At 40.1% G+C, this 144,179-nt stretch overlaps 1 protein-coding gene across 1 annotated transcript; it reads left to right on the forward strand.

The window, feature by feature from the left end:
* The first annotated feature begins 26,020 nt into the window (after positions 1–26,020).
* On the forward strand, positions 26,021–100,620 carry LOC117403294 (potassium channel subfamily K member 2-like). Its single transcript, XM_034005341.3, has 7 exons — positions 26,021–26,271; positions 30,411–30,721; positions 41,652–41,769; positions 73,078–73,238; positions 88,709–88,895; positions 90,092–90,231; positions 97,487–100,620. Coding segments are annotated over exons 1-7 (1,239 nt in total). The 5' UTR covers positions 26,021–26,270; the 3' UTR covers positions 97,808–100,620.
* The last annotated feature ends 43,559 nt before the right edge of the window (positions 100,621–144,179 follow it).

The raw sequence follows: 144,179 nt of genomic DNA on the forward strand, positions 1-144,179 counted from the left end.
ATATATATATATATATATATATATATATATATATACACATATAGATACAGTACTGTGCAAAAGTTTTAGGCAGGTGTGAAAAAATGCTGTAAAGTAAGAATGCTTTCAAAAATAGACATGTTAATAGTTTATATTTATCAATTAACAAAATGCAAAGTGAGTGAACAGAAGAAAAATCTACATCAAATCAATATTTGGTGTGACCACCCTTTGCCTTCAAAACAGCATCAATTCTTCTAGGTACACTTGCACACAGTTTTTGAAGGAACTCGGCAGGTAGGTTGGCCCAAACATCGTGGAGAACTAACCACAGGTCTTCTGTGGATTTAGGCAGCCTCAGTTGCTTCTCTCTCTTCATGTAATCCCAGACAGACTCGATGATGTTTAGATCAGGGCTCTGTGGGGGCCATACCATCACTTCCAGGACTCCTTGTTCTTCTTTACGCTGAAGATACAGTGCCTTGCGAAAGTATTCGGCCCCCTTGAACTTTGCGACCTTTTGCCACATTTCAGGCTTCAAACATAAAGATATGAAACTGTAATTTTTTGTGAAGAATCAACAACAAGTGGGACACAATCATGAAGTGGAACGAAATTTATTGGATATTTCAAACTTTTTTAACAAATAAAAAACTGAAAAATTGGGCGTGCAAAATTATTCAGCCCCTTTTCTTTCAGTGCAACAAACTCTCTCCAGAAGTTCAGTGAGGATCTCTGAATGATCCAATGTTGACCTAAATGACTAATGATGATAAATAGAATCCACCTGTGTGTAATCAAGTCTCCGTATAAATGCACCTGCACTGTGATAGTCTCAGAGGTCCGTTTAAAGCGCAGAGAGCATCATGAAGAACAAGGAACACACCAGGCAGGTCCGAGATACTGTTGTGGAGAAGTTTAAAGCCGGATTTGGATACAAAAAGATTTCCCAAGCTTTAAACATCCCAAGGAGCACTGTGCAAGCGATAATATTGAAATGGAAGGAGTATCAGACCACTGCAAATCTACCAAGACCTGGCCGTCCCTCTAAACTTTCAGCTCATACAAGGAGAAGACTGATCAGAGATGCAGCCAAGAGGCCCATGATCACTCTGGATGAACTGCAGAGATCTACAGCTGAGGTGGGAGACTCTGTCCATAGGACAACAATCAGTCGTATACTGCACAAATCTGGCCTTTATGGAAGAGTGGCAAGAAGAAAGCCATTTCTTAAAGATATCCATAAAAAGTGTTGTTTATAGTTTGCCACAAGCCACCTGGGAGACACACCAAACATGTGGAAGAAGGTGCTCTGGTCAGATGAAACCAAAATCGAACTTTTTGGCAACAATGCAAAACGTTATGTTTGGCGTAAAAGCAACACAGCTCATCACCCTGAACACACCATCCCCACTGTCAAACATGGTGGTGGCAGCATCATGGTTTGGGCCTGCTTTTCTTCAGCAGGGACAGGGAAGATGGATAAAATTGATGGGAAGATGGATGGAGCCAAATACAGGACCATTCTGGAAGAAAACCTGATGGAGTCTGCAAAAGACCTGAGACTGGGACGGAGATTTGTCTTCCAACAAGACAATGATCCAAAACATAAAGCAAAATATACAATGGAATGGTTCACAAATAAACATATCCAGGTGTTAGAATGGCCAAGTCAAAGTCCAGACCTGAATCCAATCGAGAATCTGTGGAAAGAACTGAAAACTGCTGTTCACAAATGCTCTCCATCCAACCTCACTGAGCTCGAGCTGTTTTGCAAGGAGGAATGGGCAAAAATTTCAGTCTCTCGATGTGCAAAACTGATAGAGACATACCCCAAGCGACTTACAGCTGTAATCGCAGCAAAAGGTGGCGCTACAAAGTATTAACTTAAGGGGGCTGAATAATTTTGCACGCCCAATTTTTCAGTTTTTTATTTGTTAAAAAAGTTTGAAATATCCAATAAATTTCGTTCCACTTCATGATTGTGTCCCACTTGTTGTTGATTCTTCACAAAAAATTACAGTTTCATATCTTTATGTTTGAAGCCTGAAATGTGGCAAAAGGTCGCAAAGTTCAAGGGGGCCGAATACTTTCACAAGGCACTGTAGTTCTTGATGACTTTTGCTGTATGTTTGGGGTCGTTGTCATGCTGCAGAATAAATTTGGGGCCAATCAGATGCCTCCCTGATGGTATTGCATGATGGATAAGTATCTGCCTGTACTTCTCAGCATTGAGGAGACCATTAATTCTGACCAAATCCCCAACTCCATTTGCAGAAATGCAGCCCCAAACTTGCAAGGAACCTCCACCAAGCTTCACTGTTGCCTGCAGACACTCATTCGTGTACCGCTCTCCAGCCCTTCGGCGAACAAACTGCCTTCTGCTGCAGCCAAATATTTCAAATTTTGACTCATCAGTCCAGAGCACCTGCTGCCATTTTTCTGCACCCCAGTTCCTGTGTTTTCGTGCATAGTTGAGTCGCTTGGCCTTGTTTCCACGTCGGAGGTATGGCTTTTTGGCTGCAAGTCTTCCATGAAGGCCACTTCTGACCAGACTTCTCCGGACAGTAGATGGGTGTACCAGGGTCCCACTGTTTTCTGCCAATTCTGAGCTGATGGCACTGCTGGACATCTTCCGATTGCGAAGGGAAGTAAGCATGATGTGTTTTTCATCTGCTGCAGTAAGTTTCCTTTGCCAACCACTGCGTCTACGGTCCTCAACGTTTCCCGTTTCTTTGTGCTTCTTCAAAAGAGCTTGGACAGCACATCTGGAAACCCCTGTCTGCCTTGAAATTTCTGCCTGGGAGAGACCTTGCTGATGCAGTATAACTACCTTGTGTCTTGTTGCTGTGCTCAGTCTTGCCATGGTGTATGACTTTTGACAGTAAACTGTCTTCAGCAACCTCACCTTGTTAGCTGAGTTTGGCTGTTCCTCACCCAGTTTTATTCCTCCTACACAGCTGTTTCTGTTTCAGTTAATGATTGTGTTTCAACCTACATATTGAATTGATGATCATTAGCACCTGTTTGGTATAATTGTTTAATCATACACCTGACTATATCCCTCAAAATCCCTGACTTTGTGCAAGTGTACCTAGAAGAATTGATGCTGTTTTGAAGGCAAAGGGTGGTCACACCAAATATGGATTTGATGTAGATTTTTCTTCTGTTCACTCACTTTGCATTTTGTTAATTGATAAATATAAACTATTAACATGTCTATTTTTGAAAGCATTCTTACTTTACAGCATTTTTTCACACCTGCCTAAAACTTTTGCACAGTACTGTATATATATATATATACATATATATATATATATATATATATATATATATATATATATATATATATATATATATATTCCTTAATTTCTATTCTTTTATAACAATGTCCATAAAAAACAGTTAGAAAAAAAATGGCTGACAAACATTTCTGCCAAGCATTAAATTATAGATGGTCTCGAACAAAACTGAGCAGATACTTTTGAAGACATTATGATGGTTCAATTTATCAGTCTGTAAAAAATCTAAATGATTAATCAAAATGTAATTTGTCTTTATCTTGGAATATTGATGGTGTTCCAGTTCCAAAGTCCTCCTTTTTTCAAATTTGGCCTCTTCAAGTTATAATTAATGAGCTTCCTCATAATTTATGAAAGGAAAATATACTGCTAGGTGGACTGTGGTTTGGATCTACTAGATCAGAGATTAATACTTTCCTGCAGTCATTTGAGGAAGAATGCACATTTCTAGAAAGGCAAGGCTTGACTTGTGAGTGAAAAGGACAAAAGACAGTGTTCCATGTCTACAATTTAATGTGTGTTTGTGATGCAGTCGCTCGTTGTTTGGTGTAAAATGTGAAGCAGTTCAATGGTGAATATGGTTGTAATTGGTGTTGTCATGAAGGGGCAGTGGTCCAAACAGGAAATGGTTATGCAAGAATGTATCCACTCAACCTTCCAGAACCAGAATTCCGAACACAAAATAAACACTGTGAGCATGCAGCATCTGTCATAAAATCTAATAATGCTGCACTGTTTGGTGTAAAAGGTCCATCACCACTAATGCTTTTATTATTTTTTGACATGATTCCTGGATTTGCATTTGATTACATGCACTGCATTCTTTTAGGTATCTGTTGTCAAATGTTTACTTTGTGGTTTGACAGCAAGTTCCATTGTGAAGCCTGGTATATAGGCAGCAAAACAGATATTGTTAATAACTGGATTCTTGCTATAAAACCCTCTACTAACGTTACAAGGGCACCACGTTCAATTACTTTAAGAAAGTACTGGAAAGCCTCTGAATACAGACATTTTTTATGTTTGTTCTATGCTCTTCCTTGCTTGAACGGAATTTTGCCAAAACTGTATTTACAACATCTATCTACTTCTGAAGGACTCAGTCTCCCCAAAAGACATCGATTTGGCTGAATTGTTTTTAAAAAAATGTGTAATTTCTTTTGAAATTATATATAGCAAATGTCATGTCAGCTACAATGTACATATTTTACTATATGCATGCAATTCGGTAAGGAATTGGGGCCCATTGTGGTGTCAAAGCTATTTTCCTTATGAGGGCAATCTCTTAAAACTGTTTTATGGAACACCAGTGTGCCAGAATAAATTGTTAATATGCTTTGCTTATACCAACATGCCCCAATGCTTATGACACTTGCTTATGTGAAGGGGTTAGAGGGCTAAAGCAAAAGTTTTGTTGAACAAATGCTAAGACACACTTACAAAAATGTGTGTCCTAAATGATAATGTTGTGCTCCTTGGTTAACCTCAGACTAGAACACACCATGAGAAGCTCACTCAGAGAATCTGGATTACATGCAGTACATAATTGTAAACTCCATAACAGGGCAATGATTAATATAAATTGCATTCACACAAAAACATGTAAAACATTGTTTAAAAGGATTAACTGTGTTGTGGTAGTGACAGGTGGATCAATTGGGATTATTAGGTCTTTGTTGATGTTGCACATGATTCTATGATAGCTTTTGCATTTATTAATCCTGTTGTCACAAGTAACAGCAACATTGTGACAGATAAACAAGCAGGGGCTACTGCTATTGGAATTATAAGAGAAGTGAACATTTCTAATGACAATCAGTTGATCAAGTGATGAGACATCTTGACAGCATGTGTTTATTTAAGCAACATCCCTGGTGTTGACAATTTTTATTGTCAACCAAATAAGTGGGAAGTGGACTAAAGAGACGGATAATTGGTAAAGACATATCTTAAAGTCTCCAACATCCGGAGGCTTTTCAATACTACTCCTTCCTCACCTACCTCCTCACCCATTCCTCCTTCCTCTCTCCCCTTGCTTCCCCGTTAACTTCTCCTTCACCCTTCTGACTCCGACTCTGAACTCTGCTCCTGGATCACAAGCCTATGACCTGGATGCTTCCCTTCAGACTTCAAGAAGGCCCATGCCACCCCTATCTCCAAGAAGCATTCTCTTGACCCTACCTCCCCCCAGAACTATTGCCTCTTTACTCCCTTTCCTCTCAAACTCTTGAGTGAGCGGTTCACAACCAGCTCTCCATCTTCATCACTGAGCCACTGCTCGACCCTCTCCTCCACCAAAAACCTTGGTGTCACCCTCGATCGTCCCCTCTCCTACTCTCAGCACCGTAGTTCAGATAGCCTGTAATATAAATAGATTCACAGAAAAGTAAAACTGAGTAAACTCTTTCTCCCTTATATGAGAAGTGGGTAAATGCCACTGGTATTTTATTGTACCTTACCACAAGTGGCAAAAAGGCCAAAGAATGTAATAATATATATATATATATATATATATATATATATATATATATATATATATATATATATATATATATATATAGTCTCTATACAGCTCAAAGAGTTTAGCTGTTTTTACCATATTGCAGCGGCAAAACTAAATCACTTAGAATTACCATCTGTACCAGTATCAAAAGTCTGAAACTTTCTTACCTCAAATGTGAAAAAAAACGTACATACCTCTTATACACAATGAGATATAAGTCGTCAAACTAAGGTAAAATTGTTATTCTCCTCCTTCCTCTTCCGTCTACTTTTTACGGGTGTGTAGCGACTATTCAAACAGAAAAGCTAAATAACTGGACATCAACCAATCATGTGATTCCACATGTTGGTCAACGTCAAAACATACCAGGGCGTGCAAGCAGTTTGATATCCACACCATTTATATTAAACAAGTTATTTATGTTTTAAGACAGCACATATCACAGGAAAATAATAATAATAATAAAAAAGAATACCGTGGTTTGAACTTGCAACATGACGTTCTTGAAAAAGCACACAACCTTAGCCCGCAGCGCCACTGCGTAGTTGCTGAAATGTGTTCATTTTTTAAGCTTAAATCCAAACCTAACCAGCTTCGATTTCCTGTCTGAAAATTTTTAGTTTCCTGTTTGTTAGGGTAGATACCATAGAATGGAATTGCACACAAGAGTGGCATGTAGCTTCCTTGTCTAAATCTCTGATCTCTGATAAATTGAACTTCCTCGTTTAATTAAAAATAAATAAAGGAATTATTTTGAAATAAGTATTTTTAAATAAATAAATGTAGAAATGAATACATGTTTATATTATAATTGTATAAATAAATTAATAAATAGCAAGCTAGAAAACAACGTCACATTAATTGATTTGGCTGATGCGTTTATCCACAGCAATTGACATTTATATACCTATATAAAAAGTACAAGTTTCATGTAAAAAAAATAAAATAAATAATAATAAAAAAAATGCAAGTTGCCTAAAATTAATAGCGCATCAAAGAAAGTCACCAAGGTTGAAACATTTAATGGTAGCTACTGAGTCAACATTTACATTGTAACGTATAAAACAATCTTTTAAAATGTAACAAACAAGGGTCATTTAAATGTGTTGGCTGAAAAAAGTAACAAGCAGACAAACATGATTAAAACTAAAGAAGTTTGACAAATTCGGCAACATTGTCGAGTTTTGTAAACACTTAAAACTTGTATACATTAATTAAACGGACTGTGTTGTATAGCGTTATGCTTACTTTGAAAAACAAAATATTAAAAACAGAATTTAATGCAAGTGACAAAACCGTTTTTCTTTACACACACTATATGACGCGCACGCAAGCATGGTCACACACGCGCGTGCGCGCGGACACAGACAGACAGACAGACAGACACATGCGCGCGGACGCACGCACAGACAAATTATCTGGCCCGTGAGCAGAAAAGTAGTTATTTGTTAAAGGCCAGCATGGGCAGCAGTGTGGAGTAGTGGTTAGGGGCTCTGGGCTCTGGGCTCTGGACTCTGGACTCTTAACGGGAGGGTCGGAGGGTCGTGGGTTCAATCCCAGGTGGGGGACACTGCTGCTGTACTAAAATAAATAAATAAATAATAATAATAATAATCGTGTATTTTGTTGCAGTTTCAACACGTGTGGTTTGTCTTTGTTGTGTAAAAACCCGACCATATGCGGAAACTGCACGTGCTGCATCCAGAGCGTTTGGTGGAATTGACAAATAACAGCGTGCAATTTCTACCATGTTTCGGAATCTGAATGGTAGGCAGTCAAATACGTGAAATCGTGAATTTTCCGTGGCCTTACACAACGAGACACAAGTGATCCGTCGCTTGCAGCATCTGTGGAGTAGCGGTTAGAGCACTTTGTTCTTGACTGGGTTCAATCACGTGGGGGACACATTGCTGCTTTATCTAGATTGGTCCAGTAAAAAACCCGACTGTATAAATGGGTAATTGTGTGTCACAATTGTAAGTTGGCCTGGATAAGTGTGTCTGCTAAAATAATAATAATAATATGCGTGTTTGGTTGGTACTTGGATGGGAGATTGCCTGGCAATACCAGATACTTCAAACTTTTCTTTGAAGTTTTACTTGTATTATTAACAAATAGTAGATTAAACAGCAAAAATGAGCTGATTTACTTTTAATTTATTGAAATGGACCGCAAAGGGTATTAATCGCTATTGAAATAATTGCATAAGAGAAGTTATAAATATATTTATTTCACTCCTCCACCTGCTGTTTTATTTGCATTTGGATCATTCCAGACACCACCTGATAAGTGAGCGCAACAAACTCAGCAATGCATTGAACATTAATACATTTTAAAAACAAAACATCAAAGTCACAGCATGCATTATATTCGGGCCAGGACATTTCAATTTGATGAGAATAAGCAGAGTGTGACATTAACAGAAGTGAAATTAAATTTGACTGTATTATGGCTACGTCTGTCTTCTTTTCATACATTTACACTGTAAAACATGAGGCTGAAGTTGGCTTATTCGCCAGCTTCTTATTCGCAAGCTTTTAAGTGCATAAATGTATTTGTCTACGCTGAATAAGTAGCCTTGCATTTTAATGGGTTAAATCACGTTGGGTCGCTGATTGCTCTGCCGGTTCCTGACAAGGGGCAACCCTCTGCAAGCCCCACTTGTTACCCTGGCCCAACGTGGTTTACTGGGGAAGAACAGTGGGTAAATATGCCACATATGCCAATTGCTCAGCTTCTGATTCGCTATTTATGTATCTACGTTGAATAAGTAGCTTTGCATTTAATGGGTTAAATCATGTTGGATTGCTGATTTCTCTGCAGGTACCCAGCGAGGGGCACCCCCTCTGCAAGCTACACCTGTATTTAGCCCGGCCCAACGTGGTTTACTGGGGCAGAACAGCGGGTACACTTGCTGCATATGCCAATCGCTCAGCTTCTTATTCGCTTTATGTATCTATGTTGAATAGGTAGCCTTGCATTTAATGGGTTAAATCACGTTAGGGCGCTGATTTCTCTGCAGGTACCTGGCGAGAGGCAACCCTCCTGCAACTTATATGTAGCCGGACCCAACGTGGTTTACTGGGGAAGAACAGCAGGTAAATATGCCTTTGATGAGTCAAAGGGGTCTCGGTCTGTAATTCAGCCTCCCGACAGTAGAAGGGAGCAAACCAACTCGGAACTTCCCTTACCAAGGTCTCGTGACCATGGCGAAAGTCATCTTTATGAGGGGCGTCACTTTGGTGAAGGGTGGAAGTGCGAATATGTAAATTCTGGCCACTGGAGTCAAGTGAGTTGTAAGGACACTTGTCAGCTTGGGATTCGTGTTCCACTGACTACAGGGGCAGGGCTTTGAATACTAAAGGAAACGTGCTACTGTGTTTGGGGTTGGTCCTAGAAAAGATAGGCGGGAGAGACGAAGGTGTTTTGGCTTGTTTTGGTTGCATTTTTGTTTACACGGGGGTGGAAACTTTACTAATATTTTCTTTTCTGTTTTATCCCCTTTTTTATGTCCGGGGACACCGTGAAGAAGACTAAGGACGTTTCCACTTCCCTTCTTTTGACCATTACTCCAGCACCTCCTCCCTCACACCATTCTTTCTTTTTTTTGTTTTGTTTACTTGTGTCGTGTAGCGAATAATAGTAATAAAACTTTTTATTTTGTTACACGCAAATTACTGTCTGGACATTCCATTCTTACTCACACGCCTCACAATGCCACATATGCCAATTGCTCAGCTTCTTATTCGCTCTTTCTGTATCTATGTTGAATAAGTAGCCTTGCATTTAACAGGTTAAATCACGTTTGGCCGCTGATTTCTCTGCCGGTCCCTGACAAGGGGCAACCCCTCTGCAAGCCCCACTTGTATTTAGCCCGGCCCAACTTGGTTTACTGGGGAAGAAAGAACTTGGTTTACTGCAAAGAATCGGCAGCCCAACTTGATTTAACCCGTTAAATGCAAGGCTACTTATTCAAAGTAGATACATAAAGAGCGAATAAGAAGCTGAGCGATTGGCATATGTACCATGTTTGCCTGCTGTTCTGCCCCAGGAAACCACGTTGGGCCGGGCTAAATACAGGCGTAGTTTGCAGTGGGGGTGCCCCTCGCCGGGTATCTGCAGAGAAATCAGTGGCCCAAAGTGATTTAACCAGTTAAATTCAAGGCTACTTCTTCAACGTAGACAAATACATTTATGCACTAAAAGCCAGCAGATAAGAAGCTGAGTGAATGAGAAGCTGGCGAATAAGAAGCCAACTTCAGCCACGTCTCTAAAACCACAGACGTGTGAAACGTTTGTATGTAAATGGAATGTGTGTATAGTAAAAAAAAGTGCTCTATTCCTAAACAGCAGTGTTTATACCTCATTATACCTGGACTCTTGACCGGAGGGTTGTGGGTTCAATCCCGGGTGAGGGACACTGCTGTTGTACCCTTGAGCAAGGTATTTTACCTAGATTCAGTATAAACAACTGGATAAATTGGTAATTGTATGTAAACATAATGTGATATAATTGTGACAATTGTAAGTTGTCCTGGATAAGAGTGTCTGCTAAAAAATAAATAATAATTTAAATGCTGAACTATTTGCATTTGACTGGGTATTTGTATATTCTGAAATATAATAATTTGCATTTGAATTTCAAATCATGGGAAAGCTTAAAAAATATTTCAATTTTAAACACTTTTCAATAATAACACCGTGTAACAATTATTATTATTTTTTTTTGGTTCCTGGGTAGTAAGTGTTATTTCCTAATTGCTTATGCCTCAAAAGTATAGAAATTATATAACTATAACAACAACTATAACTATAACTATTATTCCCCACAAACTTTGCTTTTGTGACCAGGACAGTGATATTTTGAAATTTACCTATTTTCCAGAACATTCCAGATAGATTCAGTGCTGAGTAAACTTGGAGTAACTTCTAGAACTTTCCAGTAATATAAATAGTAGTATAAATACAGGGGCCTTAAGCCCACCAGTTCAGTTTAGTTTAGTTCCAGCTGCCTAAGTGGATACATATCTGCATTTTTCTGAGATGGCATCAAGGTCATAGGAGACTTCAAAATGGTGGCATTCCTGATGGGTCTCCAAGGCGGTTTTACCAAGTTTCCCTGCTATCTTTGCCTGTGGGACAGCAAGGACACCAAGGCACACTACCACAGGCGGGACTGGCCACAGCGGACCGAGTTCTCTGTGGGGAGGAACAATGTCAAGTGGGAGCCACTGGTGGACCCCCAGAAGGTGCTGATGCCACCACTGCACATCAAATTGGGCCTTATGAAACAATTTGTCAGAGCTCTAGGTAAGGAGTCGGCAGCCTTCAAGTACCTTCAAGACTTCTTCCCTAAGCTGTCTGAGGCAAAGGTCAAAGCCGGTGTCTTCGTCGGACCACAGATAAAGAAGATCTTGGAGTGCAATGAATTCCCCAAGAAGCTCACTAGTAAGAAGAAAGTGGCTTGGAACAGCTTTGTCGCAGTGGTTCGGGGCTTCCTGGGCAATCAGAAGGCCGAAAACTATGTGGAGCTGGTTGAGACTTGTGAAGAACTACGGCACAATGGGCTGTAGGATGTCCCTCAAAGTCCATATCCTTGATGCTCATCTTGATAAATTCAAGGAGAACATGGGAGCGTACTCGGAGGAGCAAGGCGAGCGCTTCCACCAGGATATACTGGACTTTGAACGCCGCTACCAAGGACATTATAACGAGAACATGATGGGAGACTACATTTGGGGGCTGATTTGTGAAAGTGATTTACAGTATAATCGTAAATCTCGAAAAACTACTCACTTCCAAATCTTTTGTAGTCATTTTTGTATTACTTTAGTATAAATACATGTTAATTTGGATTCATATGTTGTTTTTCTGACTTTATGTGAACGAAAAGAAACAAATTCGCCCATTTTCTCATTGGAAATAGGTAAATTTCAAAATATCACTGTCCTGGTCACAAAAGCAAAGTTTGTGGGGAATAATAGCCATTTTCTATACTTTTGAGGTATAAGCAATTAGGAAATAACACTTACTACCCAGGAACAAAAATTGTGTTACATAGTGTAATGCTCATAATAAAGTAGAGAGACTTCTCAGTATTGCTGGTAAAGTTGATCAATCTGAAAGATGCAAACTAAAGGACACTTTTGAAAACTTCATGTTTATTAAACATAACAAACAAATCAAGTAAAAATAATAATTGTGCAATGCACACATATATAAATATATACATATATCTCATCATTTATGTTAGTTTTTCACAAACCTGGTCCTGCGGGCCCACTGTGTCTGCTGTTTGTGTTCCAGCTGAGTTCTCAATTATTAAATTGATCCCCCAATTGAACTAACAATTAGTGACTTAATGTAACGTTAGACATAACTTGAAATATCCAACTCTTTTGGCTGCTTTCACAAACCCTGATCGGCACTAATCTTGGACTACTTTACCTGAGTTAACATTAGGTGGTCCTAGATTAGTGTTAATTGAGGCCTGTGCAGCCAGCCATTTCTACAAATAATTCAAATGCTCTGATTAGACATTTAAATTCAGGCTTCAATTCATAATTTAAAGCTCAGTTGGAACACAAATCACTTTCCACAGTTACTTCCTTAAGCGGTATCCACCTTATCAACTTTGACCCCACCTGCATCTATGCATGTCAAACTGCAGTTGAAGAGTACCATCGGCTCACAGGGATTTATTGTCCGAAGTTGAAAAGCTTGAAGGAGACTAACACGCACAAGGGACACAAGGTAAAAGATCATGCGCACTTCATTCACCGAGCCATTATTAATGTTCAGGAACAGCAAAAGCCTCAGTCTTCTAAGAGAACATTGCACTTACACATCCATTCAGAGGCTTGAGCAACCCCAATTTCATCTCATGCTATGCAAATGCAACATTGCAGTGCCTTCTTCACTTGCAACCTCTGAAGGATTCATTATATATTTATCCTCTACATGTACCTGCTGGTACACATTCCATGTGTTTGGAAGAACTCATTTATAGAAATGACAAATGGACAATGATTCCTGGTAGCAAATGTAGGCAATGCAAAATTTCTCCAATCATGAAACATGAACTTATTCAATCAGCACGGAGACTGATTGCAGTTCAACTTATGCTCTGGGAAACCAAACCAGACGGGACCGTTACAAAATGACACAATGCTAAGTTTACTGCTGTGCAGAAGAGCACAATTTCTGTGGACAACAGGAATTACCAATTAGATTCCATTATCATACACCAAGGACAGGATGTTACTTCAGGACACTATGTGTCTGTTCTTGCTGTGGGTGCTACTGGAAAATGGTGCATGCAAATGATGCACTTATTGAAGTCAAACCATGGTCAAGAAATGCAAACAAAATGTATATGGCCTTTTATGAAGAGATCTAATGCTTTACAAATGCCTTAGCCTAAGTTCATAAGACCACTATATCAAGGAGAATAATGTTTTTTTCCAGCATTAAAATGTGTTAGTATACTACCCTTTAGCACAGACATGCATATGTACCTTTTGAACCATTTATAACAGTGTAGTTTTGTACCTACATAAATATCAATATATCAATACCTACTAGAATAGACATGGTGAATCTTGCTTCTAACTTGGCGCCTTTTTTTGATTGCTTCGCTCCACTTGAAATGCTCTTTGTATGACTTGAAGTGAGTGAGACACACACTCACACACTGAGACACACTCACACACGAGACACACTCACACACTGAGGCACACACACACACACGGAGGCACACACACACATTGAGATACACACACTGAGACACACACACACAATGACACATACATTGAGAAACACACACACACTGAGACACACATACACTGAGACACAAACACTCTGAGACACACACACACACTGATACACACACACCGAGACACATACACTAAGAGACACACACACTACAACACACACACACACACAGTCTCAGTGTGTGTGAGTGTGTCTTAGTGTGTTAGTGTATCTCAGTCACTTCAATTCATACAAAGAGCATTTCAAGTGGTTTGAACTAGCAACATGACGTTCTTGACGAGCACGACCTTAGCCTGCTGCGCCACTGTGCATTTCAAGTGGAGCGATAAAGTGGAGCGAAGCGATCAAAAAAAGGCACCAAGTTAGAAGCAAGAATTGTGTGAATCTTGGGCCCCAGCACCTTTCCAATTGTCCCTATTTGCTTGATGCTTGACAAGATTGGCCTAATTGCTTCTCCTAACTTGGGCTTTTGTGTTTGATATCACCCCTTTAAACGGCTGATGCGTTTTTCTAACTTGTTTTTTTTACATTGACAATGTTTTTGTTATAGATGGATATATATATATATATATATATATATATATATATATATATATATATATATACAATGAACAATATGTTCTCTTGTTGTTGTGGTAGCCTAACTGGCAGTATGAAAGATGACACAATAGACAGATGTACGAATTGAAAATCAGACAGTTATTATTTCTATTTTAATTGTGCACACAGAATAAATACTTTTTCATAAAAAGAAACCAAACCAAAAGAAAACCTGCCCACTTGGGCCCTGACTACATTTTTTCAGGGCCCTATGCTCGGCCTTGCATGAGCAACTCAGCAAGTAAAAACACTTAAATTAAACACAATGACTGCTGGAGTCCACGGCAGGTAAGTAGCACATGCGCAGTTTTATAATCTACAGTTAGGTTTACATGTAATTGTACTTTGTTCCTTTTCAGGTATGCAGGTAAGTATCTCCAGGTATTTTGTTTCTTCACACTAGAAAAACTAGCGCCCCTCTGTCCAACACAAGAACCACAGGTAAGGTTTGGTTTGAGTAACATTTCACAGTGCTTAGTTTGTTGAATATAACCCTTGTGTCCTTTTCAGGCTCTTTGGGGACCTGGAATAATATGGTACAACAGTCCGTGCACATTTCAAACTCCTTGTATTTATAACACCACGACTTCAAATAGAGAATTTAAACAGCCTGTGTTGTGTGTTGACTAACTTCTTTGAACTGTTCCCTTTTTAAAACACAGACTTCAAAGTAGGGAAACTTCAGTTTGTCCTTCTTTGTTAAAATCACAATACTATATGGCCTATTTATGGTTAATACAGTCCATACAAGGTGCACATATGCGTTTCTTTAATAGGAACATAAGAATATAAGAAAGATTACAAACAAGACGAGGCCATTCGGCCCATCTTGCTCGTTTGGTTGTTGGTAGCGTATTGATCCCAGAATTTCCTCAAGCAGCTTCTTGAAGGATCCCAGGGTATCAGCTTCAACAACATTACTGGGGAGTTGGTTCCAGACCCTCACAATTCTCTATGTAAAAAAGTGCCTCCTATTTTCTGTTCTGAATGCCCCTTTATCTAATCTCTATTTATGACCCTTGGTCCTTGTTTCATTTTTCAGGTCAAAAAAGTCCCCTGGGTCGACATTGTTAATACCTTTTAGAATTCTGACAGCTTGAATCAGATCTTTGTTCAAGACTGAATAGATTCAATTATTTTAGCCTGTCTGCATATGCCTTTTAAACCAGGAATAATTCTGGTTGCTCTTCTTTGCACTCTTTCTAGAGCAGCAATATCCTTTTGTAGCGAGGTTACCAGAAATTGACACAATATTCTAGATGAGGTCTTACTAATGCATTATAAAGTTTTAACATTGATTTAAATTAAACACTTTTCACTATATATCCGAGCATTTTGTTGGCCTTTTGTATATATTCCCCACATTATCTAGACGAAGACTTTTTCATAGATTCCTTCTTCAATTTCAGTATCTCCCATATGATATTTATAATGGACATTTTTATTGCCTGCGTACACTACCTTACACTGTTTTATATTAAATGTAATTTACCATGTGTCTGCCCAGTTCTGAATGCTGTCTAGATCATTTTGAATGACTTTTGCTGCTGCAACGGTGTTTGCCACTCCTCATATTTTTGTGTCATCTGCAAATTTAACAAGTTTGCTTACTATTTCAGAATCTAAGTCATTAATGTAGATCAGGAAGAGCAGAGGACCTAATACTGATCCCTGTGGTACAACACTGGTTACCTTGCTCCATTTTGAGGTTTCTCCTCTAATCAGTACTTTCTGTTTTCTACATGTTAACCACTCCCTAATCCATGTGCATGCATTTCCTTGAATCCCTACTGCGTTCAGTTTGAGAATTAATCTTTTATGTGGGCCTTTGTCAAAAGCTTTATGGAACTCTAAATACACCATGTCATATGCTTTGCAATTATCCATTGTCGATGTTGCATCCTCAAAAAAATCAAGCAGGTTAGTTAGACACAATCTCCCTTTCCTAAAACCATGCTGACTGTCTCCCAGGATACTGTTACCATATAGATAATTTTCCATTGTGGATCTTATTATAGTTTCCATAAGTTTACATATAATAGAAGTCAGGCTTATTGGTCTGTACTTACCTGGTTCGGTTTTGTCTCCCTTTTTGTGGATCAGTATTATGTCTGTAATTCTGTCGGTACAACCCATCTCAAGAGACTGTTGCATGATCTTGGTTAGCGGTTTGTAAATAACTTCTTTAATTTCTTTGAGTACTATTGGGAGGATCTCATCTGGCCTCGGGGATTTGTTTATTTTAAGAGCTCCTAGTCCATTTAACACTTCTGCCTCTGTTATGTTAAATTTATTTAAAACTGGATAGGAACAGGTCGACATGTGGGGCATGTTGTCCATATCCTCCTTTGTAAAAACTTGTGAAAAGTAATCATTTAATATATTTGCTATTTTTTTCTCTTCATTTATAATGTTGCTATTTGTATCTCTTAGACATTTTACTTCCTCCTTGAACGTTCTTTTGCTGTTATAATATTGGAAAAACTTTTTGGAATTGGTTTTATTCTCCTTGGCAATGTTCATTTCTATCTCTCTCTGGGCCTTTCTAACTTCCTTTTTGACTTGTGCTTGCAGTTTCATGTACTCTTTCTGTGTACTTTGTTGTTGGTCCCCTTTAAACGCTCTGTAAAATGCCTTTTTTCTCTGAATTTTTTTTTTAATTGATCTATTAAACCATTTTGGCCATTTTGTTTTAGATTTTGACGCGTCTACTTTTGGGATGTATTTGTTTTGTGCATCTAGTAAAATTTTTGCACATTTTTCACATTGTATTTGGTCAGATTTTTTTGTGGGTTGTAGTAGTATATAGAGGGAGTCTGAGAGAAAAAAAATGACACCAAAGTTTGGTGCTTCTTTCATTTGTTTGGTGTGCAAGGTAATCAAACATGCAATCTTCAGGTGTGAAAAAGTTATTGCCCCCCCTAGGTAACTCAGCCCAATTAAAGGGATAATTAGGGTCAGCTGTTTGAGTACTTTGGTTAACAACCAGGCCTGATTTGGGCCAGCCCTGCCCAATATAAATCTGACTAACTTTGGCCCTTACCATCAGAGTGAAGTTGTCAGCACACAGGTTCTAGAGGCACATCATGCCACGAACAAAAGAAATTCCTGAAGACCTCCGGAAAAAACTTGTTGATGCCTATCGGTCTGGAAAGGGTTACAAAGCCATTTCTAAGGCTCTGGGGCTCCTCTGAACCACAGTCAGAGCCATATTGTGCAAATGGAGAAAGTTTGGGACAGTAGTGAATCTTCCCAGGATTAGCCGTCCTGCCAAAATCTCTCCAAGAGCAAGGCGTAAAATCGTCCAGGAAGTCACAAAGAACCCTAGAACAACATCCAGGGATCTACAGGCCTCTCTCGCCTCGGCTAAGGTCAGTGTTCATGACTCCACCATCAGAAAGACACTGGGCAAAAATGGGATTCATGGCAGAGTAGCAAGGTGGAAACCATTGTTCACTAAGAAAAACATGAATGCTCGACTCAAGTTTGCCAAAAAGCACCTGGATGATCCTCAAGAATTCTGGAACAATGTTCTATGGACAGATGAGTCAAAAGTGGAACTTCTTGGCCGAAATGGGCCCCATTATGTCTGGTGAAAACCAAACACTGCATTCCACAGTAAGAACCTCATACCAACGGTCAAGCATGGTGGTGGTAGTGTCATGGTTTGGGGATGCTTTGCTGCATCAGGACCTGGATGCCTTGCCATCATTGAAGCAACCATGAATTCTGATCTGTATCAGAGAATTCTACAGGAGAATGTCAGGCCATCCGTCCGTGAGCTGAAGCTGAGGCGCATCTGGGTCATGCAGCAAGACAATGATCCGAAACACACAAGCAAGTCTACATCAGAATGGTTGAAGAACAAGAAATTTAAAGTTTTGGAATGGTGTAGTCAAAGTCCAGACCTAAACCCCATTGAGATGTTGTGGCAGGACCTGAAACGAGCAGTTCATGCTCGAAAACCCACAAATGTCACTGAGTTGAAGCAGTTCTGAATGGAGGAGTTGGCCAAAATTCCTCCACGGCGTTGTGAGAGACTAATCAATAACTACAGGAAGCGTTTGGTTGCAGTTATTGCTGCTAAAGGTAGCGTAACCAATTATTGAGTCTAAGGGGGGGCGATATACTTTTTCACACGGGGGGCATTGGGTGTTGCATAACTTTCTTTAATAGATAAATGAAATATGTATCAATTTTTTGTGTTATTTGTTCACTCATGGTCCCTTTTATCTAATATTAGGTTTTGGTTGAAGATCTGATAACATTCAGTGTCAAAAATATGCAAAAATGCAGAAAATCAGACAGGGGGTAAATACTTTTTCACGGCACTGTATATCACGGCCCTCGATATATAGCGGATTTATATTGGACTCCGACACCCGCGATATATCGAGTGGGTGGTGTATATATATATATAGAGTGGGTGGTGTATATTCTTTGCAAAAAACGTCATTAATGCATCAATTAGGGTACGACAAAACTAGGGGAATGCGATGCTAGGGTTTTTAACCCTAACTCTGCATTCCCTCACACCCCCTTACAAGCAGTGAAAGGTGCAAGGCAACACAAGCAACCAGACAGCCATCATCAGTTAAGACGAACAACATACAACTCTCTGCAGATAACACAAGAGACATCCATCATCATGGTCCACAACATATACAGCCCAACTGGACGGTGAGGCCATCCCTCCCATTAAACTGTATTCTGTTGCTCAGCCAGTATTATATTGAAAAACTCTTGGTTAATTCATGTTGTTGGTGCTGCCCTCTCAAATTGACAAGACACAGCACATTCCATGTCTCATTCCATGTCTCTTGTGTTATCTGCAGAGAGTTGTATGTTGTTCATCTTAACTGATGATGACTGTCTGTAGTTGCTTGTGTTGCCTTGCCCATTCCGCTGCTTGTAAGGGGGTGGGAGGGAATGCAGTTAGGGTTAAAAACTAATAACATTGCATTTCCCTATGTTTTAATATGATATATATATGATGTTTAATATTTAATATAAAGGGTTTTTTTGCAAAGAATTTCCTTCCTTTCTGAAAATATATTTATAACTAGAAAGCCTGTATATTGTATTATACAGCAGAAAAAGTAAAAGTGGCTATATCTGTAAACTTGATTGAACACGTAACATGTGTATATATGTTAAACTGACACAGGTTTTTAACAATCTTTTTTAGCCCCACCCCCCACCCAGTGCCGACACAAGGATTTACTGGGCCTTGGTGCAAGACTGTGAAGTAGAAACCCTGCCAAAGAAAAAAAAAGCACAGCGCTGCTGCAGCACAACCTGAAGAAAATCTTTTGAAAATAAATACATCAGCAGCAAAATCTGAATCCTTCAAAAACCTATTATTTTTCAACAAAACATATTCTAGCGTTATTTTAAGATGACTGTGAACAAGATAGTAATCAATCAACAGTATATCCAAACATTTTAATAAATCAGTCTCATTAATAACTTGATTGTTAAAATTGAAACATATTAATAGCTTCAAATTAGTCACAAAACATATTAATCATAGGCATCAACTGGATTTTTTAATTAATGTTAACAAGTACAAAAGTTAGTACAAAAACGTTGTAACGTGTAACCATGTGGCAAAGTGGTTTGCAGTGCACAGGTGTAGAGGTGATGCAATGCTCAAACAATGACAAACAACAAAGTTCATGGTCCAAATAATCCTTTATTTTGTAATCCAGTCCAAGGCACATTGATCCCTTTACACAGTGCCCTTTACACAGGCAACCATAAATAATAGTAAATGGCAATGCACAACAATGTGTATTGCACAGTTAAAACCATGGGGTTCAGTCCCGAAATAATAATAACAGTATAAACACACACAGAACACAAACACGATCACAAGTCCACAGTGAGTGCTATATATGCAAGTGGTGCAAGTGGTCTTTAGCAACAGCTTGTGTTAGCCGTCTAACAATGACAAACGAGTACAATTAGAATGACAAATAAACAAACACAAAACACTCACCGTTATTTTACAGTCCTTCAGCGGTTCTTTCGTAACCATAACAAAGGAACAGTTCGCTTTGCCACATCCCCTTTTGTACCTTCAGCCACGCCCCTTGGTTAGCGAGTGCAATCGCTTTTCTTCCAATCCGTGATTGCCACATCGCCGCCCGTCTGGGGCGATGACGGTGTACTGTGGCTCCGCCCCCTTTCTAGATGGCCGACTTCCACCTTTCCCTGGAATGAATTGCCAAACATCCAGTCCGAGGCACATTGATCCCTTTACACAGTGCCCTCACAGGTCGGGAGGGAGATTTATAACCAAGATTCATTCTTTCTCTGTCACAAACCACTAAACACTTAGGCCATAAGCGTATACCAGAGTTGTAATGACTCTAGAGTACCGGTACCTAGAAAAGAACAAAAATGACTTATTTTGTGAAATGCATTATTATGCTAAACTCTTAGCCTTTCAAGATACATTTCGTTCTGTAATATTAAGCAAATTAGATTGAGTTTATTGATTTTAAACTGGAGGATATATGTGCAAGTATGCAATGGTTTTAAAACTCTGATTTAGCCTCAGTTGCATTACTTGGACTGTTTTCCTTTGTAGCTTCTATGTTTGTCAAATATCAGATTAAATGCCACCATTTCCTTTCATACGGTTATATAAAAAATATCTGGGAATTTCACTGTTGAGAAAAGGTAAAAAACACTTGGAAATAAATGGTTAAATTAATTATTTTGTTTTGTGGTATACATTACTGTACATCCAACCCAACTGAGCATAGGTAAAAGGGCCTTTGTACGATCAGTATCAAAACCTGCTTATAAATAGGCCAAGGAATCACGAATTCACTGAAATAGTGAACATCAGTGGGGCAAGTATGACCACATTATTGTGCATCTCAATTTTGTATTTTTACAAAATTATTTTTACTTGTAGATTGCTCATCTCCTGTAAAATGAATCTGATTAAATCAAACTATCTCAAACTGTTAGAACTAATGACTCGAATTGACTCGAGCCAGTTATCACTTGACTCGAGCTTGGCATGTCAAAGACTCTACTCGAGTCTTACCCCCCAGTGACTCGACTTGACTTGAGTCCCATTTTTTCTGACTTGATTACATGCCTGGTGTATACTGACCCTATAATGAAACATTCACTATTCAGGATTCAGCAAATAATAGGGTACAGCATAAAAGAGGGATGTAAAGGGGATCAGAATAATATTTTTAAATCAGGAACTGTTTATTATAAGTAATCTTAGGATGTACTATGTTAACCATATCAGCATAGACAAAATAAATCAGTATATGATCGCAAAACATTGTATCAAACACTTCAACCCCAAAAGGTTAGCAAAATACAGCCATTCACCATGGAACATGTTGCACAGTTTAGAAAAAACAATACATAAATATATACATGCACCCACCTTTGCATGTAGATATATATATATATATATATATATATATATATATATATATATATATATATATATATATATATATACAGATGCACGACGTCAATCAAAACAAATCCAAAAAATTGTTCGATATAATTTGTATTATCGATATAACTTCCCATTCGTTTGAAGCTGCAATCCGCTGTTTTAAAAGTGCTTTTGGTCCGTAATTATTCAAAACAGCAAACGGTCCAAAGTAGCAACAGAAAACAGAACTGTCACAACGTTTGAAAAACAACAAAGAAAAAAACATGTTAGTGTTAGTGTTAGTTTTGCTGTACACAGAAGCACCATCTAAAGACAGACTGATATTTTGAATGATTACCAAAATAGAATACGGCTGACAAAAGATAGACGTGCAGGTTAACACAGACTAACAATATGTTGGCTCATGATGAATACCAGTTCGGCTACTTTAAAAAGACAGCCGCAGGAAATATTTAGGAGTCATGGGTTGGTACTTTTTGGGCTACTTTCAAGAGGTTTCGCATTTTTTTGGTCTAGTTTATATATAAAAAAGAATAACTTTATTAAAAATGAATAACCTAATCACAAAAGTATTTAATTGAACAAATTATCCATGTCCACAACTTTTGCAGCCTACCCGCTGCAGTGCACACAAACTATATAAAACTGTTTCCCAATAAAATAACATATTGCACATGACCACAACCACCACTGCGCATGACAATGCAAGTGGACTCAGGAGTGAGAGACGGACGATTGTGTTAATTGACGAAGTTAAGAAGTTAAAAATGTTTTTTTTTTTAATGTTTACGTGTTATATTTCAATATATGGGGCTACAATTAACTGTAAACTTTTTGTGTTTATTTTAAAAAAGGCAAGTTGTTGGTCTACTTTTTGCAGTTTGTTATGGTGCATTTAATTGGTAGTGATGTTTAATTGATTTAATTGATGTTGATCATCTAATTAGATTGGTGGTATAACTTTAAAAGATTGAACTGTTTTCTTTGCATTATTGTTTGGGAAACAGTAGCAGCAAGTGCTTCAGTAAAGGAATCACGCTGTAATACGGTTGCTGGTATAAATGTTGATTGTGCCTTCAGAGTTTCCGTCCAGATTTTTTTTATAATGACGTGTGGATGAGCTGTGCTGGGGCTTGTCATTTTAATCAAATCTATACTAGATACATTTTCTTCTGAAAGCTTTTGATTTTTTTTTTATGCATAGGCCTACATGTTAATAATAATAATAAGCTTGGTTTCAGTAAAAAAAAAAAAAAAAACCCCAAAGGGCTAGTTTTGAAGTGACTTTGGGCTATAAACACAGTAGAAATCTGGTAACCCTGGTAACTACCGAAAGTTCTAACTAAAGCCACAATGGCAAGCTGCCTCATTACCTGTCTGCTTACCTTTTTGAACTAGTCTGCAACAGACAAAGGGAAAGAGAACACCGCCCCCCCCCAACTACGGATAGCAGAAGGTGTAAAAATACAATGCGTATGAGAATGCCGGCTTGCCCCCACCTGGGCAGGTAGCCGCTCATGCTACCAGAGGGTTGTCTACATTTTGGGCCCTCTTCAGAGAGGCATCGCCGGCCGATATTTGTACTGTGGCTAGCTTGGCTACGCCGCATACTTTCTCCAGGTTCTACCGCCTTAATGTGGTAGATCCTCCCCTGCCTTCATTAGGCACGAGGGTCCTCGAGGTTGAACACTCGCACCGATAACAGTTAGATTATGCGGTTCTGATGCGTCCCTTGTCTGCTGCCATTCCTTCTCCCTCGCGACTGCTCTGGTATACTTTTCCAAAAGTAATATTGGTGGTCATTTTCGAATTGAAAGGGAACGTTAGGTTACTTACCGTAACCCTGGTTCCCTGAAAGAGAAGATGACCACCAACCAGCGAGGTCACATCAGTCGCCCTCACGGGTTCGATGCAAAAGAGGAAATGGTCTCTGCGGGTTGACTGTTTAATCCCTCGGTAGGCGGGACCAAGGACGTCGCCCCACGGAGGGGCCTATCGGCAGCTCTGACATAAAATGCTGATCTGTGGCAGGCATATCCCAAAAGTAATGTTGGTGGTTGTCTTCTCTTTTCGGAAACCAGGGTTACTGTAAGTAACCTAACGTTTTGTTGTGTTCCTCTGGCAAACACTTGATCAAGAAGATACATTTCAGACTGAACAAGGTTTCAGATTGACAAATACATTTATTAAACACTTAACAGCTGTCAAGTAACATTAGACCAATGATTTGTACGGCAGGCGCATACATAACATTTTCTATTCATAAAGCATCTCTAGGATGGGTTACTGAATGGCTCGCCTGGTAATGGCACAGCTGCCTTGTGTGCAGGATGAGTCATACTGTCGGAGGTACTCTGGTTCCGCTCACCATGCTGCAGCGGAAACTACTATCCTCCAGGGGCCAGTAGCAGAGCTCCTGGGTGTAAAGTAGCAATTAGCTTAGTCGTGGGATCAGAGTACATTTCTAGGCAGTTAGAAATACAATTTTTTAAAAAAATTTTTATTAATCTTTAAATAATATACAAACTAAGATCCATGGTTCCATTTTATTTAAATAGTCATGTATTGTTTAGCTATCTTTAATTCGTGGGCTCAATCTCTGGAGCACACAGGTGCCAAACATTGAAATCCCACAGAGTGAAAGCAAGTGCAATGTGACATTTTTTTGTTGTATGAAATTTCAGCAATTGATTTGCATTAAAGGTAAACGTCACAGACCTGCAATTCAATTTCTAGTGAAAATCTCAAGGTTTTCAAGTGAAAGCAGTGAGGAATCTATTTTGTTTTAACACAACTTGCAGAAGCAAATACAACCGGTATTCTTTAAATGTATGCTTACTTCATATTTGCAAGACAAATAGAATGACAAGTCACTTGAAGATGTGCTTTGAAATAGTTATTTCCTGTTAGAGCTGTTGTATGTTATTGGTTTTAATTAGCCAGAAAAAGAAACACTACAATTAATGCTTACTACCAGGTAGGTAGCCTACTATATGTATGAAAACAATTCTACAAGGTTAAAAATAAAGAACTAAGTGACCACACAGATGTTTTCTTTGAATGCTTGTCATTTTTGTTAATGGCAAATAAAATGCATTATTATCTTCAACTGGAATATTAAACTTTTGCAGACCATATCCTTGCTAGCAGTACTAGGTATTGCTGCTGAACATCCTGAAAATGTTTAAAAGTACAGTGATTATTATATTCTACCACTGTTGAGGGAAAGACTGCTAATGAGTGATGTAACAGAGGAGTAACAATGGCTACAATCGAAACTGGTGTATGCACAAGTGTGACATATAGATAGATGGTAGCTTCCATATACCCCTAGAATATGATACACTCAAAAAAGGTTTCATCACAATTGGACATGTAGTTAAATATATTTTAAAAAATGACACCCTCGATATAGTGTACTCCCAACATCATGACACTGAATAGCTTGTATTAACATGTAAATATGGCATAGGGATAGGCAGTCAAAAAGACAGACAGACTGCCTTTTTACCCCCCAACATATTATGATACTATCAATATATTGTACTAAAAAAGTGTTTTAAGTTTCATTACATTTGGAAACATAAAATCTAAATTTGACATAAGAAGGGGGGTTGAGACACAGCTGTCTATATTCTCCAAGATTATCAGGCTGAATAAGGGTGCTAAATAGGGTTCTTAACAAGTTTCATCAATAGGACAAGCAAGATAAAAAATACAGTGTGAAATGGTTTATGGGTCAAGAAACATGTCAAAGAGTTGTATTGTTTATTTAAATATCAGTATACATGTAACATAATATAACATAATGGCCAATACCTACAACATCACTAAAACTGTATATCAAACAGTTTATAACCATTACAAAAAATCCTAACGAGTGCATTTTTATTTGACAACACAGCATCTTAAAAATAATGTGGTACCAAAAGGCTTGTGCATTGCAGTCTGAGTGTATTGCATCCAAAACGTTCCTTAAAGACTTTGTGACTACTACTGAAAGGTGGTTCTGTCCAGTGTTTCTTGAAAGCAGTCTATTTGTGCAACGGAGCTTCTTTACACAAACACAAACGTTCATTTAGAAACCACAATGTAGATACCACTAAACGTTGTTTTACTTTAGATAGCACTAAACGTTGTTTTACTTGTCTACTCCATTGAATCTTTTTATTTTTAAATTTCATAATTCCTAAAATAAAATGGAACATTTGGAACAAATGCATTTGCTAGCGAATGGTCATAATAAGGAATTCCACTTTTAAAAACAAATAATGTGCTATTGAAATAACTGTATTTAACTGCAAATGTCCCTTACTCTGAATAGTAGAAAATGCACGTGCACCCATTTACCCCGCAACCACATTAACCTACCAGCGCGTCGGTGGTTGCCTAGTATTTATTGTGACTGCGAAGAATTTTTCTGGAAGCAATTTCCCCCTTCATATTATCTGTTTTTTTTTCTTTTCTTTGCTCAACAGCGGACGCGTGTTCTATGAGAAATATTTCAATGGGCGGCTGAAACTGTGAAAAGAAGACAGATGTAGTTCGGCGCTGGAAGAGGTGAAGCACATCCCCCAGCATGTGGAAACGTCTCACTGAATATGTGTATGTAAAGAAAATCTGAGGAAATTGCTGCTGATGAACGACAAGACGAGGCGTTTGGTACAGAATAAGTAAGTCGTATTTTTTGTCAATTGGAAGGTTTTTTTTATATATATATTATTTACATTTTTTTTTTGTATGTTGCATTGTATGCAAAAGCTGCCGTTTGGCGCATCAACATTGAGCATGCTAAGGAACATGCTGCACAAAGTGGTAGTACAACACCATTTAGCTGGAAGCGATTGTAACTACAAAACATTTGAAGAGAGTACTCAGCTCAGGTAATTTGTTGATGTCGTCTAATCTGCATTATTTCAAGAGTAGTTGGATTGCAGTTGTTTTGTTGGTTGCTCGTTTTGTGACTCGTGCAAAACAGAATAAAGTTGTCAATATTAAATGCATGGTTGTGCGATGTTTGAGAGACGTGCTTGATCAGCTAAAACATTTATTCATCAGCCATTATAACTGCTAAAATACGTGCTTTTATAATCTGGTCTTGGTCATTTGATTATTTTGTGAATTTCTAGAAAGCAATATTTTTTAAAAAATGCACTTTTCGGTTTGTGTTACAAGCTGTTGGTTTTGACAAGATACCGTAGATCATTTAAATCGTCTGTTGCCTGTGTCTGCACTTAACAGTAGTCCCCGGTCATCTTTAAAATGAATATGATAATCAATTCTGGTTTTCTACAAGTCTGCTTACAGGATCATTCTAGTGCTGCTATCTCTTTTTTAAAATATATATTTTGAAGAATTTTAGAGTAAACATTTGCCTCCAACACATTCCATTATTAAAAATGTTATTTACCCCAAAGAAAGCTATTTTTTCCAGTGATTATAGGTACATAGCTGTGAACAATGAAATAATACCCCGTTATTTCCTATCTGATCCTTGAGTATACAACACCTATCGATGTATATTAGTGCATAAGGGTACTGCGGTGTACAGAAACAATAGTAGCAAATTGCTGTTGATGTTTTTTTGGGCTTGTCTGTCTGAGTGTTGAGACTTTGGTAGGCTTTATTGCCGTATGTTGCATATAATAATGAAATAACTGCAACTGTAAACTCTGCGTTATGTATTGTATAAGCAGTTTTTTTTTAACATAATAGTTTATGTGGCTGATTATGGTGATTTTGTTGGATATAGAGACATTTTAGTCTTGATCTGGGGCATAGATATTGCTTTGGGCATTTGCTTTGATTGGAATATAATAAAGTCTAGCCTGATTCTACTAGACTCTGGATATATTAATATATTCATATATTAATCATACCATAAGGCATTTTATATGTTATTGCAATCTACATGTAGAAATGGACAGATTTTAAATCTATGCAATATTTACAATATGCATTGACTGCTTAAGATATGCACGTGTGTGGTACAATGATTGGTAATGTACTTCTATAGGGGATATTCTTAATTAGAATGTGATCACCTTCCAGTAATTGGGAATCTTTATAGCTAGTAATATTTATAATTCCGCTATTTAAATCAGTATTTTGCAGTTATAATACACAATATAATACACAGAATTAAGATGCCACTGCATTAACAGCATTTTCATTTACACCATCTTTATATTTCTGCTACATGTTAGACTGTTATGAATGATTGGTTTATTTATGTGGTTATTGTTAATTCAACATCAGTAGCCTATATATTAAAACGTTATTTTGTATCCTATATGCCAACATATTTTTAAATGTTTGGTTGCAAAATACTTACTGTACATGTAACATTAAAAGGAAGAGATTTTCTGTGGAAGAATATATGTATGTACATTTAGTTTGTATTTATGTGCATATAGACATGCGCTCTGTGCTTTTATTCAACATTTGAAAGCAGGGTAGCAAGCCTAAATGTAGAATATTGATGAAACCTTACAAAAGTGAAGTCAATGTAATAGATTCATTAACAATGGACCGTTTGTACTATTATTCATGTTGCTGTACAGCTATGGCCAAAACTTTAGCATCACCTACAATGTTAGGATTGAGACATTTTTTTTTTTTGAAACTATGAGTACATAATTTAGATCTTTTATTTAACATCATGTAATCAAAGAAACTACAAAATGATATCGCAAAAGTCAACTGAAAGCCATAATACTAGTACAGTATATTTTATGTTCGATTTCAAAATGTCTCATTTGTCAATTCGTGTCAGTTTTTCATGAAGTATATGGAAAACTACAAAGTGGTATGTAATTGAATATGTTAACATAGCATTATTAATAAGAACATAATAAAGTTTACAAACGAGAGGAGGCCATTCAGCCCATCTTGCTCGTTTGGATGTTAGTAGCTTATTGATCCCAGAATCTCATCAAGCAGCTTCTTGAAGGATCCCAAGGTGTCAGCTTCAACAACATTACAGGGGAGTTGGTTCCAGACCCTCACAATTCTCTGTGTAAAAAAGTGGCTCCTATTTTCTGTTCTGAATGCCCCTTTATCTAATCTCCATTTGGGACCCCTGGTCCTTGTTTCTTTTTTCAGGTCGAAAAAGTCCCCTGGGTCGACATTGTCAATACCTTTTAGAATTTTGAATGCTTGAATCAGATCACAGCGTAGTCTTCTTTGCTCAAGACTGAATAGATTCAGTTCTTTTAGCCTGTCTGCATATGACATGCCTTTTAAACCCGGAATAATTCTGATTGCTCTTCTTTGCACTCTTTCTAGAGCAGCAATATCCTTTTTGTAGTGAGGTGACCAGAACTGAACTGAACACAATAGTATAGATGAGGTCTTACTAATGCATTGTAAAGTTTAACATTACTTCCCTTGATTTAAATTCAACACTTTTTACTATATATCCGAGCATCTTGTTGGCCTTTTTTTTATAGCTTCCCCACATTGTCTAGATGAAGACATTTCTGAGTCAACATAACCTCCTAGGTCTTTTTCATAGATTCCTTCTTCAGTTTCAGTATCTCCCGTATGATATTTATAATGCACATTTTTATTGCCTGCATGCAGTGCCTTACACTTTTCTCTATTAAATTTCATTTGCCATGTGTCTGCCCAGTTCTGAATGCTGTCTAGCTCATTTTGAATGACCTTTGCTGCTGCAAGTGTGTTTGCCACTCCTCCTATTTTTGTGTCTGCAAATTTAACAAGTGTGCTTACTATACCAGAATCTAAGTCATTTTCATTCGACTCTATGAAGCAAAATTAGTTAATTCTATATGGTGATGCAAAACTTTTTGGCCTCAAAAAGCATAATAGGGCCCTGTGAAAATCGCGATTTCACGGGCTGCGTGGAAATCGTGAAATTAGCCTAATACTGCGATGTTTACAGTATTCTTATGAATTAAAAATAATTTCAGAATTATTTGTATTTCATACAAAAAAAATAATTAACAAAACTGTACAGCTCTGACATGTGGCTGCGTGTAATATTCACTATGCACACAGTGCTGTGCAGTGATTATGTCATGTAACTATATGCAATCTAAGCGGGAAATTAAAATACTACACACTATAAACAAGAAAATGTCTCTAAAAAGGCTAAAAATGTGTTTGCAGCAGGTCATGTACAGCAATCCAGCAGGAGTTTACACAGCAATGGAGGCAAGCTCTTCTATATATCCTGCAACATTACTGTAGATCACTAAGGAAACTTGTCTGTTGACAGCAAGTATTCACCAAAAGAGAAAGATGGAAATCCAGAGCAGTACTGCAACTGCTTTACTTGCAAAGAAACAAAAAAGGTGACTTCCATATTCCAAAAGTCCACTTATTAAATATTGACCTGACTGAGGCGTTTGTTTGTGCAACTATCCCTTTTGAAAAATTGGACGACCAAAAATCTTCAGACTTGCCGAGTATCACAAGCAGGAGATTATGGAATTGGTAAAACAGTCTGGTTGCTTGTCAGTGGCACAAGATCAGTATGGGTTACACATTGTATTTGTTTTGCAATACCTAATTGTAAAACACTGTTTCACAAGCTGTTGTAAAGTGCTTGAGTAACTTTTATGTTAATTTTGATGTCAGTGCATGTACCTGTATATTTGCTGTTTAAAAAAATAATAATAATCTGTACACATAATTGATAACATATTTCCATGCACATTCCGTGAAATACGATACTTTACCCGTGACACTGCTGTGAATTTTAAAGAAAATGTCCGCAATTTTCACAGGGCCTTAAGCATAAGCATAAGTTTATCATACTAAAACTTATTTTCTGTCTTTTTCCCAGTGGCAGCACCTGATCTCCTGGATCCAAAATCAGCAACACATAACTCCAAACCTCGCCTGTCCTTTTCAATCAAACCCATAGTTTTAAATTCATATGATGACAGTGACTCAATCATAACAGTAATGAAGTGGAAAAAAGTCTCTGCCATCTTTCTTTTGGTTGTACTGTATTTGATCATTGGTGCTACAGTGTTCAAAGCCCTGGAGCAGCCTCATGAGAGCTCGCAGAAGCTTGCGATTCTGGATGGGAAGCTGGAGTTCCTATCTAGCCACTCTTGCGTGAACTCCACCGAGCTGGAGGAACTCGTTCAGGTAATGAGCATGTCATCATTTTGTAGATGAAGAATTGTCGCTCCCTTTAGCTAGAAATTCAGGCATTCTTTCATTAATCTTATTGTTGCCAGAATAGGCAGGAGTTATTGATTAATTTAATGCATATTAGCAGCAGGCACCAGACTGGTACAATGTGTAAGAATTAGTCAAGGTGTACTGCCTCATACAGGTTTTACATTAAATACATACAGGAGAATTACAGATAAATAGTGCTTCTACTTTACTGTATATATCTTGAAAGGTATAGATAAATAACATTACAATGGGACTGTTCTGAGAGTATTACCTTAACAGTGGCTTCCTATAAAATGATATGATTTAGTAAAAAACATGCAACAATCCTGTCTTGCTTGATGAGCTACAACATATTTGATCCTTTCATTCATAAGATATTCAGTTAAAACAAACAAACTGTTTTACTACAACAGCTTGAGGATGTAATACCTATCCCACATCAAACATGGGGTTTCCATGCGTGTTTTTTTTTAGCTCGAGACATTTACTCGAGAAAAATGTCTTGTGTAAAATGCTTTTTTGGGTTTCCAGTCGCTCGGTTTATTTTACTTGAGTAAACCACGTGTTTCACCGACGTCATGCAAATGAATGGGAAAGGTGGAGGTTGATATGTAAATTAGCTATGCGTAAAGTACTCATGCTGTTTTTGAAGATTACTAGTGAAATTTTGTGAAAATGTGGTTTCCATGCGCAGAGAACTGGTACACGAGTGAATCTTAAGGTGCTGTAATAAAGCAAAATACCTCGTGCCTGGTTGGTTAATAATGTGTTTTACTGCTCTTGCCCAAATTGTTTTTCAGATGTCATTAGTGGGGTGTCTTGTCGTTAGTAGTGAATACTGTTTCAACTAATTTAACTTATGACTCCATAAGTTATAGTTGTAGGCGTCGACATTATATATATATATATTTCCCTTTAATTCATGCAATACAGCATATAGGGAATCAGGTGATGCGGCATATACTACCCTGACTTAGAAACCCTACCCGTCCGGACGGCTGACAGATGCTGAGGAAGCATTCAACACCACGCTTGGGCAAATACGGGTAGTGGGCACTTGAAAGGGAGGTGGCGGATACTGATGAAACGGACTAAAGTGCAGCATTAGTTTGTTCCCAAAATTGCCACTGCCTGCTGTATCCTGCACAAACACTTGAGGTGTTCAGGAATCAGTGACTGCCTGTGAGACAGACGGTGAAGGTTACCAGTGTTGCCAAGTCTCACGACTCTCAAAAAACAAGCCCAATCCCGCTTATTATAAGCGGATTTGGCAACTGTGAAGGTTACCTCAGCTGCCAGTTTCAGCTGAACAGCAGCGATCTGAGGAGTCTCGTGCTGTCAGAGATTCTCTCCTTTCTTTTAAGTTGTGTTGGATTTACTGCTGTGTTAAATATTAATGATGCAAACAAATAAAACAGTCAAATGCGTTCATTTGCAATTTTATTTGGTCAGTTCTGAGAGGGCATCAGCAGCTTGTTGGATATTGTTGTGCTGTTTTGGGTGATCGAGCTGGCTCATGACATCCAGTTCACCAAATATATTTATTAACGTGGAGGGCAGACACGCGTTGTCTTTGGACATAGCTGGGATCAAAAAGGACAGAAATGAATTCAGTTAGACATTAAAGCAGCTCACTTGCTCTTCGTGTTTAACTTTAGCATAGTTTTTACAGCAAGGGTATTCTCAAACAGCTGCTTTAATACTATAACAAGAGTTCATGGTAAGTGGTTTTATACAGAACTGTAAACCCACAAGAGATACACAACATCAGGGAAGTGGGGGTGCTGGGGGTGCAGCCGCACCGCCACATGCTGAGCGAGGAGTGCAGTGGCTGTGCTTGCTGCACCGACAATTTTTCTCGTTAACGTTAGTTTATGAATGAGCATTTTGCACTGCCTGCAAGAAAGTCATGAATATCAGAGGACTCTGTACTTGTATAATGAAAATTGAGTGTTTGTGTCCTTCATGTAAAAGACGGAGCCGTACTAAAAAAAAAAAAAAGCTTCCCTTTATGTCCGCGCAGGGACACCATACACTCCAGGTGGAAACAACGACAACGAGACAGCCAGGATTCAGAAGTAAAAGGTTAAGATGGAAGGCACACGAGCCCAGCGGCCTGCGCTCTTAGAAAAAGAGAACAGGCAGGAGTGCTGTGTGGAAATATTTCGTTTATGAAGTGAATGAGCAGGGCAAAGCAAAAGATCCATCCAAGCCCACATCCAAGCGGTGCTTTAAGACGGTACAAACTAAAGGAGGCAACACCTCAAATTTAGCGAAGCATTTGGCGGACAGGCACTCTGACCTCTTCAAATAATTCAGACAGGTTAGCGACAGCGTAGATTATTGAATGAATGCATCACATATATACGTTAAAAATACATGTCCTCAAAGAAAATGATGAGGAAATGTGAAATTAAGAAAGCAAGCTACTAATGTGTACGGTATTGTTCTGTACGTTGGAGTGAATGATAGTATTTATTGTTCTTTTTTTCTAAAAAGCATATTTTATTTTCATCCATTTGTTTTTTGTTTATTATTATTAGTATTTATTTCTTAGCAGACACCCTTATCCAGAGTGACTTACAAGTGTTACAAGATATCATTATTTCTACATACAATTACCCGTTTATACAGTTGGGTTTTTACTGGATCAATCTAGGTAAAGTACCTTGCTCAAGGGTACAGCAGCAGTGTCCCCCACCTGGGATTGACCACTACTTCACACTGCTGCCCTATGTTTCTTTACTAAATTTAGTGGGTATCAAATCAAACAGTGGATTTTTTTTAATTTTCTGAATACCCAGTTTGTGCTGATGTATTCCACATATCGTACTCACCTGAAACCCCTGTAGTCACAGTTATAAGCACAAATATAATAACAGTAAAAACTTTTTAAAGAACTTTTCTCCGTCAGTAATGTACAGAGCACTCACCTGAATCACTTAATAAAAATCTCAAATTCATCCACTTTGTAGTTTTACTTCATCCTCTTTATTTCACTACCAAAAACAAGCAGAACTATTAAAGGGCCAGTCAATTATAGTCCTACACACAAAAAAAATCCTTAAGTGATAATATGCAAATTACATTTACTGCACCTGCACCGTTTGACCTTGTGACAACCCTAATCACTGATAGTATCAGCCCCAAGCACTGTCATGCGAGAGACAGTGTTTACTTTACAAATGTGTCCTGACCTAGCAGCTGGTTTCACCATGATAACTGTGCTTAACAATGTTGAATGGCAAAACATTCAAAAAAATTTCTGTAACTTCTAGAACCACATTTAACAGTCGAGAATAAAGGATATGTAACTGTTAACATGTCAATATATTTCTCAATAAAACAAACCATAGGGGCTCCCGAGTGGCGCATCCAGTAAAAGCACTCGCTAGAGTGCAGGATGTGCTCTATAGCCTGGACGTCGCCGGTTCGAGTCCAGGCTATTCCACAGCCGACCGTGGACGGGAGCTCCCAGGGGGCGGCGCTCAATTGGCCGAGCGTCGTCCGGGGGGAGGGAGGGTTAGGTCGGCCAGGGTGGCCTCGGCTCACCGCGCACCAGCGACCCCTGTAGTCTGGCCGGGCGCCTGCGGGCTTGCCTGTAAGCTGCCCAGAGCTGCGTTGTCCTCCGACGCTGTAGCTCTGAGGCGGCTGCACGGTGAGTGTGCAGAGTGTAAAGAAGCAGACAGCTGACGGCACACACTTCGGAGGACAGCGTGTGTTCATCTTCGCCCCTCCTGAGTCAGCGCAGGGGTGGTAGCGGTGAGCTGAGCCTAAAAATAATTGGGCATTTCAGATTGGGGAGAAAATAATAAAAAACTAATTGGCAATGACTAAATTTAAAAAAATAAATAATAATAATAAAAAAAACATAACTTTCCTACGTTTCTTTATAGTAGTAAGGACCAATCTACGTTCCGTATGCCACTTATTTTAATGTAATTAAAACAAAGAAAACTAACTTTGTATTTTTAGTGCCACTGTCTTCTCTGTCATGATCTTTTTTTATTATTATTATTCACTGTGTCCTTTTGTAACTGTTACTGAAGATAAACACGCTCTTAACATTTACATGTGAAATACGGGTTTCCATGCGAAACTGGGTGTGGATTTTCCCATGTGTTTTGTCATTTACACAAGTAAATGAGATTTACCCTTTACCCTATCCCTCTCTTTGGACGTTTTTTTTCGGCCACAAACCTGATTTACATGAGTGCACACGCATCAACATTTCACATGTAAATTGACCCTCATCGAAACCCCATGAGAGAGTTGGTACGTGATTGTGTCACTTTTTGTATTTATATACTACCAACCATTTTTTACAGGGATATGTATTTCCATGACTTCTGAAAAACAGCTTAAATTATTGATCCCTGTTTGCAGTGATCACTTTGATAATGTAAGACTGGATAAATTGCTTTGTCAGAGAATCAAGGCAATCAGCTGCATGTATTAGTGCCGAGACTTAAAAAAACATGTACTTTTGAACAAGTGACTGTGGTGCAGTAAGCTGCAATTACAGTTTCTCTATAGAAGAAAGATACATTTAAATTTTCTATGAAAAAGGGTTACAAAAAGAAACATTTGAATGTTGTCGAGTAGTTTTTTTTATTTTGCTTTAACAGAAGTTATTGAAACGTGTTCCCTCACGTTTTTACGTAGCTGAACAATTAAAAACAAAGATACGGTGGAAAAACGTGAAAAAAAAACATTTGAGTTTTCAGGAAATCGAGGACACTATGGTCTGTCTGGTACAGATTTATAGTAGATACTGTATATTGTATACATTCAGTGACATGTTAAACCAAAGTCCTGCTTCTCCCTGTAAGATAAAAGATCCCATGGGATCTTTTGTAAAAAGAGTTTATCGCTAACCCAAATGCCCTGACTAAATTTCTCTTCCACATTAAAAAAAATAAAACATACTGTAAATTCTGGGACAAAAAATGAAAGATGTTTTGTTGTGCACTGGACCGATGTTTTCCTGGCTGCCTGTCAAGTTGTTTAGTGACTGTGAAGTGCTTGGTACATTATGATACTTGTCTATAAAATGTCCATTAATTTGATTTTAATTTCTTTAGGCATTAAATGCAAATTACACTCAAGTATCTGTTTTAGTTATTCCACATGAAATTCTTTATAAGAAAATATTATAGTAATCAAGCCTAAACTAAAATTTATCAATCTAATTATATTATCATCACAAGCATTGCTATGGGCAATATATAGGTACTGTGAAATCCCATTGGAGAAACCAAACCAAAGCAACGTCTTATTGATCCCAGAATCTCCTCAAGCAGCTTCTTGAAGGATCCCAGGGTTTCAGCTTCAACAACATTACTGAGGAGTTGGTTCCAGACCCTCACAATTCTCTGTGTAAAAAAGTGCCTCCTATTTTCTGTTCTGAATGCCCCTTTATCTAATCTAATCTCCATTTGTGACCCCTGGTCCTTGTTTCTTTTTTCAGGTTGAAAAAGTCCCCAGGGTCAATATTGTCAATACCTTTTAGAATTTTGAATGGTTGAATCAGATCACCGCGTAGTGTTCTTTGTTCAAGACTGAATAGATTCAATTCTTTTAGCCTGTCTGCATACGACATGCATTTTAAACCCAGGATAATTCTGGTCGCTCTTCTTTACACTCTAGGGATGGGTCTGTATACCGGTTTAGGTACATTACAGTATTAATACCGTTCCTTTTATTCTACACCGCAATTATCGTAATTCCTTTATACAACGGTTAACGCATTTTTTCAACTGCAAACACGCTTCTTCTAAATCAAGCGATGGTACTTGCAGCCTTAGCAAAGTGTCTGATGAAGATCTTTTTGTGAGCTGATACAGTATTTTGATAATGGTTTTGAAGGAAACTGTCAACGACACAGAATACACGTTTCAATGGCTGTGTTCTGTTACCCAGAGCTTGCTGCGCCGGCTGCTCTTGCCTGCTGTCTTTCTGACGTCACACGCAGCTTTTAGAGAAACGCCTTCTCCAAACCTTGCAGCGCAGCACACATTTTCAACGTGCTATATTTTGTCTGGATTATCAACAGTCAGTTTAATGTAATTGATTAACATTAACTTTATTGTAAAATTGTACATCATTTATCACAGATTTAATACATTATGTTGTTTAAATAATTTATTTATTTATTTAATATAGCGTTGACAAGGCTGTTCACGGCTTCATTGTATAATGATAAAATGTTGTTCACCTCCGCTAACAAGGTGGCAGCAGTAGTTTTAGTGGTTATTTGCATTACGATGAACAGGGCACTCATGATCTCTGCATCGTCCCTTTGGTTTACAGCCACAGCCAGCCACCCGCAGTAACATTTCAAAGCTGCGCTGGGCTATGCAGAATCTGCACAGATTTCTGTGGGTGTTGAGTGACATCTACAGCGCACCTCCATGATTCTGTGCAGCACTATGCAGAATTGTGGATATCTGCGCTATAAGAACACGACCATTGTCTCAATTAAAATGAGCACAGACCTGCGACTGCAGCAGGATAGCCTACTTATTATCAACATAGTTTTGTTTAAACAAGTTATAACAGTATTCCAATGTTCTTAGGTAAGTGAAGAAATATTTTTTTACAAACTCCACGTGTGTAATAATCATCGAAGCCTACTTGTGCAATGTCGTGACGTGTAGCTATAAATCCAATAACACGTTTTAGTATTAAAATACATTCTTTTTTGCTATACATATTTTATTTATCCAGTTGAAACAATAAACAACTAATCTCTGCTATTAAATAATAACCTGTGGTACATGTTTGTGTTTTAAGCAATAAGACTGATCCAATTCTATTTACCATCAGCTAAACAAAGTATTTATTTAATTTAATTGTATATGTTAAAATATACAATTAAATAAGGCATTGAGCCACGCTTGAATCGGGCGCATGTGGAGTAACCCCAGCTGGATGGCTGATGAAGCTGTGGCCATCAGACCCAATAGTTTCTGACACAACACCAATTGTACTGTGGATCCCTGTTAAAACAGAGTTAGACAGTTGTGAATGGCGGCCACTCTGTCGTCTGATAGGTAGGCTTGCATTGTAAGGGAATCCAGCCGGAGACCCAAGTAAACCGTACTTTACACCGGTATTAATTGGCTTTTGGCCTCGTTGAGGGTGAGACCCAGTCTTGGCAGATACTCTGTCACGATCACCATATGGGCCACTGCTTCTTCCTGCGACATGGAACATATCAACCAGTTGTCCAGGTAGTTCACCCTGATTCCTTGCAGCTACGAGGGGGCTAGGATGGCATCCTTGCACTTTGAGAACATGCAGGGGGCTAAGGAGAGGCCGAATGGCAGCACTGAAAACTCGAAACCGCTTCCCTGAAAGGCGAAGCAGAGATATTTCTTGTGCGCAGGATGAATAGGGACGTGAAAATATGCGTCCTTTAAGTCCACAGTGGTAAACCAGTCACCCGGCCGGATGGACTGGAGGATGTGGCGATGTGTGACCATCTGGAACCTCCTCTCCCTGTAGAACCCGTTGAAGTGTACCTTGAGTAGAACCCCTCCTCTTGAGAGGTGGGTTCTATGAGGCAGATGGCTTGTTTGAGAAGTAATGTTTTTACTTCTTGCCTGAGGGCCAAGACCTGGAGAGGGTCGCTCACAGATGTAACCGTGATCCCTTGAAAGGGAGGAGGGCCAGCGTGTAACTGGTGTGTACGGTGGTGAGCACCCAAGAGTCTGAGGTGCAGTTGCGCCAGTATTGCAGATGGTGTTGTGACAAGGGGTGGGTCTGAGGCCGCAAGCCTTCAGGGCCCCTGCAAGAGCTGCAGAGGTTGGGGTGGAGCCTGTCTTGGAGGCTTCCTAGGGCGGTTATGTTGGAACTGCCTCCCAGAGCGCTGTTGCACTGGGGCCCCATGTCCGGCGTTCCCCTGTCCTTGTGGGCGGCCCTGGATATTAGCTGCCGCGGAAGCCTGAAGGCGATGCCTCAGGTCGCCACGTGGTGCAGTGGGGATCGGAACCTTGTGGGTTACCGTCTGTGGCACGGGCCGACACCATCGTCTCATCCTCTCCCGTACCAGAGTACTGGAAGGGAGCATCGCAGCCACCTGTTGAGACGCCTCCCGCTCTCGGTGGGAGCATTGCAGTATCTCCTCCACTGCTGGCCCGAACGTATGGCCAGGGGTGATAGACGTGTCCAATAAGGCCGACTTGTCCTCATCCGGGACCCTGGCCTGTGACAGCCAAAGCTGTCTGCGCGCCACTACCAGGTCTCCCAGGCTTCTGCCCAGGGCTTGCCCTTGGAAGCCTGAAATTTGCAGCAGCGTACCCGAGACTAAGCGCAGCTCTGAAGCTACTGGTTCAGGGAGGGGCGCCGATCGCAAGATGCCATCCAGGTAGGCTGTCATGAGACCTGCCGTGTTGGCTAGGCGCGTTACTTGCGCTTCTGCTGCGTACACTTTTTTAAAGTGGGCCACTGTTATATTGCATTGGCCGTCAGGGCATGCAGGGTCCTTAGACAAACCTCCTACAGGAGGGGCTCGCACCAGGGCCACGATGGTGGAATCCACCAGTGTGAATTGCGCTAGGCCCAGCGCCCTGGCACCTTCCAAGGAGACCAGCGCGACTGTGTGTTTGGAGACACTCGGCGCTGAGGCCGGTCGGTGCCAGAAAGACTACCTCCTCCAGAAAATCAGGGAACCTCCTCTCCAGGGAACCTGATGGAAGTTGGAGGCTTGCTCCATAAGCACCCGAACTGAGCTCGAGGGAAGGGTAACACCTGTCTCTGAGGCAACCTCAGAGCTGGGGCCTGTCTCCTGGTTTATCTCCTGGACCTCTGTCTCCTGCTGTGCAAAGGAGTCCCCATCCCAGGAAGCCGCAATCGAAATCACATCCTGTTCCTCCTTGCTCATCGTCTTGCTCTGAGACGTCCAGGGCGACAGCCAGTGAGGTTCTGGAGGCTGAGCTGGAGCAGGGGTAAGAGCCTGCTGCCTGACCAGGTACTCCAGAACATGAGCCATCTGGCTGTTCAGTTCTGAGATGTCCTTAGCCTGCTTGGAATGTCTTGCCCGCGTGCTGCATTGCCAGTCACCTGACACAAAGAAGGGTGGAACTTTGACATCTCGACGTGATGGCACCGATGCAGGAGCGTCTAAGCACTGAGGGTGCCAAAGCACTGAGTCACCGAGGGCACCGATGTATCAAGGGTGCGCCAAGTACCGAGGGTGCCTAAGCACTGAGGCACCAAGGCTCTGAGGCACAGAGACACTGAGGCCTTCAGACAGTATACAGAGAAAAGAAAGGAATAGATTTTTTTTTTTAATTAAGACCCAACGCACCAAGGAAGCACACGTTGTTTTTTTTTGTTTTGTTTTGTTTTTTTATAGCTGCAAGGCAGTGAAAAAACAGACAGACACACACTCACACACAGCAGAATCTGAAGTAGGGTTTTTTTTTTTAAGGCCGCGCACACCGGCCCAGCGGTTTCGACTCAACAGTGGGTGCGGCAGAGCCAGGTACCGGGGGAGGAATATGTCTCTCTTATTTCTTTTTTAGCTGCAAAAAGCAGAGGGAAAAAAACACAGGCAGCAGATGGTGTAGGGTTAGAAAAAGCAGACTATAGTTGCCAAGTGATGTAGGCTGTTGAAAGAAAGATTTTTTTTTTTTAATGGAGCACAGTTGTGCAGCGTTTCATGCTCAGTCCGCAGAAGCCGAGTTTCCAATTCCGGGGAAGTGGCAAGCCGACTTCCACCAATAAATTGCAGGGGAACTAACAGAAAACTTGAAGTGAGAGCTCTTTTACAAAGACTCAATCACGCAACTGGAGAGATTAGTTTATACTTACCATACCTACCTAATTGTGAGAAGCAAAAGAGAACGTGGTCTCCACGGAGTGACTACTTATTCCCTCGGTAAGCGGGACCGAGGACTATCGGCCGCTATCGGCCTATCGGCAGCTCTGACATAAAATGCTCAGTAAATACATGACCTGTGGCAGGCACATCCCAAAAGTATTGTTGTTGGTCGTCTTCGAATTGAAAGGGTCCCGCCCACCCTAAGCAATGTCTGACAGGAGCAGCTGTGATAGATCTACACCTGTGTTGAGCACCTATTCTGTCATTATGGCTAGTGCAAAGAAAGGCTCTATATTATGGCTGAAATTTATGGCGGAAACAGTCAGATTTGTGTGCAGAAACTGGATATCACAACCTTAAAACTGATTTATTTAACGCATTATTTTAACTTCCAAATGTTCTAAATTTGTCAAATGGTTGTGTCCCTTTTTATACAAAATGTTTTAAAGTCATCGAATATTCATTATATGTGTTGCCATTTCTAAAAATAGATCACTTTTCCCCATATACATTGAAGTAAAGGCATTTTTTTGACATTACATACCTTATAAAGTACCTTTTTGGTCTGAATGTGGTATGTTATGTCAGAGTTTGACTTATTTATATATGTAGTATCTAAATAAGTAAATAACATCTAAAGAAAACTAAAAGAAAATGATCATTCAGTAAGTAATGTCTGAAATTACAGAGATACTGGGGATACTTTGGACAATCTATCTTGTGATACATATGTCTATTGCTGGCAACTAAAACTGAAACGTAGCTTCTGAACTGAGGCCAAAGCACGTTATTTGAGTAATTGCAATAAGAACCACTGAGGATAAACTGAAAACAGCATACAAATGTATGGGGGCAGGGACCAAAAATATGAATATGCAATTTAAATCTACTTGAATAAAAAATAATTTGTTCCAAAAATATAAATCTGCATGCGTATGTTTTTTTAAGTATACATTTTTTTTGTTTGTTTGTTTTTTTTGGTGAAGTCCAATAGCAACATAATGAGGAAGCACTGTGGTTTCTAAATTACTTGATTTATAGTCCATATGTTTTTTTTTCCAACAGCAAGTGGTGGCAGCATTAAGAGCTGGTGTTAACCCCTCTGGAAATTACTCCAATCAGACCAGCATATGGGACCTTAGTAGTTCCTTCTTCTTTGCTGGCACCGTCATAACCACCATAGGTAGGACTTGATATTCTTCTTATACTGTACAGTAAGCTTGAGTATTTTCAGCATATTGACTCACCTTTATCATTTAATCTTAATTTATTTTGTATTTAAAGTTGCATCTTAATTGTAGTCAAACTGAAATGTAATATTTTTTTTTTTATCATTAATAAGGTGACCAGATTTTTAAGTCCTTAAACTGGGACAGTATGGAAATATTGTGAATAACTTTGAATTTCAAAGCTTCGGGGAAGCTCTAGGGTTTTTATTTTTACTTTGGCAATGTTTGATCTTATATCATATTGAAAGTGAATGCAGAGACTCATGGTGATATTCAGAGTGGCATCTTTTACTTTCAAAAACTTTTTTTGTGAGTAAATAATCTTATTGTCTTTGTAATTTAATTTCTTCACAACAAGTATAGTTATTACATTACACAGTAGCAAGTCAATGATATTACATTCCAAGATTCTATTTTATTGCTTATTACTGCTGCAAATCTAGTCCCTTTTCTGCCTAAGAAACTGCATCTTCTCTCTTTGATTTCCACTTTCCACTTGCTCTATCTCTATCTCTATGCTATCCTCCAGTGTCCAATCTACAAACCAGGCCCTTCCTGTCTGGAAACATTACATAGCTCAATATTTCTGTTTATTAAATGGTTACTTCATAGAATGTATTTTTTTTCTTCAAAATATTTAATTTCTTACCATTTGATATGACATGGTATTTATTCTGCATATTTTTTTTTCTATTGCAGTTTCTGCTTGGATCATTAGTGTGCCGTGATTAATAGATACTAGGAAATAATTTTCAGCCTCTTTCTATTATTAAACTATTACTGTTAAAGTTGATGAAATGTGTTCAATATCCTATCTTTTGACTGTGCAATAAATGAAGCCCACTAATCAGCTTTTCTGAGTTTCTGAGTACATGCTGTAAAACTGCCATCACTTAAAAAGGGAAAGGAAATGTCCTGCGTATTCCATTTTTCAGTACCAATCAATGATCAGGAGAAGGCATCTTTTAACAATCTAAATTAGGTAACTACGCATTTTATGAAGGCTAATTTCTTTGCTGATCTTTTTTTAAGTCAACAGTACAGGCTGAGACTCAAGAGAGTCAAGGTGTAATAAGATTAAATCTTATATATTCATTTCCTGATCAAATGAAATGCTGTCACTTCTTTACTTACGAAAGGAATACTATTTATTCTTCCTTAATATAAACGTAAGCATTAGCCTATGTAAAATGCGCAGAGAAGTTTTCAGATTGTCAGGAGACAACTTTCTCAATATCATTGATTAGTACTGAAAAACGTATCATTGATTTGGTACTGAAAAACTGCATAGACAAGGCAGGAAATGTCATCATACAATTAAAGTTTTTAACAGGTTCCTTTCTGTTTTAAAAGGGACAGTTAGAAATAAAACTACTTGGAGAAACTTAAAAGGATCGACTCCACCCCAGCCCCCCAGTAATTCGAACCCTGACATTTGCCTCTTTTGCTAAAGGAAAAACATGTTTTTATCATTGTGTTGTTTTTCTTCTATTAAACTAATAGATGTGATAAAGTAAAATACTTATAAAAATACCTTATATAGCTATCACACGTATGCAACAGGTTGCATTAATCTTAAATATGAGTACTCCATTGTCTGTATTTTTTTTCTTAAACTTTGCAGGATAAAATATACTTCTATAATACATTTATTACAGAAATAAAAATAAGGGTCACCAAATTAAAAAGAGATGTATCCTGCCTCTAAGGGAGCTTATTTAGATATTTTTTAAAGAAGAAAGGTAAAATAAAACAAGGACATGATTCTTTTTTTGTAATTGTTTTAAACTACAGTATTTGTTATCATGTACAGCAGTGGTTCTCAAACTTTTTTGTTCGCAGACTCCCTGAATTTTTTTTTTTTATCTTGGCGGACCACACCATGACAGTATAGTTGACTGAAAAATAAGCACATAAAAAAATCACTTTAATACTAAGGATTACCTTTCTCTGTTTCAGTAAGATGGGTGGGCCTGTTATTTTAAAATTTTTAAAGAATGGTTCTAGTTTACTTTTTATTAACATCAATTTACCGAGGGGAAAAAAAACAGACTGTTTTATTTTTAAATGGATAAATACAGCAGAAATTGATTTATGTGAATTAATAATTGGTGCCGTTACAGTAAATTCATGACGTTTCAGCACAGTCCGAGATATGAATGTTCAGCTATAATCTCAGTTTATAAAATGGAATGTTTGGATGCTACACGCTGATTGGCTGTTGAGAATTTTTTAATGTGCAAAATAGTACAATGCACGGCAGAATTAATTTTTGCCGAAACATAGTTCAATTAATAAAGTATCAATACACAACATATAAAACTCACAATAAATGTACATATTGTTTTTAAAAATGAGTGACGTTCCTTTCATCACATTTGATCTTTTTGGAGGCATGACAGTGTACAAGTGCGTAGAATTACAAGAAGCAAAACAAAAGCAAGAGACACAAAGATTCAACAAGTCAACAATTTAATGAAATTGAAGAAAACAAAAATGCTTGGGCAGCTGGTGTTATTATTGATTTGATGAAACCATAAAGGAATAGTAAATCGACTTATAAACAGTTTGTCTTGAAAATCTAAACAGTCTGCTATGATAATTATATGCTTCAGTGCGTAATTCGGCTGGTCAAGAGTACTCAGTTTTGTTATGTTAGCCCCTGTGCTAGTCTCAGTCGCTCCGTAAACAGTTCTGACATAAACCATAATGATAGCCTGTTAGTGACCAAGCATTTCTAAATGCCAATCATGTATTTGTGTATTAGCTTTTCCAGGTCAGTGGTAGTAATGCGTGGATAGTGAATTTTGTCTTTGCCTCAGTTTCTGTATTTTTTCATTATCAACAAAAATACATGATTGCAGACCTGCTAACCTCTACTCATTTTGCGTATCCACTACGCATTTTGAGTTGGTAATACGCAGGTACGCTTTTATCAGAGATGATACGCAATAATACGTAATCCATATTTCGTTCATCGTCTATATTGCCTGTAGTTAGAGAAAGTGTTGCATCTAACGTCAGGGCTAGCTTTAGGACAAGGCAAGCAAGATAGATTAACCAATCAGGTTTTTAGTTTAGTTACGTGTTATTATTTATTATTTATTACGGTCGGCTCACCACTACCACCCCTGCGCTGACTCGGGAGGGCGCTGTCCTCCGAAGCGTGTGCCGTCAAGCCGACTGCTTTTTTTCACACTGCAGACTCACCATGCAGCCACCCAAGAGCTACAACATCGGAGGACAACGCAGCTCTCGGGCAGCTACAGGCAAGCCCGCAGGCGCCCGGCCAGACTACAGGGGTCGCTAGTGCGCGGTGAGCCGAGGACACCCTGACCGACCTAACCCTCCCTCCCCCCGGGCGACGCTCGGCCAATTGTGCGCAGCCCCTTGGGAGCTCCCGTCCTCGATCGGCAAAGGAATAGCCTGGATTCGAACTCGCGACTTGCAGGCTATAGAGCGCATCCTGCACTCACGTGGAGCGCCCTTACAGGATAAACGGCTAGTTTTTGATTTTATATTGAAGTTCAGTAAGATCATTAATGTAGCATTATGGATTTTATTAACAGTAAAATATTTTTTTTTATGTAAGGACTGGGAATCACCGACCCGCATAAGTGTAATCCTGTTTAACTGTATAGCTAAATATTTATGAAAAAAACGGCCATACAAGTAAGCGTGTTAAAGTGTGACTTAATACTGCTACAACCAATAATAATAACGTAATATCAGAACTACCAATATATGCTTACTGATATTAACTTTTTATGAAGCGCTCACTACAAACGAATGGGTCCAGTCTTTTTCGTTTATTTTATTCTCTTTTAATCGCTGAAATCCATTTTACCCTCCTGTCTGGATCAGCAGGAATCCTGTAGAAGGAAACTTATATTTCTGTCCAGAACAAAAGAATCGGGCATTACTGTAATGTTACCGTGCTAGGCATTTTGGTCATCTTCCACAGTAATGTTCAGCTTGGTGACCAATAACAAAACCCAACACAGAGCCAGCCTGAGCACAGACATGCTAAGTTCACTGGTAACGCACAAAGTCATGATGTCAGCGAAGCAGCAAGTGTGTCACACACAAACCTTTAGTGACACCTTGCTCAGGAAAGCCAAGTCAGCCACCTATGAAGCTAAACATTCAAGATCAGTTTGACCTGTTGGATTCCTTTCTGTTCCAAACAACTCACTTTGTGGATAGCTATTACATTTGGTGCTGACTCAGTGACTATTTACAAGTTTTTTTTTCCTTTCTTGAAAGTGCTTTGTTTCTCTGTTTTAGAAGCTTATACATTTCAATTTGTTATATTTTGACAGTAAATAAAATAAAATACAAACATACTACAAAAATGGCTATTTTCTGTACTTGAAAAAAATTTCAGTTGGTATAAATTAAAAATGTTTCATCAATAGTAAGGTAAACAAAATTAAATTTAAACTGAAACAATCATAGCTAATCTCTTTTTTTTTTTACTGAAAAATTCATACTCAAAACTCACCAGAGTGTAGCATTTAGCTGTTTTATACCCTAAAGCAATTCTGGGGGGAAGCCCCCTGGACCCCCCGAGATGGAATCTATAAACTATGTTGCTGAGTCCTTTCTGTAATTATGTAACCTTTCCAAGGACCACCTGAAAGGAGCCGGCCGACCACCAGTGGTCCACAGACCACAGATTGAGAACTACTGATATACAGCACTCTCTGCTATCAATGTAAATAATTAGATAAATAAAAGAAATTAAATGGGCACCTGGAGACCTGAAACTATTGTATTTCATTATGCTAAAAACAACATAAAATGTATACTTAAAGAAATAAAAAATGTTGTGAAACTTTTAAAATATTTTTGCAATATGAATTTCACAAATGTAAAAATCACTAGTTCATAAATGATTTTGTATTATTCACCAAGATATGTTTCTTAGGGTACCTGTGGTGAACTGAACGTGAATATATACTTATTTCAATAGAAAATTTGTTTCCCAACTTTTGTCATATTTTACAGCCCCTAGTTGTTGTGATGGGCTTTTCACGGTGTTATGATAGCGTTGATTTCTGCAATTGTCGCCTGCGTGAAGCAGTCGTTTGCACGCAGATATACAAATATCATGGATGAAGAGAATAATTCCAACACAATACAATGGTACCTGTATGAGCCGTTATTGTAAGACTACAGTAGTCTAACCTCTTCAGGTAGCGATGATGATTCAGACGAGGATAGCCGCCAGTTCATTTTAGCAATAGTCAGTGGATAAACCCACATGCAATTCTCTGATTGGTTGCAAATATGAACGTTGACTGTTCAGTAATTCTCCAGATTTTCTCCACTTTTTAATGTTACTGGTCGTTCAACCTTCCCTTTAGCCACATCAAGTGTCATTGTACTGTAATAAGTTAGATATGGTAGTAACACAGCAAGCCTGCATGAAAATACAATATTCTGTTACTGGTGCGACAATGCTCGGGGGGGAAAAAAAAACAGGACAAAATGAGCATCCCAAGAAAAGTTCTGGGTGTTCCAAAACTGGGTGCCCCGTTCAAAACTGGACATTTGGTCGCCTTAATCATTAATATCCGATACAGCAGACATTACTTTGGTAATTGACAACAACAACAGCTAACTATACCAAGCTAAAGATACTGCAAGATGAGCAGACAACAACATTAGCTTTAGCAGATGACAACCGTAGCAAAGATAATTGCAAACATTGAGTTTCTGCTTTGTAAAAAAATATGTAAGTGCTTCTCAACACTACAGTATGTGTTCAGAATTCATATACTGATTGTACCTACAGTCAACATATTAAACTTGTACACAAAAGCTGTGCCAGCAAAGCCCGACCATCATAGCTGCGGCAGTTGTCCTCGTACTTTTATATATATTATATATATATATATATATATTGTGACCATAGACGTGGGCTGGTCACGAATGGTAAATATGTGGGTCCTAGCATATTATGGTATACAGGACCGGGGCACTGGAAAGTGCCGGATTGAGCAGGGAAAGACTACATCTCCCAAGAGACAATGCGGGAGTTGTAGTTAATAGGGCCTACAAAAATGGCAGCCACCAAAGAAACTACAAGGACCAGGGGTACAAGGGTTTAATTGAAATGTAAACCAGCACAGCTGCAGGTGTTTAAGATGTGTTAGTTTTGTAAGTGGCTGGACTGGTTTACAATAAAAGGAAATTATCTCCTTTGTTCAGGGTCGAGCTGGGGAGGCTTATGGTGGTTGCGGTTAGACTTTGTGGAGAAAGGAGAAATTAAGGAAAAGACAAAAAGAAATACGGTGCAACAAGTTTAAAACTGGTAAGTAGCTTAGCTACCCAGTGGATAAGATAGATAAAGGGGGGGGGGGAAGTCAGATCTCCAAACTGAGATAGATATTGTTTAGTTTTGTTTTGTTTGGTATAAATAAATATACAGGCACCGTACTGTTTTATTTAATTTCTGTGGTCCTGTGATTCTGTCTTACACCAAAGAAGACAGTGAAGACGGTCCTGCAAGTGACAGACTTACCCCGGTGTGTCACAATATATATATATATATATATATATATATAGTAACACGATTCGCACTCACTCGGGTTCGTTGCCCCTTTAAGAATCTGACCCAGCACACAGAAATTGGATTTTCAGCGCTGACGCGCAATTTTTTTAATAACACACAATAAAACAAAATACAAAATAAACACCTAGCTCTGTACGAGCACTAACTAACACACGGGAACACCCTTCCTAACACGGGACAGCTAAGCTGTTTTCCCGACTTTTCAAAAAAACCTCAAACTTAAACACACTGGTTTGACACCGCACTTACTTTTTCTCTGGCTACTCGGAGACAGAGCACCTCTTCTGCCTCCTTCTACTCAGCAGCCACGAACAGACTGCTTGCTCTCCTTTTAAACTCCCGCACCTGGACCTAATTTTTAATAACGTCCAGGTGCGGATGATAATTAACAATAAAACAATTAAACTAAACAATAAGCAAATTAAATGAAACAATAAAGCAATCAATACGGTGCATTCTCACATGTTTTTTTTTCTTTGCAGGGAGGTTTTAACCCCCTCCCTGCCGTCTCTCACAACCCGCTATATTACAATATATATACAGTGCCTTGCAAAAGTATTCAGACCCCTGACCAATTCTCTCATATTACTGAATTACAAATGGTACATTTCGTTCTGTTTGATATTTTATTTTAAAACACTGAAACTCAAAATCAATTATTGTAAGGTGACATTGGTTTTATGTTGGGAAATATTTTTAAGAAAAATAAATAACTGAAATATCTTGCTTGCATAAGTATTCAACCCCTGTGCTGTGGAAGCTCCCAGTTTACACCGATGCAAGAAATTGCCCTAACGAGGACACAATTACCTTACCATTGGCCTCCACCTGTGAACCATTAAAGTTGCTGTCACATTTTCTGGATAAAAACCCCACTGTTGAAGGATCATTGGTCAGGCTGTGAATCTGAAGGAAAATGAAGACCAAAGAGCATTCTACAGAAGTTAGAGATAAAGTAATACAAATGCATAGATTAGGGAAAGGGTACAAAATAATATCCAAGCACGTCTGGTGTTTGCCAGAAAGCATGAGAGTGACCCAGCTGCGATGTGGGAAAAGGTTTTGTGGTCAGATGAGACAAGATAGAGCTCTTTGGCCAAAACTCAAAGCGCTATGTGTGGCGCAAACCTAACACTGCCCATGCCTCAACAGTGAAGTATGGTGGTGGGAGCATCATGCTTTGGGGATGCTGCTCATCAGCAGGGACTGGGCATCTTGTTAAAATTGAAGGAAGAATGGATGGAGCAAAATACAGGGAAATACTGCAAGAGAACCTGCTTCAGTCCGCTAAAAAACTGAAGCTTGGGAGGAAATTCACCTTTCAGCAGGACAATGATCCCAAGCACAAGGCCAAAGCAACATTGGAGTGGCTCAAGAACAAAAAGGTGAATGTCCTACAGTGGCCCAGTCAAAGTCCTGATCTCAATCCCATTGAGAATCTGAGGCACTATTTGAAAATTGCGGTCCACAAGCGTCGTCCATCCAACCTGAACAACTGGAGCAAATCTGCCAAGAAGAATGGGCCAAAATCACTCCGACACTGTGTGCAAAGCTGGTACATACTTACCCCAAAAGACTTAAAGCTGTTATTGCAGCGAAAGGTGGCTCTACCATATATTAATGTGTGGGGGTTGAATACTTATGCAAGCAAGATATTTCAGTTTTTTATTTTTCTTAAAAATATTTCCCAACATAAAACCAATGTCACCTTACAATAATTGATTTTGAGTTTCAGTGTTTTAAAATAAAATATCAAACAGAACAAAATTTCAATGTACCATTTGTAACTCAGTAATATGAGAGAATTGGTCAGGGGTCTGAATACTTTTTCACGGCACTGTATATACTGTATGTATATATATATATATATATATATATATATATATATATATATATATATATATATATATATATATATATATGTACAGTGCTGTGAAAAAGTATTTGCCTGTCTGATTTTCTGCATTTTTGCATATTTTTGACACTGAATGTTATCAGATCTTCAACCAAAACCTAATATTAGATAAAAGGGACCCTGAGTGAACAAATAACACAAATGTTTGATACATATTTCATTTATTTAATTAAGAAAGATATGCAACACCCAATGCTGCTGTGTGAAAAAAGCTCAATAACTGGTTATGCCACCTTTAGCAGCAATAACTGCAACGAAACGCTTCCTGTAGTTATTGATTAGTCTCACAGCGCTGTGGAGGAATTTTGGCCAACTCCTCCATGCAGAACTGCTTCAACTCAGTGACATTTGTGGGTTTTCGAGCGTGAACTGCTCGTTTCAGGTCCTGCCACAACATCTCAATGGGGTTTAGGTCTGGACTTTGACTACACCATTCCAAAACTTTAAATTTCTTGTTCTTCAACCATTCTGATGTAGACTTGCTTGTGTGTTTCGGATCATTGTCTTGCTGCATGACCCAGCTGCGCTTCAGCTTCAGCTCACGGACGGATGGCCTGACATTCTCCCGCAGAATTCTCTGATACAGAGCAGAATTCATGGTTCCTTCAATGATGGCAAGGCATCCAGGTCCTGATGCAGCAAAGCATCCCCAAACCATGACACTACTACCACCATGCTTGACCATTGGTATGAGGTTCTTACTGTGGAATGCAGTGTTTGGTTTTCGCCAGACATAATGGGGCCCATTTCGGCCAAGAAGTTCCACTTTTGACTCATCTGTCCATAGAACTTTGTTCCAGAACTCTTGAGGATCATCCAGGTGGTTTTTGGCAAACTTGAGACAAGCATTCATGTTCTTCTTAGTGAACAATGGTTTCCGCCTTGCTACTCTGCCATGAATCCCATTTTTGCCCAGTGTCTTTCTGATGGTGGAGTCATGAACACTGACCTTAGCCGAGGCGAGAGAGGCCTGCAGATCCCTGGATGTTGTTCTAGGGTTCTTTGTGACTTCCTGGACGATTTTACGCCTTGCTCTTGGAGAGATTTTGGCAGGACGGCTACTCCTGGGAAGATTCACTACTGTCCCAGAGCCTTAGAAATGGCTTTGTAACCCTTTCCAGACTGATAGGCATCAACAACTATTTTCCGGAGGTCTTCAGGAATTTCTTTTGTTCGTGGCATGATATGCCTCTAGAACCTGTGTGCTGACAACTTCACTCTGATGGTAAGGGCCAAAGTTAGTCAGATTTATATTGGGCAGGGCTGGCCCAAATCAGGCCTGCTTGTTAACCAAAGTACTCAAACAGCTGACCCTAATTATCCCTTTAATTGGGTTGAGTTAACTGGGGGGGGGGGGGGGGGGGGGGGGCAATAACTTTTTCACACCTGAAGCTTGCATGTTTTTTTCTCTCAGACTCCCTCTATATACTACTACAACCCACAAAAAAAATCTGACCAAATACAATGTGAAAAATGTGCAAAAATGCAGAAAATCAGACGGGCAAATACTTTTTCACAGCACTGTATGTACATATATATATATATATATATATATATATATATATATATATATATATATATATATATACAGTGGCTCTCAAAAGTATTCACCCCCTTGGACTTTTCCACATTTTATTGTGTTACAACATGGCATCAGGATGGATTTAATTAGGAGTTTTTGCCACTGATCAACACACAAAAAGTCCATAATGTCAAAGTGAAAAATAAAATCTACAAATTGTTCTAAATTAATTACAAATACAAAACAGAAAATAATTGATTGCATAAGTATTCACCCCCTTGAGTCAATATTTGGTAGAGGCGCCTTTGGCAGCAATTACAGGCATGAGCCTATTTGAATAAATCTCTACCAGCTTTGCACATCTGGACACTGCAATTTTTGCCCATTCTTATTTGCAAAATTGCTCAAGCTCCATCAAGTTGGATGGGGACCTTTAGTGAACAGTAATTTTCAACTCTTTCCACAAATTCTTAATTGGATTGAGGTCCGGGCTTTGACTGGGCCACTCCAGGACCTTGACCTTTTTGTTTTTAACCCTTTGCAGTCCATTTATTAAGTGCGTGTCAGGAATTTATTTTCACATGCTCAGGTAATTTGACGCGCTGTTTAAAAGTATTTTTTTCCACAGTCAAACGGATTTAAAAGGCCCTGCATATCAACAAAGCACTCACTAGGCATCTCCACCCCACCCCACCCTTTCGTTCGGTATAGCTTTCACATATGCTAATAAATAATAATAATAATAATAATAATAGTCGTACATACCGATCAATCATCTCCTGATCACTCGTTTTATCACCAAATGCCTCAATAATGCAATCCAAGTCATTATTTTATGACTATAACATCTGAAAAAAGCTCTGCAAATGTCCGTGATATTCTCTGAGTGCTGATGCAGACACAGCCAGCTTGTTTCCTTATGGCCTCCATTATCAGATGCCAGGGGCAAGTATGACTATTCATGAGATATGCCCTTTTTTTTCGGCTTGTCTCGGCTCCTGTCGCTCCCATTGAATGGTTTTCTCGGCTTTTTCCGGAGAAAAAACGACTAGAAACCCGTTTTTTGCGTCTTTTTGATGATGTCGGACAGGGTCCGACATTGGACCGGATAGTAATAATTGCAATGTCGGACCAGGTCTGACATAGGACCGAAAAGGGTTAAGCCACTCCAGTGTGGCTTTGGCTGTATGTTTGGGGTCATTGTCCTGCTGGAAGATGAATTTTCTCCCAAGTCCCAGGTCTCTTGCAGACTTCAGCAGGTTTTCCTCCAGGATTTCTCTGAACTTTGCTGCATCCATTTTGCCCTCTATCTTCACGCGCTTTCCAGGCCCTGACACAGAGAAGCATCCCCATTGCATGATGCTGCCACCAACATGCTTCACGGTAGGGATGATGTTCTCAGGATGATGTGCGGTGTTAGGCTTGCGCCAAACATAGCGCTTAGCGTTGAGGCCAAAAAGCTCTATTTTGGTCTCATCAGACCATAGAATCTTCTTTCACTTGGTCTCAGAGTCTCCCACATGCCTTCTGGCAAACTCTAGCTGAGATTCAATGTGAGTTTTTTTCAACAATGGCTTTCTTTTTGCCACTCTCCCATAAAGGCCAGTTTTGTGAAGCACCCGGGCTATTGTTGCCGTATGCACAGTGTCTCCCAGCTCAGCTGTGGAAGACTGTAACTCCTTTAGAGTTGCCATAGGCCTCTTTGTGGCCTCCCTGACTAGTGCCCTTCTCACCCGGATACTCAGTTTTTGAGGACGGCCTGTTCTAGACAGATTCACAGTTGTACCATATTCTCTCCATTTCTTAATAATGGACTGGGAGCCACATATTTTTTTTGCAGTATGGGCAGGGGTAAGTGTTGGTTGTGGTTGGTAGTTGGGCCTTCCTGGTGTTGAGTCTCTCCTTGCGTAGCTGCCACCTGTCCTATGCGGCACAGCGAAGATCCTTTTTGTGTAGTGAGGCCCCTCTTGAACGATTTTCCTCCAGCTGTGTCTGTTTAGTGCAATGTCTTCCCAGTTGTTGGCGGTGATGTTGAATTTCTTCAGGTTTGTTTTGATGTTGTCTTTGTAGCGTTTCTTTTGCCTCCCAGGGGCTTGCTGACCTTCCCTCAACTGGGAGTACATGATCTGTTTCGGGAGGCGTGAGTTGGGCATCCGGATGACATGGTCTCTCCATCGGAGTTGGTGTTGCATTATGGTATTGGTGATGCTGTTTATGTTGGCCTCCTCCAGAACGCTGGTGTTGGTGCGTCTGTCCTCCCAGTTGATCCTCAGGGTTTTCCGTAAGGATCTTTGGTGGTGTTGTTCCAGAGCATTCAAGTGCCTACTGTAGGTGGTCCATGTTTCGGCTCCATATAGCAGTGTGTGGAGGACAACAGCTTTGTAGACCAGGAGTTTTGTATGGACTTGTAGGTCATGGTCTTCGAAAACTCTTTTTCTCTGTCTTGCGTAAGCTCCACTGGCACAGCTCAGGCAGTGGTTTATCTCTGAGTCAATGTCTGCTTTGGAGGAGAGAAGGCTGCTGAGGTATGAAAAGTGATCAACATTTTCATGGGTGTTATTGTCAACTTTTATTGTGGGCAGAGTAGAGGGCTTGTTGGGTGGTGGTTGGTGAAGAACTTGCGTCTTCTTTATATTCAAGGCTAGACCCAGGATCCTGTATGCCTTGGCAAAAGCATTCACGATACACTGGAGGTCTTCTGCGGAGTGTGCTGCGATGGCATTGTTGTCGGCGTACTGAAGCTCCATGATGGTGGTGGTGACGACTTTACTTTTAGCCTTGAACCTGTTGAGGTTGAAGAGCGTGCCATCTGTTCGGTACAGGATTTGAATTCCCTGTGGCAGGTCTTGGCCAATGAGGTGAAGAATGGCAGCAATGAAAATGGCAAACAGGATGGGTGCGATGATGCAGCCCTGTTTGACTCCTGTCTCCACAGTGAAGGGCTCTGACTCAGAGCCGCTGTTGCTGAGCACTGTGGCAGACATGCCGTCATGCAGAAGCCTTAGTATTCCAATGAACTTGTCAGGGCAGCCGTATTTCGAAAGTATCCGCCAGAGCGTAGCGGTTAACTGTGTCAAAGGCTTTTGTTAGGTCTATGAAGGCCAAGTACAATGGCTGCTTTTGTTCCCGGCATTTCTCTTGTAGTTGGCGTGCTGTGAAGATCATGTCTGCAGTACTTCTGGATGGGCGGAAACCACACTGCGATTCTGGGAGTACTTCTTCAGACAGGGGTAGAAGTCAGTTGGCAAGGACATGTGCAAGTACTTTGCCCGTGGTTGACAGGAGGGAGATGCCCCTGTAGTTCCCACAATCTGCCTTGTCTCCCTTTTTGAAGATTGTCACTATCAGAGCATCCCTGAGCTCTGAGGGCAGTTCTTCCTTGTCCCAGATCTTCAGGAGCAGGGCATGCATGTGGTGCAGGAGCTCTGGTCCGCCTTCCTTTAGGATTTCCGCTGGGATCCCATCTGGTCCGGATGCCTTGTTGTTTCTCAGGCTTCTGATGGCATCTTGTATATCAGTCACACTGGGAGGTTCCCCCATGTCTCCTCTCATGGATCTCTGAGGGATTTGGTTAATAGCCTCCAGTTCAGTGGTGCTGTTGCGGTTGAGAAGCTCCTGAAAGTGCTCTCTCCATCGGGTGTTGATTGCCTCGTTGTCCTTCAGCAATTTTTGTCCATCCTTAGAGCGCAGGGGGTTTAGGCCACGGTAACTTGGACCGTACACTGCCTTGGTGGCACTGAAGAAGCCTCTGATATCACCAGTGTCTGCCAACCTCTGGATTTCCAGGGCTCTTTCGGTCCACCACGTGTTCTTAAGCTCCCTCACCCTACGCTGGACAGCAGCCTTAGCTCTGGAGTGAGCCTCTCTTTTGGCCTTTCAATTGATGTTATTTTGCCAGGCACAAAAGGCTTTCCTTTTCTTTGTAATGAGCTGCTCTATATCTGTGTCGTTCTCATCAAACCAGTCCTGATGTTTTCTGGACTTGTACCCAAGGGTTTTCTTGCAGGTATCGAGAATGGGTGATTTGAGCAGACCCCAGTGTTCTCCAATATCCTCTGGATATTCCTGTGGGTGGTTTTCAGGAAGCGAGGCCTGAAGGTGTTGCTGAGTAACAGTGTTGCCCAGGCTCTCAATGTTCAGTCTTGGCCGGGTCTGCTTTTTCTGAACCCTCCTCTTCCTCATTAGTCTGATGGACATTGTGGAGCGGATAAGGCGGTGATCTGTCCAGCAGTTGTCTGCACCAATCATTGCCCTTGTGACGTTTACGTCATGGCGTTCCCTAGCTCGGACAATGACATAGTCAATGAGATGCCATTGTTTGGAGCGGGGGTGCCTCCAAGATGCTTTGAGTTTTTCTGGCAAAAGAGAGTGTTAGTAATGGTGAGGTCATACTCAGCACATTTAGTGAGAAGAAGAGCTCCATTGGAGTTGATGTTGCCAATGCCTTCCTTTCCTATGGTGCCTCTCCAAAAGTTGTGGTCCCGGCCGACCCTGGCATTGAAGTCCCCAAGGAGAATTATCTTATCCTCCTTGGGGATGCTTGACAGTGTTGCGTCTAAGCAGACATAGAAGGTCTCCTTTACTTCCTCCTGTGAGTCCAGAATTGGAGCATAGGCACTCACAACTGTTGCCATCTGGTTGTTAGCAAGCACCAGACGGATGGTCATGATTTGCTCACTGATCCCAACAGGAAGTTCAGAGAGGTGGCTGATGAGCTGGTTCTTAATTGCAAATCCAACGCCATGGATCCAGGGCCAGCCGGGTTTCAGAGAGGGCAGCTAGGTCAATCTGGCATCTGCTCAGTTCTCTGGCTATGATCGCAGTTCTCCTCTCGGGTCCATCACTACTTGCACTATCCATTAGGGTGCGCACATTCCAGGCTCCAAAATTCATTTTTCTTTGTTTCTGACCGCATGTAGGTGATCCCTCTGGACGTGGTAATCCAGTCAGGAGTTTTGAGGCAGGCTATTTTTAGGGCACCTTTTCCAGCCCCTTCCCCTAGTGGGGTGAGCAGAGTGGATCCTAAAGAGGGCTGCTCAGTCATGGGTGCAGCTGCCGAAGGACTCTATCTGCCTCAGTCCAAGAGCCCAGCGACTGAATCTGACATCCACCGCCTAATGTGCCAGCTCGTGACTAGAAGCTTCCAGATCTCACAATCCTGCCCCCTTCGCCACTTGCTGATCGCCATAGGACTTTGATCCGGGATGTGTAGGGCGGATTCCCTTTTTGGAGGACGCCTGTGCGTGACTTCGTTTAACGTGGGGAGACTGATGCATGGACAGCGACCACACGGTCCTTGACAGATAGGGGTCAGGGTCCAATGGCATGGAGTCCAAGACGACTGGGGACCCTTCTCTGCTGCAGCCTTCCTCTGCCTTTACAACCGTTGTGACTTACCGTCATCTTCCGCCTGCTCCACCGTTGAGGTCTTGGTTGGATTGCGCTTTGTCTTGACCTTACCGCCATAGGTGGCCCTACCAGGAGCTAGCTTAGCTCCAGACGGCATCGCTCTCGGGATCATTAGGACTACGCAAGCCTCTTCACCACGGCTAGGTGGTGATCCTTGGAGAAGTTTCAGCAAAGTACGCTGCGCAAAACAGGGAGCCAGGCAGAAGTGGTCACCGAGGTGTCATTCCAAATTGCATGGGTACTAGCCAGAAGAAACAAAATGTTTACAGATGGGAAATGGTCAAAATATGCTTTCTGCAATCTACTGATGTATTATATGATGGGTTCAAGAACAAAACTGAAACAATAAATCGGATAAAGCCATTGCAACTCTCTGATGATACGGTTGCTCGCCGTGTAGAGATGTTGGGGCAAGGCTGTTTTTTTTTTATTTAGTCGTTGCCAATTATTTTTTATTATTTTCTCCCAATTTGGAATGGCCAATTATTTTTATTACGGTCGGCTCACCGCTACCACCCCTGCGCTGACTCGGGAGGGCGAAGATGAACACACGCTGTCCTCCGAAGCGTGTGCCGTCAAGCCGACCGCTTTTTCTTCACACTGCAGACTCACCATGCAGCCACCCAAGAGCTACAGCGTCGGAGGACAACGCAGCTCTCGGGCAGACTACAGGGGTTGCTGGTGCGCGGTGAGCCGAGAACACCCTGACCGACCTAACCCTCCCTCCCCCCGGGCGACGCTCGGCCAATTGTGCGCCGCCCCTTGGAAGCTCCCGTCCTCGATCGGCAAAGGAATAGCCTGGATTCGAACTCGCGACTTGCAAGCTATAGAGCGCATCCTGCACTGACGTGGAGCGCCTTTACTGGATGCGCCACTCGGGAGTCCCCTGAATTATCATTGTTTTTTAGCACAAATTATTCATGATAATTATTTGTAATACAGAGAGGTGCCTGTCCGCCTGCCTTTATGTGCAATGTATGTCACAGTTTTTAGTTAAGCCTATATATAGGGATGCAATAAAGTCTGATTACTGTGGAAAGCTACAGCATATGAAACGACTGAACCCTACATTTACAATATAACCTGTGTTTATTATTATTCTGCAAGTACAGTTGGATTTTGTACTAAACATGTGTTGTGTTGACTATATAGTAACTACAGACTAGTGCTGTTAATTTAATTGTAATTCAAATTGTTGTACCCCTGAAAACTGATATTAAATAATGAACACAGCGCACAAAGCTCAGGCTGAAGTTTACTAGTTTAGATCTGCCTAACAGCTTGCAAATAGATTATAAAAGTACAGTAACAGCAAATTATATAGCATGTACTTTCCAGTGCATATATATATATATATATATATATATATATATATATATATACACACTGAGTGTACAAAACATTAGGAACTCCTTCCTAATATTGAGTTGCACCCCCTTTTGCCCTCAGAACAGCCTCAATTCGTCGGGGCATGGACTCTACAAGGTGTCGAAAGCGTTCCACAGGGATGCTGGCCCATGTTGACTCCAATGCTTCCCACAGTTGTGTCAAGTTGGCTGGTAGTGGATCTCTACTCCGAATAGCTCGTTCCATTTCATCCCACAGATGCTCAATTGGATTGAGATCTGGTGACTGGGCAGGCCACTGCAGTAAGCTGAATTCACTGTTATGTTTGTCGAACCATTCCTGGACAATCCTAGCCTTGTGGCATGGAGCATTATCCTGCTGAAAAAATCCATTAGCAGATGGATACACTGCTGCCATGAAGGGATGCACCTGATTGGCAGTGATGTTCAGATATCCTGTGGCATTCAAACGTTGCTCCACTTTTATCAAGGGGCCCAATGTGTGCCATGAAAACACACCCCACACCATCACACCACCACCACCAGCCTGCAATGTTGACACGCGGCAACATTGCATACCCTCCATACCCTAGTCCTCCCATCAGCGTGAAACAGCAGGAACCGGGATTCATCAGACCAGCCAATGTTTTTCCAATCCTCCAGTGTCCAGTGTTTTCGTTCCTTAGCCCACTGCAACCGCAGTTTCTTGTGTTTTGCTGAAAGAAGTGGAACTCTGTTAGGTCATCGGCTGCCATACCCCATTCGTGTCAAAGTACGATGAGTTGTGCATTCTTTTATGGGTCTTTCGGCACCAATGTTGTACTGGACTGTCAGTTGACTAACTATAGCCCTTCTGTTGCTCTGCACAATTCGTGTCAGCCTCCTTTGGCGTCTTTCATCAATGAGCCATTTTCGACCACTGGCCTGCCATTGGCTGGATGTCCTTTGGGTGGTGGACCATCCTTGATACACACGGGAAACTGTTGAGCGTGAAAAACCCAGCAGCATTGCAGTTCTTGACACACTCAAACCGGCACGCCTGGCACCTACTACCATACCCCGTTCAAAGGCACTTAAATCTTTTGTCTTGCCCATTTACCCTCTGAATGGCACACATACAGTACACATTCCATGTCTCAACTGTGTCAAGGCTTAAAAATCCTTCTTTAACCTGTCTCCCCTTCATCTACACTGATTGAAGTGGATTTAACAGGTTACATCAATAAGGGATCATAGCTTTCACCTGGATTCACCTCGTCAGTCTATTTCATGGAAAGAGCAGGTGTTCCTAATGTTTTGTACACTCAGTGTGCATTATATATATATATATATATATATATATATATATATATATATATATATATATATATATATAAAGAAACAGCATTAGTTGCATAGGTTCAAAACTAATCTTGTTCTAATGCAGGTCATATTTATCATATTAAAATTTTAAAAAAAACAGTCATACTTCTGTAAAATGCATTATACCAAAATAAACATGAATTTTCACAAATATGAAACAAGCATTTTGAAGCTAAATTATATTTTAAACGCATATTGCAGCCATAATCACATTCAGTGGTACCAGTTTAACATGCATTAGCAATTCAATATTACTGTTAAAACTTTTGTTTTAATGCATGTTTGTAAAGTTAGCAATCTTTTACCTTTGAATGATTCTCGTTGATATTTTCACTTTATAGCTTAAAAATATAGAGACATCAATCGGTTGTTACATGCATTTCATTGCTCCATTTACAGAGTACAATAAAAGATGTCCAGTGTTACTTAATAGGCCACGCACATACTATTATAAACAAATATTAAACTATTACATTCGTAGTCTAAACGGAATAGACTTGATGCTTCTAGCACATAACATACATATCAAATGAGAAGTGTATGAAATATGTATTCTAACGTCAGGGCTGACCTGAAAAAGGAGATATTAAATCCTTAACAAAAGGCACGTCCTGGGCAGTTTATTCTGTTTATTTTCTGCAGCAGAGTCATCAGGTCATCAAGCTGCTCTAATTAATTACATATCCTTTTGGACTAACTAGACTTAATCAGCAGATACCAAAACAAATAGTTTACAATATATAGTAGTGTGTTACATGTGCGGTTCAACAGATTTCACTCTTTTACATTATCAGGGAGTATACAGTAGTGTTACATTATTTTACTATTTTATATACTTCACTTATACTGTATCATGTCAAATGTACAGCAATGGGCACACCAACATTCCAAGACTAATGATTGACAGGGGTGGCTGGGTTTTGGAATTTTCATAATACCAGTGTTCTAATTTGGGAACTGTCGATTTGAATGAACTGCGCATGCCCAGATTACATTTTTAAAACCTTACTATCTCTTTTAATTTTTTTTTTTCACTTCGGATTGCCCAAAAGGCTTGATTCCTGTTTTAGGACCTTTCTGTTCTAAACTGCATGTTTATATGCCTTACAGTTTTTGAGCTGTGGGGGAACAAAAAAACAGTCTGAAACATAGGAATTTAACTAATTTTTAGACACCCCCTACTATTACACATGTGGGCACCCTGGGATACTCCACACTTTCCCTGTCTGTGCTGCAATGCCTAGGAAGAACACATCTCAGTTAAGATTGCTGTAGTGTAAAAACTTAACCCCAATTTCCCCTAGTTCTGTGGGTTTATCTTTATATAGTTTTTTGCAATTAATACCTATAATACTTTTAACTTGAAGTTAAATGTAGCCCTTATGGTTTTGAGTTATATAACACAGACTGTGTCATTCCTTTTGACTGCAAGGAGTTATGATTTACTGCAGTGCTTGTGCTGCAATCTATGTGAGGGACAGTACTGGGTTAGGAGTTATCTGCTGTGGTAATTGCTAGGGCTTGAGTTATCTGCGGCTGAGCCAAGATTAGGCACTGCCAGCTGTATTTAAATTTGAAGCTTCAGTTTCCTGTCATTGTACCTAATTGGCAGTGCAATTGGTCCATGTAACAGGGCGAGGTGCCCTGTACATTGATTTGTTTATTTATTTTTAGAACAGGGTTTACCCCTCCGCCCCTGTGTTATTTTGTATTTGTTTGTTTATGTATTTATTATTTATGAGACGGCGAAGCGACCACAGGTTTTGTTATTGTTTATTTGAATTTATGTATTGACAGCGTAGCCGTGTGTTTTGTTTGTTTGTTTTGGTTAGTAGTGTGGATGGTTAGCCCCGTCCACAGTAATTAAAAAAAACTCGTGCAGAAGGTGGCCATCTCCCGAATTAATTAGGTGATTAATTTGTTGCTAATTGGGAGATGGTCACCTGCATAAAAGCCTGCAGCGCTCTCAGTTCGTGGTGGGTGCTAGAGCGGATTGAGCGAGCGAAAACGAAACTAAACGAAAAAGAAAATCCAGGCTCAGTGAAGGCTACTGCCCAGCCTGACCTGGATCATTCATTATTATTTTGTGTTTGAGATTTGTTTTTGTTTAAACCTTTTATTTTGCTCTGTGAGCACAGACTTTTTGTTAAACCTTTTTTATTTATTTTTGTATTAATTAAATAAAATGACACCGCTGCGTCTTTCTTTTGTTTAAAACTGCAGACTTGGTGTCAGTATGTTTACTTCCTGCATCTGGCCTGACGTCACGTCTCAGCCCTTCCTGTCACAGTCCAAAATAAGACAATTTTTTTGTTGAAAGCCCTTGAAACAAGCTTTAAAACATTTGTCAAGGTCCCCCAAAAATAATTCGAAGGATATCAAAATGGGCAGGTGTGCCTCCTTCAGAGACTTCTTCAAGTGGGGCATGATATACACAGCTCTTTTGTATTAACACAGCAATGTTCATCACATGTGGTTTATGGAACATCAACCACAAATGTAAGAAAAAACCTTGAAAGAATTTGTTCCACTTGAGCTGGAATCAAGTCTGGTGAAACTGAAAAGAAACTATTTTCAGTTCCATGTTTTCTGATTTTTCGTAGAGAAAAAAAAAAAACCTGATCCATCCTGACCAACACCGTTGAGATTTATAATGAGGTCTGCTCAGTATGTCTTTTGCACTAATATGGCTGCCGCTGACTTGACCTCTGCCGACCCTTATTACAACAGTATTCTATAGAAGTGACCAAATCACTATAATAATATAATAGTGTACAATGAAAAAAAGTAATACAAAATATAATGGCACACCCAGAAAAGACACAGACTCCAATGTACAATATCATTAGCTTTTTACCTGTAGTCATAGGTAGGCAATTACCTGCCCGCTTTTTACAACATACATATCTGCAAGGAGCAAAGCTGCAGTATCAGTTTAACTACTTATTCCTGTATTAATATTATCTTTTAAACTGTGTTTTCATGAAATACTAATCCAGATGTAAGCCTTATAGTATTGTAAATTAAAAATGGATAAACATATACTTTAGATTTGGTGGGTCTCTGAACAGGAATACATGCCAACAGTCCGTATATGGTCAGGACAGTCCCAATTTCCTGGCAAATGTCCCGCATCCCGATGCATAGGAAGAAAGTCCCGATATTTATCCTTTGAAATTCTTTACAGCTAGTCTAGGGTGTTTGCTGTCGCGCTGTACTGTATTTTTTATTTTTTTATAGCGGCTGCTGACCCTCGTGCACTGCACTGCCTGGGATTGTGTTCAGATGACCAGATCTCAGTTTATTGACATATGTTATATCCAGTTATAGAGCAGAAGCATATTGTTTCCTCGCTGCTGCTGCAGTATGATTTGATGCGTATGATTCTGAGTATAATGTGAGAGCCAATGGAACGTGAAGGACTGGAATTAGCTACACCCTTCATTTTCATACAGCATTCGTTGATCGCGGGAAGCATAGTGTTGAAGGTTCTGAGATATATAGTAAATAAAGTCGGGTCCAGCAAATGAAAATGGCATCTATCAAAGTAACCAAAAAAAAAGTGTTTGCGTGTATGTGTGTTTTTATGCCTGTAGTTGACATACAGTGCCTTGCATAAGTATGTACCCCCCTTGGACTTTACCACATTTTGCAGTGTTACAACCTGGAATTAAAATGGATTTAATTAGGATTTTTTGTCACTGATCTACACAAAATAGTCCATAATGTCGAAGTAGGGAAAAAAATCTACTTATTTTTCAAAATTATTTACAAATAAAAAACTGAAAAGTCTTGATTGCATGGTGTCCCTTTGCTGTGACACCCTTACATAAGCTCTGGTGCAACCAATTGCCTTCAGAAGTCACATAATTAGTTGACTGGAATCCACCTGTGTACAATTAAAGTGTCACTTGATCTCAGATTAAATACACCTCTTTCTGGAATGCCCTAGAGTTTGTTAGAGAGCATATCTAAACAAACAGCATCATGAAGACCAAGGAGCTATCAAAACAAGTCCGGGATAAAGTTCTGGAGAAGCACCAATCAGGGTTGGGTTATAAAAAAATATCCCAAACTTTGAACATCCCCCGGAGCACCGTTAAATCCATTATTAAAAAATGGAAAGAATATGGCACAACCGCGACTCTGCCTAGAGAAGGCCGTCCACCAGAACTCAGTGACCAGATAAGGAGGGCATTATTCAGAGAAGCAACCAAGAGGCCAATGGTAATTCTGAAGGAGCTGGAGAGATCCACAGCTGAGATGGGAGAAGCCGTCCATGGGACAACTATAACCCGGACGCTCCACAAAGCTGGGCTTTATGGAAGAGTGGCGAGAAGAAAGCCATTGCTGAAAAAACCCCATATCAAATCCCGTTTGGATTTTGCCAAAAGGCATGTGGGAGACAGCAAACATGTGGAAAAAGGTTCTCTGGTCTGATGAGACCAAAATTGAACTTTTTGGCCTTAGCGCAAAACGCTATGTGTGGCGCAAAGCCAACAATGCTCATCACCCTGAGAACACCATCCCCACTGTGAAGCACGGTGGTGGCAGCATCATGTTATGAGGATGCTTTTCATTGGGAGGGACTGGGAAACTGGTCAGGATTGAGGGCAAGATAGATGGAGCCAAATATAGGGAAATTCTAGAGGAAAACCTGTTTCAGTCTGCAAGAAACCTGGGACTGGGGCGGAGGTTCACCTTCCAGCAGGACAATGACCCTAAACACACAGCCAAAGCTACACTGGAGTGGTTTAAAAACAAGAACCTGAATGTCTTAGAATGGCCCAGTCAAAGCCCAGACCTCAATTGAGATTGAGAATCTGTGGCAAGACTTAAAAATTGCTGTTCACCAATGGTCCAACTTGACAGAGCTTGAGCAATTTTGCTAAGAAGAATGGGCAAAAATTGCAGGATCCAGATGTGCAAAGCTGGTAGAGACTTACCCAAAAAGACTCACAGCTGTAATTGCTGCCAAAGGTGCATCTACCAAGTATTGACTCAGGGGGGTGAATACTTATGCAACCAACAAATGTCATTTTTTTTGTTTAATTAACTTTTGTGTCACAATAAAAAAATATTTTGCACCTTCAAAGTGTCATGTATGTTGTGTAAATCAAATAGTAAAAATCCCAATTAAATCCATTTTAATTCCAGGTTGTAACACTACAATATGTGGAAAAGTCCAAGGGGGGTGAATACTTATGCAAGGCACTGTATATTTTAAAATGCCTGACTACAAACATTATACACAAGCATATAAGTACAGTAATCCATCGTGTACCGCCCATCACATATCCGCCCTAACTGTTTATCCACCATGATCAGCCTCTTCAGCAACGTTAGTTTATTATTATTGAACAGAGATTGGTTCAGAGATTGTAGATCCTACCAAAGTTTTCTTACGCTGTGTTGTATGTGCTCTGTGTGCAACCATTGCTGGTAGTGTCACGTAAGCTGTTCATTGTGTTGATATGTAAATAAATCCTGTTCACCTGCGGAGCGTATCAACTTCAACCTCAGTCTCAATCTCATGCCTTTCACTCAGCAGTGAATGCACGCATCCACTTGGCAGATGGCTACGCTGTCACAAGCATTATTACCCTATATCTTTCTAAACAAGGGATTTAGGGGAGCTCCCTAATAAAAGCTGAACCTCTGAACAATAATTGTGTGAATATAGTAATTGTTACAGCTGTCTATAATGGTTTTCAAAACAGGATTCATTTATCCGCCTTTTTACATATTCATAAGTTTGAGAAGCAGCCATCTTGTTACAAGTAGTAGTCTTAGGCATATCCTCTTAGTACATGGTTATTTCCTGGTACTATAGAGGCAACATTTCTTTATCAATGTAAAATTCGGAGACAAAAGTATGAACCTTTTACTCATCCCCAAGTGTACCTTTACAAGACCCTTTAAACCGGGGCATTTTACTTTGGTCCTGCCAATATGTTGTTTGAAATGCACTACCCAAGGAAATAAGCAAATAGCTCTACTGGGTAATTACTAATTTTAAAGTATCCCTATTAAAAACGGAACTTCATTTATTACTAAGAGTCACACTTTCAAACACCATCTCTTCAGCAGTACTGTGTGGATAATGAGTCCAGAGGGAGAAAACCTTTTCATGAACTTTATTGTTTCTTGGACTAACATCTCCAAAATCTTTAAAAACTATTGATGTCTTAAAGGAGGGTGTCAATGGATTTAGTAGGGTATCCAAGGTTTGAAGGGTTCTGCATGTACTGTGTAGCTTGAGGAATGGGAGATTTATACATAGCCAGATAATACAAAGTTTTCTTTTGAGTTTGGGTTTTTAGGTTTTATCAGAAAAACACAGGAAAAACAGCCACAAAAATAAAACCTGTTTATCCTTGTCGCAAAGTGGCTGAAGAAACAATAATGAATGGTTTGCAGTCCAAATAATAAAGACACATTATCCGTAAACGAGTGCAGCTGTCTCTACTGTCTGCAGCTGCTACGTTCAGGGTCAATATGCTCCTGCAACAGAGTCTTGCCTTCTTCCAGACTGAACGACTTCCCGGCCCGGGAAAGAACTGTCAGGCTTAGCGCCCTCACAGATGGAGAGGGAGATTTACAACCAAAACTCATTGTATTTCTGTCACAATCCTAAAAATAGCCTACCTCAAGAGCACCAGAGACTACTATTCCATCCCTTCGTAGTTACCTCTGTAGGTACGGACAGGTTGTTCATAGAAGTCCTGCTGCTTAGAGCACAAGCTCTAATCTTAAATGTACAGCCATGGCAGGTGATGAATGTTGCTGAGATTCTTGTTGAATATGATAGAGGTATAACTCCCCAAATCTAAATATTGCAGGGGAACACTGATCCCTCCACACAAAGTTAAATTGTTCCCCATTACATTTTATATTTACTGCGGTTATATTTTACAAAGCAGTGGAAACTGACCCCTTCCTGAATGCGTATACTAGCTTCTCACATTATACAAAACTACAACAATTAATAGCTGTCTGTAAAATATTGGGTTCCTCCTGTAAAATGTCTGTTTTGTACTGGCTGGCTGGGCTATTGTTTTCATCATTTTCATGGACTTCATTTTTGCAGTGTATACATTGACCCGCTAGGGACAACTGACAGCTGTTGGATATTTGAATGAGCAGTGAAATGTTTTGTTATTTTGGAAACCTGTTTAATTTATGCAGCTAATGTGCCTCTCAGATTAGAGGGTCTAGTGCTTTTGGAGACAGTCATGTAGACTATTATTATGTAAAACAAGTCTAGAATTAATGAGTTTTATCAAATCTCCATAAAGTTACAGTAGTAGAAGCTTTCAATTACTTAAATGTATCTTTCGATATCAAACTAATTGAAATGCAAATGGGAAGTAAAGAGATTATTTGTAATACAAACAATGTCAAAAATAGAAGCAAACAGAAAAAAGATGCCAGTGGTTATTTATCATTTCTCTGAAATAAAAAAAATTATGAATATGCCTTATTCTACAGTATTTTTTAAGTTATATTTAGTCATTTTAGTAGGTTTATGGAAGGAAATTGACAAACTATAAACAAGAACAACTTAACAATTGCAGCGTACAAGTGAATCAGTCACATCAAGTGGGCTAAAATGCAGATTAGAAAATCCTGAAAATCTGTACTAACTTAATCCTGATGCAGCATACCAAACAGATGATCCTGGTAATCGGTTTAACTAATCAGAACAAGTTAGACCGAGAATTGGGACTAACCTACACCTATGGCCAAAGGTTTTGCAGCAAACCCTATAGAATTAACACATTTTGCTTCATAAAGTTGAATGAAACCTCCTTGAGACAGAGAAAGAATGAATCTTGGTTATAAATCTCCCTCCTGACCTGTGGAACAGTGTGCCCCAGAATGGATGGTCCGGCAAACCCAACTCCTCCCTTCAATCAGCCTGGCGCCCCGGTGTAACCAATTGCTGCCTGGCCCACAGCTGATCTCATGGGAATTGTTTCGCGTACGTGCAGCTGCGCGCTTCCTTCAAGATGGCCGACTTCCTGTTTCCGTCCACCGTCGAGTCAACCTGTCTATGGGGAAGTGTACTACCAACCTTATACAGCGCCCTTACTGGTCGGGAGGGAGATTTACAGCTCTGATTCTTTCCGTCTTTATCACATATGGCAAAAGAAAAATGAGCTGATAGAGGAGGAAAGTGTTTATGGCCCGATGTAAAAAAGATTTGTTTTGAATTGAGTACGTATAAAGACTTTAATACATACTGTAACTTGTTCTTCATGTCAGTGCAATGCAGTTGAACACTTGCAAAGTGTGTGTGTGTGGTTATGGTACAGACGTGCTCAAATTTGTTGGTACCCCTCCACAAAAAACGAAGAATGCACAATTTTCTCTGAAATAACTTGAAACTGACAAAAGTAATTGGCATCCACCATTGTTTATTCCATATTTAATAGAAATCAGACTTTGCTTTTGATTTTTTATTCAACATAATATTGTAAATAATAAAACAAATGAAAATGGCATGGACAAAAATGATGGGACCGCTAACCTAATATTTTGTTGCACAACCTTTAGAGGCAATCGCTGCAATCAAACATTTTCTGTAGCTCTCAATGAGACTTCTGCACCTGTTAACAGGTAGTTTGGCCCACTCTTCCTGAGCAAACTGCTCCAGCTGTCTCAGGTTTGATGGGTGCCTTCTCCAGACTGCAAGTTTCAGCTCTTTACATAGATGTTCGATAGGATTCAGATCAGGACTCATAGAAGGCCACTTCAGAATAGTCCAATGTTTTGTTCTTATCCATTCTTGGGTGCTTTTAGCTGTGTGTTTTGGGTCATTATCCTGTTGGAAGACCCATGACCTGCGACTGAGACAGAGCTTTCTGACACTGGGCAGTATGTTTCGCTCCAGAATGCCTTGATAGTCTTGAGATTTCATTGTGCCCTGCACAGATTCAAGGCACCCTGTGCCAGGCGCAGCAAAGCAGCCCCAAAACATAACCAAGCCTCCTCCATGTTTCACTGTAGGTATGGTGTTCTTTTCTTTGAAAGCTTCATTTTTTTGTCTGTGAACATAGAGTTGATGTGACTTGCCAAAAAGCTCCAGTTTTGACTCATCTATCCAAAGGACATACTCCCAGAAGGATTGTGGCTTGTCAATGTGCATTTTAGCAAATTCCAGTCTGGCTTTTTTATGTTTTTTTTTCAAAAGTGGAGTCCTCCTGGGTCTTCTTCCATGGAGCCCACTTTTGCTCAAAAAGCGACGGATGGTGCGATCAGAAACTGACATACCTTCACCTTGGAGTTCAGCTTGTATCTCTTTGGCAGTTATCCTTGGTTCTTTTTCTACCATTCGCACTATCCTTCTGTTCAATCTGGGGTTGATTTTCCTCTTGCGGCCATGCCCAGGGAGGTTGGCTACAGTTCCATGGACCTTAAACTTCTTAATAATATTTGCAACTGTTGTCACAGGAACATCAAGCTGCTTGGAGATGGTCTTGTAGCCTTTACCTTTACCATGCTTGTCTATTATTTTCTTTCTGATCTCCACAGACAACTCTCTCCTTTGCTTTCTCTGGTCCATGTTCAGTGTGGTGCACACAATGATACCAAACAGCACAGTGACTACTTTTCTCCACTTAAATAGGCTGAATGACTGATTACAAGATTGGAGACATGTGTGATACTAATTAAAGAAACTAATTAGTTTGAAATATCACTATAATCCAATTATTTATTATCTTTTCTAAGGGGTACCAACAAATGTGTCCAGGCCATTTTAGAATATCTTTGTAGAATAAGAAATAACTCCTCTCTTTTCACAGCTTCTTTGCTTTATTCTATGACATACCAAAAGCATGCAAGTATACATGATAAAATAGCTTTTAATTTCATCACTTTTCAGGAGGAATGAAGCATTATTTCAATGAGCTGTAAGGGTACCAACAAATTTGAGCACGTCTGTACTGATTAAGAAAACAAAATGAATGTATTATTGTGCATCTGGAACTTTAATGCAATGTATGCAACACTAAGATGTTTAGTTTACTGGCTATTAGATGGTGCACTGTTTAGTTTATTGTTTTAATTTTTGCTTTTTTAATTGGTGCAAGCAACACTGTCTAACACTTTTCTTTAAAATTTTAATTAATACAACAAATTTGTAAAAGCCAATGCAGCTGGAACTATATTGTCCAAGTATGGTTTTGGAAAGAAATGTAAAGTAAAGCAAAGATATGTTCTTGAAGTGTTTGGGTACTTGATAAGCTAAAATAAAATAGGTTGATTACAGATGTGATGTAGGATGTGTAACTGGATTGTACTTACTGGTGCACTGTTCATGATTACTTTTTAAATCCATTCAAGTACTAGTTGTCCGTGGTTTACACTGTTACTACTGGAATTTTCAGTAGTAGTGCTATATCTATATTTTGATGTATTTTGATATTGTACTAAAATTGACTTGAACCAATTATTTTGAAATTTTGAAAAACAGAAGAGAGTTTTATTAGCAGTTTAACTAAAAACAACACTGTAAAATTATAAAACTGTTGAAAACAAGGGTTATTTTCTAAACAAAACCTGTGTATTTTTATTTATTTATTGGTGTTGAACATGTAGGAAGAAAAAAAAGTATTTTAAACACACACAAAAAATGTTTTTTCAAAAAAATTAAGTCTCAAAAAAGGAGAGCGACTTTTACGCCAGTGCGACCTATAAAACTATTTTTGCGGTAAGTAAAAATAAATCTCATGTCTTTTTGTGCACATTTCAAACTGGCAGATCATACAGATCATGGCATATTTTAAGCTGTCGACATTGCTGCGTAGGCACAGAAAAGTGTAATTGCATGATAATGTACCATAATTTGTTTATAGTTAAAGCATAAGAACTGAAATTGTATTGCATTAAACTGAAAATGGTATCAAAGGTACATGATTAAAAAGTTAAAGGTAGGATCTGATTGCCTGAACATGACGGACATAAGAAATGTACTGAATAAAGTTTTCAGATGTACTTGTCATTACAGAGGGAAAATGCAGCTGTCTCTGCAAAAAACTATAAGCACTAAATGCTTAGAACAGGCAAGCGTACTAAGTTAGCCTTATCTTTCACAGTACTAAGTTAATCCACTTGAACAGGATCATCACAAATCTGATTTGGTACACTGCAATCAATCAATCAATCAATCAATCAATCTTTATTTTATATAGCATCTTTCATAGCGGACCACCATCACAAAGCGCTTTACAAGATGCAGTAACAACAAGAAAATCCATAATAGGGGGCTCCCGAGTGGCGCATCCAGTAAAGGCGCTCCTCGCAGGATGTGCCCTATAGCCTGGAGATCGCAGGTTCGAGTCCAGGCTATGACACAGCTGTCCGTGACCGAGAGTTCTTAGGGGGCGGCGCACAATTGGCTGAGCGCTGCCCGGGTAGGGAGGGCTTAGGTCGGCAGGGGAATCCACGGCTCACCGCGCATCAGTGACCCCTGTGGCCGATAGGGCGCCTGTGGCTCTGCAGCGGAGCCGTCAGATCTGTGTTGTCCTCCGGCACTATAGGTCTGGTGGCATTGCTGTGGATCTGCAGCGCGAAAAATGACGGCTTGGAAGGAGCACGTTTCGGAGGACGCGTGTTCCAGCCTCCGTTTCCTGAGTCGGCGGAGGGGTTGCGAGCGGTGAGCCGGGGATACAGATACTAATTGGGCATGCTAAAACTGGGGTGAAAAACCGGGGTAAAATAATTGGCGACGACTAAATTAAAAAAAAAAAAAAAAAAAAGAAAATCCATAATACTTTAAATACAGAGGCATGCATAATACATGCTTGTGGAAGGGTGGTGGGTAATTCACTGACACAGGACACAGAGAAATGATTCTGAAACACCGCACAGGTGCACAGTTCAGCCCGCAGAGGGCGCTGTTGTCTGTGGCCTGCCGTACCAGCTATGGTAGCGACAGAGCCACAACTATACCGGAGCGGTACAGGGTACAGAGGTTTAAACAAAACATTAATCAAAAGGCGAAAGGAACAGGGAAAACAAAACACAGTAAACAAAACTACAAAATAAAAAGTGCTGCGCTCGGCAGCTTCACCCCAACCGTCGCTACCCGCACGGCCTGGGTCTCCGTCCTACACTCGCGGCTCCCTCAGCCTGCTATACACTCTATCGGGGCTGCCCAAGAGTTTTCCCCGCTACCGCTAATTCTTTTATTTCTTTCTTTTATTATTTATTTGTCTTGCTGGGATTTTTGTCCCGGCTGATTTTCCTCCAGCGCTTCCGCACGCCTTTTACGTCTCCATGGGCAGCCCTGAGGGAACAGCAGAATGTTAACTTATAGGGTCAGCAATTCCCCCAAGACCTGCCTCCCAGCCACTCAGAAGGAAAGTCCGCACACCCACTCTCCCCCCTCTCCGTGTCACTGCCATGACTGACAGGCGGATATTGACGAGCTGCTGCCCTCTCCCTGCAGCACTATGAACACGTCAGAAGAATCAGCACAGGTCTCCCCCTGTTACAATGCTATACAGAAAAAAAAAGCATAATACATTAAATACAGTGGAAAGTGCATAATACATGATAGTAGCATAATACATGGAATAACACTTTAAATACAAAGTGCATAATACATGAAATAGCAGCATGAAATCAGGATCTTGTTTAGTCTGATTTAGCAGATGATACACCTGTGATGAGTAACTTCTGGTATGCTGGAAAATCGGGATTAGCAGGTGTACTTTTAGTCCAATCAAGTGGATTAAACCTGCTTAATTCACTAGTTAGACACACCAAGTTGACTAAATTTGGTACGCTGCAATTCATGGAACCTGCACAACACACAATGTTAGTTTTAAACTGATATTATTATTATTATTATTATTATTATTATTATTATTATTATTATTATTATTATTATTATTAATAATAATAATAATAATAATAATAATAATAATAATAATACTACGACTACTACGACTACTTGTATAGTATGCGGAACCCTTTGCTTATTGCATATTCCAGGTTTGTATAAAAACATTGCCTTCAGTTTCACTAACCAGAAAGCAGGATTTGAATCTATGATCAAACTTGCCAAGGACATATTTCACATTTAGTTACTAATACCAGATTTTCTTCCTGTTGTAGGCTTTGGAAATATTTCCCCACATACTAGAGGTGGGAGAATATTCTGTATCATCTATGCCTTGCTGGGAATTCCACTCTTTGGGTTTCTTTTGGCTGGAGTTGGGGATCAGCTGGGGACAATTTTTGGAAAAGGAATAGCCAAAGTTGAAGACATATTTGTTGTGAGTATAACTTTAACATCCATTAGTTTATATGTAAATGTAATTTTCAAAAAAGATATGAAAAGGCATGAGGTAATCTAATAGGTAATAATTGATTTGTTTTTGTTTGGTGCTTTTGAAGGGGTTTGAAAGATCTTCCGCAAAGTCACAAATCCATTATTACTGTTCAATCAATATTTCATTAATTAGGAAAGGAAATCCATATGAATTCTAATATTTATTTAAAATTACTGATTTAGACCATTCATTACAAATCTGTTTAGCAAACTACTCCACTAAAAATCACCAATCAGTCATTTAAATTACATTGCAGTAGTTGTGTTCCCTATCGATCTCTTTATATTAAATATCAGTTTTGTATTATTTGTTTTCATATATAATGTTATTAAATGTCATAATAAAACTGTACTTTACAGTGTCTTTAATTATTCCTTTAAGGAAACTATCCCCCCAGTTTCTGTTATGTTTGACAGAGACCATCTCGGATTGGAAGTAAAAAAAGAATAGTTCTCTAGTACCCTTTACTGTGATCAGTTAAGCCCAGCATACACAAAGAAACATGTTAATTTCTTCTTAAAAGTCATTGAGTGGTGCCACTGTGATAGTATGTTATATAGATGTGGTCCATCTATTTACATTTGTGCATTTCTGAATATGTCCTAACATTAGGTTATTATCATAACCCTGGTCCACTGAAATAGAAATGTAACCATTACCGAATGGGTTGTTACCTCCTAAAGACCCGAATCCTGAATATTCTATACCAAAGTTGCTCAGCCGATAGCCACTGCTTAGACAGGGATTGACCATGGGACTTTGTCCCAGAGCAGACAAAAATATTGTTTGGACTGTGTGGCAAAGTGGTTTGCAGTGCGCAGGTGTAGAGGTGATACAGTGCTCAGGAATAACAATCCAACAACAGTTCAATGGTGAAAAACAAAGCTTTATTATTTGCTTAAATAGTAATACTGTCTATACACAGTGATGTTAAAACACCTACACGATCACCAGTCCAACAGTGAGTGCTCCGTGTCCAAGTGGTGTTGTGAATACATGAAACAGTGGTAACAGTGGTGCAGTGCAGTCCGGGTTTGATGCTAGCTTAACAGCGACAGCTCCTGGATATTCAGCCGTCTACAATGACAAATAACAACAGTTAACCCTTTGCTGTTCATTTATTCAGCGTGTCTCAGGCGCGTCAGGTCCAATTTATTTTCACACACGCAGTTTATTTTAGACGTGCTGTTTAAAAGTATTTTTTTCACAGTGAAACAGGTTTAAAAGGCACAGCATATCAACAGGACACTCAGTACTGCATCTCCAGCCCTGCCCCACCCCTTGTTCGCTGTATTTTTCACATACCTCCTCATAGTAGTGCATACCGATAAATTATCTCCTGATCACTTGTTTTATCACCAAACTCCTCAATAATGCGATCCAAGTCATTATTTTATTACTATAAAATCTCACAAAGCTCTGCAAATGTCTGTAATATTCTTTGAGTGCTGGTTATCTTGTTTGTTTATGTCTGTGTTATTATCTCTGTGGTGCCGGGGCTATGTGTATTGCTCAGATCTGCCCCTTTTTTTTCGGCTTTTCTCAGGCTTCTATTGGTCTCACTCAGCCATTGAATGGTTTTCTCGACTTTTTCTGGAGAAAAAACAACTAGAGACCTGTGTTTTACGTCTTTTTGATGATGTCCGACATTGGACCGGAAAGGGAAAATTGTAATGTCGGACCTGGTCCAACATAGGACCACAAAGGGTTAAATAGACAGACAAGACAACGCTAAAAACTCACGTTTTTTTTTAATTCTTCCCCATCGTTTCGTAACCATAACAGAGGAACAGATTGCTTGGTCACATCCCCTGATATACCCTCAGTCACGCCCCCTTCGGTAGCGAGTGCAATTACATATCTCCTTCAATCCATGACTGACACATTGCCTACTGCATTAAGGCAATGACATCTGGTATTGTGACTCCACCCCCTTTCTGGATAGCTGACTTCCAACCCTGGAATGAACTGCCTAACCATCCAGTCCGGGGCACACTGTTCCTGTTATACAGCCCCTCACAGGTTGGGAGGGAGATTGTTGACTAGGATTCATTTGCTGTTTGTCACAGACTGTCTCCAACTTTTCATCCTATCTACGTAGTACGCCAGGGTCCGCACTGGGCAGAGCGTATGGCGCTGCAGCTCCCTGTGAGACTGGAAAGGAGGTGGATGAAAAGCCTCCAATTCCACAGACTGGTTGACATGGAATACCAAGATTGTCTTAGGCCAGGGGTACACAACATACGGCCCGTGGGCCAGACACGGCCCAGTGACTGCTTTAATACGGCCCGTAAGGACTTTTATATAATAAATGAAAAACAGCCCACGCCTTTAAGAAAATACACACTGTCAAAAAAAAAAAAAAAATCAGAAGTTCTACGTCAGCCACTGCTCACTGGAAACAAGTAGCGTCCGAAAGAGAGAACCCACACGTGACTCACATCCAGTCTACTAACAGTGAGTGTGAGTGGTAGAAGCCTCAAAATGCCTTGTATCATGTTAGCCAATATAATTACAGTATAACTTGACAGACAGAGGTGATTAAAGTTTAGAAGTGCTTGGAATATACACAAGCCCAGCCCATTTCGGTGGGATTCTGTCATGTTAGCCAATAGTAATACAGTACAGTAGACCTTGGAAAGCATGACGTAAGGTTCGGAAGCAGGCGCCAGCTAGATGCTAAACGGAAGACAGGGAGTCACGTTTATGGTTGCTGCTCTGCAATTATTTTCAAGGTAAAATATTTTTATACTTTCACAAAATTAAAGTAGGCTGCCTCTGTAGCGTCTGAAAACTCTGTCAAAGCCATGTACAAGTAAAAAAAGAAAAATTGATCTTGAACACAGAAAATTTAACCCAGCGTGGACAGAAAAATATTTTTTTGCTGAATCCAAACCCGGTGTCCATACGTGCCTCATTTGCCTTGAATGCGTCACAGTTGCCAAAGAATACAATATATGGCGCCATTATGAGACAAAACTTCCCAAATACAAACAATTGCTGGGAGAAGCACAAACAAAAAATTGGAGTCTCTCAAAATACAACTACTGGGGCAGCAAGCTGTTTTTGAACGATAAAAGAAGGAACCTGAAGCTGCTACAATAGCAAGTTTCAACGTCGCGCAACGATTTGCAAAATCATCACGTCCCTTTACCGATGGGGAATTTGTAAAAGACTGCCTGATGCAAATATGTGATGCTGTTTGCAAAGAAAATAAAGATTCCTTTAAAAACGTTTGTCTTTCCAGAATGACTATGCAGAGACGCATAGCAGACATGTCTGGAAATAGCTATGATCAGCTAAAAAGCAAATACAAAAATACTGTGTATTTCTCTGCTGCTCTGGACGAAAGCAACGATGCCACTGATACAGCCCAACTTCTAATTTTCGTTCGTGGAGTGACAGAAACATTTGAAGTACACCAGGAGCTGGCATCTCTAGTTTCTCTGCATGGCAGAACCACTGGATCTGACATCATTAATACTTTGGTTGGCAAGACTAACGGTTTTATAGGGTGTTTAAAAAAGCACATTGGGGATCAAGCTGCGCTGCTGAAGCAGTATCACTGTATAATACACCAGGAGGCCTTGAGTGCAAAATACCTGAAGTTTAAAGAAATGATGGACTTTGTTGTATCCACAGTTAACTTTATTCATTCGCGATCTTTGAATCACTGTGAATTTCAGTCTTTTTCGGAGAATATCAGCGCCACTTACAGTGACCTGATTTATCACACTGAAGTGAGATGGATTAGCCGGGGCAACGTCCTAAAGAGGTTCTTTTCACTGTGAAAAGAAATAAAACATTTTCTGCAAGAGAAGGGAAGAGACACATGTGTCATGGAAGAAAGCGACTGGATTGCTGATCTGTCTTTTTTGACTGATATCACAGGACATTTAAATGATTTAAACCTAAAGTTACAAGGAAGTCAGCATCTCATTTGTGATTTGTTTGAGGCAGTGTGTGCGTTTGAAATGAAATTAAAGCTGTTCACAAACCAGCTCGAGAAAGGGCAGCTGACACACTTTGAAACATGTCAGCAAGCCTTTCCACGTGAAGAGACATACAACTGGAAATGCCATGCAAGCGTCCTGAAAGAATTACATGGGGTGTTTGCCAGCAGATTTGAGCAATTCAGGAGTGAGTCAGCCTATTTTAAACTCTTCGCGGATCCCTTCTCTGTTGATGCAGAAAGTGTACCTGATGATCTCCAGCTTGAAGTTACTGAACTGCAGTGTTCCACTGCGCTGAAGAGCAAACACAGGGACCTGCCTCTCCTAGAATTCTACTGATCTGTGGACCACAATCAGTTTCCTAATCTTAGCAGAGAAGCTTTGAAATTGCTGTCTTTGTTTGGAAGCACGTATATCTGTGAACATGTGTTTTCCCTTATGAAGCTAAAGTCGTCACACCTCAGAACAAGGCTGACAGAGGATCTGTATGCAGTGCTTAGAGTAGCCACCACTTCACTGGAGCCCAGTATCCTTCAGCTGGTAACAGAAGAACTGCAACATCTCCCACTGATTAATTGGACTGCACCCCTGAGTGAATGTAAGTACTAAAAACTTAAGTTCATTGTGAAAAATTAGCATAGCTTAAAACTGGTGTTAAATAATTATATCTAATATATATATCTGCCGTCAAAAACCTATAAATACCTCCAATGTTTTGATTCAAACACAGGCTCCAGAAGAAGTAAATGGGAACAAGAGTGGCTGTGTTGATCTTCTGTTTGTTTTTTATATGTATAAATATATAGAAATCCCACACAAAGCTATTTTTCTTATTACTAATTTAGAAGCTGTTGCCAACTTCTGTCAAGGTGGTAAATTGGTGCAAGGCAAAACAGGTTGTGATGCTGTGACGGATGCGAGTGGTATATTGAATAAATAAACAGTCCCGAAACAGTATTTCTCCCAAAACGACTGTGTTTATTGAAATAAACCTCCCCTTTACCAGCGATGGTATTTGGGGGGAACACAGCTGGCTGACACACAAAACAAAAATACAAAACCCAAACAGAAAGTGTCCACAATGAAATCCCGAGTGTCCTGTGCATGAGAGTGTTCTGTAATCCACACGGGGTGTGCTGATGTTGGTGAAGGGAAGGTAGTGCTATGTGATCTGGAACTGGCTCCGTGGCTGCAGTCCCGCGCTCCTACTTCGCCTCTGAAAACACACAACAAACAACACATAATCCAAAAAACACAACGCTCCGGCTGGTGGCTCAGTTTCTCAGTGCAAGCGGAGGTACTGACGTAGCTGCTTCCCCTTTGTACCCAGCAAACTCCTCCCTGCAGTCAACGCGTCGCCATGGTTTCTCCAATAGAGTGCTGCCCCGCAGCTGACTGCAATGGAATCGTCCTGAGTACTTGCAGCTACGCGCCCCTCCTAATATGGTCACCTTCCGGTTTCTACCTACCACCGAGGTGGCGGATCTAGGAGGCAGCTTACATTTCCCCTTACACAGCGCCCTTTCTAATCGGGAGGGAGATTTACAGCATCGATCCTTTCTCTCTCTATCACAGTTGCGTATTTCTCATTTGTCAACTGTGTCATTTCTGACTGACATAGACATTTTGTTGGTTTTCGAATACATGTAAAAAAACGTTTTTTGGGATATTAGTCCCAGCACTCCATTATTACATATTGTTTTTCTTTATTGAAATGTATTTTACTGTACGGTTAACTACATTTTATATTATTATTATTATTATTATTATTATTATTATTATTATTATTATTATTATTATTACACCAAGACTGAGAATTGACCATAGACAAGAAAAAAAAAAACCTCATTCCCATTGGACCAGCAGTGCATTTTAGAACTCACTACTCAAAGGGTTAATCAAATACAGGCAAATGAACAAAAAATAACAACTGAAAACGATGCTTCCTTCTATGCAGTTTTCATAAAACAAATAACACATTCCAGTTAATTGTAGAACTGAAGACATACTGAATGTCTCCTCTGTGTCTCCTTTGTCACAGTCAGTATATATTTTTTTAATTTCATTTCTCTCAGTCGTCTTGAGCTGAGTAGCTGCAGATAGTGGTTGCATCATAAAAGCGAATTTCGTGGTTATAATTTTAGCTGCAGGAGTTGGTTGCCTAGTTACTAAGTGCAGCAGAGTAGCACACATAATGAAGCAAGGGAAAATGAGTAAAAACAGAATCGGAGTTTCCTTAATACAATCCCAAAATTGGGGTTCGGGAGCTGAATTTACCATACAGGATTCCTGGGATTGCAACCACTAAATACACCACACGTAGTTCATAACGTGATTACAGGTGGGCTTGGTTGATTAGACAGTACGGTTGATCAAAGATCGGATAATTGACTCTACTGTATTTAGGAATCTCTTTGGAAACACTCATATTCGCTTTCTATTCAGCAAAGTCATTATAAATAATAGAAAAGAATCTGCACTAAATGTTTCTTACGTTCATCAGAAGATTTTCTCCATGCCTCCCCTCGTTTGTTTGGTTATTGTAAAATATTAAAAATTAGTTTTTTTCTACTTTCGGCTGTCTGACATAACCAGGATGTCGAACTCGTCGAAAAAGAGACCTACATCTCACTCATATTCTCCATCCACAAGGAGGCAAAGAGCAGAGTCGATTCGGACCCGACCTCCATTGTCGAGGTGTGCATGTCTCAGACTCGTCAGTATTTCGAGCATATATTATCCCGTATTGAAAACACAGGTCTCGAGACTGCTTCCAGGAATACCACCATGCAAAAGGAATTTCCGTCCTTTATCCAAGAATTCAAGACTCTTAGACGGATCTGACTACTCTCCGCACATCTGTGATCGGCAACAAGAGAGCTATTAGAGCATTTGAAGCCAGGACTTGGAGGACAGAAACTGATGCAATAATCTTCATCTGGTTCCCGACCTTGGCTGGTAAGACCATTGAGATTATGCATGCTCACCATATATACTGTATATTCCGACCAGTCCAAATCAACGGATAGGCCTCGCACTCTTATTTTCAAACTGTTGAGGTACTCGGATCGTCAGGCAGTGTTGCAGGCAGCCAGAAAGAATGCCTGTCAGTCTACAGCTGGCAATATTAGGGTTTACCAAGACTACAGTAACATCACGGCTCAGCTCCGCAGGGCCTTCTCCCACTCCATCACCTTCACTCGTTCCAGAGGCCTACAGGCGTTCCTCCTTTATCCAGCGACTCTTAAGATTCATCATGGCTGTACTGATCATCTTTTCCAGTCTCCTGACGATGCCCAGGTATTTCTGGACTCCATCGGCCTTGCTGACCCACCCCAGGATCGGTCGTGGATCACCTGCAGTGACTGTGGACTTTTTTGTTAGTATTTATTTTTCTGATAATTTCTGTTGCATTTTTTCCTAAATGTTATATTGACATAACTGAGGTAACACTTTCATTTCCTGTAAAACTTGTTATATTTGTGTTGATTATTTGTAATTTGGAGATTTGTATAATATTTCTAATGGGGGTGGGGGGGGATGGTGGGCGATGCTCTGTTTGCCCTGTTGCCCTGACAAGCAGGCAGGTACTGAGGTGCAAAGGTGCCGTGTTTATTTAAACACAAAAATAAAATAAAAGGTTTGAACAAAAACAATGCTCACAGAGGAAAATAAAATAATAAACAAACACAAGTCACCAACACAAAATAATCGTAACTAAACAAGTACGATGCTGAAGCTTCCAGCACTCATAGCAGTTTTTACATTTGTTTAGTTTAGTTTAGTTTTTGTTTTCCTTCTCCCGTCTCTCTCTTACACACGTTCCTCCTCCGAACAACCCACACCCGGAACACAGAAACCTGCAGCCTTTTATACAGGTGACCATCTCCTGATTAGCAACAATTAATCAATGAATTAACTCGGGAGATGATCACCTTCTGCACAAGATTTTTGTGTGGGTGGGGCTTCCCCATCCACGCTTCTAAACAATAAACACACGGCTTTGCCGTCCTATAAGTATACACACAAAATACACAGGGAAGTGGGTACCCCGTTCTAAAATAAACAAGCGTTTTCTTTAAATAATAAACAATACAATTTAAATCAAACAATAAAACGCAACACATATAAAACTCCTAGCCCTGTCACATATCCCCCCCCCCCCCCCCCCCTTGTGCGAAGCACACCTGGCCCAACTGCCACCTCCCCCCTCAGTGCCACCGCCCCTCTTCTCAGTCCCGGCCCAAGAACAGGGGCAGCAATGGGCCATGGGTGGCAGCCAGCTGTAGCGGCCAGGCTGACCGCACACTGGCCAGGTCCTCCGGCCACAGTAATATGTCAGGGTTTATATAGCTGCATTTTACCACTAATATTTGTTTCTTTTGTTTTGAGGGAAGGAGTAGCTGCAGGGAGATTTATTTTATTTCTGATACATAATAAAATGACACTAATTTTTTGGGTAAAAAAACAAGAAAAGCTAGCCAAAGAGAAATGGATGATTTTATAATGATCACAATACTGTTGCTGTTATGAAACAATAAGAAGGAAAAAGAAGAAGAAGAAGAAGAAGAAGAAGAAGAAGAAGAAGAAACAAGGACCAGGGGTCACAAATGGAGATTAGATAAAGGGGCATTCAGAACAGAAAATAGGCAGCACTTTTTTACACAGAGAATTGTGAGGGTCTGGAACCAACTCCCCTGTAATTTTGTTGAAGCTGACACCCTGGGTTCCTTCAAGAAGCTGCTTGATGAGATTCTGGGATCAATAAGCTACTAACAACCAAATGAGCAAGATGCGCCAAATGGTCTTCTCTCGTTTGTAAACTTTATTATGTTCTTAATAATTATAATAATAATAATAATAATAATAATAATAATAATAATAATAATGTTCTGGCTAAATAACAGTATTAACTGCTTTTTAAAATAAGCAGCACGCGAAAACATCCTCTGAACTTGACTTTTTTTGTTGTTGCTTTTTTTGACAAATTAAAAAAAACGTGTTGAAGGGGCTAATAGTATTATTAAGGAGTTAATGATAAATTAGAAATAATACATTATAAAACTAAAGTATGGTTTCACCTCAACCACTGTGTCGTTTCCTTGTGTGAGTGGGTGAAGAGGTAACGGATTTGCGATAATAACTAAATAAATAAATATATACAACAAATTAAGTTTTTTCTTTTATATCACGAGGTTGACTATAGATTTTTTCAGTTACTTTTGACTTTTCTGTATATACAACTCGAAAATTATTACACACAACAGAACTCTCAAAAAACAGCTAGTTGCTTTTTCAAATCAATCCTCTCACACAGCACACAAGCAGGCAGCCCCGCAGAAGAGACAGACCAACTGAAACGCCAACTGAAACGCCCACAAAACCACCTGATTTCTTGTTATCCAATGGCCAAATAAAGATACAGAAACGTATCATGCAAGTGTTATAGCTGGGTTTCTTGGTAGTGTAGTTTTGAAAGCAATCTGTTATTGTTAATAGGAGAATAACAGTGGTAAAGACAGTGTGCGCAATTGGGCCTATTCAATCAGACTGCACATTCTAAAAGCAATACTTGGGCCGATTAGATAAGACCCCTCCACAAAAAACGAAGAATGCTCAATTTTCTTTAGGTAAAGACAGTGTGCGCAATTGGGCCTATTCAATCACACTGCACATTCTAAAAGCAATACTTGGGCCGATTAGATCATCCCGTGCGAGTTATAGAGTTAAGAATATGATGGCAACAGTATTCAAGTGCGTGTGTGGAGGTGTATTTTTCTATGTGTGTGTTCGGGCAGTCAAGAGGGCCCGCCAACCTTCATTTACGGGGCCAGGGGATGCAGCCAACACCCTGCCCCACAGTTGGCTCCACTACTGATTCGTACCAAGAGTTGGCTTCTTCTGAAAGAAATGCGTTACAGATTGATTTCTTCGTTTCATCTTTGAGTATGTACAGTACCGAACCGTCCACTAAATAATATATGGGACTACCCGCTGCTCCAGGGGCTGGTTGCACTAACGAAAACAAAAAATGGGATTGGATCCGAATTCACTGGAGTCGGATCATAAACAGATGTTGGAACCAATTCTGGAGCTACACCCGGCGTAACTAAGGAAAGTGATCAATGAGAACGAGACACAAACATGTCTGTTTGGAGCGAAGTTTCAATACCCCGGCTGTCAAATGTATTTACAGCCTAAGATCACAATAATGTTACGAAGAAATGGCAAATAAAAAAAATAATAATAACATGAAAACATCTTAAAAATGTAAGTGGGCACATTATTTTTAAAAAAAATCTTTAGATATATTTTTGAGCCACCTGGGGAGAGGGGGGAGGGGGAGGGAGATATGGGGGGAAATGGGAATGTTTTGCGAAAGTGCTCTATTTTGTAAGACTCTGACTGAATGTGCTATTCTAAAGACTGAGTCGGAAACAGAAATGGCGAACCAATAGGTGAGATTTTATTTACAAAGAAAACAAAAGTAGAGACAAAACTAAATATGAGCACCAAAATAAAAACTAACCCAGGTCTGGGCACTAACTCACTTTTCAAGCCCTGACTATTGATTAGGGAGTGGCTAATCCACACCCTAATAATAAAGAAGAACTGTACACACAAACATAATGCAATTAAATCCCATAAAGATTTACTTGAAGTCCACTGGTACATGCACCTTTTCTTTTCAGTCTTTTAAGTGTCCACACGTGGTGCACTTAGTCCAGGAAATAAAAAGAAACACAGCATCTCTTTCTTGTTCCTGGGTAATCACGTTGGCTTGTCAGCCTTTCCACCATTTGAGTATAGGAATATGTATTCCGGTTGTAGCTTGTTGTAGCGTTGCAGGTAAGTTTATATCCAATTTCAGAGCAGTGTCTTCAGTATTACTGTTCCGTCCTTTGCGTTGAATTGCGTACACCAAACGCTTCTTTTTTTTTAAACAGCGCACCTCGCTGTATTTACGTATTTCATCGTCCTTTGAAGACTGTCCCTTATAGCCTCTGCTCGCTATATAACTGTATAACCGTACCACCGTATCACCGTTTAGTTTCGTACTAACAATATTTTCCACTCTTTGGCCCCCACAGGCACGTCCTGCTAGGATTTTCTTTATAATGCGTAAAAACAATCCAACACACAGGCCTCACTGCCGTACCACCACCACCCCTTGCTACAAAACACTCCCCTTTTTATTACCCAGAATCCCGCCGTTACAGAGCCCCTGAGTTCCAGGAACTAGGGGAATTGTAGTCTTTTAAGCGGCAGCCATTTTAAAACAAACGAAAAGGAAATCTTATGACCAACAGTACAGTTATCGCTGTTCTTTAAATAGAAATCCCTACTATTTCTATCGGGACTAACCCCCGATAACCCACTATTTATCACAATATATATATATATATATATATATATAATATATATACAGACGTGCTCAAATTTGTTGGTACCCCTCCACAAAAAACGAAGAATGCACAATTTTCTCTGAAATAACTTGAAACTGACAAAAGTAATTGGCATCCACCATTGTTTATTCCATATTTAATAGAAATCAGACTTTGCTTTTGATTTTTTATTCAACATAATATTGTAAATAATAAAACAAATGAAAATGGCATGGACAAAAATGATGGGACCGCTGACCTAGTATTTTGTTGCACAACCTTTAGAGGCAATCACTGCAATCAAACGTTTTCTGTAGCTCTCAATGAGACTTCTGCACCTGTTAACAGGTAGTTTGGCCCACTCTTCTTGAGCAAACTGCTCCAGCTGTCTCAGGTTTGATGGGTGCCTTCTCCAGACTGCAAGTTTCAGCTCTTTACGTAGATGTTCGATAGGATTCAGATCAGGACTCATAGAAGGCCACTTCAGAATAGTCCAATGTTTTGTTCTTATCCATTCTTGGGTGCTTTTAGCTGTGTGTTTTAGGTCATTATACTGTTGGAGGACCCATGACCTGCGACTGAGACAGAGCTTTCTGACACTGGGCAGTACGTTTCGCTCCAGAATGCCTTGATAGTCTTGAGATTTCATTGTGCCCTGCACAGATTCAAGGCACCCTGTGCCAGGCGCAGCAAAGCAGCCCCAAAACATAACCGAGCCTCCTCTATGTTTCACTGTAGGTATGGTGTTCTTTTCTTTGAAAGCTTCATTTTTTTGTCTGTGAACATAGAGCTGATGTGACTTGCCAAAAAGCTCCAGTTTTGACTCATCTGTCCAAAGGACATTCTCCCAGAAGGATTGTGGCTTGTCAATATGCATTTTAGCAAATTCCAGTCTGGCTTTTTTATGTTTTTCTTTCAAAAGTGGAGTCCTACTGGGTCTTCTTCCATGGAGCCCACTTTTGCTCAAAAAGCGACGGATGGTGCGATCAGAAACTGACGTACCTTCACCTTAGAGTTCAGCTTGTATCTCTTTGGCTGTTATCCTTGGTTCTTTTTCTACCATTCGCACTATCCTTCTGTTCACTCTGGGGTCGATTTTCCTCTTGCGGCCGCGCCCAGGGAGGTTGGCTACAGTTCCATGGACCTTAAACTTCTTAATAATATTTGCAACTGTTGTCACAGGAACATCAAGCTGCTTGGAGATGGTCTTGTAGCCTTTTCCTTTACCATGTTTGTCTATTATTTTCTTTCTGATCTCCTCAGACAACTCTCTCCTTTGCTTTCTCTGGTCCATGTTCAGTGTGGTGCACACAATGATACCAAACAGCACAGTGACTACTTTTCTCCATTTAAATAGGCTGAATGACTGATTACAAGATTGGAGACATGTGTGATACTAATTAAAGAAACTAATTAGTTTGAAATATCACTATAATCCAATTATTTATTATCTTTTCTAAGGGGTACCAACAAATGTGTCCAGGCCATTTTAGAATATCTTTGTAGAATAAACAATAATTCATCTCTTTTCACAGCTTCTTTGCTTTATTCTATGACATACCAAAGGCATGCAAGTATATATGATAAAATAGCTTTTAATTTCATCACTTTTCAGGAGGAATGAAGCATTATTTCAATGAGCTGTAAGGGTACCAACAAATTTGAGCATGTCTGTATATAGATATAGATTTAGATATAGATAGATAGATAGATAGATAGATAGATAGATAGATAGATAGATAGATAGAAACAACATAATTTTAGGCTACCTTGGCTATTTAGTAATTTTAGGCTAATACTAAATGAGATGTCTTAAATGTGTTAATGTGTGACGGATAAATGTGTTTTACTTATGTTTATTTCCACTTTCAGAGGATGAGGATTTCCAAGAACGTAGTACCTCTCATTAGTTTCACTCTGAAGCTGCAGCAGCTGTTCACCAATCGTGCCTGAATGTGTGCAATTGCAGTGCTGACATTATTTAAACAGATAAAGCCTGTCTTGAAATAGAAAAAAAGTTAGAAATGAAAGAAAACATTTTACCTTTGAAAGAAGATGATGTCACCATCCAGAAGGAGTCTGTGCAGGTCTTAAGGGAATAGCTGAGACTGGAGTAAAACAGATGCTGGCAACCCAGACCCTGATGTGGATGCTTATTCAATCTAACCCCTCTCTCCCTGCATCCATGGGAGTTCCACTCATGCCTCCCGGATTGGCAGGTGAAGTTTCACACTTTTACATGAACATATATGTCTAAATTATTCTATACATCTTGTATTTTTTATTCATAACTATATGTATTTATCTTTTTGCAGACACATTCCCTCATGATGGACTTGACCAACAAGGATCCAATTAATTGTGGACCACATGTTTTATTTTCCATTTTATTCTTATTATGAATTAATTAACTATTAAAAGCACTGGAAATGTTATTCATTGTTTTGTTTATTTATAATTATACTTCACCCCCAAAAGAAAGTTTGCTTTAATTTATAGCAATACAAATAAAATAAAAAAAAATGAAAATAATACTTTCGTTTCATTATTTTCTTTATTTAACATAAATGTAACATGTATTTGGGGCAGCATAAAACTTAAGCAAATCTTTCGTGAATCAATCACGAACTTGGCGCCCTGCAATATTTTGAGGCACTTGTTCAGGCTGATCTTCTTCTGTGTCTTCAATTGGCGTATTGCTTTGCTGGGTAATGTTATGAAGTACAAATGCTGATATTACTATCTTCACACACTTTTCAGGTGAATATTGAAGAGCACTGCCAGATGTGTGGAGTGCTCTAAAGCACATTTTTAGGGATATTATGCACCTTTCAATTACTTGTCTAATTCTTGCATGGTTAGCTGTGAATGTATCTTCTGCTCTTGATGTTGTGTGTATGGGTGTTAGGAGAAATGGAAGAAGGGGATATCCACTGTCCCCCAACAGCCAGCCACCATGGAAGTCACCCTCCTCTCCATTGTCTTTAACACCACAATTCGCCCAGATACCGGTATCATGTGTGGAGCACGGCCACTTTGCCACCACATTTGTAATTAGGAGTCTGTGGTCACATATTATTTGCACATTTAATGAATTGTATCCTTTGTGACATATATAATGGTAATCATCGTCACTTGATGCCTTTATTTTAATTTGTGTACCATCTACTGCCCCAACATGGATTAAAAGCCTTCCTTAATGGCCACTTAATGTACTGTGAAGCATGGTTTTTAAAGGCAGTGGTTACATTTTCAATACAGCGGCACACTGATGCCTTGCTCATCGCCAGTGTGTCATCCAGTACATTTTAAAATGAACTGCTGGCAAGGAATCTTAAAGTGACTAATACATGTATCTCTGTAGAGAGGGCATGATGTCTCTGTTTGCCTGCTCACAAATGGATCAAAAAAGTTAAAAAGCTGTTGGATATCCTCCCTCTTCAAGCAGTTCTTCAGTATAATTTCTTGATCAGAAAGCATGTTAAAGATGCTGCGCACACATCTTCTATTAAAATGTCTGTGAGCCGATGCCCTCTATCACTGTGATTGTCTCTGCCTATGTCTTAAGTACACAGCATGCATTAGAGCAGCCATGTTTCTCAAAGTTCAAATGCAGAAAATGACTGCGATCCACTTTTCGTATTTATACGTCAGGTAAATTGGTGTAGGTAGAATACGACAGGTAATACGATCAAGTAGTGTGAGCAACGTTATATATAGAAATGCTACTCCTATCGTTTATTCTATTCCCGAGGTTGTATTGGTATATAGAAATGAGCCCCAGGTCTGCTCAGGGAAATATCCCATATTGAAGCATGTTTTTTTTTTATTTTTTCTGTGCATGTTGGGCTTCACAGTATTGCAGAGACGGAACACAAGATTGGAGTAATACATCTCAAAACTTATATTCAGTAGAAGCTCAGTAGCTTTTATTCTTAGTTGTGATTTTGTTATTTTGGGAGCTAAACTATATTGCGCTTCTCTTGAAACATTAACAGAATGACAGATGATTATTAAATGGCATGAAACTAGAAACATAACTCAGTGTACTGTGTGACCTGCTATTGCTTTGCAGAAATGGAACGTGAGCCAAACCAAGATACGTGTGATATCTACCGTCTTGTTCATCCTCTTTGGTTGCCTGCTGTTTGTAGCCATCCCTGCAATCATATTCCAACATATAGAAGGCTGGAGTACACTTGAGTCTATCTATTTTGTTGTTATCACCTTAACGACTATTGGGTTTGGTGATTTTGTAGCAGGTAAGGAGAACAACACTTCATGAAATAACCTTTGTTATGTAAACTGCAATTTAAACAATTGTTATTGCAGGGGAAATTTAAAAAATGTGTTACTTGTGACCAATGGCAATCATTTTGTTACCTTTGGGCCTCATCCTGAACTACCACTGTCTGTGTCACTAAAACAAAATATTGATATACAGTGGTGACACTAAAAATTATTCTGTCAGATAACTTGCATTTTAATAACCACCATTGTAAATATTACAGTAATGCATAATGCAGGAAGCTATAGAAAGCGTTTACGTAAAATGTGTAACTCCACAGAAAAGGGCACATATATGTTTGACCACTGGGTATTCATTTTCAATGTTTCAGGGGCTAAATGTGACACCAAAAAAAAAGTTAGATAGTTATAATGTATAATGCGTTTGTTGCTAAGGTAAATGTTTTACCCCTATAATATCTTCAAAGAAAATAAAAAATATCTAAAATATTTATAAATAACATTTTTTGGGTGTGCGATCCACAGTACAAAAGCAACATTATTAGTTAATGTGATCATATAATATAGTAATAATGCACGAACCCTATTTTATCATTTATTAAAAATCCTTATACTGTTGATAGCTTTAAAATGATTTATTTAGTGTTTCTAAATCAACCAGTCACCAGAGATCAAATGCCAAAATGAAAAAGGATGTAATAGAATTGGAAACTGGAAGAAACTGTATTCACTCATGAATGATAAGAAAGTCATGAAAATTTAAAGGGCGAAAAGTCTAATCTCCATTCCAATACTGTAAGTCCAACAGAAAGGCTGCCAACAAATATGAATTGAGCTGCAAGACGCAGCGTTTCTTTTCTATATCAACATAATCTCCATATATTAAACTGATTTTTCAAAATTAGACTTGTTTTGTATATTTAACACACCATTCTATGTCTACATTTATGGACCCAGAGCCCAGAGGGGATATACACTTTAAAAAAAAAAAAAAAACCTACAAAGGGGTACAAAACAAGTGTCACTGTTGCCCTTGTTTCCAATACAATACTGTTCTCACTACTGACCTCTCCATCAGTTCATTGCCGCTTCAAAAGGCAAATACATTATAATGTCTCAGTACATTAGAGAAAGATCCAATTGTGCAACCATTTTGAGAAGAATGATTTTACCACAGCTGTATAAGGAGTTGTGATTTTGTATTGTTTAGGTGGATCGGAAACTGAATACCTGGATTTCTATAAACCGGTTGTATGGTTTTGGATCCTGGTTGGCCTTGCTTACTTTGCTGCTGTTCTTAGCATGATAGGAGACTGGTTCCGGGTGATATCCAAGAAAACAAAAGAAGAGGTATGTTGGCTATTATGTTTTGCAATCAAATGTGTGCCATAAGTTAAAGGGATACTTTATGCTATCATCATGTTCTTAATATTTGGTGCTGGATTCCCACATAAAGGCAATCTATAGAATGTACTGTAGTATTTACTACAGTTTGTACTATAGTATGTAACTATGGTATTTTTGCGGAATCTATAGAATTCTATAGTACCCCTCAGGGTACCTACTATAGAAGAGTACTATATATTTATATATACTACAGTATATTATAGGGTTGCTGATGTAGAAAGAATTTAAAATCAAACACAGACCAAAACATTTTTAATAACAAGGCACATGTATTAAATATAAGTTCATTAGAATACAATATTTTTTTTAATTATATCATTTAAAATATCACAAACTGTTCACATGCATATTTAATACATTAACAAGGTAACACAAAAACATTACAATTACAGTATATCACACACACATATATATATATGAAAAAATCAATTAACAGACTAACACAATGCTATTTAAATTATATCACAAAAAACATGAATTAGTTAAATAATTGCAATTCATGATTGATAATTTATTTCTGAATACTCTCACAGTTTGCAGTTGTTTTTCTTACAATTTCTGAACAACTATTTCATTTCTGTCCTCATAATTTCTGACTTCATCTGTAACTCATTCATTTCTGAAAATTGTTAATGTATTGTAGCTTAAAGTGAAATAAGATATAAGATTTTAGCATGATTGAATACAATGGGGAAAATAATTGAGAATTATTATACAGTCAAAAATACCTTTATTAATACTATTTAAGTATAAAAAAGAACCCAAGAAGGGTGATATTATAAATAACTAGTGGTGTACCTGAATGAGTCCGGGTAGACTGAAGGACGGATGGTTAGCCGAACAAGGGCAGGTGATAGAGAGAGATGGGGAATAGCCGGGATGACAATCGGCAGGGTTCAGGAGTGTCTTCTCTATCGCTACTTCTGACAGACTGGACTGTTTCATTTAAATCCTGCAATTCCTCTGAAGCCGAGCGCCTAGCTGAACATTCTACTGTGCTCGAGCTGAACCAGCTGCGTGCGCAGGGGAGAGATGTTTCACACCAAGTCTCATCACAGGTGACCATATCAAAATGAAAAACGTAAAACACTCCTGCACACTGTATTTTGCCAAGTCTCACTTTTTTATTCTTTAAAAGAAAATAGAAACTAACATTTCTGTCGCAAGACTGCTCTGACGAAGGCCTTGTGACAGAAATGTTAGTTTCTATTTTCTTGTGTAGCAGGGCGGTAGAAAGCAGAAGCTCCATCCATACAGAAACTCATGTAGAAGGTGGCCATCTCCCAATTTAATTAATTAGAGGAGAGAACGATAGCGAGTGGAGTGAGTTTAAACAGAAACTACAGGATCAGTGAAAGCGATTGCCCAGCCTGACCTGACTTTTGTTGTGTTTTATGTGTTCGATTTGTTTTGTTTGAATATTTATTTTGGTCTGTGAGAAGTGTTTTTTTGTTAAAACTGTTTATTTATTTTTGGTTAAAAATAAACAGCGCCGCAGCGCCTTTTACACCGCAGTACTTGCCTTGTGTTTTGTTCCTGCTTCTGGCCTGATGTCACGTGGTGTCCAGCATGGGATCACCAGCGCCTCCTGGACTCAGGCCAGAAAGGATACTGCAAGAAAAGGATTATTTTTATTTTATTTTATTTTTTTGGAATAAGAGGATGGAGGAAGCTTCGTGATGCCTGCACTTTATGGAGGTGAGGCACTACAGAAAGCTCTGTCCAGAGGGGAAAGGAAGTGCCATCTCTCCAAAAAGGAATGGAGAGGTACGAGAGCTGGCTGAGGGACCCCAGCACCCCCCTGCTTGCCACTCCCACCTCTTCCAGCAGAGGAAGAATGCCTGCTGGTTCCGCCTCAACCGCCGGGGAGGACTGCTTGCCGTTCCCGCCGCCACCAGCAGAGGAAGAGTACCTGCTGGGCCCACCACCACCACCACCCGGGGATGCCTGCACGTCACCGCCCGGGGATGCCTGCACGTCACCGCCCGGGGATGCCTGCACATCACCGCCCGTGGATGCTTGCACGTCACCGCCTGGGGATGCCTGCTGTTCCGCATCGCCTGGGGTTGCCTGCTGCTTTGCATCGCCCAGGGTTGCCTGCTGCTCCGCATCGCCCGGGGTTGCCTGCTGCTTTGCATCACCAGGGGTTGCCTGCTGCTCCGCATCGCCCGGGGTTGCCTACTGCTCCACTTCGCCTGGGGTCGGTGGCAGCTCTGCTTCGCTTGGGGTCGCTGCCAGCTCTGCTTCGCCTGGAGTCGCTGCCAGCTCTGCTTCATGGCAGGAAATACTGTGGCCGGAGCCCTACCAGGGGGAGCTGCCAGCTATGAAGCACGGGGGAGAGGTCAGGAGACCACCTTCCACCGCAGCACTTTCGCTGCAGGAAATTTGGTGGCCGGCAGCCCCAGAATAGGGAGCTGCCGGCTAAAAGGAAGGGGGGGGGGGGGTCCGGAGACCACCACCCCCAGCAGCCGTTTGACTGCTGGGATTGCCTTGGCTGGAGGAGCAAGCCTGTGCACGGTCAGCCTAGCTGTGGTTAGTTTTGGGTTGGGTTTCTCTGTTCCTGGGCCGGAACATTGACCGGGACTTTGGGACTAAGGGGAGAGGTGGCCATTGGGGCCAGGTGGGGGGGGGTGGTATGTAGTAGGGCGGTAGAAAAGCCCTGCTGTTTAAAATGTATTGTGTTTATTATTTAACCCTTTGCAGTCCATTTATTAAATGCGCGTCAGGCACGCCAGGTCTAATTAATTTTCACACGCGCAGTTAATTTTAGACGCGCTGTTTAAAATTATTTTTTTCCATAGTCAAACGGGTTTAAATGGCCCTGCATATCAACAAAGCACTCACTAGGCATCTCCAGCCCCGCCCCACCCTTTAGTTCGCTATAGCTTTCACCTATGTAAGAAATAAATAATAATAAAAAAAATAATAGTCATACATACCGATCGATCATCTCCTGATCACTCGTTTTATCACCAAACTCCTCAATAATGCGATCCAAGTCATTATTTTATTACTATAACATCTGAAAAAAGCTCTGCAAATGTCCATGATAGTCTCTGTGCGCTGACGCACTCAGCCAGCTTGTTTACTATGACCGCCCCGTTATCTGATACCAGGGCCATGTATGACTATTCATGTGATACGCCTTTTTTTATTCGACTTGTCTCGGCTCCTGTCGCTCCCACTCGGCAATTGAATGGTTTTCTCGGCTTTTTCCAGAGAAAAAATGACTAAAAACCAGTTTTTTGCGTTGCTATAATGATGTCGGACCCAGTCCGACAAAGGACCTGAGAGGAATAATTGCAATGTCAGACCCAGTCCGACAATGGACCGCAAAGGGTTAAAGAAAATGTTTATTTTAGAACGGGGTAACCCCCGCCCCCCGCCCCTGTGTATAGTTTGTATTATTTTGTATTTGTTTATTTGTTATGATTTGTGTATTTTAAATGACAGCAAAAAGCCCTGTGTTTTTTTTTGTTTGGCAGCGTGGATGGGATCAAATTGCTGTGTATTGCCAGGGATTATTATTTGCGGTCACAAAAGACCTGGAATTACAAAACCTCCACTCCAAATAAAACATTGTTTGGACATTGAAATCACTTGTTTGCCGTTACTTGTGTACCGCAGCACCTCTACACCTGCACACTGCAAACCACTTTGCTACAGGGATTCAGATGTTTTCTGCTGTCATTCAGGTTTTCTCCATGTTGATTTTAAGTACAGTAGGCATCTTTTCTTTACAGGATGTCTGAAATGGTTGGCTTGCGATTTAGCATTTTTCAATCAACTTTTTTGTAGTTTACATTACAACTAGGTACATTACCACAGATATAAATCTTGAATTAACCTTTTTCGGTCCATTTATTCAGCGCATCTCAGGCGCGTCATGTCCAATTTATTTTCACACTCGCAGTTTTTTTTAGACGCGCTGTTTAAAAGTATTTTTTCACAGTAAAACAGGTTTAAAAGGCACTGCATGTCAACAGGACTCTCAGTACTGCATCTCCAGCCCCACCCCACCCCTTGTTTGCTATATTTTTCACATACGTCTTAATAATAGTACATACTGATAAATCATCCTGATCACTCGTTTTATCACCAAACTTCTCAATAATGCGATCCAAGTCATTATTACTATAAAATCTAAAAAAAAGCTCTGCAAATGTCTGTGATATTCTTTCAGCGCTGGATGCAGAAGCTGCTATCTTGTTTGTTTATGTCCGTGTTATCTATGTGGTGTCGGGGCTATCTGTATTCATGAGATACGCCTTTTTTTTTTCGGCTTCTCTCGGCTCCTATCGGTCTCACTCAGCCATTGAATGGTTTTCTCGGCTTTTTCCGGAGAAAAACTACTAGAGACCTGTTTTTTACGTCTTTTTGATGATGTCGGACAGGGTCCGACATTGGACCGGAAAGGGAAAATTGCAATGTCGGACCAGGTCCGACATAGGACCGCAAAGGGTTAAGCAGCAGTTATCAGAAAGCAGTACATTGCTATCCTGCAAACCAAAGTGAAAGCAAAGGGCAATCTTCCAAAAATATATCCAGTGTTCTTAATGACTCATGGTGCGTTAGGTAAGGTTGTTGATTCACATGCGAGTTGCAAAAGAAAACAAGAATTCAAGGAAAGGTCACCAAATAATTTAGTTTTAGCTACATCAACATACACAAGAGCTTTTAAATAGTACACCAAAATCAATAACTTAAAGACTATTGCTTTTGACTAGTACAAACCTGTGTTAATAATATGCAGGCTTTGACACCGGCCACGTAGTGAAACAGATGGCGTCTGAAATAAACTGTGTTCCTATTTCTCTGTGCGCGTCCGGCATAAATGTACTCAGGTGCGTTGCAAGTCACGAGGCGAAACCAAGTGGCTTCAACAGCCCAGGGTGTGGTGGCATTAGAGTATATCACACACCCTGAAGTGCCTTATTGCACTTATAAAATGGGTTAACTAACTAAATTGAAAAAAAAAGAAAAAAACAATTTATAAACAAAAAAGTGTTTTTTTTTTAATTAAATATACTTCCGCCTAAAGCTGAGCTAAGAAAAAATAGTTCCATACACATTAACAAATATATATATATATATATATATATATATATATATATATATATATATATATATATATATATATATATATATATACAGTGCCTTGCAAAAGTATTCAGACCCGACCAATTCTCTCATATTACTGAATTACAAATGGTACATTGAAATTTCGTTCTGTTTGATATTTTATTTTAAAACACTGAAATCAATTATTGTAAGGTGACATTGGTTTTATGTTGGGAAATATTTTAAAGAAAAATAAAAAACAGCAAGACGTTACAATATCGTCCTTTGTTATCCAGGGTTGTAACAGGAGGTATCCATCCCAGATTGGTGCTACAGCTTCACAGTGGCGAGAAAGATGTCATTTGCATAGAATACGCAGTTACTTATCAAACTGACTTTGCAGTTTAGGGCTGGACAACGTAGAGAACTAGGCCAGTGTTAAGAAACAATTTAAAACAACACAGCAGAAGAGATGATACCATAGTACTTGGACACATTTATGTGGAGAAAAAGGTACAGCAGGAATTGTTGAGATGCATTTATAAATATTCTGCATCGATCATACAGCTGCGCAGGGGGTGGACCAGTGGCAGCAGGCAGAATGACCAGAGGAGAAGAACGGACAGACCAGGAGCAACAGCAACAAAACATCCATTTAACCACAAAAGTATTTTTAAGTGACCCAAATCTTTTGTAAAAAGCTAAAAGTTTAAGATATATTTTTTTAACTATGTATGTTCAAAATGGCACATGGAAATGCTGTAGTTCAGGGAGAAGGAGCAGAGCGATCAGAATGGCGAGTTTTGAATTGATTTGAATACTTTTGCTTTTTTTCACTACTTGAATTAATCATTGTCCAAATCAGACTCATTCACTATATAATGTACACTTCCCAAAAGGTTAACATTTACATAAATCTCATCAATTTATTGTGATGAATTCTAAAATGTCTGCAGTTTTTTTTTTTCAAAATTCTAGTGGTGTATGGTATCTTTTTGAAAGTGCTGACCTATGGTGATATGCTGTAATATCAACACCCCATGTGACCTGTTTGACCAATCAGGAAATACCCATTTTATAACACTATATAAACATCAGCTTGTCAAATAATTGTTTTTATTACCGTGTTCAAATAACGGTATATATTTGTTCTTCAATAATAAGATGTTTATATTGGTTGTTTGAGTAGCCTACAGAGCACTGCCCCTTTAAAAACAAAAAAAAAAGGTGAAAGCACACAGGCAGGCACCATGTCCAAGAAACGGGTCCGGGGGATCAGGAAGATCAGAAAAAAGACTAAAAAACAGATAAACCCCTCATTTTTATATAGTTTGCAGGAAATAAAAAAGATGTTCAACGGCGGTCTGAAGTATTTTGTTTAGCAATGTTTAGTTTTAGAGAAAGTGAGAATTTATTTTCAACAGACTACTTGGGCGCACTACATTATATAAAAAAAAGTTTCAAGAAATAAAATGTAAGTATAAATTAACATTTTTTGAAGATGCAAGCCAACTTTTTTGTTTTGTTTTTTAAAAAAAATTAACAAGCGCTGTGAAGATCACAACCGAGAGTTTACAGTAGCATACAATCTGTGTTCATTTACATGCTTGTTCAGCTACAAAATACAAATCTCATTCGCTGACCTACATAGCTACATGTAAATGCTGCGCGCATACACAACCAAACAATTTAGATAATTGCAGATTTGTATTTTCAGTGCATGACATTTTTAAATGAAATAAAGGAAGTGCCCATTTCCAAGATTTCACTGACTTTTGTTCAAATTCGCGATTTTCACGATTTCCGTGACCGTGACAAAGTCGTAGTAGCTTTACCTATAGTCAAATGTTTTGACAAGTCATTATCAATCATATGTATGTGCTCAGGTTTGTTGTGGGCTTCACCCCCCCGGGAGATTATGTGTAAAAAAATATTGTAATACAGTGTTCACTCACAGGCATGAGTAGGTTTATTATCTCTATAGAGGCTCTTATAGAGGAAATATCGAAGGTGATAGAGTTAATAAAGACCAGAGCTAGTAAAGTGAAATATAGAAAAGATGGAGATTTTTTGTTATTTTTGTCCCATGTTTTGATATCCAGTTAAGTTCCCTTCTCGTGTATTTGGTCTATTTCAGGTGGGAGAGTTCCGTGCCCATGCTGCCGAATGGACAGCTAATGTCTCGGCAGAGTTCAAAGAGACTCGCAGGCGCCTGAGTGTGGATATCTATGACAAGTTTCAACGAGCTGCTTCCATCAAACGCAAACTGTCAGCGGAGCTGGGGCTCAACCCCAATCAAGAGCTGACTCCGGGCATGAGGACTCTCTCTGTTAACTTTACAGATGAACGAGAAAGAGATGCCCCCCAAACCTTGACAAAAAACGACAGCCTTTACCTGAATGGCTTGAGTGCACAGTACGCCAGTGGGGAAATTGCTGTCATTGAACACATTAAATAAAACTAACAATGGATGCTGATTCATTCACAGTAATTTACATGGTATCTATGGACTGCATTGAACCCAGTATGTACCAGTGATATTGGATTACAAGAGTTTACTGCACTTTGAGCATTGGTAGGTCAAGGTGAAATCAATGTATATTGCATAAAAGCAATGACTGTCAAGTGAGGGTAAATCCTTTTTTTAAATGAATCAGGAAATCAGCTTGGATAAATTGGCTCAGTTGATACATCACCATATGTGGCTTGGTGTGGATGCTGACAATTTGGTTGGAGCATCGACTTTTTTATTGACTACTGAATAAGAAACGCTAATGGATTACTTCATGCCTTGTACCAACTGCATCTGTGTCTACAAAGGAGAATTTCTAGCTCTAATTACAGGCCCTTATATCTTGAAGTGGAGGCGTAGCTTTTTTTTTTTCTTAAGGAAATTGAATAGTGCCTTACATAATACCCATCTTATAAATATTGCATGTTTGAATGATTAAATTAATTACTCTTTTTTTATAAAACTGATATCCACCTGAATGTGAGGATTGTAAATGACGAACATAATGGACTGAAGGCAAACCCAAAGGACATCAAAGTAACACTTGTAACACAAGTTTAATTGACTGCAGTTGCAAAGGCACACTTTGGTAAAATCTTTTTTTTTTCATTCCCATAAACCTACACAGAAAAGCAAATGTTTTTCAGTTTAAACAGCAGGTCTGTCTGAATAGGTTGAAATGATATCTCTTTTGTGTGTTGATATATCTAAATTAGCGTCACTGGCCTTGGTTTCACATTAATGACATTTAATAATTATCTGTTTTTATCACATGTATATCTTCATAATTGATTGACCATGTTATAGAGCATTATTTTTTCCAGACATAAAGTATGTTGAAAAAATATAAACATGAATCTTAGAAAGTAAGCATGCTTTTCAGTTATCTGTAAATTCAGTAATATTAACTAAACTAAGGGGGACATGTATCAAGATCGACCAGCACAGTGCTAAGTTGGCGGAGTGTAAAGTAGCGCTCTGCCATGGCACAAATGTTACCACATCCCGAATGTATTAACTAGCCCAAACTTTATGAGGCACGGCATAAGCTGGCACATTTAAATGCAAAATTTCTGCTGCGCCGATGTTCTGAAACCTCAAAATGGACTACCGGCAGCAGTCCAAATGGGCTACCTCAATTGAACAATAGTTAGGTCATTTGGCAATGAGCCGTGTTGACAATGGATAAAACCAAATATACATAATGAAAAGGATGTGAACCAAGTTTATTATACGATGAATTCAAACAATTGTATTTTACAAACAATAAAATAGCTGGTATCGAGCTATAATTTAATTCTCAGGGAGATCAGAAAGGGTAATGCAGACCCTAAATACTCTCCCTTCTTCTCAGTACTCTTCTTCTGTTCCTGGGTTGTTCAGGAGTCTGTGCTTTCCGTTGTAAGAAATGCCCCCGAACATTGACAATAGCACTAATTTCACGGAAATCGTGTATTTGACTGCCTACTGTGAAAAATGTGCATTTTATTTTCCGTACAGTATTTTACATTACTCTTCACCTCCAATGTTCATTTCATACTTTTATCAAGTAGAAGCAGCGCTACAGTAGCTGTACACGGTCCGGCTCAATGCCATGCATTTGGTTACTACGACAACAGGGTCAAACAAAAACCGGCTTCATGATTGGTGAATTCCTCATACTGTGCAATAACATTTTTACATACTACTAATGTACAGTGTTACAAAGAAAAGCACAAAAGCTTCGGTTTTGTCATTTCAGGTTTTGCAGTTAACGTGTTTAATACCAATACATGTTTAATACCTGTATTTTGGGATTAGAGGAAGCAAAATAGGCTATGAGAATTACACATTTTAATTGATGTGTCAACCTAAGTTTTAAAGGTTTACAAAACTCGAAAATGTTGCTGAATTTGTCATCCAAGGTTATTTTTAAAAAGTCTATTTTGTCTGCTTGTTACTTTTTTTGCAGACCATTTTAAACGTCTTGTTTCCTGAGGAAGTTTGTTACATTTTTCAAGATGTTTCAATAGCGAATAGTGTTACAATGTGAATTTTTAAAGAGTTGACTAGGAGTAGCTAGGCTAAATGTTAAAATGTTTCAGCCTTGGCTTTTGGGTGATGTTCTTGATGAACTATCAATGATAACACATTTTAGGCGACTTACATCAGTAGAATATAATGTAAATAGAAAATGTGTTGTTTTTTTTATTTTTTTTACAAATGTCGGTTTTGTGACACACCATGAAATTTGTTGTTTTTTTATTGTCATTCGTGATTCTTTTAAAAATACAGTGAATTTTCTGGGCCCCTCTATGACTGCTACCATAATGCTCTTTCCTATCAGCTGCTTTCTGGCTTTCTTTGCACCCAAATAAGACCAATTTGAAATCAGTCTTATTTGTGGACCCGTTAAGGGTTGGTGCAGCTGTTCTGCCGCTTCATAAATCTCATTTTAATATCACAGACTTTGTTTACAAATGAGCCCCACCTACAATTTGCCCATGCATATAATTAAGGCTAAATGCATGGCTAATGAGCAACAGAGTGCATTGCATGGCGAAGCACATTCTGGATGTGCTAACATGGCCTTAACTTTCCAAAAGTGTCATGATACATACTGGGCAATTGTAAGGCCGGCATAAACTCTGTGCTATGGCCTTAATGCCGTCGCAAATGCTTGATACATGTCCCCTTAAGTTTTTAGTTTTGACAAACCTTTAGAGCTGCGCTTGTGAATTGATTGATATATATATACAGTACTGTGCAAAAGCTTTAGGCAGGTGTGAAAAAATGCTGTAAAGTAAGAATGCTTTCAAAAATAGACATGTTAATAGATTATATTTATCAATTAACTAAATGCAAAGTGAGTGAACAGAAGAAAAATCCATATTTGGTGTGACCACCCTTTATTTGCCTTCAAAACAGCATCAATTCTTCTAGGTACACTTGCACAAAGTCAGGGATTTTGTAGGCATATAGTCAGGTGTATGATTAAACAATTATACCAAACAGGTGCTAATGATCATCAATTCAATATGTAGGTTGAAACACAATCATTAACTGAAACAGAAACAGCTGTGTAGGAGGAATAAAACTGGGTGAGGAACAGCCAAACTCAGCTAACAAGGTGAGGTTGCTGAAGACAGTTTACTGTCAAAAGTCATACACCATGGCAAGACTGAGCACAGCAACAAGACACAAGGTAGTTATACTGCATCAGCAAGGTCTCTCCCAGGCAGAAATTTGAAGGCAGACAGGGGTTTCCAGATGTGCTGTCCAAGCTCTTTTGAAGAAGCACAAAGAAACGGGCAACGTTGAGGACCGTAGACGCAGTGGTCGGCCAAGGAAACTTACTGCAGCAGATGAAAGACACATCATGCTTACTTCCCTTCGCAATCGGAAGATGTCCAGCAGTGCCATCAGCTCAGAATTGGCAGAAAACAGTGGGACCCTGGTACACCCATCTACTGTCCAGAGAAGTCTGGTCAGAAGTGGCCTTCATGGAAGACTTGCGGCCAAAAAGTCATACCTCCGACGTGGAAACAAGGCCAAGCGACTCAACTATGCACGAAAACACAGGAACTGGGGTGCAGAAAAATGGCAGCAGGTGCTCTGGACTGATGAGTCAAAATTTGAAATATTTGGCTGTAGCAGAAGGCAGTTTGTTCGCCGAAGGGCTGGAGAGCGGTACACGAATGAGTGTCTGCAGGCAACAGTGAAGCATGGTGGAGGTTCCTTGCAAGTTTGGGGCTGCATTTCTGCAAATGGAATTGGGGATTTGGTCAGAATTAATGGTCTCCTCAATGCTGAGAAGTACAGGCAGATACTTATCCATCATGCAATACCATCAGGGAGGCATCTGATTGGCCCCAAATTTATTCTGCAGCATGACAACGACCCCAAACATACAGCGAAAGTCATTAAGAACTATCTTCAGCGTAAAGAAGAACAAGGAGTCCTGGAAGTGATGGTATGGCCCCCACAACATCATCGAGCCCTGATCTCAACATCATCGAGTCTGTCTGGGATTACATGAAGAGAGAGAAGCAACTGAGGCTGCCTAAATCCACAGAAGAACTGTGGTTATTTCTCCAAGATGTTTGGGCCAACCTACCTGCCGAGTTCCTTCAAAAACTGTGTGCAAGTGAACCTAGAAGAATTGATGCTGTTTTGAAGGCAAAGGGTGGTCACACCAAATATTGATTTGATGTAGATTTTTCTTCTGTTCACTCACTTTGCATTTTGTTAATTGATAAATATAAACTATTAACATGTCTATTTTTTAAAGCATTCTTACTTTACAGCATTTTTCACACCTGCCTAAAACTTTTGCACAGTACTGTATATATATATATATATATATATATATATATATATATATATATATATATATATATATATATATATATATATATATATATATGTTGATGTTGAATACCAGACTCACATAGGGTCATAGCCGGTATTTGGGTCAAAAATGTGGGGGGGCTCCAGAGTGGCGCATCTGGTAAAGGCACTCCATGTGGAGTGCAGGATGCGCCCCATAGCCTCGGGATCGCTGGTTCCAGTTCAGGCTATTCCACTACTGACCATGCACGGGAGTTCCCAGGGGGCGGCGTACAGCTGGCCGAGCGCTGCCCAGGTGGGGAGAGCTTAGGTCAGCCAGGGTGTCCTCGGCTCACCATACACTAGTGACCCCTGTAGACTGGCCAGGCGCCGGCGGGCCTGCCTGCAGGCAGCCCAGAGCTGCATGGTCCTCTGACACTGTAGCTCTTGGGAGGCTGCATGGCGGGCCTGCAGAGTGAAAAGAAGCAAACGACTGACAGCACGTTTTTTAGGACGTGTGTGTCTGTCCTAGTCTCTCCCAAGTCAGCTCGGGGGTGGCAGCGGTGAGCTGGGTTGAAAATGAGAAGAAAATAATTGGCGATTCCAAATTTAAAAAAAAAAAAAAAAATTGTGGGTGTGAGGGTGGGGACACATTCACAACTACTGAAACATGTGAACTGCTTTGTTGGTGATCACTACATTTTTCTGTTGTCTTTTTCCAATTTGTACTGCCACCAAGTACTGCACTGATTTGCTGAATGATAGGCCTACTAGCATTAATTCCAACAACAGTCTCTATTTAATTAGGTAGCTGCATCTGTATTTTTAAACAATAATTATACCACTTTGGGACTAAAACTGATTGAGAACATACAAAACACTTAACCAATAAAGCACTTATAAAAATCACGTTAACAACGTTTCTATGGTTACACAAACTATTTTACTGCTGTTGAACTGATGCAGACCTAACCTAATACTACTGCCTTCAATTTTAAGCTAAAGTTCAACCACACGAATACAACATACTTATTGTATTCACACAGTAAAGTTACAGTACCTATACAAATGTATACAGTTGTTCTGCATCAATTTGGAGAGCAAAGCCGTTCATTCAGCTGCAAACTCGTTATCTGACATGTCTTCAATTAGTTTTTGCTTTGCACAGTATTATTCGACAGTGGGACACATTGGATTTTTTTGTGCAGCCTCCTTACCTAGCATTATCTTCAACGATGTCCATCTTTTTTTTTTGTTTTGTTTAATGATGCACAGTCAAAGTAGCAAAATTTTTCTGATGATGTTTCTGATAGGCTTCATAATAATGACACATCGTGTTTGTGGTTGAGTCCATTGCATAAGGGGAGTGAGGGATTGCAAATTCTTTATAAAAAGAAAAATCTAGTGATTGTTTTTTATTTAATGAAAAGGTATTAATACTGTCCTTTACACTGATGTACAAATATATTTGTACTGTATGTGCTAACTATGCCTTGTTCAGAGACCCACCTTGGGAACTATTTTGGGAACCGCTGATCCTCGTCGCTTCTATAGAAGACCGGTATTACTGTTTCTTCATATGACTGACACTGTCAACAGTGATTGTAGTGTTTTATAAAATACAATTAGCCAATTTATTATGATACATTAAGGCTTATACCTTGATTAGTATCATATGAAAACTTAAAATATAATATTAATAATTAAATTGATACTGCAGCTTTGCCCTATGAACAGATTTATGGGGGTGGGGGTTGTGGGGGGCAAGTGCATGCATAATCCTATGCATAGGGAACACAAACAAATCAGTTTCTACCAGGTTTATAAAGCATACATGTAATTGTGACAACTTAACTTACAAACAAAAATGTATGGAGAAAGAGCTAATTGCACAAATGACAGAGAACGCAGGACACTTTACCAAAAACACACTACTATGCCAATCCCCTTTGGCTCTCTGTTTCAACACTTTAATAATGTTCATTTTAGTTGAAACTGTTGTATTTAATTATCATTCTAGTTCATTTGAACATCTGCATCCTATCCAATATAGTGTAGAAACAAGTCTCATTTGCCTAGTTTTATATGCACAAATAAATGGATTCAAGCTATCTATTTGAGGAATTTATTCCAAATTCCACTATATATTCTGCATGTAAACCAGTTTTGAGCTGGGAATCCAGATGGCGTTTCTATCGGATTCAGATACATTGATTTCTCTGAAATTGATTGAGTTTGGAACGCAAAGTGTACATTTGTCTTCGGATTCGAAACAATCAATTACATAAAGATTGATTCCTTGTGCAGTTAAATATCCAGACGTGTTTGCAATTCTGAGAAGCGGACATGTAGTCAGTCAAGACTGGGGATAACACAACCCCGAAGTGCAAACAAACCCAATCACATATCACTCATCAAATAAAATTTAAAAATGCAGTATTACTGAGGTTTTACAGATAACATGGCCTCCAGCATTGACTGAATTATTATGAGCTGGTTGATTCACAAAAGGATTACAAAGCTAACGCATTGGAGCATCTCGAAATGGATTTCATGGTTACACTGAATAATTAGAAGTTGACAAGGTTATTGTAGCTAAAATGCTTTTCAAAAGGCCAGCGCAAAAATCAGTCAAAACATTCACCAGGAAAAGACAATCTACCATCTTAACACAACAAAATATGAAATAAAACTCGGTCTGCTTTGTCAAATCCATAAAAATATTCAGCATTTGAGGCATGTCAGATTTAAAAATATATTTTAAAAATATTATCCTATAGTGAACAGCATATATTTTCTGCATGCAATAAAATTAAATTGAATTATCTGTTTTGAATTATCTGTTTTGTCTCCTCCTGTTTTACTTGTAGAATGTTTTGTTGCATTCCTAACCCATTCTATATTGGTACATTTTTATGCTTTTGTATCTAATAAACCCAGTCAAAGCATAGCAGCTGAATGGCATGACAGCTTGTTTTGCCTTGTATTACCTGTTCTATTGCAGTGCTGATACTCCATATTGTGCAACAGTGCCATAAAATATAAATTATTGTCATTTTTATAGAATGACACTATTTATACTGACAAGGGTTTATAATGGTACTTGTAATCTTCTTATTGGGAAACTCCTGAAAATGATTAACTTTATCTGCCAAATTTGTAAGTCTGAGCTGGGCAAATTCTCAAGAATGCAATCTATTGAAAAGTAAACATCTGCTCACATGCTTGCTACAATTTTGGATCCCTGAATACTTGGACCTTGAATAACAATGCTTTTTAGGGTGGTGTCTTCTTTCTTAAGGAAGTATATACATCTGGATTTTGATATATTGGGCAGGATTTTCAAAAAACAGTGTTATTGTATCGAACTCGTAGTATAGTAACGAGAGCTTTAGTGGCAAGTGATTTTCAAACGAAATGTGTTAATTAAATCAATCTGCTAATGCTTTGAAATTGAGTCAATGAGGTCATTAATCAACGCATTTCTCGTTAAAAAGCTTAATTGTCGCAGGTCACGCACATCACTTCCTGTCTCAATGACTAAATAAGGGGAACTCGTTAATCAAAATGCATGTTAACTAGATCAAGCAAAATTGAATGGAAGCATAATTCGCCTTATGGAGCTACTAGCGTATAGCGAGATGGCTCCTTCACCTCTGAGCAGCAGCCAAATGGAAATGAAAATAATGGGAATATCTATTTTGTGTATAATTTGTAAGCTTCATTTAAAATTGTGCTTTTCGTCATACAAAATGTACATTTATTTAGATAACTTCACATATACAATGCTGATTTACGATGATCTGGCTTGTGGGTAACGGCACCGATTTATTTTTTGGATGGGGCGGGGGGTAAACCATCTATCTATATTGGTTGGAATTTCATTTTATGTTGACATCTACTTTTGTATGTATTTTAGTATGTACGATTGGGGGCTATAAATAAATATGTTTGAAGTGTCATTTGTGTTTGTAGTTGTTAGTTATTATACATGTATACCATGTATGCAACACTTCATTATACATTTATTAAGCTTTTAAAATTACGATAGAACTCCCCAACCCAATACACAGTTTGTTTATAGTTAATTGTTCTGTGAATTCCTCTAATCATGCATTTCCTCTGGTACTGTTTGCTTGCCTGTATGCGATAAAGAAACTCAACAGAATAGAAGTAGCCATCGAACACTTACAGTATTATAAGAAGATGGTATAATTAATATGTGCATACAGATGTATGAAGGTGAGAGTGTACACTGTACATACAGTGTGGGAGGAGTCTGACAATATTACAAATACTTTAGGCAAAATCCATGTCAATGATCTCGATCACATTAGGTATTCCATTCATGTCCGTGGTGATATCTTTTGAATGTAAGCCCCATATTGCACTTTTTAACTATTAGACGAAATGTTTACAGAATACTTAACAACTTCTATTAGGACCATGCTGCATGATTTTTTTTTTATTATTGATAACGTTATAATTCAGCTATACCAAATCACGTTTTTATTTACAACAAAGGGAAAATATGTTTTTGCTGACTTTATAAGCATTTGGGGGACACAGTACAGGTTACCGTCATTGTACATAAAAAACGTGATTTGGTATAATTTAATGATAATGCTATTAATAATAAATGAATCATGATTATAGCAGCAGTTTTTAAGTATTCTGTAAATATTTCATCTAATAGTTAAAAAGTACAATGTGAGGCTGTCAGGTCTTGTTTTCAGAAAATATCGGCACGGACATTATATACAAACCAATGGAATACCGTGTGTATGTATGTAGATAGGTATGTGTGTGTTTGTGTGTGTGTGTGTTTAATAGAGAGAGAGAATACATGCATGTCTGCAGTCATATGTGGTTTTCACGATCGCATCACCTTAAGTTCTAGCCAAACTTTCTAGATAAAGTTCTAGATATGTATTACTGCCATATCCTTATATTTTTGCCTATTGATTCGCCCCATTGCCACTGTACTTTATGCATCCATGCATCCCTTCCTGCGATGTCATCGGGCAGTGTGTTCTGGGCTTAAGGTTACAAATTGTTAAAACAAGTGAACAAATCTCATTCATGACCACAAGTATATAAAAGTCTAAAATAGTTCCATAACTACAAATATTGAATTATCTAGGTAGTCTCTATATCGTCTGCATCACAGCCGCGGTCTGTTCTTTTTCAAGGTGAGTTATAGTCTTTCGTTAATTAAAACCCTCCTTTTCCAAGTGCAATTAACTCCTGATAAATTATGACAATTAACACAGATTTGCTTTTAAATTCCCATGCAAACAAAATAAACAGTCGCAAGAAGCACTGCTCGTTAAGATATTAACATTATTTCGTAAAATCAACATAATTTTGGAAATCACGTTAGCATGATTATATAATAACGAGATAGGCATAACGACCTCTTGAAAATGTTAAAATCAATGCTACATAATGATTTATTGATTAACACTGGAGTTATCATTTACAAACGTTTGAAAATCCTGCCAATTAGATCTAAGCATTTAAATATGAAAATGTTTGAAAAATACTGATGATGATGTATTTGATTGTATATGCATATGTCCAGTTCATAAACAAATCCTTTCTATTTTTAAATGTCGGTTTTGAAACTATTCTAGGTTTTTTCCAGCATCAGTTTGGAGTTCATTCTCTCGTTTCATAACACTAATAGCATGTTAACATACACAAAACTGTCTTTAAATGAAGCATGGTTTAAGCATTGTGAACATGATCTGTCTTACAGTACATATCCAAGACTGAATGTTTGTTTGGTAACAGTTTATATTGGTGTAACTGGCAGTGCAATTATGTATAACCAACTGCTGATATGGATACTGCTGATATTGTAGTTAGACAAAGTAATATTATGCAAGTGGTTAAGAAACCCTCCTGGAAGTTGTGAGGTTGCCAGTTTGCATGCATTTTTGGTTGCAAATATTTATGGCTTTACGGTATTTTGTTTAAATATAGCTGATACAGCATAAGTAAATAACTAAATAACATAAATAAATAACAAAAAATGTTTTCGAAGTTCATACCGCAAGTTTCTTTCTTTTTGTAATTCATTTTCTGTTAGGTCACAGAATCCCCGATCAGCAGTTTTTTCATTCAGTCATTTGATCTTGTTGTTTAGGAGTGGAGGTGGAGGGCATTACTTTGAAAAGGGGTGGGATTGACAATGATTTGAACCAATCACATGACAGACAGAGACTATTGCCCAGTGGTTTAAGGATGTGAGGGCAATAGTTAAATCCAATTTTGCTCTTATGATGAGGTCTTAACCAATCACAGGCCAGGATTTCCAAGCACTGACACACACACACACACACACACACACACACACACATACACACACCTGCAATACTGTGTTGTTGATTTTTATCAAAAGACCATGTATGCATTTTCTTCATAGGGACAATAAAAATAATCATATTAGTTGACATATTATCATATAGATTTACATTAGTTTCAACTTGTTTGTGTTATAAAGTAATATAATTTGTATTAATTTAATTTGTACTTCAAAGAATTATATTATTGTATTACCAACCAAAGGCATGTAAATAACATGAGCACATTTGGTTCAAAATGTATTTAAGACTGTGGAACATATATGACGGCGTATTCCATTTTGTACATTGTTTTATTTTTTATACATACTTTCATAATTAAAATATTGAAATTTAAAATGTGGTGTTGACATGTCAAATCCTAATTGTAAATGTTTTTTTAATTTTTCCGTAGGTACAATAAGGTGTCTTAAAAGATTTATTTATTTTTAAACCTCTGTGTTTATCCCCTGAAATACTGTATATCAGTCTGGCCTCTCAGTTTCTATTACAGTAAAGACAACAATGGCATATTGAAAGCATATGTTGCTGTCATCTGTCTGTATTGTGTGTTACATCCTTTTCTTACTGAGCTATTTCTTGTATTTTAATAGGATATACTGTACAGTATTGTCCAACAGTGTTCCTCTATTTAATCATATTAGGTATAAAAATCTTCAAAAAACAAAAAATACCAAAAAACATATGAGGATAGCCACATGTAAGAAGCAGTTTTTTTTTTGTTTTTTGTTTTTTTTTGCATAATCTTGGTTAATCCAAGGCAAGGGAGCAACCATTTTTAAGAGAAAAAAACTAAAGTGAAAAACATGTAATTTAGGGGGCAAGTATAGGGACAGTAGTGGAATACAGTCCTATCCACCACTTCCTCAACCCACCTTCTCACACCACAAAATGGGGTTTGATGGTTTGAATATTCATCTTGGCACCAAATCAAATTTTCTGTTGTACTGCTAAATATTTCTGTGCCAAATCTAACCCATGTTTAAGATGGAGCTCCTCAGATTTCCAATGGCGTGTATATGTATAAATTGCGCGCTATTCTTGTGATTTATTTTGTATTATTATTATTATTATATATTATTACAGCTAGTTAACCCCTCGGCCAGAATATAAAAGCCTCCAGCTGTCCGTGCTAAAGGGGAGAGTGTCAGAGGCGAGGCGGGTTTTGTGGAGAGAGATAGAGAGAGTAAAAATGCTGGACGTCTGCCTCACTTGTCTTAATGGTGAGGAATGGTGCTTCGCCATTGGCAAGGTCGGGCATGTAGCACCCGACCAACCTCCTCCATGGCAGGAGAGGGAGTAGCCTGAATGTTCTGCACCCATGTGGGGGGTGAATGGCCCAGAGCAGGAACCGGAGGATGAGGGGTCGGTCCGTTCACACCTCCACCACCACCATCCGAGGGAAAGGAGCAGGAGCTGCCTCTGCATCCTCCGAGGCGGACTGGTCCACTCTCCTCAGAGGGGATCTGGGACTGGCTGGCGGAGCCTGAGAGGGATATCATGGAGGCCCTCCCTGTTGTGATCAACCTCCTGTGGGCGAGAGATGGGGAGCACTGTGAGGCCTGGGAACAGCAGCACCACCCAGCATCCCTCCCAGATATCACAGCCATGGTGCTCAACTACCTGGCTGCAGATATGGGAGGGGCCCCATGGGTGGACTACCTCCCGCTCCCACCTCCACCAGCAGAGGATGACTACCTGCTGGTTCCTCCTCCACCACAATGGGAGGACTGCTTACCGCTTCCACCTGCCTCGCTTCGCCCAAGGATGCCTGCCTTGCTCCACCCAAGGATGCCTGCCTCACTCCGCCCAAGGATGCCTGCCTCACTCCGCCCAAGGATGTCTGCCTCACACCGCCCAAGGATGCCTGACTCGCACCGCCCAAGGATGCCGGACTCGCTCCGCCCAAGGATGTCTGCCATGCATCGCCTGGGGTTGCTTGCTGCTCCGCATCGCCTGAGGTTACCTGCTGCTCCACATCACCTGGGGTTGACTGTTGCTCCGCATTGCCTGTGGAGCCACCAGTCACAGGGTACGAGGGAGAAGTGGAGCTCCCGCTGCCACCTCCAGGGCCAGGGGCTCCCCTCCTGAGGTTGCCTCCCGAGGGTCCGCTGCTGCCGTCCCCTCCTGAGGGTCCGCTGCTGCCGTCGCCTGGGGTCGCCGCAAGCTCTGCTTCGCCTGGGGTCACCGCCGGCTCTGCTTCGCCTGGGAAGCTGCCGGCCATGAAGAAGGGGGGGGAGGTCAGGAGACCAGCTCCCCCTTCAGCACTTTCACTGCAGGAAATTGGGTGGCCGGAGCCCCACAAGAGGGAGCTGCCAGCTAAGAAGATGGGGGGAGAGGTCAGGAGACCACCTTCCCCCACAGCACTTTCACGGCAGGAAATTCAGTGGCCGGAGCCCCACAAGAGGGAGCTGCCAGCTACAGAGAAGAGGCCGATTGCCAGGATTACCTTGGCCGGAAGACCAGGTCTGCATGTGGTCAGCCTGGCCGCTACTGCTGTTGGGGTGGGAGGAGGACCTCCCATCGTGGCCGCCACCTTTGGCCCGTTGCTGCAACCGTTCCTGTTCTTGTGATTTATTTTGTATTATTATTATTATTATTATTATTATTATTATTATTATTAATATATAGTGTTTTGTGCGGACGGCGAAAGCCGATATTATCTGTTATTGTTTTTGTATTTTAAAAACCTTTTGAGGATGCGTGACAGATCAGCTACTGATTATTTAACTAGCTGACAGTCACGCATCCTTACTAAACTCGTGCAGACTGTGGCCGAGGGGTAATAAGATAATTAACCCTTTGCAGTCCATTTATTAAGTGCGCGTCAGGCGCGTCAGGTCCAATTTATTTTCACACGCGCAGTTAATTTTAGACGCGCTGTTTAAAATGTATTTTTTTCCACAGTCAAACAGGTTTAAATGGCCCTGCATATCAACAAAGCACTCACTAGGCTTCTCCAGCCCCGCCACACCCTTTCTTTCGCTATCGCTTTCATCTATGTAAGAAATAAATAATAATAAAAATAGTCGTACATACCGATCAATCATCTCCGGATCACTCGTTTTATCACCAAACTCCTCAATATTGCGATCAAAGTCATTATTTTATTACTATAACATCTGAAATAAGCTCTGCAAATGTCCATGATAGTCTCTGTGCGCTGACGCACTCAGCCAGCTTGTTTACTATGACCGCCCCGTTATCTGATACCAGGGCCATATATGACTATTCATGTGATACGCCTTTTTTTTTTTTTTTTTTTTTCCGACTTGTTTCGGCTCCTGTCGCTCCCACTCGGCAATTGAATGGTTTTCTCGGCTTTTTCCGGAGAAAAAACGACTAGAAACCCGTTTTTTGCGTTGTTATAATGATGTCGGACCCAGTCCGACAAAGGACCTGAGAGGAATAATTGCAATGTCGGACCCAGTCCGACAATGGACCGCAAAGGGTTAACAGCTAGTTAACCCCTCGGCCAGAATATAAAAGCCTCCAGCTGGCCGCGCTAAAGGGGAGAGTGTCAGAGGCGAGACAGGTTTTGTGGAGAGAGATAGAGAGAAAGTAAAAACAACTGCTAAGCGTTCTGGTTTTTACACCAGCACGATACTTATTTGTTTGGCCAACGCGCCTTTTTGTTTAGTGTGTTTATGTTTGTTTAAATCTTTTGTTTTTGTTATTATTTAATAAAAGGCTGAACGCCTTAGCATTTCAGCTTTGCCCCGCTACTTCCTGAGTCTGTGCTTCTGGTCTGACGTCACCACTGCAAGCCATCCTGATCACCACCCCTAACAAAGAAAGCAATTATAGAACAAATATAATGTTAGGTTACTTACTGTAACCCTGGTTCCCTGAAAGAAAAGACGACCACCATGGGATATGCCTATTCACTGAGTTCTTTATATCAGAGCTACCGATAGGCTCCTTCCTGGAGTGACGCCCACCTCAAGGACCTAATGAAGGCAAAGAAGGATCTACCACATTAAGGCGGTAGAACATGCAGCGAGGCCCAGGTAGCCACAGTACAGATATCGGACAGTGAGGTCCCTCTGAAGAGGGCTCAAGATGTAGCCAACCCTCTGGTAGAGTGCGCGGCTATCCTCCCAGGTGGGGGCAAGCCGGCACTATCATACGCAGTTGAGACTGTGTCCACAATCCAGTGCGACAGTCACTGCTTTGAGAGGGGCTGTCCTAGGGTTTGTATAACGTGAGCTCTATCCACATAGCATCTCAGTGCCCGCACCGGGCAGAGAAAGTTCAATCTCCTATCCTTCTCCAAAAAAAATGGATGGAAAGCCTCCAATTCCACAGACTGGTTCATGTGGAAGGCTGTAATCACCTTAGGGAGGAATGCAGGGTTTGTACGTAGTGACACCCTGCTGCCATCGTCCCAAATAGGCATACAAGAGCTGTGCACCGACAGCGCCTGTAGCTCACTGACCCGCTTTGCGGAGGTGATAGCCAAGAGGAAGGCTGTCTTCATAGACAGATACTTCAACTCTGTTGTGTGTATGGGCTCAAACAGGGGCCTTTGTGACAGCCTCCAATACAATATCAAGGCTCCATCTTCCTGATAAGAGCTTATACTGTAGAAAACTTTTCTAATTTAAATGAAATGCTCACTTTGGCTGCCAAGTTTTCATTATTATTATTATTATTTATTTCTTAGCAGACGCCCTTATCCAGGGCGACTTACAATTGTTACAACATATCACATTATACATTATTTCACATTATACAGATATCACATTAGTTTTACATACAATTACCCATTTATACAGTTGGGTTATTACTGGAGCAATCTAGGTAAAGCACCTTGCTCAAGGGTACAACAGCAGTGTCCCCCACTGGGGATTGAACCCACAACCCTCCGGTCAAGAGTCCAGAGCCCTAACCACTACTCCACACTGCTGCCATTAATTTCTATAATATAATGAAGGGAAAGGACATTACACCATATACTCCCTTATTCTGTTTCATTAGTTATTTTTTTAAAAGATTGCTCATTATAGAAAGGCCTTGGATTCAAAACTGCTGATTACCAGCAAGTCATGCTTCAACTGCCAAAACCTATTTTTTCATGCCCAGCACAGCCTTGCTATGAGCAGGTAAAGAAGTCAAAAAATTAGTTATTTTCCTTCAGTAGGTCCACTGTGTACTGAAGTTATTAAATACAGTTTACATTTTATTGTCTTATATTTAAACATAACACTTCCTATGTTATAATAAAACATTTACACTTATATTCTGTTTGAATTATTCTAGAATACCTGTGTTTAGCGTAAAGACTACTTTCAGATCAAGCTTACTTCTTTTCTAAATAAGAAACTTGACTGTGAATCCATTAAACTATAGGCTTGTTAATATTGAGAAATATAACAGCATTATTATGACTTCTGTTGTTATTACTTTTTTTTATTACACTAAAGCCCCAAACAGGCAAAAACACTTGTTAGTTCAAATATGATGTTTCTATTTAATTCAAACATACTATAACATTTATTCTGTCTAGAAAGGGTTACTTTTTATTTTTGTTAATTTTCAATACCTCGCCTCTGTGTTTAGTTCCCCCAGATTCCTGCTTCTGCCAAGGTTACAGGCTTCCATGAACGATAGTGCTTATTAATTTAAAGATAGGGGAAGACCCTATTTTTAAGTCTGACCAGCTTTAACAAAGGCATACAGACATGTGTTAATTGTAATTGTTATTCTGCTCATACAATAATATTTCTGCTGACTTTATATTCTTTTAAAATACATTACAGTCATTACAATATTTGTTGCAGTTTCACAAATGTTCAATTTGTATCCCAAAGATCACCCTAATTCAAGTAGCTGTGACAGTCTTGAGTCAGTTTCTGCTCTCAGTGAGTCTGTCAAAACCACCACAGGTGTGGGTGACAGTCTTTAAAAGCCTGATACCTGCAAAAACTTAAATCTTGTTAGCTGGGTTCCCATCTCTACATTCTTATTCCCATCATCAGTGGGAAGGCTTCAAATAAATTAAACTGTTTCTATCAAAGAGCCATCCATCTCTGCCGCATACACCTTTCACTTAAAAAAAGGTGCTTGTACCTTGTACAAGGGAAGACAGGTTTTAGGGTCACTCCGTGACACTACCTTTTGGATTTTTTTGCGACAGGAATACACAGAGATATCATCTACAGCATTGATAGCGCTCATGACTTTTTCATCTACCTAATTTTGCAAAGAAAGTTTTATGCACTTGCTTTACTGAAAAACAAGTACAGGACCCGTCTCACCATTGAAGATGACCTTCGCTTTTACCTCAGCAGCACAGTGCCCCATTTTGAATGTTTTCTTTTTACTGCTGGCGATTAAAAATGGTCTTGCGATTGGATTGTGAATTAAAAATAACCAATGACTAAACATTAGTTTTGTTGATACTGTCTGCATACTTTAAGTATCAATATGAACTATTCTGCAATTACACAGGTTAGTGGGGTCCTGTAGTAAATTTTGTTGTTAGAAGGGGGTTGCATGCAGTGCAATGAAGTTTGAGAACTGCTGGTATAACAAATGAAAGCACACAACAGCTTAACATTTATAGAATATTTATAAATATTTACAAATTCAAAAATGTCACTCAAGTCCCATAGGACTGTAGATTACATAGAGGAAAATAATCAATGAATAATGTTTGTGACGTTTTTCTATGCAAGAGCATAATAATACCGACATGTGTAGGATAACCTGTAGTGGTGGCTTTCTGCATGAGGTATTAATTGTAAGTTTTACATTATGTGTATGTGTCTTTTATAGTTAAGTTGTTTTAATATACTTTTATATTAAGTTTCTATACAGTACTGTGTACGTTTCGAGTTCTTTCATTTCCCATCGGCAAAACCAGCTATGTGCAGTTTTGCTTCGCCTAACTCAACTCAAAGTCACAGATAGGTGTCTAAGCTAAATGCCAAAAGGCAAGAAATCAGCAGAGGTAGTGTGAGATGGGGGAGGGGAACTGAAAGACAAGATGGATGCGCCCTGCTAGATAAAATGTGGTATGCAACCCCCCCCCCCCCTCCCCTCCCCCCCCCCCCTCCCCCCCCCTCCCCTCCCCTTTCCCCCGCAGTGGGAATGTGCAATGATAGAGTGGAAACCCCTATCATTGGACAGAAGACAGACAAAATAAAACAATTGTTTACAAAGGTATACATATCAAACATCTCTTTCGAACTGACTCCATGGATATCCGTGCTTTCTAATACAAACATATGCACTGAGCTGTACTGAGGCCTTGTCCAAATCAGTTTAAATCTTGTGCTTATATGATTGTATTGGAGGTATATCTTTCTTGTATATAAAGTGTTTTTGAATCAAAAACCATTTGTCAGCTTAATTTTTTCACTACAAACCTTTGATAAATATGACATACCCCACCTACACCCTCACCCCCATATTTGCCGATTAAAAAAGGGATTTTTAATAAAAACATAAGGCTTGATAATTGCACTGGCTGGAAGATATATCTCATTATACCTATCTTTCTCTTTTAGTTTCCCAAATATAATTAACTTGTATATTATGTACTATATTTTACAACCTTCTGCTCATCTACCTACAGGAATATTTTCCTCTTAGATTCACATATTTCTGAAAAAAAGGTGTGGCAGAAGAATCTGTCACATATGTTTTCAAATGCGCACCAATGTATATATTTGATAGTCTAGATCGTGTTGAATTAACAGCTGAAATAAAATAAAGTAATGGGATTATAATGGACAGTTTTATAGACCGCTTTAATGTTTATGTAATTAATTTAGTAAAGTATGTTTAAAGGGTGTACTTTAGAGGTAAGATGCTACCTAAACATAAAGAAATATAGCGAAACATAAAAGTCATTAAAACATTGATAAAGATCAATAAAGTCACTCACCTGCTGCTTTTATCTAGAAAAAGGTATCAAAGATTATGGAATTTTAACCAGAAATTTTTGTGGTTACAATTTATTTATAAATGTAGATACTTATGGCAGGGGCGGTTTAAGGTTGCCGCCATGACACCTAAGAAGGGGTGTGAGGCTCAAAATGCACAAGTTATTCATTGACTGTTTTGATATACATTGTGCATGCACAAGAAGCTTTTATGTGTTGTAATGCAAAATAATTAAAAACCTAAAAAAATGAAAGAGGTTTAAAGTTGTAAGACCAAAGCAGAGATCGGTAAAAATGAGCAGTTTTGCGGTGTCTGATTGTGGTATAATAACTGTGTTAAGATGTTGATTTGAGTTTTGTTTTGTCAGATTATCTAAGGAGGCGGGACTTTGAGCACTATAAAAATGAGGATCAAAGCCCATCTGAAGACAGAGTGGGTTAGAGTGCTGAGGAAGGTCGGTCTGTTAAGGCCCAAGTCAAGTGTAATTTCAGGGGGTGGGGGGTGGGGTGTTTGTTTGTTTGATTGATTGTTTAGTTTATTTTGTATTCTTTTCATTAAAAAAAAGATATAATTTAATAACTTTATAATGGTCTGGACTCTAGTATTGCCTTATGTTGCCCTCACAGAAAAGGCAAAGGGATTTAATTCAACTCTACTTTGTGTTTTATTTTGGAATGGTAACATTTACAAATACACTTTGCTTCGGTAAACCATTCTTCAGTTAAACACATACCCTGTTGACACTAGCGAATGTGTGTTGATCACATATTATTAAGGTAGTGTGGATAGGGTTTCTTTTTAGGTAGATAGATAATAAAAACATAATTAGATAACTGAGCAAGTAAAATGGAAATGCAGGGTAAGGAAAAGTTTCACTGTGCAAACCACAAATTATTAGACTTCAAATCAAAACTTTGACAACCCGCTAATCACACTTAAGAAAACTGTATTTAATAGTGTTTTCTTTTTTTCGTAAGTATCTTATGTGTTCTACTCATAAAAAGAAAAAGTTGTTAAATACAGTTTTGTTAAGTGTGATTAGCAGGTTGTCAAAGTTTTGATTTGGTCCTAGTCTTAATTAAAAATACCATTTAGCAGAGGTAGTTAATTAGTTTTAATGGAGAGTAAAAAAAAAACTTTGCCAACATCTGTTACCACAATCCTTATTGACTGGTGAACTTCACCCTACATCATACAGCAACAGTCAATAAATTAAAAAATATCTTATTATAAAGCTTTCTAAATAGACTGACATCATCAGTAAAAAAAAAAAAATCACTGCATCTGGTGCCAGTGTATTGTGATCATTTAACCTTGCCTGAAAATCTACCCAGACTCTCGGATTCCCTTTGAAATGCAGTTTTACAAACATCTAAATATAGAACAACCTTTCACTTTCATGTGAAAGAGGTTCCTGTAGTATATAATTATTGCAGACTGACCTTCACACCTATAATGCCAGATATTATATATTAATAAAAAAAAAAACAGACAAGTGTGACTATGTCTATCCAATTTGATGTGTAGTCTTCAACCATGGTTGAAAAGGGCTACACAAATATTAGAGATGTGCAAATGTATTTATTGTTTACCTGTCTCAGACTAAAAGTGATTCAAAGAAAAAAAGGAAGAAACCACAGAAAAATAAACACTGCAGGCGAGAAGGCTATAGCAATTTTCAGTTTATTTTTTAAATGTTTCCTTTCTCCAGACACTTAGAACAGACATGTGTTCTCTGGCTGGTACTCCACATCATCCTAGGCAGGAACACATGTAAAAAAAAAAAAGTTTGTGAACTTCATAAAAGAGCTGCAGTAGTTGTACAGAAAAAACGCAGTTTTCCACACATTTCAAACATGTACGTACAATGCAAAAGAAAAAGATATTTGGCCTATTCATAAAGCTTTAACTCATGAGCAGTGTTCTGTATTTTCGGTTTTTATATTTTAAACAATTGTCAACTCATTTTTCAGAGTTTATTTTACATGTATTAAAATAGAGAAAAAATCGGTAAAAATTGTTTTTAATTGAAACATCAGTAAAAATTGGGGGAAGAAATCTCAGTATACACACTTTACATGTGGAATATGATGCATAGCAGTTTTGGTTTCTGATTAAGTTTAATGACTCCAGCATGTATGATGAAGCAGAATCTGTGGAAGTCGATGCCAATTACAATTAGCTGGTACTTTGTGAACATTTGGGCAATGGCTGTGCTGACGGAAAGAGTATCTACAGAAGCACAAAACAAGCCAGGTTTATTCGCCTTGAAATCATAAAAAGAAAAGACAATTGAAAGAACTGGGCAGTGCAAGCCATTGGGAGACGCGTCAAAAATCACAGTGGACATTTTCACCAATGCATTCCATAAGTCTACCAACTAAAGCATCACAATTTTCTGTCAAATATTTACGATTAAAGATTGTCAGCGTTAGGCAGTGTTTTAGCTGATGGACAGACAGTACTGTTGCACAAAGTCACCCATACATACCTCTCTGCAATAAACAGTGGCTGTCCAGCAAAGCACAGCTCTCTGACAAACTCATTAACACAGTCATTCTGCGCTCTCTTTTTATTAAAGCGTGTGTAAAAGCCGCATAAATAGATTGCTTGTCTCTCAGTTCACTTCATTGTTTTAGTTTAATGTGTTGCTTATTTTTCAGTATGTTCTTTTATTGTCAGCGCAAACATGTACCTCAATGCAGCAGTATTTGCAACGCTTTTTGTATACTGTAAAACTTTAATTAAACGCCTCTGGTGTTTATTTACAGTATTTGCCAGCAGACCCTGTGTGTATTGGAGACCGGAGGTTTTTTGAGACCGATATTTATAATAATAATAACAGTTAAATCCACTAAAAGACAGTCCTGTAGATATCAGAACACAGGCGTGTAGGCTGCGCTTCCAGTAGAATAATAATAATAATAATACAAACTTCTAAAATGTAATAAAAATGAGCAATAAAGGCAATAAGTATCATTATCAAAAATAATTGTTTGATCTCAAACTTATACATTGTTAATACAACAAAACACGTTAAAATAAGGTTTGTAAGAGATTTGTATCTGGCCTACTTTCAGCATGCGCTTAAAATTATCAAAAGTTTTAATAATGTAATAACTGCATTAAACAAATATGCTACATGTAGGCATACCTTAAATTACGTTTTCTATTATTTTTATTATTATTATTATTTATTAATCCTGAGAGTCACTTTCCCTCAAGCTCCTCCTCATCTTCCTCAGCTTCAATGACAGAGACCCGGCGTTTAATGGAGACCCGGCATTTATTTACAATATTTGCCAGCAGACCCAGCGCGTATTGGAGACAAGCGATTATTTGAGATCAGGCAATTATTTGAAGTTTTACGGTACTTTGAAACATTCATTTTCTTTTGAATATTCATAAACTGATTTACATTTTCTCCCCATTCCTCATCCACTAAAAATATTATATTTTCGTGTAAGTATTTCAGTTTAGCCAGGAGTAATTATTTTATATTGTGGCTGGAGCCTTCATTACCCATTAAATGCCAGGGGTGGCAACAGAGGCTTCCACTGGCCCACCAGTGGCAACTCGGGCTGCATACTGGCAACCCCGGCCCGTAGCATACAGACGCTATCCCCTGGTGGGGGCATGCAGACATCTCCAGGTGATGGCGAGCCAACCACCGTGAGCAGACGACCCCAGGCGAAGCAGAGCTGGTGACCCTAGGCGAAGCAGATCTGACGTGGGCGAGCAGGCAACCCCAGGTGAAGCAGAGCCAGCAACCCCAGGCGGTGTGGGACAGGCAACCCCAGGCGATGTGGACTTAATCAGTTGCAGCTCCTCTCCCTCTGGTGGTGGAGGTAGCTCCAGCTCCTCTGGTGGTGGAGGTGGGAGCGGCAGGTAGTCTCCCTTGGGTGGTGGAGAGGGGAACAACAAGTAGCCCTTTCATGGTGGTGAAGGTGGGAGCTGCAGCTAGTCTCCCTCTGCTGGTGGAGGTGAAAACAGCAGGTAGTCTCCCTCTGCTGGTAGATGTGGATACAGCAGGAGGTGTCGTGCAGGCATCCTTGGGTGGTGACTTGGAGGCATACCCGGGCGGTGATGAACTGGCATCCCCAGGCGATGGTGAACTGGCATCCCGGGCGATGGCGATGGTGGCTCGGCAGCCCTAGGCGGTGCAGACTCGGCAGCCCTAGGCGATGCAGGCTTAGCAGCCCTAGGCGGTGCGGAACAGGTAACCCCAGGTGGAGGTGTAAACAGCTCCCTCTTGGGCTCTGGATGCTCGTGTTCCTCCTGTCTGTGTGCTGGATGCTCGTGCTCCCCCCGTCTGGGCGCTGGACGCTCATGCTCCCCCCCTCTGAGCGCTGGATGCTTGTCCTTCCCCAGTCTGGGCACTGGATGATTGTGCTTCCCCCTTCTGGGCACTGGACACTCAGGCTCCTCCCACTTAGGCGTTAGTTCCTCCTCTTCATACTGCGTGGGGCAGATGGCCAACGTGTGCCCATACGCCCCACAGCCGGGGCACAACTCCATCATCCCAGACCTCCTCCTGCTGTTGCTGCGGTTGCTGTTGTTGCTGCTGCTGCAGCTTTCCTCTTCTGCCTATTTAAATAAAAAAACACACTTCGCTCCTTCCTGGTCCAGCTCCTGGAGGCGTTTATCCAACACAGGACACCATATGTCACAAGGATGGCTGGTGGATGATGTCACGGATCAGGAAGGAGTGTTAAACAAAAGGCACGAGACTAAACTGCCATAGCAGTACTTTTATTAAATAATAACAAATAAAAGGTTTACACAAAAACCATTGAGACCTTCACCATGCAATACTCGACCTATGCTTGAAATGGAAATCCCAGTCCCACTTGCAACCAATTCACTTTGAATATCTTTGGCAGTCAATCTCGGATTGTTATTAACCTCACAATTCTTCTACTTGTTCTTGGTGAAAGAACCTTTTTTCTTCCAGACCAAGGGAGCGTTGTGACAGTACTTTTTGATAATAGAAACAATAGTTGAAATTGGGATACTCAAGTGCTTGGAAATCTTCTTGTATCCTTCTCCAGCTTTATGACAATAAATAATTTTCTGCCTAAGGTCTTCAGATAGCTCTTTACTTTTTTTTTTGACGTATTACTAATGACAGCAATCATCCTATGACTAACCATTTTATACTCTCTAAGTGTTTACCTACAATCCAGCCTTTTCTAGAATTAGGTTCTGCATTATCATATTGAAATTTCTAGCACCTTTTAAACAATGCTACCATGACATCAAAGGGTAGGAAATCAATAACTGAAGACATCTTTTTATTGTCACTTTTTTTCCCTCATCCACAAAAGCAAAACTTTTGCTACAAAAGATTTTTCCTAAAATTCTTTGTTTGAGAAATTTCTAGAAGTGATAAATTTCCATTGGTATGTACACTTTTGAGTACAACTGTATATTATTCTGTATATATATACATGGATGAAGGCTATATTTGCATGTAAACTTTTGACTTTTGTGTTTTGGTGGTGGTTGGCAGGGACAGGGTTAATTCCTGTCCCTGCCAAAAACATGTGAGAATGTGGCTGTTCCCAAATTAGATAATTGGTGTCAATTGGGAACAGCCTGAAGGATTGCAGCGCATGTTTGATTTATGCGAGCTGTGGAGTGTTCTAATTGGACAATGTTCCAAATCATACCCAACCATACCTGTTGTGGTGTTGTGCAGGGTACAGGTGTAGGAGTGATGCGGTGTGCAATGAAGAGACAGACAGTGATAATCCAATTAGAAAATAGATTTTATTTATAATCCAGGCCTGGTGACCAAAACAATAATCCCAGGCAATACAATGCAGTGTTCAAAACAAAGGGTTTGCAGTCATTTGTACCGTCACACATGACCCCCTTTGTAAATTACCGACCTCCTTTTAACCCTGGGAATGAATTGTCAGGCCAACCAATCCAGGTTACTCTGTTCCTGTTATTTAGCACTCTGTTCCTGTTATTTAGAGATGTTAGTTATCTCTGTCACACCCTGCTAATCACGTCTCAAAAGGGTAAAAACGTGCACCTGTAAAACAATTTTGTGTAAAATTAAGACCATATATGACATTAAAAAAAATCTTTCCAGTTTTTGTTCCCGAGGTTTGTGGCTACCACTAATAACTGATGAAGATCTCTCATAGATCGAAACGTTGATTTGATCTGTTGACATGGTGTTAAAAACATTTATTTAGTGTGCAGGTATTTAATTTCTTTATTCTTGTTTTCATTATTTTGTACCTTACACCTCTTTTGAGTAATGGATGTGCGTTTAGATATCTTTAATTCCTGATTATACCACTAGGAGATCAGTAAATTAAACTTGAGGACATTTCTAACATTTTTCAGGTGTATTTTTTAACTATTGTTTTACATTCAAACTAGGCCAATGACCATAGAATGAAATCATTATTTATTTAGTAATCTGCTTAGCAACATCTTTTTAGAAATGTATAACACTGTATACTTTAAGTAGATATTTGGTCTGATGCATGCCCTAAAGTTAAGTCATGTCAGTTGACCCTCTAAAAGGTAGAATTTTCGCAGTCTGCAAAGGGTATAGGTCCTGGAATGTACGAAGGCCAGTCCTACTGAATATATCATTCAGAACATGAATGTCCCTATTGGACCAAGCTGGGTACACAAAAGGTTGACTATTGGTCAATAAATAGTAATTGTTCCAGATAGAGGGTGATTTCCAGAATCTGTGGGAGTGTCCAATGAACTTTTCTATATTAGCCCATAGCCTTAAGGAATTAGATATGATCGTGTAACGATCACTCTACAGGAACATAAACATATCAACTGATTGACAGCAACCAGAATAAACAAATAATCAGGACGATGAGGGAATAATAATAATGGAAACAAATATATTGTCCAACACAATAAGGGCATATCTGGGCAAGAACAAGACAAACCAACACAAAAAATGTTTTTAAAAAAATTATACAATGACAGCTACAACCCAGAATAAGTCCCAAGTCCATATTTTTTAAATGTCCAGGCTTCACAACTGTGAGGTATAACTCGGCATAGCCAGATCCATTGCACCTCCAATATTAGATTATATCCACAAGTATAAAAATAAATATAAATAAATAAATAAAGAGAGTTGGTTAGAACTCACTCAATTATCCTGTCCAAATGGCCCAAGGCAGACTTGAGTGCGATGAAAATAAAGAATATTTTTTGTAATCCACAAGGAGATGAATTAAATCCAATCCAGCATAAAATATGAAAACACAAAAAAAAAAACATCCAGAGCAAACAACGAGTCCAGGGTAAGAGCAAAGTATCAACAAAAAAAAGAAAGGAAGGAAGAAACAAAAGGAAACCCTATGCTAACCCAGGTGGTGTGATCCAGCAAAAAAAAACTTACTTTTGTATATATATATATATATTCCTTTTTAGCAAAGGTGCCTGGTAAAACAAACTTACAATAAGGACTTTTTAAAGAGATGCCTAAACAATCCCTCTCTGAACCTTACCTCATTAATTAGCACCTATTGCAGGACCGAGCTCTGGCTGAGAGGAAAAACACCTAGTTTACAAATATACCACTAGGTGAAGCAAATACTTGTACTGATAGATTACTTGGCCAAGCAAAGCAAAGAACATAAGATATTATGTAACTGTTACAATCAGTCCAAATCTAAGATTGGAGGTTCTTAATTTTATACCAGAGAAAAGGCGGTCTTGCAGTCTGTGTGGGGTCACATTTCCATACTGGGGAGAGACAGACCACCAAGGGACAGGTTGTTTGTCTTGGCCACTGTGCCATTTTGTTTTGTACAAGTGTTTGGTTTATTTAAATGTTTTATTTTGTTCATTTATTATGAAACGTGCACTTTAGCACTTCCATACTCCAGTACTGTGTCTGTCTCCTCCCTGGTCTGACGTCACCTGCAAGCCATCTTGCAACATATGGTGTGAACTGTGGGATACAACACCTCCTCACTCAAGCCAGGAACAGTAATGTGGGTGATTTTTTATTTCCTTTTTTTAAACTGTTTTTGTGTGTGTTTTTGGGTCAAAGGAGCTGAAAGGGAAAGCAAAGGAACAGCCAGTCCCAAAGCCTGAAGGAGATAGCATGGTTTTGGTGCCTAGCCTGTAACAAACCCGGGCACACCACCATGCACTCCCCTTTCCACACACCTTTTCAGGCACCTGCCCAAAAGAGGGATGAGGGAAGCTGGGAGGTGAATCCTCGGACCCGGCCATGGGATCCCATGTGGTGGGTACAAGGGGAGTACTCCACTGTGGAGCGGGAGGATGAGGAGTGGAGCGCCTACAGCTGTTGCTATGGACATGAGGAGGAAAGCTGCCCGGAGGTCGACTGGGACACAGATGAGGATGGGGAGGAGTCTGAAGTCCTGTTGTGTCCAGTGCCCAAAAGGGAGCCCGGGTGTCCAGCGCCCAGAAGGGAGGAGCCCAAGCGTCCATCGCCCAGAAGGGAAGAAGGTCCACTGTCTCCACTGCCACCGTTGATATAGCTGGAATAACCCACACCGCTGCCAACTAGTGGGCAGGAGAGCCACTGGGAAGCCTACCCCCGCCTTCTCGAGGTCTCAAGTTGGTGCCCGGCCTGCAGGAGGAGGGGGAGGAGGAATAGCGTCTGGAGTGCACCGCACTGAGGTCAGTATTGCCACTGCCTCTAGTCCCATTGGGAGTGGTCACGCCTACTCCAGCTCCACCGGAAGTAAGCACGTCCATGCCAGGGCCCAGAAAAGAACCGCACCCTTTCCCTGCGATCGAGGGAGCCGCACCAGTCCCCAGCAATCGAGGGAGAGCCACACCAGTCCTCAGTGAAAGAGGGAAACTATCTGCTGCTCCCGCCTCCGCCACCAGGGGGAGACTACCCGCTGCTCCCACCACCGCCTGGGGGAGACTACCTGCTGCTCCTTCCTCCACCGCCAGAGGGAGACTACCCGCTGCTCCACGCTCCACTGCCTAAGGAGCTGAAGCTACCTCCCATGGGTCAACTCCTGCCTGGTCCTGCAGGGCCTGCACCGCCTAGGGCTGCTAAGCCTGCAATGCCCGGGGGGGCCAGCTTGCCATCACACAGGGATGCCTGCACGTCACTGCCCGGGGAAGCCTGCTTGCCATCACCAGGGGCTTTATTTTGACCAGCAGCAGCAGTTGTGCTGCCAGCAATTCTGAGGCCGGAGCCCAAGAAAAGGCAACCGCTGGCTACAGAGAAGGAGGGAGAGCTGAGTAGACCATCTCCACTGCCGGAGTGTCCTGCACTGAGGGCAGCATTACTGCTGTCAGTGCCACTGCCTGGGGGTCATTTGCTGCTGACCCCTGGGGATTTGCTGTGGCTTGCTGGTGGAGTATGCCACACCGCTGGCAGCCTTTCTGCTGTCAGCATTGCCGCTGCCAGCGTTGCCACTGACAGCATTGCCACTGGCAAGAGTGCCCCGGCTGGTGGAGCCAACCGTGGTGCTGTCAGACTTACCGCTGTCAGCATTGCCGCTGCCAGCGTTATCACTGGCAGCATTGCCACTGCCAAGAGTGCCCCAGCTGGAGGAGCCAACCGTGGCGCTGTCAGCATTTCCGCTGACAGAATTGCCACTGCTAGCGTTGCCAAGTGCAACATTTCCGCTTTGAGGATTGCCCCAGCTGGAGGAGCCAGCCTGTGCACTGTCAGCATTTCTGCTGACAGAATTGCCATTGGCAACATTGCCACCCATTCCTGGCCCAGGACCCTGACCAAGATTTAGGGACTTTTAAGGGGGGAGGTGACCTTTAAGCCCATGTGTGCTACACACAAGGGGGGAGATATGTGACTGGGTACTTCCAACCCCTGTGCGTACTTTATGTTTTGTGTTATTTTGTATTTGTAGTATTATTATTTAAATGTTACTGTCTTTGTTTGAACGTGGTTTTGTTGTTAATTATTTTACAGCATGGATGGGGTTATAATCCCCCATCCAGCTAAAACCCTGTGCCGAATGTGGTTGAGGGATAAACTAGGTAATTGATAGCCAGTTAATCCCTCAGCCACAATATAAAAACAAGCAGCTTTGGCTGAATGGGGTTAGTGTGTTCAGAGGTGGAACATGAGTTGTGAGGAGAAGTAAAAGTGGAACTAAAAGACAACAATTGCTACTTGTGCTAATTTAGACTAGCACAATACTTGTTTTGTTCCTTGTCTGTTGTTTTGTTTTGTATAAGTGTTTTGTTTGGTTTGTTTAAATGTTTTATTTTGTTCATTTATTATTAAAAATGAACTTCAGCACTTTTGACGTCACCCGCAAGCCGTCTTGCCACATGAACACACTTAACTAATTACAAAATGTGTTATTTAAAAATCCTATGCTATTTTAACCTACCTAATTTTGTAACAATGAATTAAACAAAAGTAATTTTACTTTTAAACTGAGTTGTCTGATTTTATTTTTGAATGTTAATTAAGCACTGTTATAGATTAAGCCAATGGGGAATATTGTTTAAAATATTAAATTAGCTGAGAACGTAAATATGATATTGAATTATTCAATAAAAGTATCAGTGTGGTTTTAATGTATAGGTTTTAATGCAAAGTGTACAAAAAAAACCAACTCTTAAGTTGACACCTCTATGAAAAGTCCAGCTCACTCAAAGCGGCTAATTTATGCGTGATGTCACACCAGGACAAGCTCGCCATCTCGCCCGCTGCTTCCCTGCATTACCGCTCACCAAACCACAATGCACCCAGGGGAGAGATACCATGGTAAATAGGTATGTAATATATGGTTGCTCCAACACAGCAGGGCCATTGGTATCTCTCCACAAGATTCCTAAAGAGCTGGTATGATGCCGGCAATGGGTGAAGTCCAACAGCAGCTGCATCTGCAGCACCCACTTTACCGAAGACAGTTCTATTAATTTAATAATGTTCAAGATGGGTGCTGTTAAAAAAGTTAAATTAAAGAAGGATGCAGTACCATCTATTTATCAGGATGGTACCTGCAGGACAGCAGCATCTTCTAGTAAAAAGAAAAGTAAAATCACCGGGACTCGAGTGGCTGCCAGGAAAATATGCAGAGGGTAAGAGCATGATCCTGTCATTTCATTATAATTATCTCTTACTGTTTGATGAAAATATGTATAAAGTGATGTGATTATATAGCCAACAACCTCCCATGTACATTATTAATAAATAATGTGATAAAATGATCACGTTATGTCACGTTCTGGTATGCATTCCTGTGAAGTCTCTTGATTTCGTCGGGACACTCCTGCGTAAAATCTTCTGCCTCCAGATTATTTAGCTCGCCAATCTTAACATAAACTTCAGCTTTATTAATTTATTATTATTTTCCCCATCCGACCTGCGAAAATGTCTTTGGCTACTTTATGATGCATGAATTCGCTTCATTGTTTTATATGATTATGATGTTATAATAATAAATATATAAGCTTAACAGCAGATACGTGGTGAGTGCTTGACTTTTTACGACATTCTATATATTTACTTGAGTCTATAGCACACCGTCAATACAAGAACATTGCTCTTTTAGCGTGCTCCTATTTTTTCAATTACTTTATGATGTTGATGTAGGCTATGTCAGATTCTAATAGGCTAGAAATGAGTGAAGAAATGAGAGACTGGCTATTCTGTATGGAGTTCCTGAGCTGGGAGAACACACCTTTTTTTGTTCTTTGTGTCTCGAAACAAAGACGGTAGAGTCTGTATTCTTTTTTATTTATTTGTTTATGTTTAAGAACATAAGAAAGTTTACAAATGATAGGAGGACATTCAGCCCATCTTGCTTGTTTGATTGTTAGTAGCTTATTGATCCCAGAATCTCATCAAGTAGCTTCTTGAAGGATCCCAGGGTGTCAGCTTCAACAACATTACTGGGGAGTTGGTTCCAGACCCTCACAATTCTCTGTGTAAAAAAGTGCCTCCTAGTTTCTGTTCTGAATGCCCTTTTATCTAATCTCCATTTGTGACCCCTGGTCCTTGTTTCTTTTTTCAGGTCAAAAAAGGCCCCTGGGTTGACATTGTCTATACCTTTTAGGATTTTGAATGTTTGAATCAGATCACCGCGTAGTCTTCACTTTATAAGCAATGAATGTGAATGAAACTTTCAGGACATGTATAGAAAGTTTAGCTGCACTCAACACTCAACAATTTTTTATGTCATTACACCCCACCTTTAATTCATTTGAATCTGTTTGCTCTGACTGGGAAAACGATTCCCTGTATATACTGAATAAACCAAACTAATATTTGAAGAAAATGACTCTGTGCATTTCTTTTGCATGTAGGTCATATCAAGAAACAACTACTCACTACTATGAAATCTTACATCAATGTAGCTAAAACATGAATTCTTTTTTTTTTTTTGCCACACCTCGTCCGTGAAATGGAAGAAAATTAACTATGTATTGACAAAAAATAGTCGAAGCCAAAGCAATAAATGCTACCATGCATTTGGGCTCGTAGTAATGATATCAATTGGAATAGATAATTAGGCAAATCTTACAGTTGCCTGCCTTTTTTGCCCAAAGACTTTTAACCCTTTGCGGTCCATTTGTTTAGCACCTGTCAGGCGCGACATGTCTAATTTATTTTTACACAAGCTGTTTATTTTACATGCGCTGTTTAAAAGTAATATTTTATACTTTATTCACAGTAAAACAGGTTTAAAAGGCACTGCATATCAACACGACGCTCAGTACTGCATCTCCAGCCCCTCCCCAACCCTCGTTCGCTGTATTTATCACATATCTCTTCATAGTAGTGCATACTGATAAATCATCTCCTGATCACTCAATTTTTCACCAAACTCCTCAATAATGCTATCCAAGTCATTATTTTATTACTATAACATCTCAAAAAGCTTGGCAAATGTCCACGATTTTCTTTGAGTGCTGAATGCAGAAGCAGCTATCTTGTTTGTTTATATCCATGTTATGCCTGTGGTGAAGGGACGTATTGCTCAGATCCGCCTCCATTTTTTTCCCCGGCTTCTCTTGGCTTCTCTTGGTCTCTCTTGGCTTTTCTCGGAAAGGAAAAATTGTAATGTCGGACCTGGTCAGACATAGGACCGCAAGGAGTTGAAAGCAATGCCTAGGATCGATACTGATCTGTATAAGTTATTTCACAAAACTAATCTTTAGCTGTTAGTACTATGAGGAGAAGCTTCAACTCTTTTAGTACATGCAATTATTTTACATGTATAACATTTTAATGAATATTAGGTAAAAACACAATAATTTTGTAGGAAAATAAATGATTATAAAAACGAGCAAATAATTGAATTTCCTGGGTGGGGACCAGCACCACATTCGGCCCCCAGGAAAAAAAAAACAGACCTGTGCTTTTCGGTTGTAATCGCTCAGCATGTGTTTGAGGGTGCGGTTAAACCTTTCGACCAACCAATCAGTTTGGGCATGGTAGACTTAGGTGCTGATCGGTTTAATCTTTAACAACTCACACAGATCTCATATTAGTTTTGACACAAAAGGAGTGCCCTGTTCAGTTAGAATTTCCTTCTGAATGCTCTGGGAAATAGCTGCACCAGCTCCTCAGCAATGTTTTTCGATGTGATGTTCCTCAGAGGAATTGCTTCGGGGTAACGAGTGCCGTAATCTACCACTATTAAATCTAAATACATGTCAATTCTATCAGATGGGATATAGGTAGAGGAACTAATGGGGCTCTAAAATGTGTGCATGGGCTGGTTAATCGGCAGTTTGGACATCCCAGACAGTATAAATACCCAGCCAAAAGAATTGTTTTAGTACTCCCTGGGTAGTTTTCTTCACCCCTAGGTGAGCCCCAAAAAGGTGGGTGTGCATAAAGAGGGGGTCTTTCCAGGGCCACACGTGTGGGAGGTGCCCATGTTTCAGGCATGCAAGGCACCACAGAACCCCTGAGACTTTCAGCTGCAACTGGTGGTCATGCCACCACTCCATATACTCTCCCCTCTTCATTTTCAGCCATTCTTCACTTCCAAACACAAAAATCCAACACACTGACAGCATAAGCATAATGGTAAGATGGCTTGCAGTGACGTCAGACCAGGAAATACAGAGCATAGTATTGAGCGTGAACTGCACTGGTGTGAAGATTTATTAAATAAAACAGTTAAACAAGACAAAACACTGTACAGAAACAAAACGGCACGATGGCCAAAATAAAACAGACAAACAAAACCCACGTAAGTAACAAACAAGTATCGTGCTGGTCCTTCCAACACAAGTAGCAATTGTTATCTTTTAAATGTATTTCTCCTTCTCTCTCCCGTTCTCCACACTGAACACACCAACCCTGAGTGAGAAATACATGCTGCTTTTATGCAGCTGTGCCGGGACTTGATTGCTAATCATTCAATCTGGCCCCAGCACAGTCTGCACGTGAACTATTTTGTGACACACCCGTGCCCACATACAAATATACATTTTAACTCACCTGTGCTACATAACCCAAACTAAAAATAAACCAAATACACCCAGGGGCAGGGGGGCACCCCGTCACAGTCTCGTTCTAAGTTTGACACTGAACGGCCCCCATCCTAGGAAATAAAAGCCAGTTCAGGGCAGCAAAGTAAATTACCCTTTCAGGCTGGCTGCTTTTGCGGGTTGCTCTGCTGGGGAAACTGACGCTGTTGTACTGAACTTCGCCCATGGTAAGTGTTTATAGTTTCATATTGTTTTATATTACGGTTGTCTGATATATAAATCGTTTGGAAGATACTTTGTATTGAATGAACGGTTGTTCATTTATAGGAGAATATACACAGGAAGAAAGTGTTAAATGGTATAAGCTTCCTGTATTTTGTAAGAACTACAATTGCATGCTGAGTGTGTTGCAGACTGGGAACGATTACACTTGGGTTAATCTATATGATTTGTGTGTTTGTTTTTGTTTTCCTATTTTGCACGTGTTTGGTGTTTGGTTATTGTTCTTCATTGTGGGAGAGTTTGACATGTTTAATGCACTGATTTGTATGTTGAGCGATTTAAATTATTTTTGTATTATTTATGAATATGTTGGAAAGCTTATGCTCTGTATACACTGTAATGATGTGTTTGCATTTTGCAGGAGGAGATTGCCTCTTTTCAGCACTGCTTTTCTTTCATACTTCTGTTTGTTAATGTATTATGATTACTGAATATAACAGTATAACTGTTTGTAACAGCACTTGTGTTAAAGCGACATGGAATCCTACTAAAAACCCCATAATAGCACGCTGATGGTTAATTTTGTAATTGTATCATTCTCTAAATTGTTCTTAATCTATTTAATAATAAACAAATGTATTGAACATTGGATTCTTGATGTGTGATTTAATTGTCTTATTGTGGTGCAGAGGTGCTACACATTTCTAAGGGTAAGGCTTAGTTTTAGGTATATTCTTAAGTAGATTGCTGGAAAATACTCCTCAGATGAGCCATTGCAGTTAGCCTGCCTCCATTAAACCTGGTTGGCTACAGCATCTTCAGCTTTCCAATGATCAAAGCTGGACCCTATAGGGCCAGATAATAGTGTGTTTTTAATGAGAACACACTACTTTCTTTACAGCAAGATCTTGTATCAAAAGCACAGAAATAGAGAAGGTCAATCTTTAAATGGACAACTGTATCAACCAGCTCTCTAGATCCTGTGAAACTACCTTTAAAAATGTAAGGTTTATTACTGTATTTGCGAGAAACAAAAAAATCTTAGTCAATTATGTCTTGCATATCATTCCACAGGAAAAGTTTAACCCTTTAGGGTCCAAGCTAGAGCCCTGCAGCTTGACTGGGATCCCATGGGTCCTGCGGACCCGCTGCCACAATAGTGGGAGCGGGTAAAATGTACTTTGTTGCATGCGGCATTGGGTGGGCAAAAAACAAACAGACTGTGGTAATTTGTCAGTTTACCAAAAGTAGCTGGAAATTTTGGAAATTATGGAAATTGCTAATTATTTAGTATGAGCTTCTCTTTCCCATCAAGTCAGGTTAGATAATCACACTCACAGGTTTTGTTGTTATGTGACGTCACATTCGCTGCTGTTTTCTGGGAAAAAGATGTGCGTTACAGCACTGAACCCATAGATATAAACTGAAAGTAGGGGATGGCTGTTTCCTGTAAGAACTATACATATGGGCATCCCTTACATCAATGGAAAGCGCAAAGCATGTGCTTTTAAATGACGTTAAAAGCGGAATGCCATTGTGACGGGGTACTGCCCCGTCTTTATGATCAATGTTGGGACTGGCAGGGAGGGGGTTAAAATTCCTCCCTGCCAGAAAAACATGTGAGAATGTGGCTGGAGCCCTAATTGACTAATTAGCAATTATTGATTCATTGGGCTCCAGCCACAGGGAATAAAAGCCAGGGGAGAGGCCCTGGCTGGGGAGAGAGTTGGAGAGTTGTAGAGGAGAGTTCCAGAGGAGAGTTCCAGAGGAGAAGGTGTGTTTTGTTGGTGCTGTGATTTTTTTTGTTCCAGTGAAGGCAACGCTCAGCCTGGAAACCTTTATTTTTGTAAGTTTTTGTTTTGTGTATTTTATGTTTAAATCTTTTTGTTTGGCCCTCGTGCTGGTTTATTTTGTATTTTTGTTTATTAAAAACTTTATTTTTGAACTTTATACTGTCTCTGAGTCTCAAACCTCGGTCCATCCTGTCACATTTGGTGTCAGAAGTGGGATAGCGCCACCTGGAGGCTCAGAGCAGTATTTTTTTTTTCTTTCTTGAATTTTGGGAGTTTTTTTTTTTTTTTTGGAAACTTGATTTAAATGGGGAAGAAGAGCAGACAGCGGCAAAGGCAAGAGAAGCAGCAGCCGAAGAAATGTAGGCTGCTGCAACAACAGCCACCCCAGCTGGAGGACCCAGCCAGTCTTTTCCCCTGGTGCTCCTGGTGCGGGAAGGAGGATCATCAGTGGAGGTTCTGTCCAGATGGGCTACCAGCTGACTGGTGTGGGTACTGTGAGGTGGATGGCCACAACTGGGCAGGATGCCCCCACAATCGGGACCAGGAGCAGCTGCAAACCCCGTCCTCGGCAGCCACCCCACCACTTCCTACATCACCGCCTTCACCACCATCCCAGGAAATATGGGACTGGTTGATGCACCCTGAGGCAGACCTCTCCCACGACCTCCCCATAGTTATCAACACGCTGTGGCGTCGAGATGGGGGGAGGTGGGAAAAGTGGGAGGAACAGCATCACCCGGCGTCCTTCGCAGAGCTGGCCCTGATGGTCATTAATTACCTGGCGGTAGATATGGGAGACGCCCCAATCATTCCAATAAAGAAGGTGGAGCTGTCGTCCCGAGAGCCAGAGAGGGGTGAGCCATCGTCCTGAGAGCCAGAGAGGGGTGAGCCATCGTCCCGAGAGCCAGAGAGGGGTGAGCCTTTGTCCCGAGAGCCAGAGAGGGGTGAGCCGCTGTCCCGAGAGCCAGAAGAGGAGGAGCCGCTGTCCCGAGAGCCAGAAGGGGAGGAGCCGCTGTCCCGAGAGCCAGAAGGGGAGGAGCCGCTGTCCCGAGAGCCAGAAGGGGAGGAGCCGCTGTCCCGAGAGCCAGAAGGGGAGGAGCCGCTGTCCCGAGAGCCAGAAGGGGAGGAGCTGCCGTCCCGAGAGCCAGAAGGGGAGGAGCTGCCGTCCCGAGAGCCAGAAGGGGAGGAGCTGCCGTCCCGAGAGCCAGAAGGGGAGGAGCTGCCGTCCCGAGAGCCAGAAGGGGAGGAGCTGCCGTCCCGAGAGCCAGAGAGGGGTGAGCCGCCGTCCCGAGAGCCAGAATGGGGGCCGCTGCCGTCGCCCAGAGAGGGGGAGCCGCTGCCTTCGCCCAGAGAGGGGGAGCCCGAACGTCCACAGCCCGAGAGGGAGGAGCCCGAACGTCCACAGCCCGAGAGGGAGGAGCCCGAACGTCCACAGCCCGAGAGGGAGGAGCCCGAACGTCCACAGCCCGAGGGGGAGGAGCCCGAGCGGGAGGAGTCGGTGCGTCCACGGCCCGAGCGGGAGGAGTCGGTGCGTCCACGGCCCGAGCGGGAGGAGTCGGTGCGTCCACGGCCCGAGCGGGAGGAGTCGGTGCGTCCACGGCCCGAGAAGGGGAAGCCCACAGGCCCAGGGCTGAAGGGACCCGCAGGGGAAGAATATAGGCTGTTCCCACCTCCACCGCCAGCAGAGGGGGAACAGTCGGAGCTGTCTATCCCTCCACCGCCAGCAGAGGGGCAACAGTCGGAGCTGTCTATCCCTCCACCGTCAGCAGAGGGAGACGAGTTGCTGTTCCCGCCTCCGCCAGCAGAGGGAGACGAGTTGCTGTTCCCGCCTCCGCCAGCAGAGGGAGACGAGTTGCTGTTCCCGCCTCCGCCAGCAGAGGGAGACGAGTTGCTGTTCCCGCCTCCGCCAGCAGAGGGGGACGAGTTGCTGTTGTTTCCGCCTCCGCCAGCAGAGGGAGACGAGTTGTTGTTGTTGTTCCCGCCTCCGCCAGCAGAGGGAGACGAGCCGCCGTTCCCGCCTCCGCCAGCAGAGGGAGACGAGCCGCCGTTCCCGCCTCCGCCAGCAGAGGGAGACGGGCCGCCGTTCCCGCCTCCGCCAGCAGAGGGAGACGGGCCGCCGTTCCCGCCTCCGCCAGCAGAGGGAGACGGGCCGCCGTTCCCGCCTCCGCCACCAGAGGGAGCCGGGCCGCCGTTCCCGCCTCCGCCACCAGAGGGAGCCGGGCCGCCGTTCCCGCCTCCGCCACCAGAGGGAGCCGGGCCGCCGTTCCCGCCTCCGCCACCAGAGGGAGCCGGGCCGCCGTTCCCGCCTCCGCCTCCCGAGGGTCCGCTGCTGCTGCCGTCGCCTCCCGAGGGTCCGCTGCTGCTGCCGTCGCCTCCCGAGGGTCCGCTGCTGCTGCCGTCGCTTGGGGTCTTCGGGGATCCTGCTTCGCCTGGGGTCGCTACACTATGGCCGGAGCCCCACGGAGGGGAGTTGCTGGCCATGAAGAGGGGGAGGGAGGTCAGGAGACCAGCTCCCCCAGCGGCACTTTCGCGGCAAGATGGTGTGTGGCCGGAGCCCCGGAAGAGGGAGCTGCCGGCCACGAAGAATTGGGTGGTGCCGGACGTCCCACCATGGCCACCCCCATGGACACTGTGCTTCCCCCTCTTCCGGGACTGAGACTGAGGGGGGAGGTGGCCATTTAGGCCATGTTGTGCTTGGCACAAGGGGGGGGATATGTGACGGGGTACTGCCCCGTCTTTATGATCAATGTTGGGACTGGCAGGGAGGGGGTTAAAATTCCTCCCTGCCAGAAAAACATGTGAGAATGTGGCTGGAGCCCTAATTGACTAATTAGCAATTATTGATTCATTGGGCTCCAGCCACAGGGAATAAAAGCCAGGGGAGAGGCCCTGGCTGGGGAGAGAGTTGGAGAGTTGTAGAGGAGAGTTCCAGAGGAGAGTTCCAGAGGAGAAGGTGTGTTTTGTTGGTGCTGTGATTTTTTTGTTCCAGTGAAGGCAACGCTCAGCCTGGAAACCTTTATTTTTGTAAGTTTTTGTTTTGTGTATTTTATGTTTAAATCTTTTTGTTTGGCCCTCGTGCTGGTTTATTTTGTATTTTTGTTTATTAAAAACTTTATTTTTGAACTTTATACTGTCTCTGAGTCTCAAACCTCGGTCCATCCTGTCACAGCCATCTTTTGAAGCGACCGAGTAATAGGCAAGAAACGAAACCTAGGGATCTGACTCATGTCACCATTTAATATGGTGACCATGGCAACCTAACTCTAACAGCTGACATGGGACGTGCATCTGATCCACAAACACTGTCAACACGAAAAACAAATATATATTTAGTGGGAAATAGGTCTTTGTGCCTTTTGATGTTGCCATGTCTCTTCTTTTGTAAAGATTTTTTTCTGAAAATGTTTGTTTACTGCACCGAGGTACGACTGTCATACAGCACAGCATTAACATTGAAAAACAGCTGTCTGCTGAAAGGCTCTTATACAGGAAATACACGAATTGGACCTCGTTGGAAAGCTGCAAGTCTCTGCTTTCGAACTGTGCAGGGCTGTCTTTTACAGTGCCTGAGTAAAAATATTTAAAGGGCCAGGTCGCCGGCAGGATATTTAACAACCCTATCTTGCTTGAATAATATTACCATATATCATTTGCACAAGTTATATGAAGTTACGTGAAGGAGCTTCAGTTCTTGGCTAAGATGTCTATATGACTTTTGAGGAAGAATGTGTGTTGTATAGTCAGATAAATTTAAAAGACACTGCTCCCTAAAGGTTTTGTATGCTTTGATGATGCATGGTCTGTAGAATAATAAACACTTCCAGAAACTGAACAACCCACAGTTCTTCTTTCTGTATTCAACTAATTGCTGCATTCATCGTGGGGGTAGTACTTTCAAGGAAAAAAAGGAAATACCTTTATCTCTATCAATAATGAGGCTCCTTATGGATTGCAGTTCAAATACTGCACATTTTATATTTTTAAAAGACACTTATCAATGCAATTCATGTAATTTAGTTGATTTGCCTTTTTAAACATACGGTTATTTTCGGAGGGATTCAAAGGCCCACTCCAATTCTAACAATCTGCTTTCCAGATCTTGTACTGTGATAAAAACACTTAGTAAACAACATTTTGTTAGTAAGCTGACAATTTGCTTTTAGTATTCAGAAACACTGCTGCAAAAACAAACAGAATATCATCACATATTGTCCTGTAGTGTCTGTTCTTCATGATTATATGTGTTGCAATTATTTCTTTGGTTAATCATTCGAGATAATTGAATGATCTGCAGGAATGTATGTAATTTATGATCCCCCAAGTACATAACTGCATAAGCTCGATAGATTGTTAAATCCACTATCTTCTAAGCAGAACTGAGGTTCCATATCTTCCATCACAAAACTCCATGAATATCTTTGATGCTAAACAATGGCTTAAACCACTGTGCATCGGAGATTAGGACTGCAGCACAAATTCGCCAACAACGCTCTAGAGCCTCTCCCTTCACAAAGCTTTGTGTATGTATTTATACACACAAGCATCAGTGTATTGTTACAGTATGCCAAGAGATGCTATTCATTGAAATAAAAAATATATACCTCATATACTGTACACAAGATCTTCTTCCTGCATCTTTTTTTATTATTACATCTCCTAATTTAAAATTTGATGCTGGGATAAAATGAGGTAATATTATATAATTGGTAAGTAAATTATAATGTTTAACCACTGACACAAAATGCATCTCAAGTTGAGGCCTGTAAATCAGTATTTTAAACATTTCAATACAAAACATAAACCCTGGTCATGTTACCAAATGTGCAGGAATTATATTTCATAATGTAACTCGGTTCAAGTATCAGCCAGAGACAGAAATAGCAACTCATTACAAAAGGAGTAATGCCAGACATGGCTTGTCTGTTCTGCAGGATTCTGCTGGAGAAATATTGTATTCGGCACCTGAAAATGTGGCTGAGTCAATTACCATGCTAATGATTCTATATTTAAAAGGCAGCCAATAATTGAAAGGATTCAGTCTCTCCGCGTGTGCTGCACCACTAGGAGGTCAAGTGAGTGGGGCTGAATATGAAAACAACTTAGTCTGCTCTCCAGGGTGCTGAACCAGCTGAGTGACATTTTGATATCTGAATGACTGCGCCTACTTACTAAACAAATGGAGTCAACGGTGGTTTAAATCACCTAATTTTCTGCTGCATACACACCTCTACAGTATCCCTACAGCCATCGTTTAGCTGATTACAATGTATCTTGTCCAGTCACCTTGAAAAATATTGGACTGCAGCAAATTATTTTATTCTTTCTTTTGCCAGAGGGTCTATAAACCATAATGAAACCACAATATACTAATACACTGTGTTTTAATTAACAACGGATAACTACCTGAATGCATTATCTTACCATTTTAAATCCCAGGACACAATGAACAGCTATGGCCAACGGTTCTGCATCACCCTGTAGCAGTAGTTCCCAACCTGTGGTCCGTGAGTAAACTCCAGGTAGTCCGCAAACAACTCCCAAAATTTGGTTATGCAGTTCCTGCAAAAAACTACACAATTTCTACACAATCACACGCTGTGCTACCACAATATGTATTACTAATGTAAGGTTTGTTTTCTTAACAATAAAATAGTCTGGACAAAGATTGTTAAAACTAACAAAGCCTTTATTGTGAAAATAGCAGAGAACAGATTAATATTGGATACAGCAATAAGGATCATCATTCACAGCCATGGCTTCACAGTAGATGTTTCTCTGTGCTGCTGTAGGTGGTATATTCGCCTGCAGCAGTCTATGAGCTTGCTTGATGGTGTTCTGAGCCCTCATGGCATCAGAGATGTATTGGCGTCTACGAGATGCTATGTCTGAGCAGAGTCACAGCAACATTCACAATATATATACAGTATAATAACTTTCACACCTGAAGATTGCATGTTTTATTACCTTGCACACCAAACAAATGAAAGAAGTACAAAATCAGACAGGGGGCAAATACTTTTTCACGGCACTGTATATATATATATATATATATATTATATATATATATATATATATATATAAACTAAGCGACTGAATGTTTCAGAGGCCAGCAGAAATAAGGGTGTTTTGCTAATATAGTATTCTGAAACCCCAAACATTAAGCACTGAGTTTCAATAATCTCTCAGTTATTTACCTTTTAAAATGGCACACTAAGCAACACAACAAACAGCTTTAACCACATTATATATAATTATATTCTTCAATGGAAATATTCCATGCATTCTAAATATGGTTGAGCTAGAGGGATATAATCCCTGATATATGCCCTTAGAATCTTTGTAACCCAGGGCCGGATTTTGCTATCATGGGCCCCTGGACAAGGAACCAGAACAGACCCCCCCCCCCCCCTCCCCCCCCAAATTAATACAGTTATAACAATGTAAAAGACAATGTTGAGGGAAAATATGATGACACCAGATTCAAATAACGACTCCATTGTTTTAACATGAATACCAAACGTGCAATACATTCATGAAACAATTAGCTATAAAAGACTTGGCATTTCACAGCGCCATCTGGTGACTTAAATACACAACTTAACTGGACTAATATACCGAGCATCAAAAGCAACGTATCACTATTATAACACATTTATTTTTTAAACAAAATAAGGTATATAAATGATGGACATTGACAAAATGCTTTTGGTTTCTTTTCAATCACTTGATCATTCATCCTTGACCATGACACGCTTGAGTGACTATGACTGAAGCATATGCACTTAATCACCTAATTAGTGAGACAGTTGATTGGATACTGGATGTGGAGTGATTTATGATGTTGAATTGCAAGCTTGAGTAAAAGCAATAAAGAAAATCACAGAAATAAAACAATATGACACGTCTGTCAAGAGAGCAGCGCCTTCGTGCAATCGGCATGTTGGAGGCTGGACTAGTGCAGCGTACTGTGGTTCGCCATCTTGGGTGCGCACAGCCAGCAATTTCAAACCTGCGAGACGGTATAACCAGACACACTCTGTCAATGACAGGCCACGAACTGAGAGACCAAAAGTCACAACACCTGCCCAGGATCGACAGACCATTTTGCAGCATCTCCGTGATGTCAATTGTTAATTAGCACAATAAAAAGTCACTGCACCTGCGCTAAAACACAGTTTGTCATTTTTCCACACATCTAGGGAGTTTTGTCCAACTATAAGTGATACGTTTCTTTTGATGCTCAGTATATGAAAATAACCTTTTTAATAGACAATGTTAGGAATATTAAAATGTTAGTAAGTGCTCAATACCATAATCTATCTTAAAACTAAACAGCACGTTACTTCAATTTTCCTAATCACCTCTGTTCTAAGTAAACCTTATATAGCAGAGTAATTAAATCATACACTTACTTTAAATCTTCTTCTCGATTTCATCTCTGCAAGGTCTCTAATAAAGTCAGTAATATCCAGTTTTCTGAGTATATCACATTCCGTGGACATGATGGCAAGGCTGTTTAGGTGATCCTGGTTCATGGTGGCACTCAGTTCATTTTTAATGAGTCCCATGTGCGAGAATGATCGTTCTCCAGAACAGTTAGTGCACATTAAGGATAGGTAAATGTGCAGAGCATTGGTGACATTCGGAAACGTGGAAAATTCAGGATAAGTTGAAGGTGGTCAAACGCTGTTCACTTGTCCTTGCCAGAAACAAATTTAATAAACTGGAGCATTTCTGATGGGAAATATTCGTCCAGATCTGCAGGATAGGTTTGCACGAGTGTAGCAGCTTTGTTTTTGATGTATTCTGATATTCTGATAGTCGGTAAAGAAACCAAACAAGTTATGCACAGTAACATAAGCTTTTGATCGGTGCAAGCAATCTGTTGAAAGAGCATCCAGAATCTTTAGGAAAATATGGACACGAAATCTCTGCCTTGTAGTAAAACTTTAATTACAATGGGGCAATCGTGATCCTGCAGAGCACTGGGTGGTCATCTCTGCCATCACTCTTCCTCTCGATATTTCTTCAGCAACCGCGGTAAAGTTAGCTTGGCCTTTGATATTCGACATTAGTTTGATATTTGCACTGCATAGCGCATACAGACCCGGCATGTGGAAATTTTTGTATTTTTTTTTTTTTACCTTATTTACAGCAGCTATTGAGCTTTCAAAACAACTGTACATTAAAGAGGACTAATTGTGAATTATTTCACAACCATTGTTTTACCTGTGAACCCCAGGAATAATTTGTGAAAACAGATGGCATATCGCATAACCACAGAAACAAAACCAAACCTTGAAAAAAAGAAATAAATAAATGTCTGTGTTTTACAATGCAGCTAATAATAATTATAATAATAACTTTAATAATAAAACAAATAAAAATAAAGAAACTGAGAAAAATCAATGTGTGTGTTTTCAAGATAAAAAAAAAACACACACCTTACTTAAACAGTTGTAGCAACACATGGGAACATGTAACATACACTTAGGCTTAGGTCTACATTTTTACATTTTGCTGACAGGCAGAGCAGTTATTTGAAGCCCTAACTATATCTCACAAGACTATATGCCAAAAGGAAATTCTCTTAACACTACTTCCAGAAATAATGTGTTGTCTGTTCTGACGCCGTCATATTTAACCAAAATGCTATAAATCCTACTGACTGTGTGCCACCAATACTGTTTAATGTACACATCACAGCCCACCAGAAGTGGTAAGTAACATCCTGTACGCTCTCCACTCAGTTTTTATTTTTCAAATTGCTTCCCACCCACCGCGTCTTCGTATTCCAGTGTTTTTTATATGTACATCGAGCAAAGTTGCGTTAGAAATGGATAGATTAATTTGCTACACGAGGTAACGGTTGCGGGGACCAGCACTGGTATTTACACTTACTGGATCTGAGGACTACCCAAGCCCCATGTGCATTATTGGTCAGGGGGTTTTGTCAAACAAAACTCTTAAACCTGCAAAATTGAGACACTATTTATCTACAAAGCATTCAGAATGTGAAAAAAAATACCTTAAACAAAATAAACGGGAACTTTGCCATCAGCAATTTTCAATGCGCAAAATGACAACATTCCTTGATGAACTGGTAGCAAAGATTCAAGCCCAGGAATCTCCTTATGTTAGATACATTATATAAATACTTTACTTTCTACATATACTTTACATATACACATACAGATAAGTTTCTAAATGCTGTTGTGAAAAAACACATGACAAGTGGTCTGTGGGAAAAAATCCAAACACCAACGGTTAGGGTTAGGGTTAGGGTTAGAAAAAGGTTGGGAAACACTGCCTTATAGAATTAATGAATTTTGCTTCATAAAATCAAATGAAACTTTAACAAATTTAACTGAATTACATACCACTTTGTAGTTTTCCATATACTTAACGAAAAACTGACAAAAATCTGTGTTGAATTTTAAATCCACTCTTAAGACATTTGTTCTTGGCAGCTTTTTTACAGTGATCCTGTGGACTTGTTCTTAAAACGTTATTGTTTTCAGGGCTCCCGAGTGGCGCATCCAGTAAAAGCACTCGCTAGAGTGCAGGATGCACTCTATAGCCTGGACGTCGCCGGTTTGAGTCCAGGCTATTCCACAGCCGACCGTGGACGGGAGCTCCTAGGGGGCGGCGCTCAATTGGCTGAGCGTCGTCCGGGGGGAGGGAGGGTTAGGTCGGCCAGGGTGTCCTCGGCTCACTGCGCACCAGCGACCCCTGTAGTCTGGCCGGGCGCCTGCGGGCTTGCCTGTAAGCTGCCCAGAGCTGCGTTGTCCTCTGAGGCGGCTGCACGGTGAGTCTGCAGAGTGTAAAGAAGCGGGCGGCTGACGGCACATGCTTCGGAGGACAGCGTGTGTTCATCTTCCCGAGTAAGCGCAGGGGTGGTAGCAGTGAGCTGAGCCTAAAAATAATTGGGCATTTCAAATTGGGGAGAAAATAATAAAAACTAATTGGCAACGACTACATTTTTAAAAAAAAAAACTTTATTGTTTTCATGATCTTAGGAATTGGTTTTTTACCCGTTTTGAAAGTATTTTTGAATTGACTGTTTATTTTTGTTATTACTATGTTCCTGATTTAGTTTTTTCATATTGTGCAGCATCCTGAGACACCTTGGTGTGAAGGGTGCTGTATCAATTATTATTATTATTATTATTATTATTATTATTATTATTATTATTATTATTATTATTATTATTATTATTAAATCTGTGATAAGTGATGTATAATGTTACAGGAAAGTTAATGTTAATCAATTACATCAAACTGACTCTGTATATGACGTTGAAAATGTGTGCTGCAAGGTTTAGAGAATGCATTCTAGAAGCTGCGTGTGACGTCAGAAAAGACAACAGCCAAGAGCAGCCAGCGCAGCATGCTCTGGGTAACAGAACACAGCCATTGAAATATGTATTCTGTGTCGTAATTTCGTAATATGTTCAGTGATCAGTTTGGACAAATTACCAAGGTGGTTCACAGCACTGACACAACATAACCTGGAGTAAACCAATTTGCCTTCCACCCTACTGTGCCTCACCAGTGATAGGGGATCAAATTACCAAAATGCACCAAGACAATGATCGTGCCTCATTTCTGCATAGACAACAGGAAACTAAACCAAGCCAAAGTAAGAGACTTGCACCCTCTACTCAGAGTTGATGACTCCTATGACTTTCTGGCCTGTGATAAATACATCTACATTCGACCCCTCAGGAGGTAATTGGCAGGTGGCAGTGGACGAACACTCCAGGCTAAAGATTTATATCCCACTGCAGATTGTTCTCAGAGTAATTCCATTTGGATGGATATTAAAATCAAACTTTATTTGTATAGCGCTATTCATGGAAGAGCCATCGCAAGACACTTAACAGAAAACAATGGTTCAAAACATCAACAATAAACCTGCAAAAACCATAAAAGCGAATAAAGCTATAGTACATTAAAAAAAACAGTAAAAACAGCAAAACAGTAAAAAAATGAAATAGACATGATATTCCAATTAAAACAGAAACAATAGATTGTAAAAATAGGTTTTCAATCATGACTTAAAACCGTTGAGGCTCTCTTATAGAGCCAGGGAGAATGTTACACAGTACAGGAGAACCCTGGAGGATGCCATGTGTAACTTCAGATAGAAAGGAAGAACCTTCCTTGATTTTAACATATTGTAGCCTGTTTGAAAGATAGGATTTAAACAGGACAGTACACTACCTGACACTCCTGTAAGACTCATAAGACGTTCAATTAAACTGATCCTGGCTGAATGGGAGCTTGAGTAGGCAAGGCTTCCAAAAATATGTCAGT

The sequence above is a fragment of the Acipenser ruthenus genome, chromosome 5 (assembly GCF_902713425.1).
Source record: "Acipenser ruthenus chromosome 5, fAciRut3.2 maternal haplotype, whole genome shotgun sequence".
Lineage (NCBI taxonomy): Eukaryota > Metazoa > Chordata > Actinopteri > Acipenseriformes > Acipenseridae > Acipenser > Acipenser ruthenus.

Bases quoted from the DNA above. Each gene is read 5' to 3' on its own strand.
- LOC117403294 (XM_034005341.3), top strand. The intron at 73,239-88,708 runs GTGAGTATAACT...ATTGCTTTGCAG, and splicing joins AAGTTGAAGACATATTTGTT to AAATGGAACGTGAGCCAAAC. The intron at 90,232-97,486 runs GTATGTTGGCTA...GGTCTATTTCAG, and splicing joins CCAAGAAAACAAAAGAAGAG to GTGGGAGAGTTCCGTGCCCA.